Consider the following 144179-nt stretch of genomic DNA (forward strand, 5'->3'; position numbering starts at 1 on the left):
TGCTGAGACAGCAGTGGGGGAAGCAGCAAATGACCCTGCCAGAGAACATCTCCAGAGCTGGAGCATTAGATTGACTAAGACCGAACAAGAAAGTACTATTTTCCTGGCACTGACACCAGCTATTCTGCAAGTTAAAAGCTCGGACTGTTCCTGGAAATAAACACATATGGAGCATGGATGCACATAGTCCATGGAGTTGTTCTTCCCCAGGCAAATATATAGCCACAGACAAAGCATTTGTTGTATGATCTGTACTCTTTTACAACATGCAATAAAATATTAATTTGGTCTGTTTTTCAAGATTCAGGCACAAAACTTGTCTTTAAAAAGGAAGTGTTTCTGTCCTCTTTCCCTTGACAGCCCCTGTCACAACCTGGCTCTGCCCCTCTGCCCATAACGTGACACAGTGGTTATCCATTTCCTAATCTCTCCTCAAATCCTTGCTTGGTCTTGTATCTTAAACCCCAGGAACCTTACCTGGGACAAGTTACTCTAAGTCATATAACACACATGCTGAAATTGACACTTTTTTGAGGGATGAGGTTCCTGGGGACTTTTGGATATGTCACTGCTATTGCTGGTATCTAAAACTGGGCTTGGAAATTTCAGGAAATTAGTTGAATGCAAAACTGATCAGGGCTATTTCTGTTTTATTTATTTACTTTTGGCAGGGAAGAAAAAGCTGAGGAGTTTTCCGTCTTGAGGCAGGCAGAGAGCAGTAAGACTTCTGGGGCTGGGGGGGGCTTGCTGAATGCCTCCCTTCACCCCATGCTCCCAAAGGGACATTTCCAATTCATTTCATGTTGCCTATCCAGAATGAAAATCTTTTTAAAAGAGGATTTTTAGAAGACACATGTTATTCTAATCAGATGCCTCTGTGATCTTTGCAGCAGAGAGGCCAGAGACTGTTGGCAAGCTTTATTGAGTATGACTTAAATGCATTAGATTAGAAAGCACTCAATTTAGCTGGTTGTTTTTCCTGATTTGCTTGGCTACTCCAACCATCTCCCCCTCCTGCTCCTTTATTGTGATGGAGATGCCATGAGGCTGGCATGCAGAAAAGATTTCATGTCAGCATATTCAGGGTCCTAGAGGCAAGATGCATCTATGATTGCATAGCATAATGATGAACAGAATTCCAGGGCTTCCTAATTAACCTATCTAATTTGTCTTCCCTCTCTATGGTAAATCACAAGTTAAATACAAGAGAGGGGTATTTCAAGGCCTCATTTTCAGGTCAGCCTTGCAATTTGCATGGACTCTTTCCACCTGCGATTGAAAAGCAAGCTGAAATAAAACTGTTGCTACCTTCAGCTATTTGCTGGAATAAATGGGAAGAGATGCAAGTATGCAGTGAAGGGTTTTGCAAGTGCAAACACTTGAGATGCAAATTTTACAGGCAAAAAAATTTCATCAGGTAGAAGGGAGGGCCAAGCTTGAAATGTTTCCTCTTAATAATCTAGCTTTGAGATTTCTACCATTGCAACTTGTGGCACATGTGTAGGGTGAGTGCAGCCACAGGGTTGTCACTCCTACTCAATGGGACTTGACGCAGATGTAGTTCAGAAGTGCATACTTGTAAGGGCTGTGCTGTGGTAATAAGACCTGCTACCTTCTTTTAAACCTCCACAGTTCCCAGCAGGACATACTTGCTCAGACATGAAGCTGTACTAATTTTTCTGAATAGATGTTTAAGAGAGCCAGGTATGATGGAAGTCCCTTGCATTTGTCTGCACGCAGCTAAGCTCTCCATGAAAAAGGAAGTGTCATAATAGAAAAAATGGTATCTTCTGATCCAGCATGGGATCTTTTCCCCTGAAGCCAAAAGATATGTTAGTCCTGGCCCTGTTGAGTAGCATTTTGCAGGATGTGTGAGGGAGGGCCCTTTTCCAGGATGTGCACCCTGCTGCATGTCAACCCTCAGATTCAAAACATTTACCTCATCCAATCCCTCCTTTTCAACCCTGAGCATCCAACCATACAAGCACCCAGTAACAGCTCTGTGCTGCTCCACTACTTTGCTGAAGGAGAACACACAGTTTTCGACAGAGAAAGAAGGTAAAGAAAGGGAGAGGGACAGTGACAGAACTGTGGGCCATCCCCAGGGCTTGCTTCCAGCCCAGTGGCTATGACAGAGGGTCAGGCAGCCCCCCTTTTCTCTGGGAGAGATGAGGTAAAGGCTGAGAACAAAAGGCAGCTGTGTGGTGTATATATATATATCTATATATCTATATATGTTTTAACAGTGGTTTAATAAAAGATATTCCCAGTAACAGTCTCCAGGAACAGGGTTTAAACATATGCAAAACAGTCAAACAGTCTGAGGAGCTATTCGTTTTACCTTAGGGCTTGACATGCCCTGGAAGAGAGCCAGGCTCCTTGACAACTTGCTGATCTGCAGAAAGGGTCTTAGCTGCCTGCTGCACCCAGCCTTGGGGGAAATGAGTCTTGGGGCTTGGAGCCTCGCCCAGAGCTTGACCTTGTTTACTGGTGGATTGTTCATCTACAGCCATGGCTTTCCTTTCTGCCTGGCCTCAGAGACTCCTGCTATTAAGTATGTGTGTCTGGTAAATACCCCAGGAAACACTATGGTTGGAGATTTCCCAGTCATTCAGGAAGACAGGAACCCTCTTGCTTCCTCAGTGCCATAACTTAACCATCCCAAATCTGTTTTAACAGCCTGAGTTGTCACTAACACAGGCTGCAACAATGGAAAAAGGCACGCGTTCAAATACACATATAATGAAGGTGAAGAGGCACAGTTCATGCCTGATTAAATCTTTTTCTGTATCATCTGTTTCCAACATAATTCCAAGTTATTACATATAAATACATAAAACATATATAAGCCATATATACATATGTATATGCAAACACATGCACATACACACACACGCACAAATATGTACACGAAATTCATTATAATTCATTTCCAGATCCTTTAAAGGTGCCCAGGAATATAGAAATAAATAAATAATAGCCCTGCAAGCTGGGTTTTGTGGATGTTTACAAAGGACAGAAGTATGCTCAAGTATGCAGCAATAAGACTGGTAACAGACAGTCTTGAAAACACAGTCCCAATAATATTTACACGGCACTTTGAAGCCTCACAGTGGGCTGAAAACACAAATAAATCACATGAGCTGAACAGCTTGGTAGCGCTACCTGCCTCTTTCAAATGGATTACGAAGCAAAAAATGCCACCATTAGCTGCAACTGGCTTCATTTTTTTTCACTGAAGAAAAAAGTTCATTGCCTTGAGCACAAAGCTGAAAATACGTGGTTTTCAAGTTTCAAGGAAAAAGTAGGCTTACCCTTGAGGAAGGTTTCAGGGTTCCATCACAGGGCTACTGTGAAGGTCCCCAGCATGGATGCAGGGGGTCTCCTGTCACCGCTACCTGCACAGGGGACCTGTGGCAGAACCCCACAAGTGCTAATTTCCTTAGATGTAAAGGAAGCAATGGTCTTAGACGCAAACATCTACATTTGAAACTATAAGGTTGAGTGAGAGATCTCTGATTCCTTGTGCTTCAAGATTTGCTGCTGCGAAGTCCAGCCTTCTGCATTAAAAAAACCTAACAACACAAAAAACTGAAGAGGTTCCACACTACTGTTAGTTTCCCTGCACTATAGGAAGAGACAGCTTTAGCCTAGATACAGTTTTCTATCCTGAAAGTGTTTTCAAGCCATTCTACTAATAACCCATTGAATAGTAAATGCATGTTTACATACACTGCTGAAACAATACCTGAAGCAAACAAGTTTGGTCCACAGAAAATTCAACTGGTGAAATGAAAGTGAAAAAGAAAAATGACTAATCTATTTTATGTGTTGTCTGTGACAATGACTAAAATGAAAGTCCATGGGATGGCATTCCACTAATATAAAACTTGCAGGAGACGTAGCAAGAAAACGGTCTTGAGTCAGTGTCACACACTGCTTGATCCCTTTTGGCTCCATATGCATTGACAGGCAAGAGCTCTGCACAACCCTACAGTTTCCCTGTGCTTCTGGGACTGGTGCTATTGCTGATGCTTAAAAGTGTTTCTGCATGATCTGTGTTTGCAGTGTTATTTCCTAATATACAATTTGCTTTTAGGTAGAAACTGTTGGAGAAATTAAGTTGCAAGCAGCCAAGCTTGAAGCAATACTGCAAATGGCTCTAAAGGTTTCTTGCAGTACTGTACACATTTCAGAGCAATATACTCTAGTTTAAAGGACAGGTGACAAAAAATATCTTTACTGAGTTTTTCCCTTCTTTTTTAACACATTTAGATAAATTATAACATCTCTTGCACTCCCTTCTCCTCACAGTAGAGCTTTAATTTTAAATTTCATGGTACGCTGGAAAGAAAAAAAAACAAACATAAACAACTGACAGAATAAATCTACTGAGGAAAATGAAATGATGGAGAGTCCCTCCAGTGACTTCTGAATGTTAGAGGTGTCCACTTGTTTTCATGGGTAATAGAGTTTTTAAGTGGTTAGGGCTACCTTGCTGTATTACAGTCACTGCAATTCAGGCATGAAGGTTTGGCTTCCAATTTTCACTTTAAGCTTTTTAAATCCAGAATGAAATAAAAAGAGAAACTATTTAAAAAGAAGGAAGAAAAGCTCAGGTAATAACATATTTCAGGACTTACAGCCTGCCAAAACACAAAGCCCACATTGGAGGCTCATACACTCTCTGAGTGAGCAGCAACAGTGGGGACAGAGCACTGAGCATAAAATTAGCAAGTCATTTCAGTCTGACAGAGCCAAAGTTAGATTTTATGCAAAGCGTGACCAGTACTAAGAAAGTGGGCACTACAAGTAACAATCCTTGTGGATACTTTCAGTCTTGTTTTCTCACTGGTGACTTTGGAAAGTAATTGAATTTTCTCCTAAAGTGCATGCCGTAGCTCAGCAAGAATTTTTGAGGTCAGTCTCAGACTACTGAGTGAAATCAGTGGCTATTAATTCTGTCAAGGAGCTCAGACTAGGCAATTAGTTCCCTCCTTGCCCAAAAATTTCTGAATTTTGGACCAGCAAGTATCTTGCTCTGGGAGTTTTAAGTTTCTGTCACAGTAGATTTCTTCTCTGGCTAACTATCAAGATCCAGCTCTTTATGAGGGACCAGAGACAATTTCCAATATAAAAGAAGTTATCGCTCTATAATAACAGCAGAAGTGTGAAAGGGTGAGAGGATATTCTAGATGTCAGACTCCAGGAACAGCAAGAAATGCCTCTTTGAGACTATGTCCTTTAAGAAGCATACAGATTTAACCATACCACTCAGACAGAGTTTCTCAAACGTGCACCAAAGACAAAGCTATTCAGGCTAGTCAAATCAAAGAAATAATCATTACTTGTAAAATTACTGGAAGCTGATTTTCTCATTAAAATTTCATTAATGTCTTTTTTTTTTCCTTTACTGTGCTACATCCCATACTTTTAAAAGCACCTTATTCTATTATATTTCCATTAACACTAGCCACCATATTAATAGCCTGAAAATACAGGTTGGCGCATTTGCGCTGCTAATGAGCGTTGCCCTCCCCTTCTCAAAGCATAGTTATGCCATGAAAAATAAATATTACAGCTAATGCTTTGTATTCCTCCCATGGATATGGTTTAAAGACATCAGCAGGGTTTCCAGTTGATTGCAAAGGTCTCATCTGTGTTTGGTTTGGAAACCAAACCACATGGAGTTATTATTGTCTCCATTTGAGCACAGTCACAGCCTGGCTAACGAAAAGAAAGTGTCACATTAATGCAGACTGCTACTTTGTCATCTTTTCTAGGCTTTGTGAAGGGTCATTTCCCAGGCAGAGACTCATCCTGGTGCCCCTCAGCAGGGCTTGCTGACCCCTCCAGTGGCATGGTTTTCTACAGCGAGTCCCCTGACCTGTGGTGACTGTGCTTCTCCAGGAGGGTTTATCTGCTCCACCTGGTACTACAAAACTGGCCTTTTCCTGCTGAAAGCTAGCAGCCCCATAAGGAGGCACTGGGGTGAGCACAGTGGCTTGAAAAATTGAGTGAAGTCATCAAGGACACGTACACTCTGAAAAGGAAGTGTTGACACCAGTGGGAGTTGGAAAAAGCCTCTTTGCTCTGTACAGTCCTTCCTGTTGGTTGCCTTGCATGCCTGGCTCTTCTCTTTCTAGGGTGTCAGCCAGGAGAAAATGCATGGAGGTCTTGCTGGAACGAAGGATGACGGAGGATGCCAGAGAGGAGAGTGTTTCACCATGCACCATCATCGAGTATCTTTCAAACGCTTAACCCCACTGGCTGCTGGCTGTGTTGCAGGGCTGCCTCAGTCCCCATCCCCACAGGACATCAGCCACCTCGGGCTCTGGCTGTGGGTTGTAAGCTCCTTATTACAAAACACATAATCACATCCCTCCAGTGTGCTGCTGAGAAAGCATCCTTCATGGTCTGTCCTGCTGACATTAAAGGCAGCTTTTAGGGACACGAAGATTTGGCTGGATCAAGAGTCTCAGAGACTGGTGTATGCAGACCATGTAGAGCATAATCCCAGTAAAAAAGTTGCTCCTAATGACCAGAGAACCAAGGGGGCAGAGCGGCTGAGATGCCCTGGCATGCTGGTGTTCTCCCTGACAGCACACCTGCTTGCTGCTGATTCCCACCAGTGCATGTGGGAGCAAAAGCTCATGGATTGATTCAGCATCTTGCGAAACACCATATAACCCCCAAGAGCTGGAAAAGGTCCCTCTGGTCAGCCTTCCCTGGCTGTGTGGGTAGCCTTAGCGTGCTAATGAGAGCACAGAGGCAGCCTGCTCTGCTCTGCCTGTCACTGTGCAAGCAGCGCTGTTTACTTTCCTATGGTTTTCTAATTAGGAGGAGAGAAAAAGCAATACCCATGCCCACTGTCCCCCGGGAAGATATTGAATTTTAACACGTTAACTTAAGGAAAAGATAGAGTTATCTTTTTCAGGACCCAGGCTAATCTCCCATTTCCACAGGGGGGATTAGGGTTAGGATGGTAGGATTTGCAGTTTTAATCAGGGGAGACTTGACAACTTTCATTGTCTGCTCCAGATTACTCTGGTATCTCCATATCCTCCCATCCCTCTGAATAATGAGGAGCTGTGGACTGAATCCTATCTTACTGATACTGCTGGACTTCAATGGCTTTATGAAAATTGGCAGTAACTTAGACTGTTGCCTTTCTTTTCAGTGAAAAATCAAGGTTTTGCTGGCATTAAGCTCTTACCCTGCTCCCTTTGGAGGGGAAGAGAAGGAAGAGGAGGGAAGGGGAGAGGAGGGGAGGAGTGTTCTCAGCAGTGAAGTTTATCTCTCTGACCTCACTAAAGGTTTAAGACCACAACCTCAGGAACCCCAAAGGTTTATGGGGGAAAAAAATTAATTCTTCAGGATTGGATGATTCAACAAAATTGTTTTGGTTTATGTACAGTAGTAATGTTGTTAGTAAAGGCTAGTGTATTTTGGCAAAACACTATTTATCCCCTTCCCCTTATTGAAGTAGAAACAAAGTATTTTTCTGGATTAGAAATCACATTCTGTTGAGTTCTGGACCAAACTCACTCTCATGTCTGTCTTTGTGTGGCCGAACTGCCACTGTTCCACTGACTTCATTGTTGCCAGTGCCCTCACAGGGCAACTCTAAGGGATCAGCTCTTGCTTGTGCAATCAGAAAACCCAAGCCCTGCATTAACCAGCAATAACCAGACCTTGAGATGCAGATAATTATCTTGGTTGAGGAGCTAACACAGCACCCTACTCAAAAACAGAAAGAAGCTTAATTTTTCTTTCAGCTAGGATGTCTGGGAAGAAAATACTTTTAGGCTAGTGGTAGAGATTTTTTTCTTTTTAATCAAAAAATGTATTTTTTATGAGCTTTTTTTTTTTTTCTGAAGAAGTTATTTTGTGATCATGTATTGATTTTGAATGTGTTTTCCCATTCTGCATTAGTGAAGTTTAAGATGGACTGTCTGGTTATAACCAAGGTTATAACCAGAGGGGGAGAAATATGGAAAGATCTGAAAGCCCTTACGTTTTCAAGGGACCTTTTCAATCTGCTTTGACATAATCTTCCTCTGTGAAAACCATCAGAAGCTATGGGATTTTTTCTGTATGGGAAAATTAAAGCAGATTTCAGAACTTCAAAAGATTTCATGACACCAGAGTGAATTTCCACCCTCCTGCTGCCCCTTGTGCCTTGCACAGCCAGGTGCTTCAACCTGGCCTTGAGTCTTAACTCACCTGCTGGCCACCACTTAGCCCCTTCGTGAGTTCTTCAGCTTATGTGTGGCAGTTCTGTCCCAAAGATGCCAATAAGCATCCCCAGAAGAGGGTTGAAGAGTTGAGGTAGGGGATGCCTCTGTGTGAGAAGTAGTGTTGTGTGGGAAAGAGCTCTGCTTTAGGCTCTTGGATGCAGGACATAAACAGATGTGCAACAGGATCCAGCAGCTGAGAAAACTCACGGATCCAGTTATCTAGATGTAGGCATGGTAAATAAATGACCCTTTTACCATGTGTGAGGGCACCTGGTGTACCTTATGAAGACCTCCTGCTTGCTAGGGAAAATAGCCCCGAATGCCTGAATGATTTCTCAGGAGCAGCAGTAATCCAGAAAGGGAGAAAGCACATGCATAGGAGGTTTTCTTAGGGGAAAAAGAAAAAAAAAATTACTCCCTCAGAACTGGTGTATTTATATTGATTGCACGCAGATGTGCTTATGTTTGAAGTTGGATACTCTTAGCTTTGGGATACAAAAATCTCCATCGACTGGTGCATGGAGCCTGCTCTGTATTTCCTGAAGTGTCTTGATATGGCCAAAAAGGACCCTAGGGAGCTGATATTGTACATCCTCTGAGCAAACACCAAAATTTACACAAGAGACTCTTGTAACTGTTTTGAATTAATCTTAGTCATGTCAGTGATTCTGTCAGCGTGATAACTGACCTTTTTCCAATTTCACCTGTACTGCTTGATGTAGGATTGATCAGCTTTAAGTCAAAGCTGATATTTTTATAAACAAATCTGGAAGCAAATTGAGTTTGCATTCAGTCTCTTTGTCTACAATGTAGTTTTCATTGATGCAATAAATTTGCAGAATTAATTTCTTCTGAGAGGCTTTATTATGTTTGTTAACAAGAGTAAGGCTATTACAAGAGGAGCATTTCTACCATAGTATTTTAAATACAAAGATGTTTTAATCTCTCAGATGCTCTCATTAAACTTAGTGGCTTAAAATATGTCTGGACATGACAGGCATGAAGAATTTATCATTTGTTCAAAACCGCTCATATCTTTCCTGAATCCACCCTTGGTTTGTCTGCAGCTCTGGGAAAACCAATTTTTTTTTTTTTTTTTTTTTTACAGATATCTGCAGCCTCCTGCATTACCCTGTCACTTCCAGAAAATAGGATTTCTCACCTACAGATGGTGAGGAGAGAGGAGGATAGCCGTGAACATTAGGTTGAAATTACTTGTCAAGTTTGATCAATCCACAGAAAGACAAAAATCCCTTTTGAAAAGGCAGAGTTGATTTTTGAAGATTAGTAGCGATGTCCTCACAGCTCCTTTGTTTGGGTAAATTATACAAGAGTGCAGTTTATTACCTAAATGAAGGATACATTTGCATGTAGATGGTACATAAATGATTTAATTCTGTGCTGGACTGTGCAACAAACAACCCCTCTCCTACAGACATGCGCACACAAATACACACATTCATTCACCTACTCAGGACTTATGAGAGAGAGGTTGGTCCTTTACTTTGTGTTTTCTTTTTCCTTTTGCTGGCTTGTAAGTATTATTATTTTACAAAGCACTAGGGAAGGAGTACATGAATCTATTAAAGATAACAAAGCTCAGTTGTGACCCCAAACTCATGAAAGCAGACAAATAAATCTTTCATAATGTGGAATAGTTGGTCCCTAGCTCTTCAAGGAAAGAAGGAGGAGTTGCTCTTGAACACTAATCTGAATCCTGCTGTTCTTGGGTTGACTTCTTGTTGCAGCAATTTCATCTTACAATTTAGTCATGCCATGATGCATTAATTATCATCTGTGTTCTCTCTTTTATGGGAGCATTAACAGACAATACCTGTTTTGTTCTGTCCCAGAGTAGTAATTATTCCTAAAAATAAGGAAGATGAGTGAGTGTGTGAGATGAGTGTGCATGCCAGCAAAAAAATTCCCGATCTGCTGCTTGCTTTATGGTGCATCAACATAGACTAACTGGCAGGCAGTCATCTTTCTCTGACAGGAAAAAAGATATGTTTCATAAGCACGTAGCTTCCTACTCTGATTTTCAGCCTGGTTTCCTTTGGAGATGTAGTTTACACAGGCCTGCATCATTCAATGTCCCATCATGCCCAAACCATTTGGCAATTTTACCTGGGTGCACCAGAGCTGGGGGTGGCTCAGCCTCACCACCAGCAGTTTACATCTAAGCCTGGATTTGGTTTCTGCTGTGCCCATGCTCCCCGCATATGTGAGCAAGCCCTCCCCTCTGCCCCGTCTCTCTCCCAGCGTGATGGGATGTCTCATCCTCAGGGGAAGTTCATGTGTGAGGTATATGGGCAGCTAGGGAATCAGGTGTCCCACAAAAGCAACTTTTCCAGGCTAACCTGGAGCTTCCAGATGGGTTTCGGGAGTATAGGTGACCAAGCTGAAAACAGGGAGCTCCCAGTGGTGCCAGCAACAGGCTGCATCCTGTGTGCACTCCCGGGAGACAGGGTAGAGCCTGGGAAAGGGACATGAGAATGCAGAAACATCCTAGGCTCGTAGAAAAGTCCAGCTGCAGCTCACAGTTTATCTCTTGCATAAGCCACATGTCTAAGCTTTGGACTGCAATAAAAAAATGTGTGGACGCTTCAGCCCCCTGCTCTTACAAATTGGGGAAAAATCAAAGTTCTTCTGCATAAGAAATATCCTGATCCCCCAGCTAGTGCTATGTGGAAATCCACCTGAAATATTATCAAAGCCTTCTCTGACCCACTTTGTTTGCTGATCACGTGTGAGCAGCCTCAGGAAAAATAAAGCAACTCTTGCTTCTAGTTGTTTTCTCCTTCGTCCGTTACCATTTCATTTTCCTAAGATTAAGGAGAAAAAATTGAAGACCCAAACAACCTCATGTTTCTGAACACTTTGCAGCAGCAGAAAGAAACAAAATGAAACAACCCCTTAAATTATTACATTTTCAAAAAGAATCATCATCTCATTGTACAGATGGTGTGCGCCAGGCTCTCATTAGCATCCTGCTCTATTTTTAGTCCCTCTTCTTGCTGCACATGAAATCTGGCTGCATTAAAAGAGGTACCATGCTGCCTTCCCCAAACATCATTTTGGTGCACAAAAAGCTCCCTTCCCCTCTCTGCTTTAGGTTTTAAGGCACAACTGCCTTCTCTGCAAACTAGTGACTGCTCTGCAACCACCAGTGTATTTGTTCATGGGGAAGTGGAGGAAAATCACCTGTCAGATCTCCCTCCTCGATCATCAGCAATTTTTTGTGTGTGAAGAAAGTTGTTAATCCTGAAAGAGGTAGAGTTCTCCACTTTAGATCTTCTTGAAACAAAGGCTAAGATTGTGCTGGTAGGCCAGGGAAAACTAGGACAAGGGAAATTAAATTCTCTGTTTGCTGCTGAACTGGAGACCTATGCTAACCCTCAGCCTAGGATTCCCCTTTGGTAGCCTTGTGTTATTGCCAGCTGGTAAATGAAAGCTCTTCCTGAGCAATTTTAACGTGTTGGACCAGTGTAGGCACAAGGCAACCTTGCTCCTACCCTGCAGTGTTTGGGATAGGTTTTTTTCCTGGAGATTTGAGCCCCTGGAAGAGTGAAGGTTGATGTGAGCAGTGTAAGGGCTTTATTCCTTGCCTCACAAATAAATAGCTGAAGTGGATCACATCCTCAAAGTGCCCTACCTTCACCCCCCACCCCCAAAAAACAAGGGAAACTATTGCTGACTTGTGCAGGTGCAGGCACTTATCTTCCAGGTATTTAAAATCAGAGGGGATAACATCCATTCTTCATGTCCAAGGGGAGAAGATGGTTCTTGTAGGTTTTTGTCCCTTCAAGTCCACTTCCCTTTGCAGATACATCAGGGAATTTCAGGTGTCTCCACTTCGGATCAGATACCATTCTCTTTCACTCTTTTGCTGAATTATTTAACATGAGCTTGATGTCCCTTGCAGCTAGGTTCCAGAGAAACGAATGGTAATGAGGCAGTAATTTGTATGAGAGACAACAGGTCAGTCGAAGGTACCCTGCTCTGAGAAGAGGGTGGAGATTGCTTCAATAAACCATGAATATTCATCTTGCACGTCTGGTCAGTTTTGATCACTTAGCTCTTTTCAAGGCAATTTCTAGCAAGCTCCATGAGTGCCTGAAACAGGTTTTGGCAATAAGAAAAAAAAATGATTGATGTTAAAAGGAATTGACAGGCAATAAGGTTAGAGATTCTCCCCCAAATCTGATCTTGTGAATAACCAACCTGAAATTAAATAGTTAATCTGTGAAGGTCCTTGACAACTTGTGTAGTAATGCTAAAAGACATTCTCTGTTAAATATCCAAAAGAAAAAAACAAGCAGACAAAAATCAATGCCCAAAACCTGCTAGAAATGAGGAGCAGATTTCTGTTATTTCCATTTAGTGAAATCCCAGAAAGATTGGAAATTCCCAAGAATACCTTTCTTTGTTTTCCCACATGACCAGCTTTGGGCTAGACAGAGGACCAAAGCTCTGATTCCTACGTGGATTTTTAAGTTCCTGTCTGAAAATGCAGCCGTGCTGAATCCAGCTTATGAGGGCAACTGGGGACAATCCAACCCAGGAGTACTGGGACCTGTGTTTTGCCTCTGGTGAGGGTGATGCTTTTCAAACTGATCGTGACTGTAGGAGATTAAAGGTAGGCAATAACAAATTGTAAGGCAAGCTTTAGCAGGCTTAGGCAATTGTTTTTTTCTAATATTTAATTTCTGCTCTCTTGTGATGCACTACCCTCTTCATTAAAGTAGCACTCTAATGCAAGTAGGTGATACAAGCTGAGAATGCCAAATACAATTTTCATGGCAGACATTGTGAAATGTTTTACAGATTCCAATAGAAAGGTTTATTGCTGCTCTTGCATGTAATACATCATCATAAAAATTTCTAGAAAATTATATACATTGGTCCAGATTAAGAAATTCTCTCTGAGGTACCACTGCATGTTAAATTAGAGCACGTCATACAATGTAACATATTAAGCTGATGTCAAATATTTGGGGGGACAGTGGAATATGAACAATAGTAAGCACAAATATATGACAAAATATGTGTGGAAAAAACCCACTGCTTAGGTACTATGCCACTTTCTTTACTTAAATTTCAATCTGGCATACCTCACCTGAAATCAGGCAGGTTATCTGCGCCTGTCTTCGAGTCTGTGCTAGGCCAGTGGCATCCTGCCCTGTATCAGAAATAGTGTGGCAGCAGGACTAGGGCTCCCCTGTACTGGGCACTGGTGAGGTTGCAGCTCTAGTCCTGTGTTCAGTTCTGGGCCTCTCACAAGAAGAAAGACAGGGAGGTGCTCAAGTAAGTCCAGAGAAGGGCAACAGAGCTGGTGAAGGGTCTGGAGCACAAGTCTTAGGAGCAGTGGCTGAGGGAGCTGGGGTTGTTTAGGCTAGTGAAAAGAAGGCTTGGGGGGGGAAACCTTATTGCTCTCTGCAACATTCTGAGAGGAGGGTGTAGCAAGATGGGAGGCAGCCTCTTCTCCCAGGCAGCTAGTCACAGGATAAGATGACAAAGCCTCAGGTTGCACCAGAGGAGGTTTAGTTTAGACATCAGGAAGAATTTCTTCATGGAAAGGGTGATTCTAGAAAGATCTCAAGTGTCACAGCCTTGCACTGCTCATCCAAAAAAAGAGAACAATTTCTGTTTCTCGAAGGATTACTTTTCTGGAGGTGTTAGCACAGTGATACTGCTTGAATTTTAAAAGAGGAAATGTGTTTTTGACAATTCTGTCATCGATGATCACAGATGGACACACCACAGCACCTCAGAGGTTAATCTAAGCATTTGCATTAAGTGACCTGAACTGTAATTAATCATGGAGTAGTCTTGTTCCAGAAACCCCTCTTCTCCATAGTCCTCTGCTGAGCTTCAGGGGTGCCCATCTTGCCAGCCCAGCTCCAAGCACTCATTGCACTCCTTGATGCTTCTTTCTAACTAACTGAAACTGGAGGGATGTCTAACAATCTCTTGCTGGTTTTCTGCCTGCTGAGTGCTTTGCAATGCCTTGCACTCGTTTGCCTTATGGTTAAATGTGTCTATCCTGGGAAATGACACTGTGTTATGACATGTGACATCTAACACAAGGCTGAAATGAGAGCCAGGATACTCTAACCCTTTGGGAATATGAATACTTGTGCAATTATGTTGACATAAGACAGAAGCAGTTTGGGTTCACTTTTTCAACTGGAAAATTGTAAAGAAATTAAAGTGAGGGCCTTTAAGCATTACAAGGGTATTCCTGTGGAGGAATAAGGATAGTTTTGTGGTGTTTGGGGTGGGGGCAAAGCTGCTTGCCTGTGAAGGAGACTGCTCTGGCGTGGAGTGATGAGGGGGCAGCCAGCTCTTCTGCCTTGGGGGTGGTGACCCCATACCCCATGATGGTGTTTGAGCTAGAGCTGCAGCCTGAAGGCTGTGGTCTGAGGGACTGAGGACACTCAGGATCATGCATCACCATGACCACAATCAAAATCTCCCTCAGATGAAGTGATCTGAATGCAGTTATCACCACTGGATAAGAAGAGAGCAGAAAGCCATAGGTATTTTAGTGATAATAAAAATGCTTCCCAGCATCACCACTGTTATTTCTACCTTTCCCTAGAGGGCCTCAAGCCAAAAATTTTTGAAGGTCTCCTCATCACAGCCTCACATGGGAGCTAGCCAAAGTAAATCTGTAACTATACATCCTTTTTCCAACACACTCCCACTTGAGAACAAATAGGCCCCCAATCCAGTTTGGTTAGTACTTTTCTGGTGAGAGAAAACTGCCATCAAGTCTTTCAACATACAGTTATACTTTGAAAGGTCACTCTGTGAAAATGGTACTGGGAGGCTCGACATTATTATTATAGACTCCCTTCCCTGGGCAATTTGCTCAGCTTACACGTAATGAATAAACGCTGTTCTTGGCTGCTGCTCAATCCAGCTGGTCTAAAAGCCAAGCTGTGTTAGCCTTCCGCCAGGGCATTATCACCAAAACTAAATACTGTTCCAGAAAAACCTCTTGACCTGTAGCCTAACAGTGTCTTCTTCCGGTCATATTTGCATTTGGGCACTTTATGATAATCCCCATTTACCATAATTAATATCAGCATTTCCCATTTTTCTTGTTTTCAGCTGCTGCTGAACTCCACTACTCCTGTACCTGAGTTAAATCTTGGTGTCATTTGTCCCACTGTCAATCTTCATCTGTGCAGTAGCTCTTAACTTAGCTGTGATCGTTCAGACCTCTCTCTAGAACTCTAGAACTACTCAAGGCAAACAGGAGAGGAAAATGGGGTTTACTGCGTATATCGGTATATCAGCCTTGTAGGTGGGTGCAGTCTGTAGGGTTAATTTAGCTCCAGGATAGGCAGCTGACCCACCACGTCTGAGGAAGTATCTTAACCTGGTAAAGTAGTGGGACTGTTATGGCAGGATGGCTTCTGATGCTTGTGCTGGCTCACCTGTAGTTAGACCATAGACCTCACAGTAATGCACTGTGAATGTAATTGCTTTGCAGATCTGGGGCTGGAAAGGGTCATTCTGATCCCATGGCCAAATGGTGCAGATGGGATTTTTCCAGCAAGTCTGCATCTAGGGGAGAATCATCAAATCTGGAAAAGAGCTACACTATGCCCACACAGAAAAACACTCATGTGAGTCACTGAGGAACTGAGAGCCCAAAGTGTGGCCTATTTGACCTGATAGCCTTCAAGGTTCAATAAGAAGTGCAACCATCGCTGCATATGGAAACTTTGTAAGTCATGGTAGGGCTTTCACTTAGCTTACAACTTCAGTGAAGATTAGTATGGTTCGCATAAATAAATCCTCTGTTTCACTCTGGACAGGAGAGTATATGAAGTTAAGGTTCATATTCAAAGATTTCTCTGTATTTGAGTGCTCTTTTGTGTTTCTCTCTCTGCCCAGCAATGGGACCTCCAGGATGAAAACTCCTGTGGTGCTTCACTGCAGGCCTCAGTGGCCTGGAGACCTTCATGGATGGTTCAGCTCTGGTTCATCCAGTTTTGCAGCGGAGAGAAGAGCAATCAGGAGGCGTGGGGAGGTGCAATCCAGCACAGACAGTATGATTAAGTGCTCGCTCTCAGTACACTAAGGATATATCTCATGCAGAAATATTTTTTCAACATGACTTTTCAGTGTCACAGCCGCCAGTCAACATATGTCAGTACTGGAAAACAGGCTATAAGGCCAGTGAGTTTGCCATAACCCACAGCCTGGCTGTCAGCATCAGCCAGTACAGACATACACTGCTGGAAGGCCCAGGTTTAATCTTCACTGGTTTTCATCGTGGGAGTTATCACACATAATCACTGTACAATAGCAACAACAATTTACAGGCTGCTAGGAATGCAGCCAGTCCTCCTCAGACCTGGGGCCGTCCCCATTTTCTGCCAATCCAACAGAGGAGCCGTGTGGAGGCTTACTAGAGGAGACTGGATAAATCACCTTGGCAGCTCTCACACTAGTCAGGTCACACCATTCAGTGGATATTTATACTCTTTTTTTTTTTTTTTTTTTGCAGCCCTGATTAAGTATTTCTTTGTGAAAGCTCTGGAAGTGACAGAGCAGTGGCAGTGACATGCTGAAGTTTGACCCTCTCTGCCTACTGGAATTCCTTTTCCAAGGACACATGCCACAAGAAACAGCTGCCCAGAGGCAAGAGTAATATATTTCTATTTCATTCAGGACTCTTATAGCTGATTTTTATTTAGTTCAGCATTTCTTTGAGTAATCAGGGTAACTCTGAGACTGTCACTCTTCTGGATGTCTTCTTCCACATCTCAATAAGGCAAAAACACAGGCCTCCCTGAAGCTCATTTTGAGTAATGATCTCTATCAGTATAATCTGCTACTTATAAAGACGTCATCAGCCCTCACTGTGCTATTATTTTATGTTAATATATTATACAATTATTCATTTATATTACTGTAGTTCCAAGAGACCTCTCTCTGGATCAGGACCTTACTGTGGAAGTTGCAGTAGCACCTGGCTGTGTTTCGTAGTCTACTGTCATTGTCAGAAGCCAGAGAGGAACCTCTATTCTGAAACAGGAATCATCTGATGGAGATATGAATGGGCCTAATGTTTCTGTGCAAGACACTGTTTTAATTCTCAAAGCTAAGGGAGGAACTCACATTGATTTTGGCTGCTGTTGGACTGAACATCTCTAGAAGTGGTAGCATCCAGTTCTGTGGTCCAGCCATTTGCACAGTTTGTTAGGAAAGACCCAAACTGATCCTTGTGGATGTATCTAGTGGTCCTGCTGTGAAAGGCAGAGGCAAAGATGTAAGGCTTGCCTGCATCCCTTCCATGGACTCACATCAGTGAATCTTGTAGAGCTGCAGTGGAGCCTTGTTGTCTCATGCCCTTAAACCGTCTCAGCCTGAAAGTGGATATTAGTAAATAGTCTCAAAGCCATCAAAGGCTTCAAGCCAGCTGCCTGACAGCTGTTATCATCAATGGTTGAAACAGGGATTGCGACATGAAGAAAGTGTCTGTCTTTGCAAATCTGGCTTCACTCTGACCAGGTAGGAGATGCAGTGCTCTCGACACGCTCTGATGGTCAGGCAGTCTGGTCTGAAAAGAAAGATCCTTTACAGACTTGTTTCATACATTACACTGTTTGCTTTACTTTTTAAAGTGGTCTCCCTCAGTAGAGAAACAAAGATTATCTGAGTTTTTTTGAACTCAAGCCAATAGGACCTGTCTGGCAGGGACACATCACTTGCTATGCAGACATCCAGTCTCAGCAGCAAGAAAAGTGCTTTAAAGATCACCTGAAAACTCTGTCCTAGATCTCACATTTGCATTTGAATAAGTTTGTTTCTTTGTCTAAAAGCTCTGATTTTTCAGTCTGCACTATGAGGATGTTGAAGCAGTTCATCACTGTTGCTATGAAAGTTCAAAGCCATTTATCTTCAATAAGGTTACTTGATGCAATTTCTAACAGCAAGAACCTCTATGTCCTGGAGCTTTCTACAAGATTAAGTGGTGTATTCAGATAGGCAATGTCTCAGGAGGATTTCCAGTACCTGGAAGACATAAAGCTCGTTCTGGTTAAAGGATGGCAGGTTTTGCAATTGGTGTTTCCCATTTTCCTACCAATAAGCTTTGTTAGTGTCTTTCTCAGAGCCTGGCATCCTTTTGTGAAAGTACTGCAAGAAGAGCTATCTTTGCAATGAAAGTTAGCTCTCATCCTTCTCTTGAAGATGATCACTCCCTACTGATCCTTCACATGCGTGTTCTGGAGCGGCACAGCCCAAAGGGAGATAAAAAAGCTCTTTGTTAGTCTTTTGCATTTGTGGAGAGAGAAAGAATGAGTGCTTGCAGCCCTAACCAAGGGTATGAGATATAGGTTTAATGTGATGTTCTGTCAAAGATTTTTTGCACTGTTTTCAACAAACTCTTTCCTGTCTTGGTGGGAGCTATGCACATGAAAGACAGCAAAACTGTCCTATGTCAGGACTTGGGGGAATCACTAGCAGCTGGGCACCCACCAAAACCAAAGGAACTCTTGGGCAGGATGGGGCTGGGTGTTTGCACTCACTGTGCAGCACCATTTTGCAGGACCATTCACACGCAGACCCGGCTGATCTGCTCATCTGCACTGCTCCAAAAGACAGGGCTCCCAGCAGATGAGAGGCCCTTTTGATGGGAGGAAGGTGCTGGTGTGAAGAGGCACAGAGCTTAACTCAGGAGATCTGATTATTTCCCTGACAGCCCCTGCTGTGACCTCACTCCAAGTGGTTTCTGTTGGGCAACATTTCCGTGCAGGAATTGAGCTCTGCCCTCAGCTCTATGTGAACACCTCTGGAGCCCGCAGGTGCTGCCGTGTCCTAACCTGCTGTTAAATCCCCTTGTTTTCCTCAGGGTCATCTCTGCAGAAGAGGAATCATCTTTCTGTGTGAACAGTTCTTGTGATGACACATGGCAATCTTTGTTTTCTGCCCCTCACTCTGATGGCGTGAGTGTGCAGAGTTAATTGCATTAAGAAAAAAAAAAAAGATTAAAAAGCTATGCTTGCACCTGAACAGTTCAGAATCTGCAGCTCTTCCATGTGAGGAGGTGTTTCTGATCCAATTGGAGAAGTACATCTGAGTCTATTCTGACAGACTCTTCTCCGATCAGTGTTTTTCAGGTCTGTGTTGGGTTAGAAAAACAGATAAATCACCTACACTACAGTACTGTCAATTGAATTTAGTTTCTCTGATGCACAAAAAAGAGAGCTATGCAGCAGTATCCAGCAAGTTATTGTAAATGGCTCATTTTGTTATAGTCCCTTTATTGTCGATGAATTTACTATCTCTCCTTTCTTTAGTAGTTTACTGGCTTGTATTAATAAAGGATGGTATGAAGGAGAGAATGTGATATCAAGTCCAGTGAGGACTACTGCCCTACTTCTGAACAAGCCCTAGAGCTACCACTGGCACCACAAGATCCTTTGTCATCTTCAAGATGATGAGACTGAGGATGCTTCAGCTGATTTATAAGGAGTCATGGATATATCATGTGAGCTTAATTCATAATAGAAGTGAGCTGAAAGCACTAATGCTGTTTTACTGCAGATCTGACATTAACATTCACACGGTGCCTGATGGATAGTGCAGAAGAACCAAAGCAGGTTTTGTAGTGGATCTGGTAGCAATCCATCTTGCTCAGCCTGATGAAATTATTGTTGCAATTTACTATACTAAGTAAAAGAAAATCCACCCTTGAACAGAGATATGGAAAAAGGCTAAAAAAACCCAACCAACAAAATCAAACCCAAACCCAATATCTTGTCTGTGTGAAAAAAAAAAGAAAAAGGAACTCTCAGGTCAGGTGGGTAGGAAAATAGAATTTTGCGACAGCTGCATAGCAATTTTTCAAGACCTCATTTTCTCCTGCACCAAATGAAAGGTACTTCCTTACTTCAAAGACATGTAAGGTTGTGTTCTTCACAGGAAGGAAGAAATTAAGAGTGATTTGGTTTAATACATTACAAAGATGTAAAAACTAGAGTACAAGGTGAATTCTAGAAGCCCTGATTACAGCCAAATTTAGGAAACCAAGCTACCTTTCAACCATAAGCAGAGAGCTGTAAAAAGCGCTATCTTATGGGCACTTAAAGAGTGTGTGCAAATTGAACTTCACTGCTGATCCTATTTCCAGCGTTTTGGATTTATGTCCTATTATGCAAAATATTTGCTTCACCTTTGCTTTATGACAGTATAAGGTTACTCATAGGCTTTGAATTACGACAGAATTAGAATGCCTTCTTTAGTAGAAAGTCCTTAAATACATCCTTAAACATTTGAGCTTCATGTTGAGATGCTTACAAAGGCTGGTTTTAGGCACCCATCTCTCATTTCTGCCTGAAATGTGTCCTCCTTTTGTTTACTGGGAATCTCACTGGACAGAGTTTTGTCAGTATTCCAATGTTGTGCAGTACTCTAGTGCAGTACTCCAACCTAGATTTCTGAAATCCCTGCCAGAGCTGGGTCTTTGCAGATGTGGAGAAAGCCAAGACAAGCAAGGAGGTTACTTGGTTGGGTTCAAAAAGTAGGTATTTCAAAAACAAAAGGTGCCAACTAACAAGAAATAAATAGTCTGGAAAAAGTAAATAACCAAGAAATATACCTCCCTCTAGAACTTCTTGTGATCAGACAACAAAAGCATTATTACACTTGGTCTTGACCCCAGTGTACAAAGATCTTAGAAAGCTTAAGCTAGAGGAACTGTTCTTCTTGGGGTCTTATTGCTTTTGTTTTGTTTTATTTTAGCAGCGGAATATTTGCTGAAGGAGCCGGAGAAGCCAGTTTCAGTCCACAAAAGCACCAATGATTTATTTATTGCTATCAGTTAAGGAAAGGGCAGCATTTGCTGGTTCTGAATATTTAACATCGCGGGGGAAAAGCAAGCTGCTCTGAAACCTGCATGTTCCAGTGTAGCACTGCAAATCAGCATGTCCCTCCCTGGCCATCTGAATTCAGAGGTGGGATAAATGTGTAGCTGTACTCCAGCGTATTCTTACAGGGACCGTGAGACTTCTTTGGACCTCAGCTTGTGTGGTCACGAGCAGGCTGTTGAAGAGACCCTAGCTCCTCTCTGACCTGCTATGAAAGTCCAGGTAAGGGGGTTGATGTGCATCTATGTCTCAGAAGATATTGCCTGCATGGCATTCATCTCAGGAAAACTTCAATTCATTTCACTGCATGCATAATTCATAATAATTCTCAGGAGAGCAACAGGTGGGAGAGATCAGCATCAGTATTCTTGCCTACCCAAAGTTAGCTACAGTGAGATGCATTTTGAAGCACTGAAGGGCTATTTTTAGCTTGCTTTCCCCCCTTCCTTGGCTTTCCAAGGAAGTCAAGCTATGACCCTCAGTGTCTCTAGCTACTAACTGACCCAACCGACCAGATGTTTCTTGACAAAGCATTCAGGAGCAGCCAGACCACAGCCACACACAGGCAGAAGGGAAAACAGGAAAAGACAGTTTCCCATGCTTCTCATGTGTCACAATTCCTGTAGAGGTCCCTCCTTCAACATGTCACCTTCTGCAGTGGGATTTCTCTGTTGTTGTTAGCTATGGAGGAAACAGGCCTTACTGCAGATGGAACTGAGTGGCCAGTTCCTGCCTCCAGCTCTCCCCAAGGAGCCATCCAAGGAAGATGTTCTTAGAGAAGCCCATGTCTATGATCATCACTGTTTGTAAAACACCCTCAGCAGAAGAAGGGGACCATCACTCTTCCCTTGCCCCCAAAATGTATGGAAGGAAAAAAATAGGTGGTGTTTTTTTTTTTAAGGAGTGTGTTTTGAATCTCATGTCTATAATGTTTTAAATCAATATTTAGCAGCACAACCTGTGGGTTTAAGGGGCACAGAATTCCACAGCAAGATCGGTGCTGAGCTTAGGACTGTTCTTATACTTTATTTTCTGAAAATTGCTTTTTGGATGCCTAAAGAAATAGCAGCTAAGAAGATGAATGCCCAAATGACTGGTTATGGTTATTTCACTACTGTAGCCAGACCACCTAGCAACCTCTCGCTACCCTGTATGATACAAGAGTGATATTTAACCGTGCTCACTGTGACCACCCACTAGCTGTCCTAAATTTAATGCAGGATGAGGCTTCCCAGGCCCTTGCTTAGTAGAGGTGGTGACTTCTTTTTCTGAAGCTTTCAGTGTTCGAGTGGGGAAGTTGTTCCCTCAGAAGCTGAAGGGAGCTGTGAAACTGCGGGCTCCTACAGGGCTTGGTTGTGACCAGAGTACAAGAGTTAAATCACTATTGCTGATATGGAAACCTGGGTGCTCTTGTCCCTTAGTGGAATACTTGACCTTTCATCAGGCACAGGGGCCTCCAGTCAATTAGGCAGGTGATGGAGGAAACATATTTTGCATAGCATTCTCAGAGCAAAGGTTTCTGTGAGCCACCCTGGGTGTACTTCTCATTAACATGTGTCGTTGTCAGTGCTGCTGGAGGGCTACAAGAAATTGATTAGCCTCTTTAAAATTTATAATAAAATTGTATTAACAAAATGGTAAATACATTACACAGAGACCGTAACCACGGGATGTTTACATAATGCCCACTGTGGACGAGTACTAAATACCATAAAAGACCTGAGACCCCCCCGAAAAGTCTGCAAGTTCTGGCTCTCACAAGGCAGCTAGAGCACCACTGTTGTTGCTGTTGTTTCTCCTCCTGCTCCTCTTCCCCCTCACATTTCAGCTTCGGAGTTGTGAACTTTGCTGGTCGTTATTGCAATTCCTATCGCTAGGCTTCCGTTGTCGGAAAAGAGTTGAGCCAGGGAAGTGTTCAGCACAAGGCAATCCCCATCCGAAATGACAGAGTCCACACACTCCAGTACCGACCTGGGGGTCGCCTCCCACTTAAGGCGCCTCTGGTTCCTGTTGAGCTCCAGCCGGTAGGTGAAGTTGTCGGCTTGGGTCGGTGTGCCGATCAGCATCATCGTGGCGAAGAACTGCGGGTGGCCTTCATACTTCTCCTGCTTCCTGAGGACCAGCAAAAACTGGTGGCCAAGGCAAGAGTGCATGATGATCCAGTCTGTGGGTGCGGGCAGGTGCATGTCCGTGGCCAGGAAGACAATCTCTGCACCCTGAAGGATGTTGATGTGATGGGTCTGCCTCAGGTGGGACACCACCACCTCCAGGTGCCCTTCCCATGGGCAGGAAAAGAGCGGGCACATGCAGGGAACCAGCTGGGGGTCGTGCACTGCTTCATGATGATGGCAGGGAGGAAGGATGCCTTGCTCCGTGGATGTCTGCGCAGTTGCACAGAGGGTCGGTGCATACTACGAGAAGAGAGAAATTACATGTGATAGCAGGTGGACCGAGAATCAGTGCAGATATGCAAGGTGCAGACCCTGCAGACATCAGTCACCTAATACTCCACCTAAAACAGCACTGGTGGGACTGCAGGGAACTCAGCACTCCGGAGATCAGAGGCAATTCTGACCTGGATCTGCACAACAAAAGGTGCCTTTTTCTCCAGGAGAAGAGAGAAACCATTTGAGTCATGGTAAGTCACTTCAAATGAAAATGATGTATGTGTTTAAAGAGCAATTTCATTAGTTCAGGGGGAAAAATCTGATTAAAAGAAAAAAAAACCCAACAAAGCAAAGACAGCATGGGGCATTTTATATTGTTAAGGCTTTTGCTGCTCAGAACAAGGAAATGAAATATGTATGGCATTATTATTCTTTAATGAAACATATGGGCAAATACAGGCACTATTCCTGAAACAATAAGCTTTATAACATCCATAATTTGTGAAATAAAAGTCAGGTTTTTATTGTATATGATACTCTTTTTTTTTTTTTTTTTTTTTTGCCAATATATTTGTGCCTAATTGATGCACTTACCTCCATAAATCTTAAATTGCTCTCAAAGGTGAATAGATGTCAAATTTAGGGCATTTTTGCAATAAAGTAAATTTGGATTAAGGTAGGGCAGCTCACTAAGAAGGCAGTAGCTCTTGCAGAAGGTTTCCACATGAGGACTAGAAAGCAAATTGCTCTGCCTCTGTCAAGTGCGTGTTGTTGAAGAGAAATAAGTCTTATTCAACCAAAAGTGTATTCACAAGTAATGCTATTCAGGAAGAGTAATGGCTCTCCACAATAACTCTGTGCATAGACAAACCCTAAGGCACAAACATGCTGGCCATGATTCATCCTACCCAATTTTAAGCATTTACTTCAGCATTTTCTTCAGCCAACCAAGCGATCTTGGACTTCCTCCACAGTCTGCAGGGTGCAGCAGCCCTTACAGTGGAGGATTCAGACCTCAGTTGGAGTAATTCACATTCTAAAGGTGACACCAGCTGATGCCAGAGAAACTGAAATCCAGTCTGTCTAGTTGTACCTAATTTTTAGCTGTACCTAATTTTAATAAGTTTTTGTCTTTGAACCCCTCTTGTAAGAGCGTGTCTCATAGATATCCGTTAATGTCTCCTATAAGAGTACATACATATATATGTACATTTCGCTTTAACATGTGTTTTAGGAAGATTCATGAAATCCCCAAATACTGCCCCACACCCACTCATTTTAATATATGTACCCAAAATTTCAGGAACTACATTGTAGTTCTAACATCTAACAGTTGTTCTCCTCCATACCACATCCAAGCCATAGCAGATTTGGGTATCATTCAGTTATTTTTTAAACAGAGATTTCTTTTAATCAGGGGCAAGCATAATCCCATAAAATGGGTGCTAAATTTGTTGCAAATGGTGTATTTCTCATCTCTTTATGGATATCATGATGTCTTTCATTACAGCCTTGCTGCAAGCAGTTATTCCCACCAGAATATGCACATTTGCTTTCCAGGATGTTTTGGAAGGCAATTACTTGGGTGAATTGTCCTAACTCTCAGATGACCAAGGCTTCCTTGCCAACCAGGATGACAAGTCTTGGATCTCCATTCTCATTTTGTCAGTAGCTGTCCAGGAATGTGATGGGCAGAGAAAGGTTGTGATTGCTGCTGCTGTGAAATTCATTTTTCCTCCCAAGGCACTGGATATCAAAGGGAGCTGTTTCTTCTTCCTCTGGCATTTGATATTACGAATAATGGACTAGTTAAGCTTTATTATTGAAACGTCCTTTTTCTTTGGAAAATTATTACTTCAATAGTATAGTTCTACTTTTCCCTTCCTTATTTTTTATTTGTTTTGCTGTGTAAAATTCAAGAACATAAACTTTCCAGGAACACAATGAATTGAGGACAGATAAATGACTACCACTGTCTGGGAAATAAAACAGGTCATTATAAACTCATCAAGGTTTGTGGCATTAGCTGCCTGCTTATCACAGTGGGATTGCTGGTTCACACTTAATTCTGCATTAATTTTTGCACCCCATTAGCATGAAAGTTATGGTTAATTTAAACTCTTTTTTGGTGAAGGAGGCTACTGCAATGGCAGATCATAAAAGCCTTTAAAAAAAAAAAATCCCTGAAATGCTAATTGCCTCATAAAATGAATTCTAATCTCCCAATCTAATACAGTGGGTGTGAGCAATTACTTTCTCTCACCAAACTGTTAATGCAACATTAGTGATTATACTAATTAAAACTAATGAACTCATACTCACATGCTGATAAACCTCTCAACCACTCCATGAGTTCCAGCCTTCTATCAGTTTTATTTAACTCCCCTTTTGGAAGATGAATCTTAAATTAACCTCTTGAATAACATTCAAAATTAGGTTTTGAAATGTGAAGCTTTATAGACTGTGTATAATTCTTCTCCAAAGATTACCAGAGTCAGAGAAACCATTTCCACTGAGGATGTAATTGAATTTAGAAATGCATTCTCCTAATTTGATAAGCATGGAGAGCAATGGTAGCTCATCCATCTAAACTAAATCCAAGGTAAGAAAATAAAAATATCTTCAAAAACCTCTTTATGACAAACACTTTTCTATGGCTTAGGAACTAGGAATATAAATTACAATGAGCAATTTATTCAATGTATCTTTTTTCTTTCCTTAATTTGTGATTTTGTGTGTATGTGCACAAATAATTGTGAATTCTCTTTCACATCTCATGTTTCTGAAACATTTCTATGAACCACTTCGGCAAAGAATTTCTGGTCTGACTTTGTTCATTTCGGGTTTATTGAAAATTCTGAAATCCAGCACAAACCATACGACGTATCTTTATTCTCTGACTAGGTGAGAATTATCTTCAAAATGTGGTTTCTGAATTATTCAACATTCCTGATTCTAAACTCTAAATTTGTAGTATTTTTAAATAAACGTTTAATAATTCTCTGTCACTGTAAAAAAAAAAGTCTCAGAGGAAACTATTATTTCATTCTTACTTTTAAGGTATGAATGTAACTAATGGGGTGTCTATGCCCTTGTTGGTGATTCATATGACTGTGAATTGAAACACTAAAATTGACATGCAAAATGAGCATAAAATGGTCACCTTGAGTGTATTTAAATGCTTGAATAAATATTTATGAACATTTTTTCCCATGTTTAATCTGCTCCACTATTTACTTTCCATCATTTATTGCCCGATTACCTAATAAAATTAGGTTTATTATATTGTTATGCCAGTCCAGTATTATTCTCAATTATCTTTTAGCCTGTTGGCCAATTTCAGTCCACCTGAACTGTGGGATAGAAATCTCAAATGCTTTAATTTTCAATCATTTTTATGAGAAGAGGCATTAGGGTAGAGAAGTGTGACCCTTGCACGTCTCCAGGGAGGAACAGGTTGCCACGTGGGCAGTATTACATTGGCAGACAAGAGAGAACCTAAACAATGGCAGTTTGATCCCAAATGTATTATAGACACCAGCGAACCCACATGAGACAGTGTCTTTATGAACAGGAGAAAAGGCTTCAGCCAGAGTGCTCCTCATTAGACGCAACATAATCCCACCATGAGGCACCAAACCGCAGGAAACCAGACTCTGCTGCTCACAGAAAAATTTCTTTTTAATGATGCAGCTTATTATGGTGTAATTCTTTTTAAGAACAAGTAATTTGGCAAAGAGCAATTTATAAACATGTGGTGATTTTCTCATGGAAAAAAACCCAAAACAAACCATGATTATACTTGGACCTGGGACACAGGTTTTCTGCTTAAAATGCAACAAATCACACTATGTGTGATTCACTTGTTTTACCTTTGATGTCTGAAAAGTGGGTGCCTAACTCTGAAGAATATCAGTTCCTTTTACAGCCCATGCAGAGCCCATGGAGAATGCAATTCACTTGAGCCCAAGAGGTGCCAAAGGGTCCCCCTGGGCATCGCTCTCTACGTGCACCCAGGACCAAGCACATCCTCAGTGCAGTTTTACCAGTTTCTAGGCAAAGAGCAGAAGGTCAACCCTATTTTAGTCAGGGAAGAGCTGCACCACTATGGGCCTCTCCTACTGCACTGGAGATAATACAGCCTGTGGAGAGAGAAGGAGATGCCTATTCACATGAGGGTGTAAATCCTTGGCTCCCTACCACTGCTACACTACTCAAGTCACCTCCTGTGACTTGATAGAAAATTCAGGGGAAGTATGAAGGGTAGATCCAAGAGTTAGAAATCTCCAAGATCTGCAAAGGGTAAAAATGCCACAAGCACATTTCTGAGTCTGCAGCTGCAAAGGTGAGGCACCCTGCTGGAAGAAAGGTCTTTGGTATTGCTCCTCATGCCCTGAGGGACCTTTTGTATTTGAACTAGCAAAGTTTTTAGGTCAGCTGTCATAAAAATAGTGGAAACAGAGGCAGCAACCCACACTGCATGTCTGCTAGCTGAGCTCATGGCCCTGTGGGATGCAGACACTGGCTACACCACCATCCCTCTAGTCCTGCTTCCCTGTTCCAAATTGGCACAGTTTCGATAGGGACAGCAAGTGTGGCTGCTTCCCTGAGCAGTCAAATGCCTTGCCATTAAAGTTCTGACTTGAAAATGGTGAATTTATTCAAGATAAACCTCGCAGGATGAGGAAGGGTTGAAACCAGTCCTCCCATCCCACAGGAGGGGACCCAGACGCTGATGACCTGCAGTATAAGGAGGGTGAGTAGCACCACCACATTCTAAAAGAATAAACATGCTCAGGTCTTCAGAGAGAAGGTTAAGTGTCACCTTTCCACACTTTCCAGTGTTCTCCAGTGTTATATTGGGAGTCTGGATGCCTCATTCGTACTTTTACTTACTGTAATGCACATAATGTGCAAAAATCATCCTGTGAACAGTACCAGTGTGTGCTGAGAATATCCCAAGGAGGGAGGACAAGGACTAGTTCATTGCCCAGTGAATAAGGGTTTCTGACAGCAGAACAGGTGCTGCAAGTAATCATCCTTTTCCAGACACTTCACACCCATGCAACTGTATTTTCTCCAGTAATCCCACACACTTTGCAAACACTCATTAATTCACCCATGTGGTGGGCTATTTGCTTGGGGAAGTCAGTGGTATAGCCTGAAGGCCATCACTGTGGGGCTACTGAGGAGGGTCACATAGAAAACAGCAGAGATGAAAATAAAGCCACTGGACACGCCAGCCAGCCCAAGCCACAAGACAGTGCTCCCACTCTACCCCAGTCCTGCTGCAACCTAATCCTCCTCCCAGGAAGGAACTGCTCCTTCCATGCATCCAAACTCTTTCCTCTTCATCCTCAGCTTTCTTGGCTGGATTACAGGAGAGTTGGTAGGAGCTGTATATGCTCATGGCAGCTGTCACCCTTGGTAGGAGCCAGGGGTTGAGAGAGGCTGCACTAACATCCCTCTTTACAAACCCACCAACTATGCTGAGGCTGCCTCTTCCTGTGGTCAACTCCACTAGGAGATATAGTTTCTTACTGTGTATAACTTCATAAAACTTACCTTGTTTGGGAAAATACCTGATTCGGGCTGACTTTAAAATACATATTAAATCACATATACACTTGTGTAAACACACATACACATATTTATATATAGACTCATAACACACATCCATTTCAAATGTTTCTGAGAATGATGCAGAGGGAGAAAACACGCTTTTGTCCAGGTCAGACTATTCCGATACCTTTTTTGTTTAAAAAATAGTGGGACCTGGACGGATGGAAGCCTATGCATCTTGATGATGAGCTTTCCCTGTAAATTTTATTTTAGTATTTGTCCTTGTGAAAATAGTCCCAAATTTTAGAATGCATATTTTTTATTAAACCTTCTTCTAAGAGGGGTGCATTTTGCCATGTAATTTTTTCTTTTATGAGGCTCATTGCTGTCTGTCTCTGTGCATAACAGGCACCTGTCAGATGATACCCTTGATATTGAATTGAAGCATAACAGCAGTATTTTTTCTCACTGTTGGGTTAAGGAATTTAGGCAGGGAGAGATTAAAGATCCAAGTGTCGTGACCATAGTTTTTTGTCCAGCTTATATCAGCCAGCCCGTGATTTTTCATAGTAGAATTGCCTCCTAGAGCATTTGATATTTTCTAAATCCAGCTTCCATTAACCTCAGAGGCAGCTGCAAGTGATTAAACTATCTGCAGATCAGGTCTAAGACTTTGGCAATGTGGGTTTCCTCATAGCTACAGGAACTCCTTAATAACATGTCTTTATTTACCTCATCTCCTCCACCTCCCTGTGTGTGACAAGAAACAACAAGACGTGCAGTCACTCTATGGGTAGGTAAGCAGCCTAGAAATGAGCAATGAGAGCTCACTGGATGTTTGACTGTGACCTGAAGATTTCCATCAACAAGGAGGGACCCAGGCCTGCAGCTGTGAGGTGCTCTGAGCGAGCAGCTTTCAGGGTTTTCAGCAGCTTTAAGCAACCGTGGCTACTTACAGGGTTTCTGTTGAAATAAACTAGCAATTTCTTTGTCAGAGAAATGTACCATTTATTCAGTTTTCTTGCTGTCTTCCTCCTCTTTCTGGGCTTCTCAGGGTCTGATTGCTTCTTCTCATCTGTATGGAAACTGCCTCTAATAATTTCCTAAGTCCCAGCTTCTTTCTGCCTCACAAAAGCATTGCCACCCACTAACATCCACCTCCACATTACTTACACCCACCATTCAGGGACAGATGCTCAAAAGAACTATAAAGGTGACATGAATAAAGTAGTGAGTCTTTTAATCCTGGTCTCCATTTAATTTATCTTCTGCTCTTTTTTAATATGCTAATAAGATTTTTTAAATCTCTTAGATGAAAGAAAAAGGAAGAAAAAAACCCCCAACCCCCTCAACCTATTTTGTCAAAAGCTATACTTTCATATCTGAAATTAAGAAATCCAAGCCAGGGCTCATGTTGGGGATTTATTTAAAATTTTAATTACACAAAATCTTGTTCATTATGAATGCATCAGTTGAATTTCTTAAGTACCGAATGTTAGTTGCAGCTTTGGCAGTGGAAGGATTTGTTTTTCCTACTATCAAATGGCAGTGAGGGGACAACTTCAAGCTCATTTTGCTAATCTCACTTTGCAACATAATCAGGTGTGACTTGGTGACACAGCATAGGGGATGTGTTAATGGCTGTCTTCATGCTAATTACACACCTCTGAGTATGCAGAAATAACTACAATTTTAGTACACATCCACACTGTAGCACACACGTCTCTCTATCAGACAACCCCGAATTTTAGATGAAGCCACATATATTTAGAGGTATTTGGGGGAAAAAAGTGTTTTTGTAGTAGATATAGCAAGACTATGATACAACATTTTAAATGTATCCCAGGTAGAAAGACATTATTCCCAAATTAAATCCCCTTTGTTTTCTTTTCAAAAATAAGTTTTTTCAGCATAAACTGCCATGCAGTCTTAAAGTACAAGCAAAAGCATTCAAGAAACTTGGCGTTCTGCAATATACTGAAAACAATGTAATGATAATGAAATATAAACAGGATTCATACTAAAGCATTTTGGTTCCATAGATGCTTTCTGAGAGAGACCTGTATAGACATGGACAGGGTGGAGCAAGGTCATGCTCTTCTGCTTTGAAACATGATGAACCCTCCCCAGCCCAGATGGGAGGACACTGAAACTTCTTATGTTTCAATCTGAATGGAGACACACCACCTTGCTGTCTCAGCTAAAGCTGCAGCTGGCTCAGGGACACCCAGGCAAATGATCCTGGTTTAGCTGCTGCATTTGATAGATCTCACCTGACATCACTTTCTGTACTCTCTTTGAGGAATAAAATACCCTGAGTAGATATAAGCAAATCCTGTGAATGGGCAATTTCTATGGAGCATCTGGCAGTTATTTGCTAGACAAAATAAATGAAAAGCACAGAGATGAAATGGGTGAAATGGAAACACCTGCACCTGTGGAGATCTGGCAGGTTGGGAAGTTGATATACACCACCTGCTCTGGGATGATTGCCCTATGCCTGCTCCAAGGATGGAGCTGTAACAACAGAAAAAAAAGGCATCCTGGCTTTGGGTAAAGACAGTATGAGACCATGACTGTGGGAACAAATAGGACCAGATGTGTTCATAGTGCCCAGAGAACATCCTTGCTCTGTGCAAGTTGCTGCACCCATGCTCACTACCCTCACCTGCATTTCCTTTCTGTTACTTGAAATCCCCTGACAGAAAGAGTGGCTTTCTAGGCATTTTGAAGAGCTTTTCATTGGAAGTGGAATAATAGAAGACAATAAATTGCTCCTGTTCCTCAAGAAGAAGCCCACTCCTGTGCTCTTGCCAGTATAATTTAAGCCCTTTGCAGCGTCACCCAAAAGAGGAGCTGAACTGAAGCTGTTGTGGTGGAGCAGGAGCTGATGTCTCTGATGCATACCATGGAGGGAGCAGAGACAGACTCTGCCTCTGTGATGAGGAGATTCCCTGAAGGGTAAATGGTTATTGGGGATTAATCTAGATCCTGGATCCTGAGCTACAGCTACTGTCAGCAATAGAGGTGGAAAGCGTGGACAACTACAGGTAAGAAACAGTTTTTCTTCTTTGTTGGAAGTTTGGAGATAATCTGATCATTTCCATATCTGGTTCATTTCTGGGAGTACCTGAGCACCCTCCTGGCAGATTTCCCAGGCTCACTGAAAGGCTGAAACCATTACACATTTGCAAAAAGCTGGGCTAGAGGGTGAGACATGCCCTTGGGGCCTCCTTTGCAACTTGTATTCTCTCTGCTGCATTTTAGGGTTGGATACAATGCAGTGATAATAAGCCATAGTGCAGTATATTTGACGCTGCATTGCAACTGCTGATGCACTGGGGCATGGAAATGTTTACCCTCTTCTCTTTGGACTAGAAGACGATTTTATACCTGTTTTTAAGAAAGGGTGATGCCTCTAAATGCCATCCCCTTTGGCCACACAAGGCAAGTATCGAAGCCAAGGCACATGCTATCAGCTCGTTCTCCAGAAGGGCAGGGTGCAACCACTGTTTATCACCAGACCGCTCATGAGGCAATGCTGACTGTGGCTCTGGGTGATGTAGTGAACAGCCTGCATATGTAAAGAGAGATAATAAAAAATGTAGAATTATCTGAAGATTCACTTCATCCTTTATCCACTTTGTATTTTGGATAAAGCCTGTTAACAAAGTGCAAAACCATTATAGGCTTTAATTAAAAGCAAAACGATAAAGTAGTTCCAAGCTGCATCTGTTCTGTCTGATAGGGAAGGCAGAGTTCACAAGAGCCCTATATCTGACCTGTTGATTTTTTGGTTTACATTCACACTGTGAAAGAAATTAATATGAAAAAGAATTTAAAAAAAAAAAAAAAGGAAGAAGAAATGATTGCCCACTGTGCTCATAAACTTACCAGTTCAGACAGCCTCTAAATAACTCATCATCTGATATTCATTTACAAGTCACTACAGTAACAGCGTGTCTCCAAGAGAAGCAGATTTGCTTGTGTCATCTGAGATAATTAGACCAAATCCACCCTGAAACAATCGAAATTCTCCCCTTCCACCAGACAACCTCCAGCTATCACAATTATATGACACATAAATCCATTAACTGCTCTTTCAGAAACGCACCCCGGGGGTGCCAAAGGATGGCACAAAGGAAGGAGGTAAGGGATGAGGTAGTGGTTGTTGAGCAAGCCCACAGACTCTGTTGGTGGGACCAATGCCTCCAATCCCATGAACACACTTCTTTTGGCCAAGGATCTGCTCTGTGGTCTATGTCACACTGGTCTTGCAGCTGTCACAAGGTAATGTGCCACCAAACCTGCACCAGGCAGGTCACAGCTGAGTGCAGATGCTGCGCTGGGGCCATGCAAATGGAGTGACGAGGGAGCACAGGGCTCACAATGGTGCCAACCCTGTCTCCCTGTCCTGTCTCATAACTTGTGCCTGTGCCTACACCTCTATAGCAGTCACTGAGCAATGTATGAGCCATAAGAGACCCCCCATTTTCGGTTAAGATCTTCTCCTAAGAGCTGTGTCTCAGGAAATACAAGAGTGGCCTTAAATCCTGCCTGTCTCCCTCCTGCTGCGGCATTGCTAGTACCAGCAAGTGATGAGCTTCTCAAACCCATCCACAATGGCCTGATGTGGTGGTGTCACGCTCAGGCTTCAGGAACACTAGGTAAAGAAAAAAGGAAAACAGATTGTTCTGGGCTCAGGGTTAACTCTCCATTCCCCTACACATTTCTGCCCCTTCTCTACTAGTGACATTCAGCTTGCCCTTGCTCTGGGTACCTGCAACGTGAGTGTGGCATTGAATGAAGAAGTCTCCCTGTTACAAGACAACCTAAAATTCATCATTATTCTACTGTCAGCTGAAAGTGTGTCTTGAGTTTGTGCAGTCAAGCTTAAGAAAGGGGAAAAAAAATCACAAACCACAAAACAATCCAGAAAACCTGTGTGAGCCATTAGCTTTGGACATGAAAAAAAACCTTCAAGTTTGGGTAAATTAATTTAGTTTATGTAATGTATGCAGATGTTTCATTGATATATTCTTTGCAGTAAGGAAAGGGAAATTTCTCTGGGAACATTTGGCTTGTGTCACAAATATTTCTTTTAATTTGCTGCAAAGCATAGGCTGTTCCTTCTTTTTCCTCCCCCTCAAATTTACAAAGATAGTTCTTCTAGAAGTTTTATTCACATGGGGAGGATGCAGGTGGAAAGAAAGAACAGAAAAGGAGGCTCAGCTTAGCTAGAGAAGACAATGTTCCATCCCTATTAATAGAATGAAAGTTTAAAGGATTTTGTTGAAGAAAAAAAAGCCCGCAAAAATCCACAACAATGTTCTAGGTTAAAATCCCTGCTTACAGAAAGCTACTGTCTATCCTATCCAGGAGGGGTTGAGTCAATCTCCCTGCTGTGCCTCCTGCAGCACTGCCCTTTTGGAGAGGGAATCCCCTGGAATCCTCTAGCCTGCTGGCACCTCCCCTCTGACCCTCAAGAGAATCGCAGAAGGTTTGGGGTTAGAAGGGACCTTTGAAGATCATCTAGTCCAACTGCCCTGTCATGGGCAGGGACATTTATCACAAGACCAGGTTGCTCAAAGCCCCATCTAAACTAGCCTTGAACACTTCCAGGGATGGAGCATCCACAGCTTCTCGGAGCAAACTGTTCTCCTGTCTCACTCTCCTCATAGTAAAGAATTTCTTTATTATGTGTAGTCTAAACCTTCCCTCTCTCAGTTTAAAACTGTTATTCCTTGTCCTGTTACTACAGGCCCCAGTGAAAAGTGTCTCTGTCTTTTTTATCAGCCCCCTTTATGAATTGAAAAGCTGCAATGAGATCTTCCTGGAATCTTCTCTTCTTCAATCCTAACTGTCTCAGCCTGTTTTCATTGGAGAAATGTTCCAGCCCTCTGACCACCTTCATCACCCTCCTTTGGACCTGCTCTAAGAGGTTCACATCATTCTTATATTGGGGACTCCCAGAGCTGGATGCAGTATTCCAGATGGGATCTCACAAGAGGCAAATAGGCAGAATCATCTCTTCTGATCTGCTGGTCACATTTCTTCTTATACAGGTCAGGATATGGTTGTCTTTCTGGGCTGCAAGCACATATTGCCAAGTCACATCTGATTTTATATGGACACGTACCCCCAAGTACAAGTCTCCACAGGACTGTTCTGGATCCATTCAGCACTCAGCCTGTATTGATACCAGGGATTGACCCAGGTGAGGGCCTTGTACTTGGCCTTGTTGAACTTCACGAGATTCATGAGGCCCTACTCCTCAAGTCTGCCAAGGTCCCTTTGGATGGCATCCCTTCCCTCGAGTGAATCAACTGCACCCTCAGCTTGATGTCATCTGCAAACTTCCTGAGGGTGCACTCAATCCCACCGTCTATGTCTTTCATGAAGATTTTAAGTAGTATTGGTCCCAGTATGGACCCTTGTGGGACACACCCCTCATTACTGGTTTCTACTTGGATCCTGAGCCATTGACTGTAATTCTTCGGATGCTACCATCCAGTCAATTCCTTATCCATCTAACAGTCCATCCATCAAACCCATGCCTCTCCAGTTCAGAGGTAAGAATATTGTGGGGGATTGTATCAAAGGCCTTACAGAAGTTGATGACATCTGTAGCTCTTCCCTTGCCCACGAGTGCAGTCATTACATTGGAGAAGGCTACTAAAATAGTCAGGCACGATTGTCCTTCGTGAAACCATGTAGGCTGTCTCTAATCACATCTCTGTCTTCCTTATGTTTTGACATCTTCCAGGAGGATCTGCTCCATGATATTACCAGACACTGAGGTGAGGCTGACTGATTGTGAGAGACCCATCACCCAGCAGAGCTGCTGCCCCTGGAGTCTAGTTGTTTTTATTGGCATAGACTGTGCAGCTCTGGCTGCAGCACCACCTGCTCTTTCTATCAGCTCTGATCTCCCTGGTTCTCCGTTTTAAAATTTCCTTTTTCAGTGCCAGTGTAGCACTGGGGAAAGGGGGAAGAGGGACGACATATCTTATTCAAAGCCATTCTCATACTTTAATGTCCCTCCTCACACCCTCACTCGTCTTGTGGGAAGGTTTTATGTTTTAACTTCAGTCAGGTCCTCCCCATGCAGGCAACTTAACACGTGTTCCTATAAACTTGTCTGGCTGTACAATACTCCATAACTTGCACATCATAAAAGTGAATAATTTTACAACTATTCTGATATACTCATAGGTTTTGAGGATTTGAGCGTGGGGTAGATTTTTAAATTTATTTTCAGCTTTCTACAGAGTGTTTTTATAGATCTTTCTGTGTGACATGTTATTGAATAAGACGACAGACCACTCATTTCATCACATCAAAGGCATTCCAGCCTTTTTTTCCCAGGACAAACTATTTTCCTTCTTCTCAAAGGGCTGCAAGGAGGAAGTATGGTGTCTAAGGGATAGGAGACTGAGGGAAGATCTGCTTCCCGTCTCTCACACTACAGTGCTGCCTACCTGCCTTCTGGGCCAGACTGCACCATGTTAGAGAGGGAAACAGCCTCACTGCCCTCTGAGGGTGCCCTCAGTCTGCAGACATTCCTGCTGCAGTACCTGCTCAGTGTTGGGCTATGATTCTGGGGTGAACAGCATGGCTTTGCTACAAGGAACTGCCTACTCCTGTGACAAACTGAGTCAGTCAGGATGGGCATTACACCAACTTCTGGTTTCATTAAAGGGTAGGAGAGCTCAGAGAAGCCCTCTGGGATCAGGCTTAACAAGCAGGAACATCTGTGTAGTGTTTTATGCAGCCTGCCATGCCAAAGGTATGAATGATGTGTGAAGTTACTGCAGGAGAGACACACACACTCACAAGGGTTACCACTCAAGTGTTTCTTTGACTTCACCAGCAGCTACTTGCTCAATGAAGGCTGTTAGGCACCTTCGTGCCCCTGTCAACATAGCTTCCATCTGTCTTTAAAAGCCTTCATTTTCCTCTTTTCCACCCTATAAGCATGCAGTGATGGCTTACTCCATAATTTCCAAATCCACAGCGAGTCTGCGGTAATTCAGGATAACATCTTTTAGATCGTGGGGCTTGCAAAGACTCTGAAGATAAAGATAACAGTACTCATCAGAAGAAACACCTGTGACAAACAACTGGATAAATTTTGGGTGGGATTTGTCTTGTCTAAATGTATTTGTCTAAAAGATAGACACGTTCAAATCTGACCTACTCATCTGAAGCTCCCTTAATAATGGAGATAAGATGTACCTACACAAAGCAATTCATCATCCTTGTCTTGAACGTGTCCATCTTCAGGGAGAGATGAAATTACTGTGAGCAACTGCAGGAGATATTCACTTCTCTTCCTTGTCTAGAAGTGGAGTTGAGATCACTGGCACAACACTGGACATCAGACTTGAGAAGTTTCCCCATGTTCAGTGTATCAGGAGAATCACAGCTCTGAGTAGCAAGGGCGTCGGGACACAACCACTGTGACTGTTTAATGGGTGATTATGAGCTGCCTATTTGCCTAATGCAGAAAATCCCTGGAGCTGTCACATTTTCTTCTCAGCTAAGGGCTGGTCATCCTAATTTTCAGTCCTCTAGATTTAACAATGAAATAAAACTAATTTACAGCTCTTGCCATTAGGAGGACAAATTTTCATCTCTGTCCTTTGGGTGAGAGGCACTATAACAAATGAATGATTATTTACCCACGATACCTATTAGAGATTGCAGTTGGGTCATCTCATTTGTTGTTTTAACACAAGGAATTAAGAGCCCTAGCCGGGCTGTCACAAAAATTGAATTGATAATGAGATGAACACTGCTTTTACCAGAGGCTCTTTCTAGAATTAAATGTGGGTAAAGCTCAGTGATGACAGGACCTTAAGCTGTGGACCCAAATCACAGAGCCTAGTAGGACTTTCCACTTGCACAGGCTTCCTCCCATTGCTAGCTGGAAGTGCAATCTAGCTGCCACATGGTGGAATTCACAGAGACAAAGGAGCAGTTGGCCATGTACTTGCTTGGCCCTTTTCCCTCTCATTGCCTGCAGCTAAATTGCCCACCAAAGTGATAATTTACTCCCAACAGCAGCCACCCTGACAGATTCCTGTGTACTTAGTCTGATGCTGATTGAAGATCAGTCCCTGCTGCCAGGTAACAAAGCTGGTCTCCTTCAAAAGCATCCTCAGTGCAGGGAAACAAATAGCTTTCAAGTTTTAGAAGAAATGTTGAAGAATGGCATGGATAACCTGACTTTGAGCTGTGTGAAGACAAAATTATAGCCAAGTAGTTCCACAGAGTCTCAAGCTCAAGACACACATATTTGGCTTCTGCTCAGATCCTGCTGCCCATAGACTGTGGAGCCATCACACCCGTGGACCTCAGCACCACAGTGCCTGTCCTGGTCTGAGCCTCTGCTGCAGCTGCACTCTGGATCAACCTTCCCTGACCCAGCAACGTTGCTCTCCTCCCTGCAACCTGCCCTGACTCACCAGGCTTTCCCCACTGTGCAACACAGTGCCCTGGCATTGTCTCATATATTGAATTGTAGTAATTGACTGCCATTTATTAAACTAATAGCTAGCCATTGGTTAACTCATTATTATTTTTTGTCCCAGACATAAGATGGAAAACTGTGCTGTTTTCTTTCACTCATAGAGGTTTGTCCACACTCTGTCACAGAGTGTATCCACAGAGAAAGTACCCAGAGCAGTATTCTGCTCTAACCATGTTCATCCTTTCTAAACTGAGGTTGCAGCTTGGCACTGAATGGAAGGAAATCTGAACTATAACTCTTTCTTTTTTACAGCAGAGCAGGAGAGCTGACTGCCCTGTTTTCATGGGCTCAAGGAAGCACAAACGGGAGACTCTGTAAGATTATGGTGGGAAGCTATATGGCAAGACCCACTTCAGATTTAGACCATAGCCCAGAAGATAAATGATAATGAAAGACTTCACTGTTTTCCTCCTTCCACAGCCACTTAGGTCAGTCCACTCCAGCACAGAACAGGGGTGTATGAACATAGATCCTCCACCACTACAAACCAGGGAAACCCAGTACTCAGCAGCTTGGGATGAAGATCATTAACTTCATCCTTGCTTAGCCTCATCCCTGCTTGGGATCTTGTCACATGGGTGAGACCAGCTGACTTTAAGACAGGCAGCGGAGAACCTTTTTCCACACAAAGTGCTGATGCAGTTATAAGGGGAAACCTCCCACCCCCTCTCTGTTGCTGCAGTCCCAACTTAAGCATCACGAATGCTCTTTCCCTAGAGATGCTTTGTGTCTCTAGTGGACCTGATGTAGTGACATCAGCACTGCAAAGGCAGACCTGCAAATTGCATCTCTACTTTGTTTTCCACATGAGCTTTCTCCCCATTTATTTCTGCTGCCTGTTTTACACGAAGATCTGCTTTAGCTTTGGGGCTTGATCCAGCACAATTTGCTAAAATTATATCAAGTATTGATTGGTCACAGATATATTACAGGGCAATGCTACTGAGGATACATTAAGTAAATGGAGGAATAGGCTCATGCTGCTTTTTTTCTTTTATCAGAATGGTAGTCAGCAGCAGCAGAGTTGTACAGGATCTGAAATTGACCAGAGATTGTCCAGATTATTAGACTATGGAGAAGACTTGGTGTTGTTTTAAATGCCATGGGCCTGGTACTACCCTTGGGTACAGAGTAGTTACATAGAAGGTCTTGTGAAATGAGAATGGTTTGAGGAAAAGAAACCTTGCAATTCAAGACCCTCAGCATTGTGGTGATATGCCATACTGACCTGTGCTTCATTTGCACTTGTTATTGCTCAATATTTAATTTCATTTGTACTTAGGTGTCCTGGTGACAGTGATGTCTAGCTACTATATTTCAAGTCATGCAATTTGGGCAATGAAGTAGAAAGGACAGTAAGAGATCAGCAAAGAGGAGACACAGTCACAACTCCAGGTGGTGGACATTAAGGTGACACTGGTAGAAGATGAGAGGAAAGTGGAAGTTTCAGGATGAGAAACTGAGGTCAAAAAGAGTTTTAAGAAGAAATTTTTAATTAAAATATGGAACAAGGTAAACTACAAATCTTTCTTAACAGTCAGATGTGAAAATGAGTATCAGTGACAGCAGTATCAACCTAAAGTGACTTGCAAAGGTCCTTTTGCTGAAGTTTCTTGCTGTTGACCTTACACAGGTGACTGCGGTCTAAGAAACGCAGGCTGGAAATTTAGAAAAGACTGTATTAAATAACATCAGGATTGAGTTAAACCATCTGCAGCTGTAGAGTGGCAGAGTTACAGATAAACTTACTTCCCAGTTTGGTGTGACATTGTTCTGATTCTGGTATTGCTTGGCTATTTTTCTCCACTGCCTGTAAGGGGAGTTGAGAGTGACTAAGCTGAGCTCAGATGCAGATATCTGGTTTTTGGAGATGAATCCGACCTTGCTCTTGCCTCTGAGCTTCCTGGTCACCTTCAAGTCCTTTGAGTCTGCCTCTATACAGGTGAACAAAACAGGTCAGGAGTCATTCCTTGGCCCTGAGGACAAGTGGCACATCTTCTGTCCACATGGTTTAACTCACCTCTCACACAGAGTGGCTTCTGCATTGTGCTTGGTGGAAACAGGCCCTGATCTCTCCAAGGCAATTAAGGAGAATGTTTGCTGGTATGAGGCAAATCCAGGGAGAATGCTGCCCATCACACTGCTGTGACCTTGGCCTGCTGTTGCTTGGTGGTTACAGCCATATCCAAATTTCCCACACCCAGAGGTGGCTCAGCATGTGCAGGCAAGAGGTAGAAATTCACATCAGGAGAGTTCATATGCTGCTTCCCAAGCCCTTGAAGGTTAATGGTTGCACAGAGACTGTCAGCTTTCAGGGACATCTTCTGGCACCCTTCCTAAGCACTCGGTCATTTGGAAGTGAAAATAATAAGCACTTTCCTGTGGAAGGCTTTTTCTTTTGGCATCTTATGTCAAGATGCAGTTACATGTCAGGTACGTGTTTGTTTTCACAAGGCACAATGTAAAAAACATCTCTTCCTTCAAGTGCACATTGTGCTAGCAGCTCTTTTGGACTGATTTCAACTCCTCAGATGCACTGCAGCTCTTCTATGTCTAGAAGAGGGCTTTCAGGTTTTACCTTCCCTGTCAGCTGAAGAGTCACACCACTTTGCAAACTGCCCTTGAAATCAATGTGGTTGCTATATTAGAACTACTTAGCACATAAATTGTAGGACATGAGGCAGTGTGTGTAACAAGGCATGATAACCATGCAGCGAACCTGCTGTACAAGCTCATTTCAAAATCTAGCACAGACTCCTCACTCTTCCACTTGCTTGGTTCAGAGCTTTAAGGGAGAGTGTGCTTATGAGAGTACATGGTTAACCCCATCCAAGCTCCAGTAAGTCAGAAATGGGGCTGAGCTTTCTCACACATCATATTTTTTTTACTGCTGATATGCCCATACTGCAGGCTTGATGTTAAAATGAGCTTTCCCACCTAATTTGTGCCCCTTTGCCTGAATCTGAGGATTTTACTGGGTGGACAGTGATGAAAGTACAGTAAAACAGGAATGGTAGCATCATACCCACGTTTCAGTAGGTGCCTCAACAGGGCTTGATTGTGTACACAGTAATAAAAAATATTATAAATGGGCACCTTACCCTGGAATATTGAGACAGCAAGGGAAAGAATGGGAACTATCTGTGCAGGTTAACATATTCCTGGGCATTTGATCATAAAAAGGATGCATTCAGAAGGTGGTTTTGTTTCCAAGCCTACCAAGGGGAGATAAACCTATGCATGTAACTAGTAAAGTGTATCTTCAGTTTCACAAACCTGAGCCTATAAAAAGATAAGCTCATTTGCCAGGGAAAGACTTTCTATGGGAAAAACTTAAAGGCTCCTTAGACGTGCCAAATTGATTTCTTCGTCTTCAAGTATGAATATCAATTAAGCAGAGGTTATGTCCTAGCTTAAAAGCAGAGTGAGATTTATGTGAACAATCAGTTTCAGTTAGAAGGGAATTAATTTTATGTATATACTATGATCACATGAGTGCATTATTTGCTTTCATGTAATTTGTTTCCTGATACTGGTACTCTGGAGCAAGGGTATCTCAAGTAAATTTGGCTTCTCATTATACATCCAAATCCCAATCACACAACTACAGACATGTGTTGAAGGGTCACACTCGGTTGAACATGGTTAGCTGTGTGCAGGTAACATCCTGATTCAGTGGAGGCACCTCAAAGTTTTGTATACTTCGCTGATAGAGAAACCATGGCTCCAGGGAGAAGAGCAGATACTAGGTGGTCAGAACGAGTCTCATTTGCACTGGAATGGTGCATTTCTCACTTTGCTGCTTTACCATTGTGCAACCCTCATTATTTCTGCTATTTCTTTTTCTGCAGCACTGAGCATTAACAGGTACCTTGAAAAAGCACCATACAGAAAGGGTGAACCATTGCAAAACCAGATTCTTAGCTGAACAAAGCCAGGACAAGTCCAGTGCAGCCATTTCACTGCCACTACAGCTAGAAGTGGAGAGACACGGGGACAGTAGAGGCATTCACAGTTTGCGTGCCAATGTGAAGGAAGATAAATTTAGATCCAGTCCTAGTTTCTGTGGATTGTGTTTTACAGGAGACAGTATCTAAAAGAAACCAGTCTGTGGTTTACTCTTTGCATAAGAGACATAGATATAGAATCATACTTCTTCTATGCAAAGATGCTTGTGTTTTTGCCCACATGATGGCCTTGCTTCAACAGAAAGAGTGGAGAGTGATCCCTACTCCAATCTGTTCCACCATTAGGGCACTCGTGTGGGAAGTAGTAGCTATGGCTCCCTCCTTTTTGGGAGACACTTCTTGTTTGCTAGGTTGCTCTGTAAGCAGTAGATGAAACGTAGACTGAAAGTTGATGCTAGGGATCTGTGTCTTCTCCTGCCCTGTGTACTGTCAGCCTGTGCTGGGTACACTCACAAGATAAATACAGAATCTAATCCATTGGGCAGCATAGGGCTATCTGATTTTCCACCCAGAGTGGTACAAGTGGAAGACACAGAGCTGAACAAGATGATCCAAAGACACCAGCCCTTTTGAGGGAGAGGAGGCACACGAGGTACATTAGCACATTTTCAGTGGCAGCTTTGGTGTACAGAGAATCTTACTGTGTCTAAGTGATCAGGTGAGTCTTTTGGAACTAGAGAACAAATAGTACCTAACTATATTTTAGGACCTGGATCTTGCCCTGAGTCCTCAGCAGGTCATGTTCATGAACAGGTAAAGGAAATGGCACAATTTTCTCCTACACTGGCTCAGCCACCACCCATCATGAGAATTTGTCCATCCCCTACTTACTGGGGGATCGTTGAAAACCTGGGGTATCTCAGTCCATTGACTACAGAGAGTTTACTCTGATCTGTAGGGGCAGGTAGATAGGTAGCAACTCCAGGGTTCAGGAAGAAAAATACAAGCATGGGAAGATATAAAATCCTAGATGACATAGAGTTGGAAACTGGAAACTCAGCAGCACTGAGCACCTGTTACAAGTGCAATAGAAAGCAAACCTTCCCCATCCAATGGCTGACTGCTTGCCCAGCACGGACTCTTCAGGTGTCTTATGGGAGACACCGAGCATTCTGATGCTTAGCCTGGCAACACATTAAATCCCAGCTCTTTCTTGCCTGTGTCAACGAATAAACAACTGTGTTATACTTCAAAGTTGTGTATATCCTGCTTACAGAATCTCTTTGTGCATAGCAAAAAGTGCCTGAACAAAGCGACCTAGAAAACGAGGGTTACCATTTCCTCTCTCCAATATATAAAACCAGCATGACCAATAGAATAAAATCCAGTTTCTTTGTTCTTGTTCTCCCTTTTAATCTTTGTTATCCCTGCAGGAAATGAGAATGAAACACTTTCATCATTATTTGTTGGTGTTGGGGGTTACCACAGAGGCATAGGGGTAAAATATGCAGCTGAAGTTGTATTTCCACAAGTGGAAAGTGATGTGTGTAATATATCTTGTAGTCGACTCTTTTTAAAGACAAAAATTCAGATCTTAGAAAGAGCCACAGAACAAAATACTTTTGAAGATGTAAACCATTTAGGTAGTGGAAGGTGACAGTCTGCTGGGCTAGAGTGTCTACGATCCCAAAAAGAGAAATTTGGTTAAAGTTTTGTGCTTGATCTCAAAGTTTCGAGATCACTGAAAGGTTTCAAAATCAAAAAGTTTTATTTACTTTACCTAACATCTGAGGTTCACAGACATCTGCATATGATCTAGTCAATATAGGATCTCACAACAATCAATGAAAATAGCATGGACTCACCTCATGATCTGCTTTTGTATCTACCCTAGCTATGCCTATTTCTCTCCACTTGGTAAAATGGGGCTCTTCATTTAGTCAGGTCTCTTTTATATTTGGCACCAGAAAAGAACAGTGTGAAAGAAGACAGGATTCACAGAGGGCGTGGAGTGAAATAAAATAAGGAGCACTGGGGCTGGCTTGGATGGAACTAACTTTTTAACAGAAGCCCATATGGTGCTGGACTTTGGATTTGTGACCAGAATGGTGTTGATAAAACATGAATGTTTCAGTTATTGTTGAGAAGAGCTTGCACAACATCAAGTGTTTCTCACTCTGCCCCCCCAGCAGTTTATTGGAGAATGGCCAAGAACTTTGGAAGGGACACAGCTGGGACAGATGACCTCAACTGATCAAATGTATATTTTGAAATGTCATGTTCATCAATAAATTGGGGGGATGGTATTCTTTCCAAAGTAATCTTTGCTTGGAGATCAGCTGACAGTGGTCTATGACTGCATTTATATGAACTGTTCTTTGTTTTGTCTCTTTTCTTCACCTACCTGTATCTTAAGATCTGACTTTTTCTCACTATTGCTTCTCTGATTCTTTCCCCATCCTGCTTGTGGGGAGTGAGAAAGGTGGACAGGATTAACCAACCACAAAGAGCAGAAGGGGTAAGAAATTTTAGTGAAGCCTGAAAGGAAACTAGAAAATGGATGTTTGCATAAAATAAACCAAACTCTGTAGTCCCCTGACAGCATTACTAAAACACGAAGGAAATGGGAACAGCACTTGCAGGTTTTGCTGTCACAGAACAGGCAAGGAGCCACAGCCTGAAATGTAGTAATTTTTCTGTAAGTTTATAACATCTGTCTGAATCAGATATGAAAAAAACCCATCCCACTTTGTATAAAGTCTCAGCAATGTTACTGTTGTAGTACTGAAGATTCTCTTTGAACAATGCCTGTTGTGGGGGTACTCCCACTTAATGAAAGAGCAGCTTGGCAAACAAAGCTGAAACATGACCCAAATCTCAGATCAAAAAAGTAAAGTGAAAAATTCTGAAATATAGAGAATGGCACATTTGAAAATGAACTTGTGTTTGTGCCTTTTATGGAAAAGATAGGCCACAATGCTGAGCTATCTCTGCACTTAACCTAGTAGCAGGGAAAGACCTTGCAATGCCATATTGAGATAAGGTGCAAGGGACAAACAACAAAAGAGCTGGTCCGTGACATCCACCACAACAATGCAGAGAAAATGCAGGGTGTGAAATGAGCCCAAATGACAGCCCCCAGACCTACACTAGAAACAGCAATAGGGAAAAAACAGTAGGAAACATTCACCCACACAGTTTGAAGAGTTGATGCATCTCATACTCCAGTTGTCTGCATTGGAGGAACCACATGAAGAGCAAGCAATGTAGAGTGCCAGCAGCTGGAATTGCCAGACCGATTTTGTGATTTGCATCACAAATGACCAGAAAAGAAGTAAAAAGAAATGAGAGGTCAGGGCAGCCAAGACTGGCATGCTAGTTTTGTCCAAGGAGGCCTGCCAGAAAATGGACTGAGCTGGTAGTGAAGTCTTCAGCCCCTGCAGATGAAGGTTAACCTGCACTGTGATAGCATGCTCATTTCAGGTGTGATGGCAAAGACAGCAGCTGAGCAGCTGCTGTAGGAATATGGTAATACCATCTTTTGAAAATTTGTTTGTCTGTGATGCCTGGTGGGGAACTACAGAGGAGGGAAGTGGTAATTTACATCCCAGGGCCAGATGAGAGCACCCACTTGAAATGTTAGCGGTGTTTCCACCCAGGCCTCACGTAGGTGAATGCAGAAGGGGAGAAGTGATCTTCTCTTTAATCTTTCCATACACCTTCTTGGCGTGAGGCTGTCCCAAAACACAGTGCAGGTGTGGTCTGACCACAGGGACATTCAGCATCACTTGTATTACATGCCTCTCCTCCAATGGCCTTCATCATACAGCTCTGCCCTTCCTTCCCTGCTGCCCCCTCCCCCATTTGTGGCACATAGCTCTGAAATTAGCATGACCCCCACAGCCCATCCTGACCCTCCAATCTGTGACTTGCTGCCCATGGTGCTCCCTATGCTTGTAGCCAAATCTTGGCCCACTGGCCAACATTGCAGCAACATGTCCTTAGGGCTTTCTCCCCTGTTTCAGTTATTTATTATTTCACACAGGCTCCTCATGTTTTGGGAGCATGCTGGTATTTTCTGATCTTAAGCTAAACTCCCTTATTACTGCTTTAATTTCTGGTCTGGCTGTGTATGATATGAAATGCTTAGGAGCTCCAAACATGTTGCTCCAAACACTTTGGCAGCTTGCTTCCAATGCACTGGGTTTCTAGTGGTCCTCACAGCGCTGAGGTGAAGCTGTGAGAAGTCAGACATTACGGGTGCAACCACAATGACCAGGTCTGAGAGCCTCTTTTTGTATGAAGTGCACTTGTGGAAACGTGGCAATCCGTTGCTTCCAGATAAATAACAAATGACTGAAGTGGGTTGCTCTCCCCTGCCTTTGGATGTGATGAAGGACACTGCATTAACAAGTCTCCTAGCTGCCACGATAACATTTCTGAGCACGGAGCCAGCACTGGCACCCTCAATGTCTCCTTTCCCTACCTCCTCTGAGACAAATTGACCCTGGCTAAGTAAGAAAGGACTTTCCTAATCACATTAGGATCAGTTTAGATGGCAGAGAGGGTAACAAAATTAGAGCTTTTAAACCATTATCTCTTCTTAATGAACATCTGCGTTGATACAAGCCCACGGAGAGTTAAGGAAAGCTGAGCTATGTCTGATCTCATTACAGCTTTAAAAAAACAAGTATGTGATTGAAAGCTGGTCCATGGCTGTAAGAAAACCATCAGTCTTTTTGTAAGAGGCAAGAAAGGGCTCTGCTCAAGCCCAGAGTGGCTATATTCTGATTCTTAATTTAAAAAATAAAATTATCTTCAATTCTTCAAATATTTTCCTAGGCTCCATATGCCAACTAATATATAGATATGTACCTAGTCATGTAATGTGTCTATAATTTCATATTATATGTGTTACACCATAGTGTTTTAATTGTGTTGTCTGCATCTTGTTTGATGCAATAAATTATTGTAATATTTTACATAACCAGAATTAATACCTAGTATGAAGATGCCACGGAGCGTGTCTGATCTGCTTGCTATGACAGCAATAACTGAAGTGATATTGTTATTGTACTAGAGAGAAACAGGAACTCTGCAGAAAAACTGGACTGGATGAAACAGGGAATAGGACTGGATTTTGGCTAATGCAGGGTAGACACTATATAGCAGATGATACAGTGGTTAGTTTTACTGTGCAACATGTTTTTCTTAAAAGCAATAAATGGGAATTGTTCACATATTTCTTAGAATCACAGAATCTTTTAGATTGGAAAAGATCTCTAAGATCATTGAGTCCAACCATTAACCCAGCATTGCTAAAGCTACCACTAAACCATGTCCCTGAATACCACATCTCCACATCTTTTAAATACCTCCAGAGATTGTGACTCAACCACTTCCCTGGGCAACCTGTTCCAATGCTTGACAACCCTTTCAGGGAAAAAATTTTTCCTGTTGTGCAATCTAAATATTCCCTGGCACAACTTGAGGCCCTTTCCTCTCAGACTGTCACTTGTTGCCTGGTAGAAGAGATCAATCACCACCTTGCTAGAACCCCCTTTTAGGTTTTTGTGGGGAGCGATAAGGCCCCCTGAGCCTCCTCTTCTCCAGAAGACCTCCAGCTCTGTCAGCTTCCCCTCATAAGACTTGTGCTCCACATCCTTTCCCAAGTTTACTGCCATTCTCTGGACTTGCTCCAGCACCGTCATGTTTTTTGTGTAGTGAGCGGCCCAAAACTGAACACGGGATGTGAGGTGCTGTTTCAACAGTGCCAAGTATGGGGGATGATCACATCTTAACATAAATTAGGAAAAAAACAGGACTTCCTGTTGACTTATCAAAGTATAATTTACTGTTACAAAAATCCCCTCCTTTTATTCATATATTTACATATAAAAATAAAACTAAAATGGGAAAAAAATCAAATAATACTATCTTGAATTTGATTACATGAGACAGATGGGCCCAAAACACAAAGCTGGTATCTGGAGCTGCCTATATCCAGAAAAAGAAGATCAAGTAGTGAACCTGAGTACTGGAATTCTGGTCATCCACATACCTGAACAATCATGTCAGTCACTGGCTCTCTTCACACCACCCTCACTACATCTCTCCAAAGTGAAATTGTTGTAGCGAAAGCTAACCCTAACCTGAAGCTGAAGAAGTCATTTGCATTTAGCTTCAGGAAAGAGATTACTTCCCATCCCTCTTTTATTTAGCAGTATAGACATAACCCACCAGTCTTAGATGTTCATACTGGATTTCCTCTGTGCTAACATCACTTCTGCAATGTGTTTATGTTGATATGTGTAAGTGTGCATGTGCTGCACACACACACATACACACACACATCTCCTTTGCTCCAATTTGGCAGAAACATGAGCCTAATTTTGAAATGTCACATCTAAAACGTAATCTCCCAAAAGAGTTTGCAATGCAAATCACTTCAGCAGTCTGGTTCACGGCACCGCTCTAAAACCAGTAATAAAGGTAACAGACTGAGCTGAGAGAGAAAAAACTTTTTCAGCCAGCCTCACCACCAAAGTCTATTATGAAATTATTCTCTCCATCTACAGACATTTAATTGCTACCTGGCTTTTGAACTCATTAAATTCCAGATAATTAATCCCCAAGTACTAGATTTTCACTGCCCCAAGACACTTTGACAGGTTTTCTTAGCAGTGGCCCTGAAATGATCGTTTCCTGCTCTCAGTGCTGAACATGCTGTGTCTAGCAGTTAAATCCATGTCCATTAATAGCAGACCACTTGGTTATACCAACAGGAAGAAAAAGACAGGAGAAAAGTACAAGCCTTGCATTATCATCAGTTTTGGTGTGAATTTGAGTGATGAGAAAAATGCAGATTTGTCCACCTGAAGGACAATTACCCTGTGCTCTCCAGGGAGCTTGGTTGGCAGAATGGCCAAAGAGCCAGGCTGAGCTTCAGAGCTGCTGCCAGCAGTGTGCTGCCATGCACCTCTCCTGCCTTGGGATTGTCACCTGCCCATCCATAGTGCAGAGACCAAAACCCAGTCCCTGTGTTTTGGCATTGAAACCATCTCCCACTTTGACTCTCCATTCTCCAGTTCTGGTTCGAAGGTGGATAAAACTTCAAGGAAATGAGCCCAATATGCTCTCAGATGTAGATTACGGTCATAAAAACATCGCTGCAATTTATTGCTAAGTAAATTCTGCCACAGATTCAATTTAGTTAAAACTTCCCTCTTCCTCTTAAATAATCACCAGAAGGCATTTGCTGCAGGTCTCCCCACCACTGACCAGCACCAGCAGAGGCATAGCTGAAAGGCAGCATCCCACAGGCACTGCCCAAGCAATACCCTCAGGGGCAAACAGAAGGCATCTTGCATGAAATTTGCACTTTTACCCCTGAGAACTCCACAGCATCCTATTTTTTTTTCTATGATTTGTATAACAATTTTGGTATAATCTTGAGACAATGCAGCACAGACTTGAAAGTAACTTTCTCAATTAATTTTCTAGACTGTTGAAGGTAGCACAACAGCCCTGCCAGGAGCTGAGATGTTCTCACAAAACTCATGTACTTTAGGGTGAGATAAGGAACAGCGTCTGTCCTTCAGCGGGCACCTTTTCTCAACTATAAATGCTATCAGCTTACATTTACTTTTAGTTGTTGGTTTTTTTTTTTTTTAGTACTGCATTTCTGTTGTTGTATGTGACAGGTGCCTGGACTGATTATCTCCAAAACCAGCATAATTAATGGCTTTCTGTAACTTCAAAATCAAATGTATTTTGATCAGCTTCAAAAAGAGGCCTTTCTTTCTGCTGATGGGAGGTGTGAACCTGTAAGTTCTGAGCCCGTGAGACTTTCCCTGACTTCAGAAGAAGTTTCATCTCTCATTCAGCAAAATTACTGAGAATGGCATTTAATGAAAAGAGAATAGACTGAAACTTTCTCCTTTCTGTGTCACAGACCTTGCTTTAACCTCAAAAAGGCCTTGGTTTTTTCAGCTCTAAAACACAGGTGACAGTATTTATAAGCAGACTGGGAGTTTCTACTTGAGGAACATTTTATGAAAGCCTGGCTATTTTCCAAAGACAAGCATGATATTTTCCAGACCAATGAGCCATGGACTCTCTACTGTAGGTATAAAAAAAAGGTACAAGAATATCTAATCCCCTGAAATGGGAGTTTCAATACTTAATTAGAACAGAAGTGACATTAAGGCATTTTAACAATGCCAGGCTGGTAATATCAAGGCTAAGGGAGCAGAAAGCTCATGGCTGTTCCCCCTGATATGGGATGACCAGGGAGGTTTCAGGAGCCTGCAGAAGCAGATGGTCTGTTGGGAGAGTGCTCTCTGCCTGCTCCTGGATGATGAAACTAGCTGGATTGATCAGGATGTGACTGGAGGAAAAGTAAAGGAGCAATCTGGCAAAATGGGGCAGGATGAGGATGCTGCAGCTACTGTGGGAAAGCAGTGGAGAGAGCTGGGACTCTGCTGTTGGGGGGTAAGTGGTGTGTGCAGATATTGCTGGCTTTTACAGAATGCTGAAGCACCAGTCAGTGGTTTTGCAAGCTGGGGTGACTTTCACAAAACCTCAGAGGGCAGAAAGTGCTGATCCAGCTTGATCCAAGAAGAGCTGTAACTGCACCTGCAAAAGCTGGTAGAGAGAGGAGCAGAGGGAAAAGGTGTTGCTGGAGGGAGCAGGCTGATGTGGTAAACACTGAGCCTATTGCAAAACTATCCCGGGGAAGGGGAATCCCACTGAATCTATATAACTTCTATTTTCAATCAGCTGTAATCTATTTTTCTGGGGTTATTTCATTGTCTCCCTTCCAACCTCTAGCAAAGTTACTCTATTTTTACAACAGATGCAGTGTTTCAGTGGGGATATCAAAGTTCTCCCACGCAGGAGGGAGGGATTATTCCTGGTTTTTTTGTGGGATCTCAAGTTGCTGCTATTTTGTTAACATTCATGAAAAAGAAAACACTGAACAACATCTTCCCAGCTTCTCCAAAGCCTTCCAAGGTAATGAAATGTAGCCTTCTTTTTTTTTCTGCTGATAATACCATTTCTAAAAATATCATATTTTGTCCATAGACATGTGATCTTTATTGATGAAAGTCATTGTGTCCAAACTAGAGGTCTTTCTGAAGGACATCTAGCAGCTGAAGTTATTGTCTTAAGCTTCTGAGAAAGGACCTTGGGTTTGGATTTATGCAGCTGGTCTGGTTAGGTTGCCATTAGAGCCTTTTCTAGCTTTAAAGGGTGTGAATTAATGTTTGCAAGGCAAGAAAATTTCACTGTACCTTCACCAAAGCTTCACCCTTTATTATGTCAGTGAAGTTTCAAATGGGATCCCTCCTTTTGCCTGTTCCTGATGCAAGCTTCACAGGGTCCCTCCAGCTGTTTGTTATCAGAGATGGATGAACATGCTGTGAGTAGACAAAGTCTGACAAGCAGGGGAAAATCCTCAGCCTTGTTCCCACTCTTCATTTAGGCCAAGGAAGACAGGAGCGTAATGCCCTGTGATTCCTGGGGTTGGTGGCTGAGAGACAGGTCAGTGATCCTAGGAGACAGTGGTATAACCCTCATTTAAGGGACCAGTTCTGCACTTCCCAGAACTATATCCCTAAGCACAAGGCAGAAGTGGAAGAGCCATTTAGCTTGGCAATTTCCATGTTATCGAGGGAGTTAGAGCAGATGGAACCCTTGAAGGACCACACTGTTGCTAGGTCCTGACAGGTACAAATTCCCTTCCTAATTAATATTTGTTAGCATGTATGTATCACTTAACCCAGATCTGATATACAGAAATGTGTTGTTCATGGTAAGCACCTCATCTCCTTTGATCATGACAGGCCAGCAGCTTTATGAAAGCTTTTGGTACCTGCTGTGTCTACAGAAGAGTTGATTTACGGTTCGCTTAATGAACGTTTTTCTATTACATATTGATTTTCTGTGTGGCTAATAGCTTAACTTTAAAATGATGTGAAGGCCATAACTATGGTAAGTCCATATGAGCAGCAAAACACCTCAACATAATAAAGCAAAAATCACTGCTGACCTGCGGCTGGTGCATCCTCTCTCTGAGAACCTGCTTGAGCATTGTAGCTAACACGTTCTCTGAAATAGTATTTCTCAGAGGTGAGCTCATAAGCAAGTTAATTAAATACCAAATTGGTTATTGAGAGTGCATTTGCTGGGCATGAAAATGTGATGCATCTCTGACATTTCCATCTGTAAATATGTTTTAAATAAGTCGTTGGTAGTTAATTACCATACTGTAAAATTAAGGCAAATAGATGTATTTTGGATGCAATAAGGCATCTGCTGTATGGTAATTAAATAACATCAATGGGTTATTCTTAGATTAAAAATTTTGGAAAAGCAGGAGCATCACATAAAGATAGGGCATTTATTGCTTCCCTGGGCATAGCTTCTGGATTACATGAGGTGCAGAAGATATATTCACATTAGCAACGAGGGCAGCAGAGAGCAGGAAGGAGGGGGCTGATTTGCAGCAAGCTGCTGTATTTTGAAGATGACCTGTCCACACCCCCTGTTTCCTGGCATGAAGTTTGGAGTGGTTGCCAATACTGCAGTACACCAGAAGCCGCTTTGCACTAGGAGACCATCCATGTGTGAGCCACATCGCACAGATGCAGGCTTGAGACCTCAGGGGGCCCTGCACCCCTGCTGTTCTTCTCCAGGGAAGGATTTACCCCCTTGAGCTCATGTATTTATTTCCTTCTTCAGCTTTGGGACTGGGTTTGAGAGGCAAGCCCACCAAAACAGGCGGCTTGCTGCTCTTGCTCCTTTCTTTGCTTTCCAACTAGGGCAGCCGCCTCCAGCTGATGAGATTTGGCCATGGCACCATATTGCATCCCATATGCAGCTCAGCTGATCACATAGCCTTAGCCTTATCTCTCACACTGGAAGATAATATGTGGGGAAAAAAAATAATTTGGAACTGTGACAGCCTCAGTGCTCATTTCCTATGGTGACAGATATCTGGAAAATGAAGTTCCCTGCTAGGACAAAGGAAGACCTTGCCTTTGACGACATAGTACATAATCATCTACTAATGCCTGACGTGCCCCTCCATTCTCATTCTGCCCTGTCCTGAGGCAGTGCACAGTACACCCTTGAATTTTATGCTAGTTAAGAACCTCCTGAATATCACTGAGCTGACAAGTTTTTTTATTTTCCACTTGACATTTGGACATTTTGTATGAGAATTAACTCCCCCTCTCAGAATTAAGGCCCAGAAACTTTATGGTGGCTGTACCGCAGACACTGAGGTTTCTGCCTCTGCTGGAAACTCATCATGCTTGGAACTGGACGAGGCACAGTCTTATCTCTGTTTTTAATGGGGAACCACCAAGAAAACTCAAAGTGATGAAGAGCATTTTTATTTATCAGTGAAGATGAGGCTGGTGGATACTACCACACATTTTTTTTTTTATCAGGCCATTGGTGTGGTGAAGCCTAGATGATTTATGATTGCCCTCCCAAGGCTTTTGCATTTGCCAGGGAGAAGCACAGAGGTTGCTGCACTGACACACACTTTTCCAAAACACTACCTTCAACCTTGACCAAGGTGTCTGAATTTTACTCTGGTTGGAAGCTGAAAGAAAAATGTGCCAACTTTGCTGTCTTTGTTAGGGAAAAGGTCAGGACGTTGGCACAGACCTACCCCCAAACCTCAATGCACGATGACAAGGGAAGTTAGGGGGCTGTTCATGCCTTGTACTGTCTATCTCAGACCATCAGTTTCTGTCCACCTCTGCCTCCTCCCACAGTCCAGCCTAAGCAGACATCCTCCCTTTCCCCCCTGAAGCCAGGGGGAGATAGCATACTCTGTAATTCCGAGGTGGCATGATTGCTTCATTCCCTCTCAGTGGTGGCTGCATATTAACTGTGGATTAATGAGCCCTCTAAGTATTACTTAGTGCTCCTAAAATGCTTTATATTTTCTACTTACAATATAATCATCATTAAGGGATTAAGATTTTAAAAAAAAATTAAACTTAGGTAGCTACAGTTAAGCTTCAGCATCCTCATTTTATTTCTTACCTATTTACAGTGGCATATCCTTCCAGCCTTACTGACACCAAAAAGATTGGCAGCTTTACACTGTTTATGGCAATGCACCAGTTTTGCTGATGGGTCCTTCACACACATACAGAAGATTAACCTACACTAAGAGATTTAAGTAATTTGGCCTCCACCCCAAAACGCTTAACTGATGTCAGAGAACACTGTCCCCCACCTCATTTAAAGAGAGATAAACTAAAGGCATAGTTGCCTGCAGAACATCCCAGCTAGATAATGCCCCTTGCAGCTCTGGCAGCACAGTGGATTGCTGCAGCATGTGGATATGCCCATCAGGCTTGGAGGCAGATAGGCCACAAGGCCTTGGCAGGATGCTGTATTGAACAGATCCTGCCTCCTGCAGGGCTTATTAGTTCAGGCACAGCAGCTGCCTAATGCAGCTATTTGTCCCCTGGGTTCAGCCTGGCTCTTATCCAGCCTCGGCTGCATCTCTGTTCGTCCATTCTTGCACCCCAGATCCAGGGTCAAGCGGGGCAGGAGATGGACAGCGCTGCTGGGGCTGTTGGTGTGCTCAAAGGGTCTGTTTGTACATGGAGGGGAAAGGGAGTTTGGGCACAGAGGTAAGCACAGCAAACTCTCTGTCATCATTAGCTGTAGCCTGGGCTCAGAGCATTGGGTCAGTCACCACAGAGTGCTTTCCAGGGAGGTCAGTCTGATTTTACCCATGAACTCAGGACCAGATGGATGAGTCTTGGGAAAATCTGGTGATACCCACCAAGATGTAGGGTTGTTCCCTACGAGGGAAAAAAAATTATCCACAAAACCAGACTTAGGCTGTAGAACTTGGCTGCAGAGGGCTGGACTAGATTCTTGCTCAACTTTCAACACTCAGCTATTTGCAAGCACCAGGTGGCACAGATCTTACTGGAGCACTGGAGCTGTAATTTGGGGTCATCCAGAACTGGAGGTAGCTGCAACCCACTGCATGACTGCATGACTTGACATCTATTTGATGTAGAGAGCATCAAGGTCCTTTTCCATGAAAAACAGTTCAGAAGCTACTTGATCTGCAAGTTTCTGCTACGTTGTAAAAGTCAAGAAGCAAGAGTTACTATTACAGAAAATGCTGAAAGGCTGCTTTTGGCACAATTTCCCTGTGAGTGAGGAATGAAAAGGTTTTCCCTTCCACAACATCTGCTTCATCAGATTGAGTTCTCTTGCTACCGGCTGTTGATTGGCCTCTGGCAAATTAAAGTTGCTTTAGTTAAAGCAGCAAGTAAGCAGAATACCCAGACACAGCCTGGATTTATCTGTGAACTGGGATGTTCTTTCCTAATCACTAGCTTATTATTGAAAAATCACTAGAAGCTTAAAAATTGTTATGAGATACCTCACCAGTATGCTCATGTTTAGCTGCAAGTCTAAATTATCTCCAGTTGCCTTGTGAAGCTTCTGGAGATTAAGCTGGTTTCAGATCTGTTTTCTGATAGTGCCTTCATCTTTTACCAACAGCCTGAAAGAAAATTCAGTTTTATAATCGGTAATTTACAAACCAGTGGTTATGTGTGTGCAACCATTCATGACCCTAACATTTTTGAATCTCTTTTTTGAAATATTTTCTATGGCAGAAGAAACCAAATAAAAGTTTCTTTTTCTTCTTAAGTTGTATCATTTCCTGTACGATTTAGGCCTTTGAGATTCCAGGCAGACATTGTAATTGAACAAAGGGCTCCAGTTTAGCTGTATAGGGGGAACCAGAAGAAGCGGTGGTGAATTAGTGCAAACATTTGAGTCTGTTTTCCTGCTGCAGTTTAAATCTTGACCTGGGCAAGTAGACACATGCCTGTTTGCAGTGAATGTGCTCCTGCTGCATTGCTGCCTTCTTTGAGTTTACACTCTGCCGAGGTCAGCATGTGCCTGTGGAAAACCACTCCCTGAAGTGCAAATATTAAGTTTAAACCTGGGCTCATGTCTTGAGGCAAATATTTGTATGGGGTACTGCTTGATCCGACAGGGATAAAGACATCCCAGAAAAACATTTTCCAGAATGATGGCAGAGAGGAAACTGAATGAGTCAGACAAGCCCCTGACCACATCACAACTATTCTGTAGGGATGTGCGGAGAGAAAATAAAATGTGAGCATATTCCCAAAGCCAACAAACCTTAAACAAAACGCTTTTCAAGGACCTGTGTCTTGGGCTCCTATCAGATATCCTATGGTGAAGCCTAAGCCATTCCTGATTCCAGGGCCTGCACAGCTACTGCCAAGGCAGCAAAGGAGAACATGTGCCTGCATTTCAGCTGCCTCTTTAGTCTGACATATTAATGCTAACCAATATTTTAATAAACCCACAAAGGCCTGTGAAATGAGTTGAGGCTGTCATAAAGACCAAGCTTTGTCTCCCCCTCTGCTGCTGCTGCACCAGGACTATGACACCTTTTAAGAGATGAACAAATTCATGGGGGATGGCAATATTTTAAGCTCTCCCCCAAAAAATACAAGTCATGCACAGACTTCCATACTGCAAACCATAAGCTGGCCTAAAAAGGCGTTTCCTCACCTCTAGTGATGCTATCTCATCCTAAGTTACCAAAATCTGTGTAATGCCTCTGGCTTTCAGTGATCAAAGAAACAGAAAGAGACTCCACTAAGCCTATGAGCAGACACAGAATCCAGGCACGGAACAAAACCAGCACTACCTAACTAACCTCTCTGCTTTGTGCCTCTTTGCACAGCTAATTAACACAGCCTGCACGTCCAAAAGTGGGTCTGAAGCATTAGGGATCCTGCCATAGGGAGGAAGTAATCATGAAGCAGTTAATTGAATAAGCCCAGGAAAAGTTGTTCTGCCGGCAGCCATCCCATAAGGAGAATGAAAGGCAGATTTGCCCAAGTGGATTATTTTCTCCTTGTGACTTGTTCCACTCAGCACTCTTTAGGAACACGTTTACACTTGTGCCACAGTGCAGTCTTTTCTGATAGATGTTAAACATCTGTCCTCTACCCGTCAGAGTTTACTTAGTATTGCTTGTAATTACCAATAAGGGTGCTTATCCCAAAGCATATTTTGGAGTTTGTCTTGCTCTCTTTTGCCAGCCCTCATCTGCCACAGTGACCTCCTTTCCAAACCGGACTGATTTAATTAGCTGGTGATATCCCTGGGCTTTGGACCACTCATGAGGATTTGCATTTCTGATGAGTTTAAGTTACCAGGTACTTGTATAACTGGTATAGCTCCATACTTTTTCACTGGTGTCAGTCCCCTGTGCTGATCCTTGGATTCTCAAGTGTGTCCCACATGACTTTCTGTCTGCCTTCTTCGTTCCCTTGATTGTTGGTGGCAAGAAAAACAGTCTGTCTTTTGAGAACAATGCATCTCACTAGTCGTAGACTCCAAAGGATGTTGCACCACAGAGGGATCCTCAGATCTCAGGTAGGACAAGGAGGGAACTCGTAATATTGCTCAAGCAAACAAAACCTGGCTCCACTGATCTGTGATGTGCCTTTTCATACCATGGGGGTCCATCCAGCATAGATAGCACATCCCTGCTTGCAACCAAGTATCCTCAGGTGACACTGCTGTCCTTGCAATGCAGCAGTCAGACATCCCTATTGAAGAGGAGGATGTCTTCAGGCTGCCCTCTTCTAAAGAAATGGGTAAGTTTGCCGAACTCCCTCAGGTTTTCCATGTGGTCTTTTACTGGATCGCGTTTGATAATTTCCAGAATAAGTATGTCTGAATAAAGGTCTGCTTCTGCAAAACATCCATTTTTTTTCTGTCTGTGCACGTGCTTGACACTGAAGCCCTGAATGTTCTTGCTGAGGTCAAGGTACTGCCATGATCACCCCACTTGCCACCATCCTGCTGTTTCCATTTCAGCCTCTCATTTTTGCAAAGCCTGAAGATGACCGTAACTCTCCCCTTACCCCAGCTGCCCTATGTAATCCCTGTGTGGTGGTCATTTACTCCATTTTTATGCTTATTACTTTGCTTATTTTCCACATGGCAGTCCCTAAGAGTGGAAGAACATTTTCATCCCCTTTGATGTGGTTTTCTGCTCTGTAGCATCCGCCTCCTTGCTCACCTATAGCATTTGTTTTCTGCACAAGGAGATGTTACCAATTTAATCTTTTTCTGTTTTATTTATGCTCCATTTCTCTGTTTCTTTTTACATTTCAGCTGGCATTTGATGTGAAAGAGTGTGTGATCTTGTGTTTAAGATATTCACAAGGACACGTGTCTCTTCTCCACTATGCATTTACTGGGTGTTGATGGGCAATTCACCAGCCACTCTGGAGCTTAATATTTCCATGTATAAAATACCAGTGCCTAAGGCATCAATACCAATAACATCACTAAAGCTCTTCAAATGATTTTTTTTTTTTTAATTTTTTTTACTGGGGAGGCCAATCTGGAAGTGAAAAAGAGTTTCAGTTTGAATCAGTTCAGAATGATATTGCTATGGAAGAAAAGGCTAGAACTGAAAGCATTTCATCTGGTATGGAAATAGCTGGTTAATATCTTCCCAAAGTTGTTTCAAACATTTCTGCCTTTTAAAAAAAGAACACCAAAATAAACACACAAAGTACTCGGAGGTCTCTGCTGTTCTCCTGCAGGAATGCTTTCATGGTGTTGGTGAGACTAAAGGGAGAGCTAAAGATAAATCCATTAATGTTACATAAGATGCTCAGAAATGGCTCTAAATAAATAAAAGTGCTTCTAATTGTACACTGTGTATGTGTACGATTTATTGGCACTGCCAGGATGCTCTTCCCTCTTTGGAGAATGCTGTGGGAGAGCTGAGCAGGAGTGTTGCAGGTGGTTATTAGCAGCGGGTCACCCAGAGCAATTTTCAGAACTCCAGATGCAACTGAAATTTTTCCATTCAGCACAGCCCTCAATAATCCCTATGGGTAAGAGCCTTGTGGGAGGTTCTGAAAAACAACTGAGACCACTCCCCTGCCCAGCTGCATTGAAGAAGAAGGGATGCGTGCCTGCTTCGGCAGCGCGCACAACAGACCACCAGCTGAAATGCCCACTGCAAGTGGATTTGCTTTGCCACAACAAAGCAGAGGGAAGATATTCTCTTTTGCCATCTGGTGGGATCATTATCATGGCTCACTATACTGGGTGGACAGCAAGTGCTATGGCTCCTTCAGTTGGACCTCCTTGCTCGAGCCCCAATCCAGGGCATGATGGCAATTGGGTTTTGCAGGCATGCAAAGCACTTGACTTCCTTGCTTGAGCTACATCCGCAAGTGGTGACAGCAATGGTTTACTGCCTTTTGCAGCTTTCCTCATCTTGCCAACTGTTGTTTTAAAGTGAGACTTTGTCTATCAATGGGGAAATTCGTGGCACCAAACAAGCTTAATTTTGAATGATTGTGATTTCTTCTGAAAGAGCTTACAGGAAAATAAGAGATCCAAAGTTGCAGTGAAGTTAGTGATGCTTTCTTTTCGGCAGGAGCAGGAAAGCCCCAGATTATGGTATTGAACAACAGATGAGGAGAATCTTTTGGTTTGAGGCTTTGGTACAGCAGGGAATGGGAAGCATGAGAAGGAACAATAACACAGAACGAAAGGTACTTAACAAAAAGAGGAAAGCCATGGAAAGAAAGAAAAATAATGCAATCTGATAAGGTAGTTGACTGAACATCCATGCTTTCCACTTCCAAATATACCACATGCATAGGTAGGTGGGCTGGGAAGTTGCTGTCATATTCAGCCATACCCAAGTGGAGACTTCAGGCTCTACCCAGCTCCCTCAGAAGCTGAACATGGTGGCTCGGCTCTGACCACTTCTACTGCAAAAATCACAACAGAGGCAGGTCGAGCATATTGCCTCCAAAGGACAAGTATTATGGCTTTTAAACAGCATAGGAAAGCCAAAACCCTGCAAGGGTGGGGCACAGACACGGTAGCTCCTTTCCCTCATTTTACCAGAGCTCTTGGGATCTGATGTGCTTCCTTTAAACACAGTTGCTTGGATTACTTAAGAACTTCAGATTGTTTCTGAGAAAAAAATGAAGTTTCTGTGTCCCCCAACTAAGTGTGCTGTGAGTTCTTTGGTACCAGGAAAGAACTGTAGTGGTTAAACAAAAAATTATAACCTCTGTAAATTCCAACTTTTAGGCAAAATTCATTGTAGCTGGGAACCTGGACTCAGACTTTTTAGCACTTGAGGCTTTCAGGACCATGTTCAGTGTTTGGTTTCTCTGTTGAGGCAACCAGCAATGTGTGCTAGTTAATGACAGTAGTGGGAATGTCCAGGAGTGACTTCCATCAGCAGTGAGGCAGACTGAGACCTTGCCACTGATTTCATGTAATCAAGGCTTTACTCTGCACCCTCTGTGTTAGCCACAGCAATTCATTAGGGGCAGTATTTCTCCTGAGGGAGTTATTTGGGCCATTATGTCTAACCCAGAGGGCTGCACTGAGAAATTCCTGATATACTGAGCCATATCAGAGTGGGTGGATTACAAAGTGTTATGTGGCAGTGTCTGATGGCTACTCCTCTCCCTGCTGTCAAACATCCTGTCAAGGGGAGAGAGATTTCTCTAATATTAAAATAACAGCACTGTCTTCCATTGATAACATCTGACTTCAAAAGTCCTGCAACCAGGTGGGATTTATTATAGAGTCATAGAGTCCTAGAATAGTTGAGTTGGAAGGCACCTTTTAAAGGTCATCTAGTTCAACCCCACTGCAATAAGCAGGGATGTCTTCGACTAGATCAGGCTGCTCAGAACCTTGTCCAAACTGACCTTGAATGTTTCCAGGGGTGGGGTATCCACTACCTCTCTGGGAAAACTGTCAGTGTTTCACCACCCTTATCATAAAAAACCTTCTTTCTTATATCTAATCTAAATCGACCCTCCTTCGGTTTAGATTAACCTTTAGATTAACCCTTGTGTTATTGCCTCAAATTCACCCTCAAAATAAAATGTGGGTAGGAATGGACTCAATGCCTACTCACTGTATCCCATCTCTGGAGCTGCAGCATAATAGACAGGACCAGTTAATAGTGGTAATTAATTTCCACAGGGGGGTTGGGGTGGGAGATGAGAGAAGGAAGCCAGAGACCATCAATGCAGAAACTTCTGAGGTGGGAGCTCTTTCCCTCCCTCTCCCAAGGAGACATGGTAGCTGAAGCTCAGAGCTGTCCTGCTTTGCGGCATGCTTGGAGTAAGGTCCATGCTGCCCTGTGTTGTAGTCCCACAGCTCGTGCAGGTGCATGGATCTGCGGGCTTCAGGTTAATGCTTTACTGGAGAGAGGAGTTCCTGGGACCAGGTAGCAGCAGCGGATGGAGAGCCCCTGAGGAGAGCTGCCAGAGCATGCTAGGCCTCCCCTCTGCAGAGGACCATTATGCTCACATCTGCGGGACAGACTGAGGCTTCTGGAGTGCTCATGGCCAACTTGGATTCCAGTTTTGCCTGCTGACATACCTTCAAACAGGGGCAGGGCTGAAGGAGGGCTGTCAAAGCACTGCCTGCTGCTATTCACATCCCTAAAAAAGGATTTAAAAGTCTGAGGTGCCCAGTGCTTACACAGCCCTGTCCTACAGCTGAGAAGGGACATAGGCGCCTTGCCAGGAGCCCAGGTTTGCAAGCAGCAGTGGGTATTGCACATCCTCTTGACACAGCTGTCACAACCCTGTTGGACACTGGGGCCAAATGCCACTTAGTCCCCAAATCATAGCCCTGCAGGGGAGATTTGAGGGTGTCTGGGCTGAGATGGTGGCAGAGGACATCTGGGGGTTGTTAGCAGCAGGTTTCAAAGTCACCCTCCTCCCTTGCACCAATCAAATAAATCTCATGGGGGTGTAATGCATCATAGCACTTTAATCCTGCTGGGGATAAAGTGGATTACAATGCTATTTAGCTGGCCACTGTGAGCAGAGCCAAACTGTTGTAACAGGATTCAAATGCCTTCCCTAAGTCAGAGCAGATTTGCTTTTTGATTTAAAAAAATCACGAAATTACATCTTGGCCCCATAAACCATGTTACAACCCTTTTCAAACATAAGATTAAACTATTTATGCCCTCATTTGAATATGCTTCTTTTTGTAATTCAGCAAGTTCCTTGAAGTTCTGCAGAGGTGGAGATCAGTGTTTTTTACAGAGACTTTGTAAACACACATTTTTACTCTTTATAAGAACATTTTTCACACTCCCCAAAGAGTTAAAGTTGTGTGTAAAAAGCCAGTAACTCCTTGAATGAAGATCTGTTTTACCCAGGCGTATGCAGCATCTTGCCAAGCATCGGCACCTGGCAGGGCTGTGATTGCACTGCAGTCACCTGCCGTGTGTGGCTGGTTTTTGGGACAGGGATTGTTGCCAGCTAAGGCATGAGGATAACCCCCTGCACCTTCACCCTCTTCCCAGGGCGTAATTAGCAGTGCTGTGGATAATTGCTATTAACAAGGGGGGAAGTGTGAAGGAATTCATTGAGCCTCATCTCTGCAGGATCAGCAAACCCTAATCATTTTTTCCATGCACATGGAGCACCTGAAAACTTTCCCTGCACACTGGGACCTGCAGCCAGTGGCATAAATGGTGCTCCTTCAATTAATATGGTCTTGGAGGGAGCAGCCGCTTGGCTGAGGAGCTCTGTTGCTTGACTGTGTCTCCAAGGGGAGATGTCAGGTTGACCACACACTTGAATGAAGACAGGTTACAAGGTAATGTGTATAATATGACCGAAGATGAAGGTGACCTATGGAAGTGCGGTAAATAAGTGGTTTTCTCTGCTTGGCAAGTGAATTTTGATCCCCATGTAGCACTGTGCTGTAAGATGCTGCTGCTATGTCTGGGAAAGCTCATGGGAGGACAAAGAGCAGAAAGCAGCAAGAAGGACAAAGAGGCTCTGCAACAACACCCCCGTCTCCCCCCTCATTTGTACTCCTGACAAACCATCGAAACAGTGGGGGACATTTGCAAAATTGTCTTTCCTGTTTCAGGAATTGTCTTAGCCTATGTCAGGCTGTCGTGCACAGGGAAAACAGCAGCAGATCAATAGAGGTGTCTATGCTGACACTTCTACCGTCTTGCCCTTTAAGAAACACTGAAATGCTCATCAGCCTTCCTGATTAATGAGCCTTTCAGTGGGAAGAAATACATGGATTTCTTTCCAAGTGTGTGCTTCTCTACCAGCCTCTGGACCTCTCCTAAAGGAAGAAGTAAGTGATAGGCTCTGGTCAGGGTCAAAGGTCCAGGCTGTGATTATGATGACAACTTGCTGGCATAACTTTACAAGAGAGCCCCCTTGGTCCAGCTGTGGGTCTGTGACAGCAGAAGCTAGTACAACCTTTCGCTGCAGGGTACCCTGCTCTCTGCTGCTCACTGAGTGCTTTATGTGATGCCAAGTCTAACACACGTTGTGACCACCAACCATGGATCCTCCAGAGTGGGCTGGATCCCACTATCATCCCTGAACACTCCCTTGAAAGTGGAAGGAGCAAGAATGGAGGTCCTGCTGCAATTTGACTTTAATAGAGTTATGTGCGTTGGCACTGATTGAAGACCTGACCTGTATGAAGAATGTCAACCTGCATAATCACAGCAGAGTATGATGCCTGTCATTTATCATTTGCACCAATCAACCAGGAGACCCCGTGCACCAGTGTTGTGGAGATAGATACAGAATAAAATAATCCCTTTGCAAAGAGCTTACAGTTTTGGAGTTAGCACAAACATTTAAGCCTTGAGGAGAAGGGAGAGAAATGACATTGCTCCTAGCCCTTGTTTCCTAGCAGGCTTATATTCATCGACCGCAAACCTTAATACAGTTTTCACTCCACTTGTCAATTGTTAAGATAGATTTGGGGGCTGTCAACAAAATGTTACAGTCGAAATGACCCAGCTAGAAATAATAGACTATGAAACATATAGCCATAATACTGTAAACCAGCAGAGAGGAGTACATTTGGCCCTTTCATGTTTAATGGTCCCTCAGGTGTCATTTGAGAGCAAACACAGCCTTCTTGTGTATCCCTGGGGGAGAAGTGGGCACCCTGAGAAGCAGGTTCATCTGCCTTGTGTCTCACACCAGTTTTTGGACAAGGTGCCTTGCTTACTCGGAGCCAGCTGGTGTTGGCCCACAAGCTGCTACGGGTGGGAACTGATACTGTCATGCTGGGCACAGAGGGGTCCAATCCACCCATGTCCTCTGGATGCTGCCACGACGTGGTGATTCATTCCATACAGAGCTGATGGGAAACCAAACTGAACACCTGAGGAGTAGATCAGAGCTAAAGCCCACTCTATTTATGTGGCTTGATGTGAGCTGGGTAACTTGGGAGTACTTTCAAAGCATGTTTCGCTTTACAGACAGACAGGTTTTTCAGAGCAGAGAGGTTTCTTCTCAGCTTGTCTATCTGAATGATGTCTCAACAGGCTTCTGTGGAGAAACATTTGTTGTAGGGTTCCTAACATAACTTTATCAGAGGAGCAATTCCCATCCAGGTCAAGATGATTCTTACTGGGGCTTCGCTAACACATCAGACCTTTTCCTAGAGGGTCCTGTTTGTTCACAGGAGAGTTTTGCATCCAATGCCCACATTCAAATTATTCAAATCCAAGGCAGTATCAGGATTATTCATCTCTCTACTGGGTTCCAGGTCTGAGCAGTGAAGAGCTTGGCCATGGGGGATTTTATTAAACAGAAACGCCCTATGAGTTTAACACAGAGGAACAATCACCAACTACTTTTGATATGCTCAAAGGTAAAATGCTACAGCTCCTACAATATGAAATCTGCAACTCAGGAAGACCTATAAACTCAGGTCTAGTCTTAGATACCAGTGGAGCAGTAGTCACCTCTCAGTGTGTTTGTGGGATCTCATCAGACAGTTCTACTGGCACTAAAATTGTGTTGTGAACTTTGATAACCTTTTTTTTTCTGCTCAATTTTTTTCTTCTTCAATAATTAAAATTATAGATGAAAGTAGCAGGAGACAGTCAGGGTTGAGCACAGAAGCATTCACTTACAAAATCCCCCCATGCACTTAGGAATGCAGTTATTTCTTTTATCTATTCAGATAATCAGATCCTTTCAGATAATGAGAGGGCTGTGCAGTTTTAACTTAGCTTGTGTTGGTGGAGGAGCGCGATGCTGCGAGAGGAGCGCCTGCACCCAAGCAGTTCATCCCCTGTGAGTGCCTGCCCCAGCCGGCAGTGCTTAGAGCACAGCCTCGCGGGGAAATCCTCCTGGAGTTGGTACCCTGCTAGAAATGACCTCTTCCTGCCTGAGCACAGCCTGAAACTGGGAATATAACTGTGGGAAACATGCCTTTTTCAGGGGAGTGATGCTACTCTGAAAAGGGATTTACCCCATCAATAGACCTCCCCAGGGATCCGTAGCTCAAGAAAGATGCTCCCTGCAGCCCCTCCAAGTACCTCACGGGGACCGTAGCAGAGACAAAAATAAGTTGTCCTGAATTAAATTAATTTCTGAGCTTGTGTCAGGATAGCAGAGCTACCTCACAGGTCAGGTCTGCAAGGACTTCCCACAAAACAGAAGCCACTTCATTAAAGTTGGTCATTCACTACTGTGATAAAGTAATTAAAGCCTCCTGATTGCTTTTTCCCCCTGCTGCTCCTTCTCTACTACAAACATGAAGGCTCTGGTATAGATGGAGCTGTTGACACTTTGTCAGTGAAAATCCAGAGCTGTGCGACTAAGAGAAGTGTTTTATGGGGACTATAAATAGTTTTGCATTAAAGCAAATGTATTCTCCCACCTAAAATAGATTCACCTTGCAAACAGCTAAAGGACAGTTTCAGCGCCAGAGGAACACCTTCAGTCTCCCCTCAGGAGACAGAAACAGCCTTTTTCCCCTGAAAGAGCAAACAACAGCAGTGGAAATGCCTCTGCGGCCACCCCCCCACCCTCCCTTCCTTCCTGTTCCCCACTGCCTGCTAGCATCCCTCTGTACTTAGGTGCCATCCTGGGAGACCACCCAGCATCCTTACACCAAAAAGGGATGTTAATTAATCCAAGTAACTTTTCCAATCATTTTTTACTAGATGCTTGCAACATGCATGCTCATTATATGGGTGAAAGGGATGAGAAAACTTTGGGGAGAGGGAGCAACGACTTCCCACGATCACTCAGAGCAGTGGGTTGCTTCTCCTTTGCTCCAAAGGGAATCATGCATTCAGACAATGCAAACATCCTCTCTGCCAGGGCTGCAATGTGTTAACAACACTCTCCTCTTGCTGCCAGAGCATAATTTCATTCCCTGTGGAGAAACGCGGGTGCTGGTGATGGGGAAGACAAGGAGATGTTAGAAGAGAAATTATATTTTTAACTCACCTTGAGGCTGTGTGTTGGGTTGACGACGCAGACAAGTTGCCCGGCAGCTGAGAAAACCCTCTTTGCCTTGTAGTGCTGAAACCGCAGGTGAATAAGATCTAACACAGCCCCAAAGCACTGGGTGAAGAAAAGCATCACAACTTTTGGCGTTGCTGCTGCTGCTGCTGCTGCTGCTGCTGCTGCTGCTGCTGCTGTTGCTGCTGCTGCTGCTGGCAGTGGGCAGGGGAAACAGCCAGGGAGCCCCTGAGTCCTTGAGCCCGGGGAGGGAGTGCAGTTGGCGAGAGCTACTCTCCGGCACAGCTTAGCATGCCTTCATATTCATCATCAAAATAAGACGGGAAGAGGCTTGCAGCAGCGGGGCGGCCAATGGAAAGGACAGAAATGTTATCCTTGAGGTCCGGAGACAGCCAATAACAAATGCCTCCCCTCCAGAAACTCCCTGATGAATTGAGCCTGGTGGAGAATGTATTATTGAACATTACCATACATCAGCACATTGCATTTATCTTGTGATTACAGCCAGTCATACGTAAGGCTGTGGAGATATGCAGGCAAAATTGATTGCTTAACATCTCCATTTATTAATTGCCTTAATTTAACAAAGGAGCACTCGGATACCAAAGCTACATGTAAGGCATAAGGAAGAAGCCCAACAGTGAAACTGTTAGAAAGTAGCAAAAATAGGTTAAGCAGACTGTGTTTTTACTGAGGGAGAAAAATCAAATATGCAAAGAGAGTCACAGTTCCTTGCAGCGGTTAAGCAGAAGTAGAGCTTGCTACATAAATAGATTTGCGTCTGTGCATTCACAGGCTTCAATTTGGATTTTCACCACTCTGAAGTTTTCTAAATTTTATATTCTGCTACTTCACAGGGGTGTCAGCACACAAATAACATTTCCCCCATCACTAAAAATAGGAGAGATCAGGTCTCCGGTCTGGTGTAACTTGGAATAACTCCATTTAGAGTCAGTCATGTTTTCCTGATTTACACTTGCCGGTGTAAATCAGGTCTGATCAGGTCTGTTGGACACAAAGCATGGTAATTACTGCATGCTAGAGCTATGAGAGCATAAAAAGGCACAGAGCATACTTCTAAAAATAATGAAATATGTGATGCATGAGAGCACACACAGAGAGAAACTTGCACTGAGGGAAAAGTGACTTCTAAACCAACAGAATAATTAAACATGCAGAAGGCTTTTGCTTGTCATTCATCTGTATATCGGTGAGCAGGAAATTACAAATTAGCCATTAGATAGTCCTAGACATTAAAAAGGAATTAGGGAAGTGCAACGAAAATAAACACGCTTTTACGTATTATTACCAGTGCGTATCTCTGTTGGTGGGCAGGGATCCCTCTCGAGCCATTGAGTCTCATTAAACTTGAGTCTCTGTAACTGGGTTTTCCAGGAGGTGACTGCAGCTGAGGGACTCAGAAAGCACATTCATTTCGTGGGACAATCCTGTGTGATATGTTGCTGTGCTTGTTAATAAATCAAAGAGAGTTAATTTAATTAGCTCTCTGCCAGAACTTCCTATCAGGGTGCTATTTAGGCTTGCTAGCTAAGTACTCAGATGGCTTATTTAGCCTTGGTAATCCTTTTTCCCTTCAAAGCAGAACAGAGAAAAGTAGCTTTTCTTTCATTTTTTTTTCTTCCTTTTAAATGTGAGCCCCATGCTGGGGGTGACACTGCTGCTGCTGTGGACAGAGCAGCCCCTGTACAGCGCAGGAATTAGCCAGGGACTGTATTGTCACAACTGCCTCTTCCTAAATCAATACTGCAATCCTGGTTCTGCCAGACTGCAGAGAGCTTGTGTATAAAAAAAAAAAAAAAAAAAAAAGGCCTGAGTAGATAAATAAGTGAAAATTGTGAATGCTGGAACAGCTGATTACACAAGCCCCCAAAAAACATTAAGGATGGAAGGAATATGTATCTCTTAGTTCTTAACATTTGGTTGTAAATGAAAACCAGAGATAATTATTGCAGTGCTGTGTGACACTTTGAGAATATTTTCAGACAGACTTGAGGACAAGTGAATGAATTTATTTGCTTAAATGTATTTTTTTTCCATTCCCAAAGTAACTGTGAGCATCCATCTATTTATTATTTGTTTCTTCGTGATTTGTAGTTGGTAGATGCACAAACACTTTATACTAGGAAATTTCAGTCTGCAAGTTACCAGTGCAAGTATTCTGCCTTAAATGAGCAAAAGGTCCTTGCTATTTACTCTGGTTATTGCCACCTGAATCCCTGGAGATTAATTCTGTTAGACTGATTGACTCAACTGAATGCCTAGACTTGGGGGCACCACCATATCCTTGGGCAGCAGAGGTGGAACCTCTCATCCCTGCTGTCCAGCTAGTCTCAGGACTTTGGTAATTCCACCACCCAGTCCTCTTGGGACCCAGCTGCCTTCTGGGGATTGGCAGGAGAGGTGTCCCTGATCCCACAGGTGCACAGGAGCATCTTCAACCTAAATATATATCCATGCCTCTGGGCTAGTATACAAAAAGGGTTATTGTTCTCCAAAGCAAAGACTACCTTCAGGGATGGTGAGGGACCTTTGCAATGCCCAAATCCCTGTATACATCTGTGCCCATCTTGCTTGCTATATGTGACCTTCCAAGGAGCAACTCTCTGACACCAATATTTGTGAAAAAGGATGAAAATGAGCATTCAGTGCATCGAAGGTGACTCCTGCTCAGTGCATGAGTTCATGTTCATCGTGGCACTCTTTGAAATTGTTTTACTGCCCATATTTTGTCCAGAGATCTACACACAAGGAAATGCTTATGGCATTTCAACACAGAACTTAGCACCTGCTTCACAACGGACCCAACACCCACTGAGCCAAAGCAACTGGCTGTGCACACAGCTTCACTTGCAAACAAAAGCTCAGCAGTGTGGTGTCACATGCGTGTGTAGCTCCAATTCTTTCTTCTACTTCCGTACACAGAGGCTCTTGGCCAGCATAACTCTGTTAATTGGACTTCGTGGTGGTCTCATCCAGGTTTGGGGATGCAAGGTCTGCTAACCCTACCTGGCCTCAAACCTTGGAGCACGTCCTTGATGGCATTATTGAGCTGTATGGGGGCAGCCAGAGAGAGGAGGAACAAGTTCATGTGCAAAGGGCACTTGGTGAATCCCATTAAACTGCTGGTTGCAAATTTCCTGTGACTGCAGCCATTATTTCCAAGATGGTTTATTCTGTAACAGGCAAGTGTGAAGTGGCAGAAGTCCACACGCTAAATCTCCATTAGAATCCAGATTTTGCCAAATTAGCAGCTCAAGTGGCATCACTGTAATACGTATGGGATTACAATGCTCTAACAGCTCAGCTGCTGCTGCGACTGCATCAAGTTTACAAGGTAATAGGATCAGCTAGACATAAAAACTGACTGCAGCGGCAATAGCTTTCCAGTTTTTCAGTTTAACAGTTTTTCAGGTGAAGGGAAAACGCTCGTGGAAAACCTCAGGTGTCTAGGCACTGTGTGACTTGGCAGGAAGATAGCCTGAAAGATGCATTGCTCAGTCCAAGCCCAGCACGAAATTTTGGGTTTTAGTCAGTTTTTTTAATCTTTCTGGCTGGGCACTTGTGGGGGTGACCTTCCTACATGATGCCCTCTCTCACTTCCTGCTCTGCCAGACACCACAGATGTAGCAAACCCAAGCTCCTTCTCTTCCTATCTGTATATTTTGCTGACACCCATCGGATGATTTCCATGCAGCTGGTACTAGACTGCTCACCAATACTAACAGCCATAGGAGAAACGTAACCTGCCTTGGACAACATCGGCAGTAGTCATTATCCCAAGAACAGGAGAGGCAGATGCTGCTCAGGGTATCACAATTGTCCATTCAGGCAGCTAACCAGCCTGCTTGTGTGTCCATGTTTCTGACTGTTGGTAGGATTTCTGGCAAGGCTGGCTGGTGTGGGAGGTACTCTGGCTCCACTATTTATATTTCCTTGGGAAAGGAGCCAGACCAATCTAACCAGCCCTGCCCTCTAGCAGGGGCAGCCCGCATGGGCACCTTGGCACAGGGAAGGACCCCTCTTACATTTTCATCCTCACCTTCTAGGGATGCTAACTGGCTGTTTAAACGTGTCACTGCCTCCATCTAGCTAAGGTTCATTTTCTGTCTGGCCAGGGGCTGGAGGAGCAGGATCCATGCCAGTTAGGCACTGCTCCCTTGACTGTCTACATCTGAGAGCATCAGCCCAGCTCCTTTTATAGTCCTTTATACTGGGGGGAATAGGGCACACTGAGGATGCATTTCCTTTGACCTGATTGGGGCATCAGGCAGTTTTCTGCATCCTTTGAATGTACAAAGCTTCGTGTGCTCTCCGAGGTCTCACAGCAGGTTTTGAAGAGAGATGTTTGCACTGTTAGTTATCATTTTCCTCTGTTGTCTTTTAAGCAAGAACATAAGAAAAGTCTCACTAGTTCAGCGCAATGATCCCTCCAGCTCAGCATCCTGTCCACAACAGTGATTACAGGAGAGGCCATTTTGAGTTGGCTCATGGGCAGGGACCACCACCTGCTGTCCATTCTCCTGGTATTCCCTAAGCACTTACAAGTGTCATCTTGTGGCATTAGAGAGCACAGCTCTAGGGAAGCAGAACCTTTTGGAAGAAGAAGCAACTTTTAAAACTGGCAGAAGAGTTGTAGCCCTCCTGGCTGCCCCCTGTAAAGCACATGTCACTTCATACTGACTGCTTTGTGCTTTGATTGGAGCCCATCCTTTCCAAAAAGCCTGGCTTTGAAGATTCCTTTGAAGGAGACCGGTGGTACCTCCTGCTAAGTTCTAAGTTCTTCCAAAGATTATTTATCTTCACCACTAGCATTTTTTTAATCTTCTTTCCAGCCTGAATTATTTTCCTGCATGAGCATCTGCCTTCATAAAGTCATTGTGCTTTCCCTCACTGAGCTGGGGCAGCCTTTCTCATCACAGACTTTCTTCATGTGAAGACATAGTTTTGCCTAAAACCTCCATCAGCAAACCCAATAGACAGATAGGGTTTCCTTTGCAAAGCATCTTTCTTGCCCAAGACCAGGTTACTCTTGCAGTTTCTCTATGCATGTTTCTCTATCTCCTCCTCCCCTCTTGTTGAGCCTTACCTGCTTCTCACCTCCAATGAGTACAGAAGCAAAAAGACCCATTTGGCTCACAGCGTCATGATGCTCTGGTTATAGGCATGACGTCTTCTCCTTTGGATCTCCATTCCCACACTTCCACTTCACTTGCAAGACAGATTTGACACCACTCAGTGCAGCCACAAGGGAGCTGGAGCTGCCTGTGGACAGAGAGGACAACTGCGGACCTCCCTGGAAAATGCATGGAGGTGCTCCTTTTTGAACATCAGCAGATTTTTTTTCCTGTTTTTAAAAAATCATCTGTTTTTTCAAAAGCAAAGTGCTGCCAAAAATTGTTTGCTTTACCAAAGTACTTTATCTGTGGTGAATCATTTTGCCACATAAGTTTTCAGCAATCTATTTTGACTTCATGCAGCAATATAAGCCATAGCTACACTGGAATTGTACACGTACACTGGAATTATACATGTCAGCAGAAAGTGATCTTAAATGTCTCAACAGTTTTGTTTTTTTTTTTCCAAAGGACAGCTTTCATTGGAAAGAACTATCAAAAGCAGTCTATGAAGCAGTTAAATAACATGCCAATTAAGATATCAGCGACAAATGCCATAGACAATCTTATGAAACTATGGAGAAAACAGAATTTGCTGAACTCGAACCAATTTTGCAATTCAGAGGTTCTTCCCAGCGTTTCCTGAGTGCTGCCTTCCTCCTCCCTCTAGACAGCTCACTTGCAACCGTGTGTGGTCATTGCCCCCAGAGCTACTTTGGAACACTGCACATCCAACACCATCACTGGTATGACTGGGGATGCATGATGCTGCTGTTTGCACACTTGGGCCATGTCTCCCCCATCTGTCACAGAGCAAAAGTCATTTCTACACCCTCTAGCCACCTGCAGAGCATCATCACTGCACAGCTGCTGAGCTGGGCTTTCCTGTTAATCTCCCTTTGGCAGAAACTTGCATTTCCCTCTGGTATTGAAGGACACAAATGTGGCAAGAAGTGTTTTTCTTTTATTCCTTTCAAAGCCATCCTTCCTACATTAATAATAGCAGTACATGAGTTTTCTAGTTGCTGGGTCAGGAGGGGAATTCTTCATTTCTCCTTGGGGTACATCTTCTGCCAAGGGAAAAAGGTTTCTGCTTCCACCTTCTTAATTTTGTCCCTTCACACGGCTGCATTAGGTATGTGCTGCCTTCCTCTGCTCGCTTATTAACAGGAGAGTTTATGGCAATATCTCATGCCACTTCTCTGCAAATGTTATACCCGAGAGAGCATCTCCTTTAGCTCTCACTAGCAAGCCAGCAGCTCAATAAAGACACTTTACATTTTCATGCTGTTACTAGATAAAATAACTGCCATCATTTCCTATTCATAGTGGCTGCCTGGTGCCCAAATTACCATAAGGACCTCTTGCTTACAATTGCCAGCCTAACAGCATCCACCAGAGATTCCTGATTCCCCAGGCCATATCGCCTGGGTGGATGGACTGTAGCTGCCTCAGTTGCCTTGTGTTGGAGAGAAAGAACACCAGCAACCAGAAGAAACGGATGGAGGAGGCTCCTTTTCCTGCTGAAAGCACGGGCAGTGGCTTGTTTAGAGGAAGCCTCTAATTCTGAGTAGGTTTTAAGGGATGGGGAGCTTTTCATTTGCTGGGAAACCTGCCTGAGAGGCTGTCTCTGGCCACTCTTTTCACTCCCAGAGAGAACGCTCAGCTGAGGGAAGTGGCAGTCAGCAACGCAGGCTGGTGGCAGTGCAGTGGATGCCCTTTTATCTCCTTAGTGTGCTCTCAGTTACACACACTGGTTTATAATCAGGATACTGGGGGCCTCCCTAGGAGCTGCCACAGTCCCAATGGGCTGTTTTTTCAATCCAACTGCTTTAAAACAGACACAGAGACACATGCACAGGGACATGCGAAGGACAGACAGGTAGCAAGAATGAGACAGACTTGCTGTGCTGACGTCAAAGGGTGAGAAGCTTTTGGGGGTGCAAAGGAGCCCTGATGAACCAGGTACTGCTGTTCCTGACTTCCCCACCAAGGAGGAGGGTCTGGACCAGGGAGAGGTGGAGGGGTGTATCCAAATGACCCAGAAAGACAGAATGAAGTCTCTCCTCTGTCACAAGAATGATAAATTATTCAGGCTGGGAATGGTTGAACAAATGATTAAATTTCAGAGCCCTTTTCTAAATTTCAAACACCTTTTCATGAGAGTCCCTGGGACAGATTACAGCAATATTTTTCTGTGTGGTTCCTGGTCCCTGGTGAGATCGGGGTCCACCATCACTGTCTGAAGGTCTCACGAGCTCCTGCCATCTAAAGGCTTGCAGATCCCACTGATGATCACAGGCCAAGTGGGACACGTAGCCTTTCCAAATCTGTATTTAATAATTTGAAAAATGTGCCTGCCAATGGCAGTGTTTCTGAGGCATTTCTGCAAAGTTCAATTAGCTAATGGCACAGAGATTCAGACTGATGTGGAATGAGAGGCAGTGTTCAGTGCCAAGTGCTGTTAAGAAGATTACCATGTCCCAGTGTATCACCAGAGTCACCCATCCCACATGAGCTGCACCCGGTAACAGCTTGGAATGTGTCCTTTCCCATCTGCAGATGTACTAAAGGCATCCTGGCAGCCGGTGGCATTTTTTCAGCCCACAGATAACTAAGGTTGAGCCCACATTGGTCAGCAATGGCACAGGGGCCCATCTGCCCAGAAAATGCACACAAAAAAGGTTGCTCGGCAAGAAGGGCCTCACCTGGAGGACCAGATCCTCTTCCCATGTTCTCATATGGTGCTCCCAAGACATCAGTGGCATTTATAGACAGGTATCTGATGGCAGAATTTTACTTAGACTATTTATTTTACCCTGAGGATAATCTCAGGAGGAGAAAAACAAAGGTGGCTCTCCTCTGTTTCAGTCCTCCCTGAAATGAATTTTTGGGCTGTCCTTCAGCTCAATATACTCTTGTAATTATGCTGATGTCAGCAGAGATGAAGCAGACCAGTGCCTGCCATTGCCATCTGTCCAGTGTGGTGAAAGCCATCCAGCTCCTTCTGGGCTACATTCTCCAGTGACTGTTTCTTTGCATCTGTAGTAGTATCTTGCAAGACAGAGAGATGGGCTGTGGTGTCCAGAATCCACATTACAGCCCATCTTGCCTTGGCTACCATAGCAAACACTAAAGCAAGAAATGCTGTTGAGTGTTTTCCAAGTATGACCTCATCTTACCTTCTCTCTGCATCACAGGTGGAAGAGTGATGCTGTGCAGTGCTTCAGCTGGAGGCACGGACAGGGTGGAGGATGTTGGTAGACCAGTGGAGGGGGACAGAAGGTGAGACTCAGGGGGCAGAAGATAATCTGCCAGAAATAATCCACCTGCCTTGTGTGGTAGAAGGAGGTATATCTAGAGTTATTAACCTTGGTTATAAACCCTTAATTCACTCTTTTCTTGGGGCAAGACAGCAAAACTTCCCTTCATGCTGGTGGGCATGTCACCCCACCAAGTCCCTCTGGGCAGGGGGTTTCTCACCAGTATAGGTTTTCTACAGTGCTTGAAGTAAATTTAAAATATGTAGCACTGGAAATGAAAACAACCAAATGAATATTTGCAGCCACATCACATTTTTGGTTCCCCTGAGGAGAGCAGTTTCAATACTGAGTGCTGCCTGTTTTGGGGCACAGCCACAGGACAGACCTTATTGCTTTTCTTCCTGTGTTTGTAAATTTAACTAAATTAATTTGATTTATATAGCAAATAAACAGGTGATTCTATCCCCTGCTCTCACACACAATTGTCAGATGGACTGCTCCTGCAGCCACCTCTCCACCAATAATAACAACATCTTTTAGTGGAAAATAATCATTTGAAGGGGCAACACTCCTAATTGCATAATGTCTTAATTCCAGCTCTGTTTTCCAGAGAATAACTAATGTTTTTCAAATGAGATCACTTATCATCTCTGGGGATACAGCCACCTCCTTCCTGGAATGCTTTTCATGCCGGAGGATGCACATTGAAACCGAGAGCAATATTGTCAGTGCAAATCCCAGCTGACACTATGTGTTTCTGGCTGTGATACAGCCAGATCCCAAGAGGCGAGCAGAGCCTGACCTTGGCGCATCCAGCAAAGACCAAAGCTGAAAGCTTCCAGCCTGGGATACAGCTCTGCTGCTTTACGCTGAAGGGAAAACTCCCAGAGCCTGCTCTCCAAGATTTTTCCAGCAAAGCGAATGCTTTGAGTTAAACGTCTTGATGTGAAAACATCCCTCTACTGGCAATAATAGCTGAGGGAGCATTCCCAGTGTGATCTGTGTGTAACAGCACTGGGGTTAAAACTGCATGCGTTGCTCATCATGGCACATCAGAGTCAGGCAGTAATTCAAAGCCTGACTTCCTTCCTTGGGGGGCTCAGTGTTTCAATTGTTTTTCGACATTTTTTACCAAATATTTGAGCCTTCAGTAAAACTGAGCACCCAGATAGCTCATCATGAAACCCAAAAGCAAGCTATCAAGACCATTCTGACTATGCCTTGACCTATTACCAGAAAACAAACAACTCCTGCATATCTCTTGCCAGCAATTAGCTAGTGGATAGCTACCCACTCCTCCCCAAGCCCTTCCACCACTGCCACCTACCCACCGAGCTGTCACCCTCAATCAAGGAAAGCCACACTGAGCAGATGAGCCCTGACCTGCGACCCTGAGGCCACCGCACTCCGGCTCAGGGGATCTCAGGAGGCTTCCTTCCCGAATGCACACTGGTTTACATTTTAAATGGCAATTTATAAAGCCATAATGCAGTTAATGTTGAAAACACGACTTGTTTGAAAGCAATCCCTGTCACACAGCATAGCAATGGCATGCCTCAGGGTTTGCCTTGTATTTTTCTAATGTAAAGATATCAAATGATCAGCTGACTCTCCTGGTGTTATTTCACCTCTCTGTACGAAGCAAGCCCATCAGACACACTTTTCTTAATTACTCAGCAATCCCACTGAGATTCATTTTTCTCCAGGGTTAAAATATTCCAGGCATTTAAAGTACAAACCAAATGACTGTATTAAAAGTTTGCCAGAAGGACTATCAACCTTTTATGGATGTAAACATCCCTGTTTGAATGATTTGGAAAGGTGGTTGTGATATATTCATTTTTGTTATTTCTTTCGAGGGCTTTATAAATGTGCTGTCTACTATCTACAAGCAGTGTACATTTCGATTATATATGACATGTTTGTTTTTAACTAAAAGCAAATCAATAAAGAGACTCCACTTTTTACTTAATGTTACTATTGGATGTTTGTGCACAATGAAAAACCCCCACAAATACCAGTTGAATCATGAAAAATCCAAACAGTTGCTTAACAGAGCATAAAAAATAGATGCCAAGCTTTTGGGGTTTTTTTGGAATTGGATTATAAACCCTGCCCCTGCATCTGAAATGCAAAGTAGCAGAGCTGGAGGATAAGGCATGAAGCAGCACCTTCACCCCTCTGCCTGCTGGCATGGTGGCTTTGATTTAAAGTTCAAGAGAAGTCATCCTGCCTCGGAGAACACCTACCACCCACCCTGGCCCATGGCGCATCAAAAGAAAGGAGGAGCCATGACAGATTGCAGTCACAAAGTTCAGACTAGGATTTTTTTCTTTTTTTCTCTCTTTTTTTTTTTCCCCTCTTTTTTTTTTATTCCCAGTTTCACTCAGCCCCTGATCCAGTGTGCTGCCTGGGCATCACCACCTCATCTGCATTTCTGCTGTGCCTGATGAGGGTGAGATGCTCAAGTGCACAAGTACAAATGGGACAAAGTCATACAGGAGGACCCAACATCTTGGGTGCTATATCCATTTCCCTCTAGCAAAGAAAATTAGCACATTTTGGTTCCTCCAAAACATCACTGGAGGGGGCTTGGCCACTCTGTGTGTCTCTTGGCCCTTTGGTCCCTGGCTGAGCCTGTATGGGGCTGGAACCATTTGGCAGGGGAGCAGAGGTGTTAGTTTGGGGACAGCATGAGCATGTCCCTACAGCAAGATTGGGCACAGAGGGTGTCTGGGTGCTCTAGGGTGAGGCAGGTGTGAGAAGCACTCATGGCACCCTAGTCTCGCCTGTAAGAGTGCTCATGCCACACGTGGGTGTCCTCAAGCCCCCTGGGAAGCCCAGCCTTTCCCAGTCCTTGCACTTTTCATTCTCACAGCCCCATTTATCTCCCACTGCCAGTCTTGGAGTGGTGATTCCTTGCTGTCTGTGACTTGTCTAGAAGTGGACACATCCACGGATGAGATGGATTTCTCCACCTCAAAGGCCAGGGCAAGGAGAGTGGTGGAGGAAGAACACAGAACCCAGATTAATTCACACTTAGCAGCTATTGCTAATATTACTGGTTTCCATCATGAGAAAGGTGAGCAAATAAAAGAATTTAAATGGCTTTTGCTTCTTGTACATCTGATTTTTCCACTGTTGGCAGATCCTTTCAATTAATTTCTCCTGGAGAAGAAGAAGCCCTCCTTGATCGTTTTCCAAAGCTTTGTAATTAATGTGATCGTAGTCCTGATGGGCGTCGATTTGTGTTAAGAGTGTCAGTCTCATTCACAGTTAATCTGGGACAGATCCACTCCACTTCGCTTTGCTGGGCTGTAGCACAGAGTCAGATCTATTCATGAGATGCACTTTATAACCAGCAGAGGTACCCTCAGGGCACTACATCAATTTACAAGTACTTAGTCGATGCTTCCTCTTAACCCTCTGACCACCAGGATATTTGCATTTTGTAAGTTAAATAAACTGCATTCAGTGGCTGACAGGGGCAAATAGCAATTTCTTTAGCTAGTGGCTCCTAACTAACAAGATTTGAGTAAAGCAGACACACGTATCCTAGGAATACTGCCATTGAACTATGATATTTCAGCTGAGAGTCCCTGGGATCTTTATGTGACAGTGCAGGGGACAGGGCAGGGGAGGGATCAGCAGTGAGTATGAGAATGACCCTCTGCAGATGGACACAGGAGCAGAGCGACCCATCACTGCCTGCTCAAGGAGTCTGGACTGTGTCTGGAAGCTTCCCAGACTTCAGTGCATTACTCCCCTCTCCAGCTCCAGCCTTCTGCTTCCTAGATTCAGAAGTAAATGGGAAATCCATTAGTTGGTTTCCTCCTGACACCAGAGCACCATAAAATCCCACAGGTTACCAGGATATTTAAACGATGCTGTGAGCATCTGCAGGGGCCGAGCCAGGTAGCGCTCACCCTTTGACCATGTGCTGACCCTGCAGCCACAGCACCATCCCTGTCAATGGAAGAGGGAGAGGCACAGTTGGGGAAAAGGAGGCAAAATAAATAGAAATGAAACAGTGCAAGAAAGGAGCTAAGGCTCAGGTGTGACTAGATCCGCTAGACTGAGAAGAAAACTGTCTCTGATGTTTTCCAGAGACAAACAGCTTTTCCACTCAATAAACATTCTCAAGAACATGATTGTTTCAATGATTTTCCATGATCTGAAAAGTTGTCATTGCTCAAATGTTTCCATTTTGTAAACTATGGGTCTCTCATGGAGAAACTTGAAAAAACATAAGCACAGACAACAGAATTCCTTGGGGAAAAAAGACCTCCATCAGCTCTGGCTACAGCCTACAATCAACCCTGCAGATAGGACCCAGGAGCAATTTCCCATCCTATTTGCTCAATTCATTGTCAAGGAAAACTTCTCCCTTGATTAGGGCTGCAGAGCAGGCTTCTTCCTGCACCCTCACCAGAGGGAGTAGAGGTTACACCCTGTAGCCCAAGGAAGGTGTCCTATGTCAAGGTCAGCCTTCTTCTAGGCTCTTTACAGAAAATATTGTGAGAGAAGAGAAATGGACCCCCATTGTAGCAGCCTGTGAGCCAGTCTTCTACTTGAGTCATATTTTCATTGGAAGTTGGGGCGGTAAAACTGGGATCTGTAGTAATTGCTAACACGTTAAGAGGGTTTAATTGGACAGCTGACATGCAATGGAGGAGTAAACGTGGTTAACACAACGTATTTTAAAGCCGATGGTAAATGACAACTGTGTTCCTTTGTACCTTATTATTAAATTGTGTTGGATTAATCCAGCATTAAGTGGTATTTCTGTCTCTCCTCTGCCAAGCAGATGGATCATTCCTGTGAAACACTGTTTCACGTCTGCCTCAACCAGCAGTGTGGTATCAGCTTCTGTTTGCAGAGGTAAGAAATGGATTCCTCTTCCCTACTGCTCTCGTATTTTTCTAGATATTACAGGGGGAAAAAGAAGGCTGTATAACTGGGACATTGACTGTTCAGATTCAGCTTGGCTGGGTTTGTTCTTCCTAATCAAAATCTGACTATCTCAGAGAAATTTTCTTCTTGTGAAAATTGCAGTCTGCTATCACCAGACAAAATTCTGATATTCCATCTTGGAGAAGAAAGTAATTAAGAGATGACTGTTCAGGACACATTTTCCTCAGGTGCTCTGGCTTGTCTTGGAGTGGTGGGCCTCAGCTGCACACAGAAACAAACAGATACTTTAAGAAAGTTCACTTTTATTACAATCATAGTGAGGAGTAAAAGGAACAGCCCTGAGAGGTGTGTTTCTCCTGTGGAAGTGGCCCTAGGACTGTAAACAAAAAGTCATGGGTTCTCTGCAAGATTTTCGACTGATCTCTCAGTCACTTGGACAATTTTCAATTACTCCCTCCTGGACCTCAAAGCTGAACTAAAAATAATAATAATAATAATACAGAAAGAAACCTAAAATAGCACCAATTCCTGGAAATTCTCCTGAGCTTTCTGGTACAGTCCTGGTAACAGGTAACAGGAAGCAGAGTATGACTGCATAAAGCATTTGGCATTGATTGAATATATAGATTGGTGGTGTCTCAACCCCTGTTTTAATCTTTCCATTACCTATGGTATTTTTTACAAAGAAAGTCTTATTATTTAGAAAACAATTTCTAGCAGCCTTCAAATAGACCAGAAGCTGCAGCATCTTAATGGAAGGTAAATTACTGGTGCTTTCACAGCCAGAGCCTCTCCCTGGTCTGATGGAAAAGTTAACCATTTAGCACCTTCTCTGTCTGAACACCACTTTCCATGAATGAGAATTCGGCAGAGTTTGTCACAGTGTTAGTCGATAGTGGGAAAAGCTTCTCCACCTTTGCTGCGAGGGATAGTTACTCCATGCCGAGGGGGGCTAAATTTTTAGCAGTGGGGAAATCCCATATGGGGAGAGAATGTGGCAGGGGAACAACTTGCAGGGAGCCAATGGCCCTGGTCCCAGTGACAGCCACCCCTAGGCTGCCAGAGCTTTTCAACACGAGGGCGATTCAGGCGATTTGTCCCCACCTTCCTCCCCCAAAGCAAATGAGCAATCACACTGGAGCACCAAAATCGGATTCCAGCCGAGGTGTCTAGGTGGGGAAGGCAATTCCTTTAATCCACTAAGCTACTTTAGTTCCCAGTCTTTATCTGAAACTCACAGACAGAAAATGTCACTGGGAACTTGATGGACTTAACTACTTAATGCAATCAGAATTCCCGGGTGCAAATTGGTGTTTCTTGGATACCTTGCTTAAAAGGGAAACAGCCAAAAAAACCCCGAAAAACCTCTATTACAACCTTGGATGAACCATTTTGGAACCAAATTGTCATCAGACAACCTGTGCCAGTCAAAAAGAATCTCAGAAGATTATGGGTGCAGGATTGGTGTGGGATGTTTGGTCTGAAAATGGCTGCAAGCCTGAAAGTCTGTTCTTTAAAAGCCAAACAAATTCAACGCAAACACTAAAAAGCGTGGAGCCGGTTAAATCTGTCAGACTGCCAGCAGACACTGTGTGACATGTTGATTTTCCTGTCTCTCCCTGTTATTTTGTAAACCACAGAAGCTTCCCACACCTCCACACTGAATCCAGCTGTCAGAGATCCATAATTTAGGGTGGGCACCAGCATTGCAGCGTTTCGATGACTGCAAGCAGCATGATGCGTAATGAAAGTCGCTCTTGGCATCAGACTCTTAAAGCCCCCCCATCTATTTTTGTGCCTAGATTTTGACAAGAGGGAACTCTTTTGACAAGAGGGAATGCTAAAACCCACCTCTAGCTCTGCCTGTGAGTGGGCAGCAGGTGTGAGGCTCAGACAATCCCTCCCTCCATCCTGAACCCTTGTGCTGTCTCAGCTCCAAATTTGCACACAAAAGTCACAGAGGGACTAGGGAGGATTTGAAAAAGGATGAGGAGCTGCCACTGATCATGGGAGGCAGCTCTCAGGTGAAATTGTTGTAGAAGCAGGACCACCACCCCAGGGCTGAGCCTTGGGATGCCTCATTCCCACCCCAGGTCCCTTCTCCAAGGCTTCTCAAAACCTTGACCAAATCCCTAAAGCCCCCCTTTCCCACCCCCAGCACACCAGTTAGCTTGACACAAAACTTAAAATGCTTCATTACCCTTCACAAGGTTATTGAAGGCAATGAAGGGGGGGACTCTGGGAGGGGAAGGCTACTTCCAGTGCCTCTAAAACAGCTGAACAACATGCCCTCTTACAGGCCTCTGAAAATCAAAGGCAGAGGCACCAGGAAGATTTGTTGTTATATTTGCCTTTATAATCCACTCAGGTATTTTCTTCCATAAAGGGTCCATTCTGTGTTTTGCTCTGACAACCTGACACATGCCAGGGCCCCCCCTTTGCCTGCTTCACTCCCTGGATCAGGAGATGACAGCTCTTTGGTAGCTTCATCCTTGCGTGTGTTTTACTGGGGAATAGCATTCTGCCTCTATGTCCATCAAGTTCATCTCCAAACAGTGATTTTTACCCAGTGTTTCCCTTCATCCATCCCTCCTTACTTCTTTTGCCAGACACATTAAATCCTGGGTGTTTTCTCTTACTATATTTTCCCCTGCAAATTGAAAATTTCTGGAATTTCTGGCCCTTCTCTCACCTTTGGTTCAGGTCTTTGTTCTTCCCTGGGAGACAGTTGCCAGCCTGGAACTTAGCAGGCTGGCAGAGGAGATGTGGTAATGTGGGGACAGCACAGCTCTCCCTGTGTTTCTCTCATCACTCTCAAAGGTGGCCTCCAACTGTTTTGTAACCTCATGGCTGTTACAATCGACCCCCCAAAACTGAGATGTACCATGATTTAGAGGAACTTTATTCCACAACTCATCCCTGAGGACGCAGGGCACTGCTGACTTATGGTTAATGACAACAGCCACGTGGATGAGAACCAGGAATAAATTGAAGGCCGCCTTGAAAACCAAGGAAACAGATGTTCGGAAAGCTCACACTCCTCATCGTTAACTTCAGAATGTAAATGCCTGATAATTCCTCATTTTATTGCCCAGCATCGTGCTCAGTGTCAGAGAGAACAATCCTGCAGGGATAATCCATATCTCAGCTCTGAAGGTCACAGCAGTGGTGTGAACATACCTAAACAGGAGAGGGGAAAGGGGGTGGGGCCAGTGAATGGGCTGTGGTTGGGAACAAAAGGGTCTCCTGAGCAACTGGGATAAAATGAAATAGCAGGGTCTGACAGCAGAAAGTGGAAGGGGGAGGCCTGTCCTGGACAAACAGGAGTTGAATCTAACTGGAGTTGAAGATTATCCACCACTTTTGGTGTTCAGATTTTTATCAGTAAAAAGCCACAACGTTTTCTTGCTTGGAAAGAATATTGTGAAAGAAATCCCTGAATTCAACATGATTTTTCTGGGAGCTGAGTCTGTCCTGGAAAGCAAATGATTTTTCTCTATGTAGTGGGTAGATAGAATCACAGAATCATAGAATCAACCAGGTTGGAAAAAAACCTGTGAGGTCATCAAGTCCCACCCTTGATCCAACACTGCCATGGTTACTACACTATGTGCCCCCTCCAGTCTCATCTTAAAAACCTCCAGGGATGGTGAATCCACCACTGCCCTGGGCAGCCCATTCCAATGTCTGATTACTCTCTCCACAAAAAATTTCTTCCTAATATCCAACCTAAACCTCCTTTGGCAGAGTTTAAGATCATACCCTCTTGTCCTACTGCTGGTTGCCTGGGAGAAGAGACCGATGCCCACCTGGCTACAACCTCCTTTCAGGTAGTTGTAGAGAGTGATGAGATTTTTAACTACCTGATAAACAGAGATTTAACATGTCTGTTCTGTCCTTTTCTTGCTCTTGTGCTTCTTTTTTTTAGTCATTTATTCGTACTCTTTCCCCCTGCTTGTCCTTCTCAGCTTTCCTTCACACTCTTCCCAAGCACAGTCACCGTTCAGACCCAGCTGGTAGTGATCAGGACCACAGATATGGTGGTGAGGTGGGAGGGGATGAGGTTTTGCACTCTGACATTGTCACTTAGACCTCCACACTGAAGCTCACACTCCCTTGGGATCTAACTCTTTCTGTACAGAGAGGATCCTGCAAGAATAGCATTCATAAAGCGATTTTACTGAGGACAATACATGGACAAGCATGTGGTGGTGTGTCTGAGAGGTTCCTGCACTTACTGCAGCAGCTCAACTGGCCTCCGCTGCAGCAGGAGGGCCCTGGCATTGCTCATGGAAGAAGGTACAATGGAAAGCAAGAGCCTAGAAAACACAAGACATGGAATAAGTCGCACAACACCGAGGAGTGGCTTACTGGACCTTGATGCACAGCAGGGAGCACTGCTGATAATATTGAAGCTGGATTTACAATGCAAAGGCTTAACTAGTGAGCTGTATTTCCATGTAAATGGGTTTCTATGAATGCATGTATGGAAAAACAGCAGCATGGATGAGTGGAGCGGAGCTGAGGCAGGCAGGCGCATCCAGCATGAGCAATTTACTGTGTTGGTTGGGAGACCAGTGGAACCTCATCTGATGTTCTCTTAACATCTAGAGTTTTGCTTAATAAGCAGCGAAAACATGCATACTTATTCTAACCTTTAAAAGTGCATACCAAGTATAGGTCAAATATATATTTGAAGACAGCATGACCACGGCAGTGTTCCTTGGGGATCTGAGTAATAGAAAGGCACCTCTAAGTTTTCCACTTAACAGACCCCTGTATATCATCATGGACACTTGTCCACACTCGAAATGTGGCAGTTTAATAACCATGAAGCAACTGGAAATAATAAATGAGTAAGTGTCTGCTGAGAGCGATATTAATTATTTGTAACAAAACCATCTAGCCAATATGCTGTTGTACACGTAAGATTAGCTTCGGTTACTACATTAAAAGGTCAGCATGAAATGAGGGGTAGAAAAACAACATCTCTGGTTTGTGGACAGTCAGGAGTGAAATGTTCCAGCCCTCATCCCAATGTTTAAAAAAGCACAGGGGTATGTTATTCTAATCACTCGCATCCCATTTATGAATTTCAGGTCATACTCATTGAACAGAAATCACGAGCACATGTACAGACTATTTTTGATTAGCAGCTAAAGCCCATTCCTGAAAAGACCACAGGGACAGAGAGACTCTACAGCTGTGCATACAACAGGATAACATCTTGGCCAGGAACAAACCTCCATTATCCTTGAGAAATAAAATATGCACAGTAATCAGGCAAGGGAGATGTCCAATGTACAGTTAATTTTGGTGAGGCGTATTGATCATTTTGCAGTATTAATGAAGTGAGGCAATATTTAGAGGTCTCCAAGGGTATGTTAATCATGAAGGTTTTGCTGTGGTGCTTCAGTGTGATGCATTAGAGACAACATGGACACCATAGAGAAACCAGTCAACAGACCACTAAGCGATGATCTGTGCTGTGACCACATTCCCTAAGTGCAAGACTCTTATCAATATTCAAGTGTGCCTAGCAAAAGACCATGAAAGAAACCTGTGAGATGTCAAAGGCTAGTCACAGAGGAGTCAGGCAAAGGAGGATTTTACCTCGTCTAGACACACCCAGGTTTTGGTAGGGGGGTTGTGTGCAGTATATTAAAAGAGAAAGCAGGGAGAATTCAGACAAGATAAAACCCAAATCAAAACCACATAGGTATGCATGAATGCATTTTTGTCATATTGCTACTTTCATTATAATTTTTTTGCCTAGCCTTTTTTCATAATAAATTTTTTGCCTAGTCTTTTCTGAGATTGTCTCATACAAAATAAATGTAATTTGCACATTGAGTATAATGTTCAGATCATGGGATGTAAGCATACACAGAGTCAACAACTTCAAGTTTGGTGTAAGGATGGAATTTGGTCTCATGAGGGACAGGGACTGGTGTGGAAGTGACTGTAGTGATAGACCAATATTCCTTTTGAATTACTAGCACCAGACATTGAAGGGCAAATTATTCCTTTCCAACCTTTCTTTTTATGGCATCTTTCTCTTCTGCCAAAAGATGTAACGTGTGTGTTAAAAGGGAGTTGAAGGCAGTAGGTAGCTTCTCGTGCAGGGAATTACAACACCTTCCAAAACAAGTGTTTTATATAAAGTATCTACACCTTGCTTCATGGTTAATACCTGAATGCTCACTGTTAAAAATGCCATGAAGCACAAGGGCAACGTGGTCACACTGCCTTTTACCGGGGCACCAAATTTTATCAAGCAGAAGGTTTTATCCAGTTCATTAATACGAAGAGATTTTTGATCTTGTTTGTCTTTTTAGGATAAGCAGACGACATTAGAGTTTGCATCAGATTCTGCCTTCCTGATCAGTGGAACCTGCTTACTACAGATAAGTGTGACAAGTTTAATTTATGCTGCAACAGAACAGTGATGAAAAACACTGAATCTAAATAAGATTTTTGATAAAGCTTTCTTACCAGGAGAGGAAAAAGCACAGTAATTCATACCCCCATGTACACTCAGTCATATATACACAGCCAGTGAATCTTATGACATTATTAATGGATTTGTTGGGCTTTGTTATTTTTAATGCCTAAAATATCTTCTTTGTTGGATGGCTAACTTTAATGTCATATTGGCCTCAGATTTCCCCCTGAGGGAACTTGCAATCTGTATTAACAATCCAATTCAACACAGAGGCCCATTTAACACTCTTATTAGCTCAGTACAAAGATTAATTAAGCAATGATCTCTTCCAAACAGCTCCTCATCAGTGGTTAATAACATGTTTGTTAGTTAACTTCCTAAGGCTAGATCTGTGATGGAAAATGTTCTGGTGAGCTGGTTAACTGTTTTAGCAATTGTTAAAGGTTTTATTGTCAATGTCAGTTGTATTTCAGGATTTCTAATGGGACCAGTGTTCATAAATTGTTATCTGCCAAGAAAAAAAAAAAAGTAAATTTATTCATGTAGACAGAAAATCAGTCATTTAAACAGCAGGGGTTTAAAACTCAATTAGAAACTAGGCCATGTTGAAGATAACTATATCTCTACAATGGTCTTTGCAATATTCTTTACAATGTATTTTTAAACATGCCTAACACTTCTGTTGGCTTTTTGAATGTTTTTCTTTACAACAGCTTTCTATTGCCATCTAATAACCCTTCCGTGACTCCTTTTCCAGCAAGCCTTCTTGCAGCTGCCCACCCACAAACAGCAGCATGTGCCAGCAGCAGAGGGATGGTGTGGGTCAGGGGTGACAGCTAAGAAATAATTGGGATCAGGCTATATATTTCTCTGTCCACCACTAATGCAGGTCAAAAGCTGCATAAAATTTAAATTTTTAACCATGAAAAGAAACTTTTGCAACTCTTGATCAGTGAATCACAAAGCTACCCTAGTCTTGAAGAAGGAAGAGGAGAAAAAAACAACAATTCAAATTAATTTAGGGTTACCTTGATTTCTCCTCCATTCCTTTATGGGACTGTGTCAGCATTTATCAGATTAAAGTCAGTTTTTTTGGAGCTGCAAACCTGGTAGTTTTATGACCTGCTTAGAAACCATGACATTATGGAAATACTCCTAAAGATGCTGATTGCAAACATTTAGGACACCTCTGCCCATGGGCACCCTGAGGTGTGACCAGCCCCATGTGGCCATGGCCAACACGTTGATGCTTCTTATCTAAGCTGCCCCTCCCTAGCTCATGGCCAGGAGCAACACGAGGGACCACAGTGGAGGCACCTGACAGGCTTTTGCATGATGGCAGAAACTCTGCTGCCTATATCCCATGGCCAGACCAGACCAATTACCCTCTGGAAACTCTAGCAAAAACATATATATATATGTATTTCAGTAACAAACGGGGACAAAAGCCAAGAAAACTCCTGAGTTTTAACTAACATTCCTTTTTTTTTTTTTATACAAAAATCAATACAACAATGATTAGGTGCTTTCAGAGCTGCACAAAATATTTCTAAAGGAAAAAACAACCTTACCTGATAAATCCTCATCTGTTCTCAGGTGAAGAGCTGAAAACCAATTTCTACGGTTCAGAAGCAAGCAGGGAAGGAAAACATCTTTTCAGACGTTGGATTTATCACTTTGGTAGTACATCAATTTTATCATGTCATTCTCTTCACACTTCACATTGGTTTATACAGGTGAAAATTAGAGTTGAATCTCCCATACATAAATGTGATCTTTCCTTTCTGTCCAGATATGCATGGCTGAGCCGAGCCTGGAACTGATATATGCCTGTTGCCGGAAGAAAAAAGTCTGACTCTCAAATTCTCTATCCAGTTGCCTTATTTATTAACTACCCAATGCATTTTGCTATATGCTCCAGCAATTTAAGCAAAATCAGGATGTTTTATGCTCTTATGATATTTGAGCAGTATTAAATTGCTTTTCCTAAAACACTGCTGAAGTGGGACTCTATTTGGAGCAATTCCTTGTGAGCAAGTCTTGTGGTTATGCAGCACTCCCATGATGACATTTCAATGTAGATGGTGACGCCATTGGTCCTGCATTTCAGAAAAAGGCTCCCGTGCCCATACAAACATGTACAATGAACAGAACAGCTCTGTTTTTTACAGATTTAAAAATGTTTTTAAAGCAATGTTTATCACTCTTTTTTTTTTTTTTTTTAAGCTTCAGATCTGCTAAGATTCCATGCTTCCACTTGGGCCAGAGGATGCCATGATTTATGCTAAGCTGTCATTAGACAGCACTCCCATTTTTTATGCGTAGTTATGAATGCAGCATTAACTAGACCAAACAACAACAAGACAGAACTGTGCATCACACCCTGCATGCACTTCATATTCTACTGACAAATAGGCAAGACCATCTTCGTAATTTGTGCACCAAGAAAGAAAAAAAGAGTGGGTTACATTATAGCAATAAAAATGGAAGTTAAAGGCATGAATACAGCATATAGATTATACTATCATCCCAGAGCAGACAGCAGAGAAGTCTCAGTTGCCCGTTTATGTTTTGACAGTTCATGCATCAGATGAGATCTGCAAAGAGGGGTACCACTGTTGGGGGAAAGTGAAGAACAGAATAGTTGCTGCTAGGTGTGAATTTAACAGTGCATTTATTATTTAGGCAACTTGCTTTTGGATAAGCTGGCAAAAAGACTTTTCCATAAAGAAAAAAGAGTAGAAATTCAGATCATGCTGGAAAAATGTCACAGTCAGGCATGTTATCTGTCAGTTTATCTCTCTCTTACAGTGGTCCTAACCAGACACCTCAAAGGGAAATTCAAAAGCCATCAGAGACTTCTACTGTCTACCAGAATTAGACACAGGCTGACATAGCCTGCTCAGCAGCTCTTACAGTCTCCAAGAGATGAGCAGTTTAGGCCAACACATATGACACCCTGAAAGATTTAAACATGCCCAGGACGGTTCCCAAACACAGGAATGGGATTGTCTGAGTCTGAATGACTGTGTGATGGAACCTGGCCCATTGCAACCTGAATTCTCCACAAGCAAATGCCCCACGTGATTTGGCAGCTGGGTCAGAGGCTTTTCCCAACCTGCAGCTATCTTATTTCAGGAGCTAGGGCAGGTTGCTTGCACAGAAACAAACTACTGGGTACCTGGAGCTCACAATGCCTGACAGCCTTCCCCATTGTGTAAAAATTCATATAATATAAGCTGTCTTAGATGCAGACTTAGTCTACCTAGCAGGAACTGCTATATATGCTCACAGCATGCTCAGTCCTTTTGAAAAGTTGGCAAGTTTTAACTTCTGCAATGTCCTATAACTTGAACTCTAAGCCTAATTAGGCACTGTGAAGGAAACAGGCATTTCCATGTTATTATTTACTTCTTCCACTTTTAATTTTACTGAATTAAAACTGAGCTCTATAATAAGGAGCAGGAAGAGGTTATCTCCTGTGCTCCTTTTTCTGGACCATTATTTCACAAAATTCAATATGTACTATTACGCCTTTCCATTCTAAGGACACAGTCCCAAGAATTTTAATTTCTTTGATATAAGATCTTCCATGCCTTTCCCAAGGTCTCACCTGCTTTTTGATAACCTTTCCTGCATTAGGAACCTATTCACAGTGCAGTTTCTACCTTTGTGTACATCATCTTTTCTGTGTATTCTTCTGTTTTTGGCATCTCTCTACATCAGGTTGAATTTTTCCACGAACTATAGGGCTCTTTCTGGCACCAATATTGCAAACTTATGGCAGGCACTAGAAGGTATAGATATTGATTAAATTTTCTGCTTCAATGATATGCTGATGTGATGGATTGCCCGTGGCTCGACATCAGGTGCCCACTGAAGCCACTCCATTCACTTCCCTCATTCTAGATAGGAGAGAGAAAACATAATGAAAAGCTTATGGGTCAAGATAAGGACAGGGAAAGATCGCTCACCAATATAACCATTAGCAAAACAGACTCAATTTGGGGAAAATTAAGTTAACTTACTATCAATCAAGTCAGAGTAGAGTAACAAGAAATAAACCCCAAATCTTAGAACACCTTACCCCTACCCCTCCTTTCTTCCTGGGCTTAACTTTACTCTCAAATTCTCTACCTCCTCCAACTCAGTGGCGCCAGGGTTGAGGGATGGGGGCTGCAGTCAGTTCATCAACATTGTCTCTGCTGCTCCTTTCTCCTCTGGGGAAGGACTCACACTCTTCCCCTGCTCCAGTGTGGGGTACTCCCATGGAAGACAGTCCTCTATGAACTTCTCCAACGTGTGTCATTCCCATGGGCTGCAGTTCTTCATGAATTACTCCACTGTGGGTCCCTTCCATTCCCCTGTTCCAGTGTGGGCTCTTCCATGGGCTGCTTCCCCATGCAGCTCCACAGGCAGCCAAGGCATAGCTGCCTCACTAAGGTCTGCACCATGGGCTGCAGGGCAATCTCTGCTCTGGTGCCTGGAGCACCTCCTGCCCCTTCTTCTTCACTGGCCTTGGTGTCTGCAGAGCTGTTTCTCTTACGTATTCTCACTACTCTCTCCACCTGCACGGGTGACACACGTGGCACAGGTGTTTTCCTCCCCCTTCTTAACTCTGTTATCCCAGAGGTGCTCCACCATTGCTGCTGGGCTCGGCCTTGGCCAGTGGTGAGTCCATCTTGAGCCAGCTGGCACTGGGTTTATTGGACATGGGGGAAGCTTCTGCTGGCTTCTCATGGAAGCCATCCCTGTAGCCCTCCCTGCTACCAAATCCTTGCCATGTAACTCAAATAGATTCAGTTTGGACATCTTGATGCTGACAGGCAGAAGGACTTGAAATGAGCTAAATGAATGGGTCACAAGGCAGCAAACGCATCTCCTTGGGTTTTACTCCAGTTGTAACTCTGATTTGCAAATTTTTCTACCTTGCTTTTCAGTCAACTCCTTCCTACATCACAAATGTACAGGGAGGTCACCCACTGTGAGCTGTTTGTGATGAGATGTGATCACTTAATCCTCTGGTTTACCTTCTGTTTCCCAGTTATTTTTAAATTCATGTCATTTCTTCATTCTTCACTTGCTACAGCTTAATTTTTTTCTAGTAACCTTGTGTGAGACGTTTCAAGAGTCCCCTGAAACCTCTCGATAACACATTTCCTGTGAGCATGGAAGACACAGACAAAGGAATGTTGTCTAAGATAAAGCCAGCTGCAGGTTTCATGCTGGCACAAGGCACCTTTGCAACTCAGAGAGAAGGTAAATCTTGTGTGCATGTATTCAGGTCCTTAGGGGGCTCCCAGTAGCTGTCTTAAAAGTACATATGAGCAGCTTAGGCCCACCTGTTCTTTTGCTGACCTTGAGTTTTTTCTCCCCATTTCTCACTTTCTCAGTTTTGCAGAAGACAGAATTCATATTCCATGCTTCTTGTTTTCAGGGCTCCTTGTGTCTGTAGGTTGAATCCAGCTTCGGTAAGCAGAGGGAAGCAGACCAGGGCAGACCAAGTGAGAATTTGCAGGTACTACAGAGAGTAGTAAAACTACTCCTCTCCCTGCTGAAAACACCCATTCTGGACCATGTTACACAGCCTGTTTCCAGAGTATTTCATCAGGGCGCTATGTGCTCAGTTAGCACACCGTGTGCTCAGTTAGCACACCTACATCCTTCTGTCTTCATCATTCTGATGAGCGGGCTCCTGGCTTCTAGGAGTGTGTAGCCACTCCCTGGCTGACAACTACAACCTGTGCCACTCAGTTGTGCCCCATTTCTGTTATTCCCTTCCTCACATACTTTCCATGCAGCGCCTCAAGGACTCCTCACATACCCTTAATATGTTCAAACAACTAATTTAATCATGAAGTTAATGAGAAAGAGCATTTTCCACTCCCCCCCGAAGCTGCAAGCTTTCTTGAAATCCTCATCCAAAAACCCATTGCTTCAGTCATCCCTTGTTTAGGAACTGCAAGCTTGCAACCATCACAATCCTTTCACACGTGAACATACACTTAAAATCTGGCAGCACATTGCTCTGTGCCACAGCAGTTTGTACTAGCATGTCTTCTGACACTTCAGTCTTTATAGATAATACCTCGACTTCATCACTAAGGAGAACAAGTAAGCCTGTGGCAGGTGCATCCCCATCAGTGAAAGCTGCTATCAAGAAATTAAGCTTTCCCAGAATACATTTATCTTCCCTCTTTCATCGATTGATCCCTACTGATAGGGCAGAGGCAATAACACTGACTGTTGAGTATAAAAACACTCTTTTTCCATAAAAATTCAGGCACTTGGCCATTGAATGCTATTTTAGCACTTGTCTCTCCTGCACATTTGGTCTCCTTTATTGATTTTGATAGGACAAATTTCCAAATTCTCTGGAGGCTAGTTGTTTAAGAAACCCCTTGCATCTTGGTGTTTGGTCACATTGCTTTGAGTTTAGGGCTCTCTTTAGAACTTTTTATTAATATTTTAACATTTCATTTGCCATTCTCCATGCATTACCTGAAAGTGTGTCCAAAAAACCTTGGATGCCCACACTGCCCGCAATACCTCGCCTCCTGTACAACATGTGTACCAAACCCAAGCATTTGGTACCATCTCCTTGGGCTTTCCCTTTGCATTAAAGCAAAGGCCTCTACAGTAAAAATAACTGTTTTGAACAAAGACCCTTTGAAAAGCAAACTTTGACTACTACTGCAAAACAGGTTTCATTAACTCTTCTAGCTGGTAGCAACTGTTGGAATTGAACACACATGCTGTGTCCTGCCTCATACAGGCAGAAAAGCTCCAGCCAGCCTGCTCTCTGCCGAAGGGCATCCCTTCAGAAAAGGGAGAGCACAACTGCACTGAGGCAATTGAAATAAAAGCCTTAATTTAGTAAAATTGTTTAAACTCGGTCTTTTGAGTACGCTGTGCAGATGGCCCACTGTCAAAATCTGTGTCTCCCTCCACTAGCTGAAGCGGTAATAGCCCTAAAGTACTATTTGAGATAATGAACATGACAATATCCCAGGATACAGGTCATAGTCCCATTCGTGTCTTGAGGCTCTAAAAATCTGCTCCATCTGTGTATCCCTTGTGGCTGCAAGAGCTGGGCATAGCGTTTCACCTGGGTGAAAGCCTGCTTCATCTTACCAGCACACACACCATGTTCCATACCGCACCTCAGGGATGCTTAAAACTAATTTATCATCCAGCTAGGCACAGCATGGGCTGAGCAGCAGAAAGGACTGACATCTCTAATTTGGTACAGGGCCTGTTTTAAAGTTGCTGCCACAGTTTAAAAGGAGAAACTGAGTGGGAAAGATGCTTCTTCACGTTTTCAGACTTTGAGCTGGGGCACACAGGGGCACTGAAGGCGCACGTTTGGCCCTTTCCATGGCCTACTGCCTGAAACATTACAGGCTCCTGTACACCTTCCTGAAGCCTTGCAAAACGTGAAACAGAATAAAACTCTTCCGTGTACTCTTTTCCACACAAAATCAGTATCTAGGAGAGAAATGGGGAGAAAGAAAGATATGCAAGAGGCTAAAAGGGTGGGCACACCCCAAAAGAGAAATGATGAACAACACAGGGAAGGGGATGAGAGGCTCTAAAGCAAGGTATGCAACTCAGACAAGTTTCATGGCTTTTTCTTAAACTGGGATGTGGGCAAGTCTACTTTTCAAAAGTTATTGTAAAGAATTGTCCTTTTCCTAAGACTATTGTAAAATTACCTAATGACAGTTTTTAACTTATATTCCCTGCAAACTAAATATTATTTTTAGCTAAAATGACAGAGACCAAAATACTCATATACAGGAACTTCACACTTACTGGGATCTACCTGTATAGTAATTCCTGACAGGTAATGGAAAATGGCCTGAAAAAAGGCAAAAATCTTAGTGCTTCCCACAGGAACAGCCATGTTTTCTGCCAGTACTGTAACATACTTCTGCACTCATTAGGAGCTGCAAATTGAATCAAAACAAAGGTGTGTAAGAGGCAATTTCAGCACTGTTCTTTGTATAATCCCAACAAATGACAGTACATATCAGCACTGGCTTTGACAGGACACTAGCACTTCAGGAGATACTCAAAGTAGCCCATCAAACCTACTTTATTCTCCATTTTCTAGGGCAATGTGAAATATTTTTCTGCAATCTAAGTGCATATATACACCTTGACTGTTTTACAGGAAGAGTGTTTAAAGTAAGCACAGTGTAATTAAATGCCACACCATGAATCTATTTTGTGTACTGCGGTCTTAGATAAGGCTGTTTCTAGCTATCAAACATTTTTATGTCTTCTAGAGACAGAGATTAAAATAGGCCTTAACATAATTGGTAGCAATGATCTAATACTTTCAGCTTAAAGTTTGCATTATTGTAGCTATAAAACAGGTGAGAATGAATTTAAATGCTGAATAGAATTGGTTTGTTAACTCTTGCTCAGGTACTAGTGTTTTAAGACATGTTATTTTTTAATAAGCATATATGAAACTACCAATGACATTAAAAATAATCGTTAGCAGGTTAAAAATGTCCAGCAAGCGAAAAACAGAAGATGAAGTTTTGCCCAAATTGTATAGTTTAATAAGAATCAAACAAATGGTAGAGATTTTTCATGTAATTTATATTTGACACAAGTACTATACACTGGTGTGTGGGCACTTACAAAAATAGAAAAAAAACCCCTCTCAGATCTTCTTTAACAATTCTTTAACCATTTTACTGAACACTTATGTACTAGGTGTTACAGAAAGCATTATAATAAGAAATCTTTGTATTTGAAGTGAATTGCTATTCATAGTTAGGCCTTTGCTTGAAGCCGATACAACTGTCAGTAATCACAAGAGATGTGAGACAGACCTGCTGTTCAACAGCACACTCAGCATCCCACCTCAACGTGCTGGTTCCAAGTGAACAAAAAGGTTAAAAAAACTAATATAAACCAACTGCCAAAAAATTTAGTGGTTCGTAACTCATTTTCAACCTGAATGAGAACAACAAAAGCAAGTTGCTTTGTAGCAAGCCAGTATCAGGGCATAATAATGGATTTTTTTCTCACCCTCTATGAGCAGAATTTGAAGCAACAGTTCAGATTTAAATGCAGGAAAAGTATAGAGGTGCATACAGAGACGTAGTCTGAAGCTTTAGAAGTCTCACTTTCACATGGAGAACTCCACAGACTACCTAAACACACTCTAGTGGTATAATCTGAAGATCCCACACAAGACATTAACTTCTCAAACTGAAAACAATTCTTACAAAATTGAGCCAAGGCTTGATGAGTCTCTAATCAGACCCATGAAATGGGCAAAAACATCATTGGTCACTGCCTTTATATCCAAAACCTCCTGAAACTCATCAACTGTAAAACACCCCCAGGTTGCTGTACGGGATTGATCTGCCCTGAAAATTAACATAATGTAAAATATATGACAGAATCACAGAATATCCCGAGTTGGAAGGGACCCACAGCAGTCATCGAAGTCCAACTCCTAACCCTGCACAGGACCCCCAAGAATCACACCATGTGCCTCAGAATGTTGTCCAAATGCTTCTTGAATTCAGACACGCTTGGTGCTGTGACCACTTCCCTGGGGAGGCTGTTCCAGTGCCTGACAACTCTCTGGGTAAAGAACTTCTTCCTAATATCCAAGCTAAACCTTCCCTGACTAAGCTTCATGCTGTTCCATCGTTCCTGTCACTAGTCACCAGAGAGATCAGTGCCTTCCCTGTGCTTCCCCTCATGAGGAAGTTGTAGACTGCAATGAGGTCTCCTCTGTCTCCTCCAGGCTGAACAGACCCAGTGCCCTCAGCGACTCCTCCTACAGTTTCCTCTCAAGGTCCTTCACCATCTTTGTTGCCCTCCTTTGGACACTAAGAGCTTAGTATCATTCTTATATTGCATTGCCCAAAACTGCACGCCTATTCCAGGTGAGGCCGCACCAGTGCAAAGCAGAGCAGGACAGTCCCCTCCCTTGACTGGTTGGCGATGCTTTGCCTGATGCCCCTCAGGACATGGCTGGCCCTCCTAGCTGCCAGGGCACTGCTCAGATTCAACCTGCCATCAACCAGGACCCCCAAGTCCCTTTCCACAGCACTGCTCTCCACCCTCTTGTTCCCCAGCCTGTACATACATGGGTATGTACCCCTGCCCCATCTCAGGTGCAGAAACCAGAACTTCGTCTTTGTTAAAACTTCATATGGTTTTTAATGGTTGATTGTCCAGCCCTCTTATTTGTCAGAGTCTCTCTGCAGAGTCTCTATGCCCTCCAGACACTCAACAGCTTCTCCCAATTTAGTAGCATCATCAAACTTGCTTAGTATTCCTTCCAGTCCTGCATCCAAGTAATTTATGAAGATGTTGAAGAGCATGGGGGCTAAGATGGAGCCCTGTGGAACCCCACTAGTGACAGGTCACCAGTCTGATGTTACCCCATTCACTGTTACCTTCTGTGCTCCACCCGTGAGCCAACTGCTCACCCACCACATGGTGTGTTTATCCAGCTGTGTGCTGGACATTTTGTCCAGAACAATCTTGTGAGAGAGAGTATCAACAGCTTTGCTGAAATCCAAAAAGATTACATGCCCTGGCTTTCCTTGATCAACTTGGTGGGTTACCTTGTCATAGAAAGAAATCAGGTTTGATAAGCAGGACTTTTCCCTCAGAGCCGTGCTGGCTGTGACCAATGACTGCATTGTCCTTCAGCTGTTTTTCAATATGCCCATGCTAGTCCTTTTTGTAAGCTGCCAGCGTTTCCAAAATGCAGTTAGTCTGCTAAATATAGGCACCTAAAACTGGTCCTGAATCACTTCCTAAAGTTTTTTGGGTTTTATATTTTCTTTTTTCATCAATAAGAAGGGGAGCCTTAACTGACTAGACTACATTTTTGTGTCTGGAAATTACAGTAAAAAACCTATGTTAAAGATGGAAAAGAGCCAGAGTTTGGCCCAAATCCATACCAGAGGCTACTATGACAAGAAAGGGATTTGGAAAGTGGAGGCAGACAGATTCCTAGGAAAGAAGTTATTTAAGAAATTCCAGACATGTATTGAGGGACCAAGGTGGTAGTGGGAAAACCCATTCATAATAAGGAAAAAGATACCCAGACAGTTTTCTTCAGTTTAATATCAGGTGGTGTTATAAACTGCTAAACCCAGACATCTTCACATTATTACACTTGATGCACCATAAAACAGGTTTATGTTACAGTGTAAGATTCACTATTATAAAAGTTGCAGAGACCTTCACACACAAGTCTTTATTTTTAACTCCTCTTATTCACATCCAAAGCCAGTAATTCTTATCTGTGTACAAATGGAGTATTTTCTTCTATCTTCTACAGTCACTTTCCAACCAACCAGTTCTAAACAGCAACACCAACACTGGTAGTGAGAAATCAACTAGTAAGTGCCATTGCAGTCATTTGCTCAAGTCACACACACTTCTTGCTGGATAGCTGGCTGTGGAATTTTACTGTCCTCTGTCTTTTCCTGCCCAGGAACCTGGCACACAGTCTTTCGTTTGAATAACCGTAGACTTAACCGTAACAAGTCACTGTCCATTGCTGCGGAATTTGTGTAAGTTTGTTTTGTTGCACCCTGTTGAAATGAAAAATGAAAAATTAAAAAACAAAGAACTGAAAAAAATGGCTTTTAACATGCAAACTGAGAAATTACCCTCAAGTACTCTCAATAATTAGAGGTTTAATCATACATATGCACTAGAAAAGGCTTTGAGAATTAATGATTTTTCTATTAGCATGCACGATCATAAATTTACTGCAGTAGCAAAAATGGCTAAAGTAATTTTTCTTTCAATTTTAACTTGAATTCTTACAATTCTTATAAAAGTATATGGAATCTTAAGTAGGAGACTTATTTAACAACTGCCTTTGAAATTGTATGTTACCCAATTACTTTTATTATGTATTCTCTAGATATAGAAAATGTATCTCCAGAATTTAAATGCCCAAATGAGAAGAAACAGTGCTTACCTCTATCTAGTCTTAATCTCTCATTTAAAGTGAAAAATAAACACCCTACAATTTCTCTAAATAAAAGTCTCTTTATTATTTATAGGACTAGGTATACTTCAGGACAACAAACACAAGTTATCTCCCAAGAGAAATGCTTTGCTTAGTGGAATCCACATTTTGACCAAGCACTGTAAGCAAACTACTTGCCTTTTCATTCTTCATTAGCTGCTTACGAATTGCCGAATCCCTCCGAAAGCACAGCGCTTTGCAGCAGGGACCCAGATTACTGAGAAGACCTGCTCTCTCTTCTTTTCGTCGAAGTGCAGCCATGTTCAATGCCCCCAGTTCATGTTCAAAAAGGTTTTCTGCATCTAGAAAGAATTCATGGTTGCAGAGATTAATATTTATGTGGTATTTTTGAACAGCAATATACAGTTATATGAAATTTCTTAAAATTTTACTATTTGTATTTCTGCCTTCTAAAAAATATTGAGGTTTGGAAAGAAAGGATATTAGTGTATAAAATAACATTAACAAATCCTTTGCCATTCAAAGAGAAGGATGGGTATCCTTCTATTTAGCTTCAGCACTGGAAAGCAATATTGAGACAGCAATCACTGAGAAGCCTAAAAATCAAGTGACAGGTCTGGACAGAAGACAGGGTATGATTTATGGTCAGACCTGTGTGATGGAAGAAAGGTGTTTACCACTTGCATTAATCATAAAATAGTCTAATTTTCACTTCTCTGCAAGACATTAGATAACTGTACCAGTATCAACACAGGGTCTGTATGACTTAACAGAAGAGAAATAGAACTATCTAGAATAATTCTTTCATATGTGGTGGATGAAACTGGAGAACAAGTCAACAGATGCTAATGAACTACTCCTTCCTACCAGCTCACCTAATGCATTTGTTGACAATACTCAAAGTGACAGCTCCATAGCACATTTACCAGGAGAAACAGTGTGCAGATAGAACAGTTCTACAAGAGATGGATCCTGAGGAGAATCTTGTTCTGCAACAAGTCTGTTTCTACGAAATGCAGACAAAACTAAAAAGAGTGGCTGGACCACAGTTCATTGACTTATAACCCTTTTACAATAAACAGGAAGATTATGATACAATAGAAAGGAAAAAAAAAAAAAAGGTATGTGGCTAAGTCCAATCCAGCTGTCTCTATATAGTAAAGCTGGGAGTTCAGCAGGGAATTTAACACCTCACCAGACATGCCAAGAAATCTGGGGAAAATATAGCATCTAAAAACACAGACTGCTGCAGCAGTTCAGCAGTATACATACAGAAGAGGACAAAGATGCATTTTTAAACCACTCAGAATTAGGACGAAGCTCAGTAAGACTAGATTTTAAACAAGGTGAAAAGAAACAAAAAAGTTACATGCAATGAAGGGCAGGTTAAAGAGAATTGCACTGAAGTCATCAAGACAACCTCAATGGTCCATCAAAAAATGGAAATAAGTGACAAGACACAAAAAGGTCACTTCAAAGGTAACACAGACAGCTTGCAGAGTCTTCCTGGGTGCCAGATGCTTGCTGAGCATATCTGGCAAGTAAGCCTGTCCATATCCTTAGAGAAAACAATTGCATATAATAGGGAGAGGGCAAGTCAGCTACAAATCTCAGTTCCATCGCATACTACAGATTTTTGTTTCCAAACAAAAAAAAAACCAATCAAAAAACCGCACCCCCAAAAAACTTATCACGTCCTTTCTTTCTGTATTTCAGAGTATTACCAGAAACTTTTCATCCTCAACAAGAACAAAGATGGGAACAGCAAACTCAGGAATAAGACAGGGAAACAAATTACATTACCATGAAGAAGTCCAAAGTGAAAATGCTACATTTTCACTGCAACACACACTGAAAATATCTAGCTTGAATTAATTCACTTTTTAGGGCACCATATTTGTGCCTTTCTTTAGAATACATGTGCTATGGCTGTGTAATCACTACACAAAGAATATTCACCTGGCAGATTACAGAAGAAGTGCATACACTTGAAAGCCTGCTGGCAGTTCCATGTGTAGCAACTTCGATGCACAAGACACTGCACATACCAAAGGGACATCAACAGAGGCACTTTAAGTCCCCCTTCCTCTCCTGAACAAAGTTCTGCTGAATCCGAGTACACTTAAGACAGTCCAGCAGCAGTGCTGGAGAGCCTCCTATTACCATAAGGACTTTGTTTATTTCTAGGGAAGCATGCAAGGACTGCAGAGATTATTTTGGGTATCATTTTAAACAGCCAGGTACAGTGATTCTGCAGTGCAGTTGCTGTTGCAAGGAAACCCTGGTAAGAAGTGCTCAATTATAAAGCAAAATTAGAGCTTACAGGGAGAGAGACATAGTTCACACCTTTACTATATCAGTTTGTATACTCAGGAAGACTCAATACTTATTGACTTGAGAAAAAAAAAAGGAGAAGCAGTAGCAACAGCCCAGGATTAAGAGTTATACAATTTAAATGGCTCAAACAAGCAGTGGCATTGATGGAGATTAGCAGGGTTAGGAGAAGTTTTGGGTTAGTTGGTTTTTTTTTGCCCACATATCTGAGACTGTGAGGTTAACAAGACAACTGCATGAAGAATAATGTAAAGAATTGAAAAGTATTGTTTCAAATTAAGAACTAGAATTTACAGCATAAAAAAAAATCAAAACAATATGAGCTCCACAGATACTATTATTTATAAACTATAATTTTCTAACATTTAAATAATGCAATAATTTGCACAGAGATCTTAGAGAAAGCAAATATTTCATACCTCTAAAAGAACTATTCTACCATGCAAGTTGTTGCAAGCAGCTCAACTGTTTCCAGCAATGCAAAGAGAAAAATCAATATTCTTTCTCATGCAAAAGTCCTGCTTACACTAGAGAACTGTAGTAAATGGCACTGGTACAATTCATGTCCATCCCATTTCTTATGCATGTCTTAATGACACACACTTTGTCCAAATTCTAAACCTGTGTATTTAATTTCCCACTTCTAGTAGAGGTATAATATACAAATTTCACTTAGTGCCTTCATTCTGACCCCCAAACCCCTATGTATGAATTCTAGAGAGATCCTCAGAATAAAAATAAGATGACGGGCAGTAGACCTTCAGAGAAAATAAGAAATCTTATTTCTTTTTTGAGACATTACTATTAGTTCATTGAAAAGGATTTTTAGCTCTGTAAAACAGTACTGACACACTTTGGGCTAGGGAAGCATGAATGGTCTCACAAAAAGAATATTCCACTAAGATAAAAGTTTTTTGTTTTGGTTATTAGTCTAGACCTCCTCACCACTGCTGGAATGCAAACACCAATTTGACTGACACGCTGCTGTATTACATCCTGTAATTTTCACACAATACTCATTACACACTTTCTATAGTCTTTGAAACCTAAAATAATGAACTAATGCACATTTCATTAGGACTTTTTCACTAAGCAAAAAAGACAGTTTAATGCTTGCAGAAATTACCTTTAGGTTTTTCTAGCACTCTCTGGCAAGTCTCTTTTATTTTGCTGAAGAGTTCTGGTCCTGCCAACCGCTTGGAAATGCCAACTCTCAACATAACAGCACCTGGTGTGAATTTTAAAAGAGCAGCCCCAGGCTCACGTGGTTCTTTTGGTTGCTTTGGCATAAGACTGGACCAATCTACATCTATAACATCCACTGGATCTGCAAAGATATCGACAGAGAATAAGTTACCACATCATCACTCCTTTACCACAGTTGATTAATTTCACATGCTGTGTGTGTGTCCATCATTGCCTCCTAAAAGAAATATATACTAGATGAACATTGTTTTAGTTCTCTTGGACTCTGAAGGTAAAAATATCAAAACTCACTTAGACAGGTGGAAAAAAGGTGCATAAAAAAATAAACCTTCATGGATTAAAAAAACCAAACCAAACAAACCAGCCCTAACATCTGCTTAATTTTTATTGTAATCCCTTTGTGAAAGCCTGCTCAGGCCCTGCTTAGACTGCAGATTTGGACATAGCATTGACACGTTCAAAGAAGTTACAGTACAACTAAACATGCTAAGACAAATTCAAATTAAATGCTTAAAAAGCTAGTTAGTATTTCAACTCCCGATGCAGGATTTTTTTTTTTTTTTCCAAAAGAAAGATACGCTACTTATTGAATAACCACACAATTGTGCTTCTTTAGTACATTTATCACAGAAAATACAAACACCGATCATACAGCCCAGATTACCCAACTGAACTTAGGACAGTTAGAAGATTCCGTGCTTCCCAATGCATTTGGAAAACATTCAAGCACAGACAGAATCTGATCATAAATTGCACTCCTAATTCAGAAATACTGTCAACATCACAAGAGCATTATATGCCAACTGATCTATTCTTTCTATTCAAGTAATTATAAAGGGGGGTTGATATACTTTTACCAGGCATCTTCTCATCCTCCTGTTGATCCTCACGCTTTTCAGCATCACCTGCCAGAATTTCATCCAGTTCATCATCACTGATTGGCTCGTATTCTCCAGCACCAGAACCCAGAGACTGTACATCATTAGTCTTTGTTTCATCCTCTCCTCCTATAGAGATACATACTGTCACTTTAGAGCAATCATATTTGTTTTCTAAACACACTTTAAGCTGCCTGAAGAAAAAAAGGTTTAGCAAACTAAACTGTTAGCTTTTAGGGACAAATATATTCAACATAAAAACAGGTATTAACTCAGAAGTTATTTCTCCCATACACAACATGGTAGTTTGAATTTTATGTACATCAGTAATTTTTTTTTGGTGCAGTACTAGTCAAATTGCACACAGATGGCCATATTCACAAGAAACATGTTGATTATCTGGTATCTGACAAGTAATTTATAACACAATTCTAAGTTAGTGCCACAAAGTCTTTCAGATTAATCTGAATTCAGGATTCAGTCCCACGACACTAGAACTAACAAAACTCCAAACTACAGAAAGGTAAGAGATATCCTGAATCATGCACAGAGTTTTTAGACTCTTTGTGGCAGTCACAAAAAGAGCTTTTAAGCCATGACAAACTTCCTCTAGTTGTTATCCTCCCATCCATCCACACACTATATCTGTACACAGATACCAGTGCTGTGTGTGGAAATGTTCCTTAAGACTTGTGAATACAAGATACTCAAACATTGTATTTTACAGTTCACAAAAGGAACACCTGAAGGCATTCTGTCACCTCTAAGACTGAAAGATCTCACTCAAGCATTCAAAAATCCTATTGTTCTAAACTCAGGCTTTCCTATGCTTCTGCATCATAGTACTGGCAAAGAGCTGTGCCACACAAACTGGACAGAAATCCTCCCCTGTGGATGACTGTTCTAATATCTTCCATCTCCCTTAGCCAGAAGGGAACCTGCTTCCATTTTAAGTTCCTCCCCCTGCTTTTTTTTTTTGGCTTGCCTTCATAAAAGCTACAGAGGGAGAAGAAAAATATCACCTCAACTAACCTAAAAATCAGCACAGAGAAAGCAAATAAAAGACATGCTAGCAGAGCATAAATTAACTACTCAGACCACCTGGCAATGATTTGGAGGAAGCATATAGTGTCTTACTCATTATTTAAGCCCCTTCCCAGAGCAAACACATTAAGGTTCGAAACATTACAATAATTTTATTATATCCTGACACATTTTGTTAGAATATATACTACAGTAATTCATCCAAGTAAATACCAGATACCTCTTTAACATCATCAGATTTGGAAATTGTATGTAGTTTTCTAACAAGTTTTTCCTTTTTACAAAGGAAAATAAGGTGATCTGTACCAGATTTCACTTTGTGTCTTACAACTTGAAATATTCACTGCCTGTATGATCCATCTTCTGCATCTACACTGATCTACCAGATACACTAGCTCACCAGTACTACCTGTTTGGACCCATTAAAAAATTTAGTGTACTAAGCAATTAAAAATAATAACTCATAATTGTCAAGTAAATAAAAACTTTGCTTTTTGAGTCAAAGTTTGATAATTTCTGGATTATAATCCTATCATTACCTTTACCCCTCTTTAGTGGAGATATACTTTCATATTAATTCTTCATTAAAAACTCAGCACACTACTCAGATAAAAGAAGCAATGTAAACAGGAGTTACAAACTAATGAAAGACAATGAAGTACACTAAACTTTAGAAAATCGTAAACATGCTATATATAGCATGCTTTAATAAAACAGAATGCCATCTCATATTTTACAAGCGATATTTTTCTAAAAAAACTCCCAAACATCCTAAATATACCATAACTTCTTGCAGATCAATTTTCAGAGAATTTAGAACACAATTTTTGAAAAACAGACAAAAGAATACACACTAAAACACTCAAAAGTCTGTTGAAAGGCTAGACCTAAGAACACATTGAACATCCACAGCCTGTTTAGTTACAGGTGCCCTTTTGGAAACAGGGTGATGTATCTAAGAACAGCCTTTCATTATCTCTTTTCTGAAGCTATCACATTGTACTCTCAGATTTACTCATATACCACTCCTTTCCTCTACCTTAAAAACAGTTGATCTGTCTGTTATGGCAAGACAGAGCAGACTTTTCCAGGTTCACTCCAAATACTATCTTTGTCAAGTGCTTCCACTCCATAGATAATCTCCATAAATGCAATCTTCTCAATGGTATTGGTCAACCCTAATGACCACTTCGTGAGTACTCATGAAGGAGACACAAGTAACAAATATTCCTCATCATCCTCTTGAGATAGCATTTAACTGCCCAAATTAACAATTAACACTACAGATGATTCTTATTAAGAATGCAAACACAATGAGCATAACCATACCATACACCAGTTACTCTGGGTTTAGACTCGTTTCTTTTTTGTTGTTGATATGTGTTAGAAGTACTTCCCAACTCCCTATCCATGCAGAGCTCAAGCTTCTAATCCATGTGACAAACTCTTAGAATCTGTCACTTGTTTGCCCCTTATGTACTTTATTTGTCAATCCTAAGCACATCTTCCACAGGATCACTAGGGCCAGCAAACTGAAGCCACATTTACCTCAGGAAAGCTATTTTTGTACTGTTGTGCCACGCCATACATATGTTTCACCTACTAATCAGACAACAATTTCTATGATAATAGAGTTCTGTACAAAAAAGCCCCAAAGAACAGTTTCAAGTCAACACTTTTTTTCTTCACTCATTACCTATCCCTTCCAAAATAAGAAATAGATTGTACAATGACATAACAAGGCAATCAAATGTTCATGGCATCCTTTAGCAAACTGCCTAATCAGAAACATTACACCTTGGTGAAATTACATCTTAGATAACTTATGCTTCTTTTCCCCAAGACTTCTTTAGAAATTAAGACAACACTAACAACAATTAACACTATGGAAGACGCTCATCACATTTCTCTCTTATTGTGTCTGCTTCCACAGCAGAGAAGCTGGAGCCAACAAACCTTTGAGTAGAAAATTATTCTAATACAGCTCAATTCCACACAATGCTAACAGAGAAAGAATAAAACATTTGTCAGCCCGGTTTCTTTCCCAGAATATCTCACCTTCTAAACTCTCTACCTTTTCGGCCTCATTTCCATCTTCAAAACCTTGTAAAGGTCCTAAATCCTTGTCTGTTTTTTCCTTCTCTGAAGCTGCTGAATCTCGACAAACTCCATCAAACTCCTTTTCATGATCTCTGTCCATTTTTGTTTCACTATGCTTTGTCGACTCCTTTTGAGAGGAGATGTCAAGAGTTCTCTCTCTCTCTCTTTCAGCAGTATCAGGTAGTTGTCTGTCTCTCTCTCTCTCCAGCTCCCGTCTTTTCTCCCTCTCTCTCTCTCGCTCTCTGAGTCTCTCTCGTTCCCGGCTCCTTGGCCAGTCTTTGTCAATATCTCGGTCCCAGTCTCTCTGTCTTCCCTCTCTCCTGTCTCTCTCTCGTTCTCGATCATGGTCATGTCGATCTCGGTCCTGAAGCCTTTCCCTGCTATCAAAGGACCCCGATCTGGAATGGACCTGACGATCTGATTCAGGAGAACTTCTTCTTGAACTGTGGCTCCTTGAATCTTGACGATCTGGATAAAATATTTTGAATATAAGCATGACTGTGACAAATAAATGTAATATCATTTTACTAGACCAAAGCATTTTAAATATTCAACTATGAAAGTATATTTCTCAAAAGTATCATCTTCAAATTAATAATGCTTTCAGACTGCCTATAGATTCAGCATCACTTAAACATAAGGTAGCTTCTCCCAGTTCCAAAAAAAGAACTGCAGTGGCTACTTTCTACTATGACAGAAGCCAAATTGAAGGTACACAATCTTAACTCAGAAATTTAGGCCAGGAAAAAAAAATCACCTCAAAATTCATATTTTTTCGAAACATGTCTTCTAAAAGCTAGGAATGCCTTAGTTAGCAAATTACAAATTCAGAAAAACAATTTTAGGCATGTAACCATGAGGAGAACAGAGACTAGAAATGCTTTAGGAGAAAGATATTTCCCTAGTGATGCTCTTTAAATTTTAAAATATTTTACCTATTTTTTTATACATGAAGTGCACAAATAAAACAAGTCAACTGTCATTATTTTGGTTTGCAACAAAGATGATTTCCATGTGCACTGAAAGTATGCCTAACAAGAACCATGACAGATTTACCTAATTTTGCATAATTCAGGAAATTCCATATAAAAATTAATGCTAATAATGAATTTAAGCCCATAATTTAGATGATAAAACTACCTCAGTGTTCTGTTAGCACAAGCATTTTCTCTTTCCGTGAGGTTTTTTGTCCTACAAATTACTTTATTCCCCTGACAGAATGAACTGAATCTGAGTCAATGTTTTGGTATAAACAAAATGGTAATCCTGCCCGCTGAGGATCAGCTTTTCAAATGTGGTAACACTTGCAGGACTCTTAATTCATTCAATTTTACAGTGAATGGCACCTCCCTCTCTGTCACACTAATTAGAGCCAGGCAAGAATGACAGTCAGTCTCACTAAAATGTATCTTATTACCTGAAGATGTGCTGCGACTGGGTTCCCCTCGTTTCAACTGATCAATTCTAGACTTCCGTTCAGTGATTTCTATGCTTTTCTTTTCTCTGTCCCTGTCCCTATCTCTGTCTCTAGAGCTACTGTGCAGGATCCTCTTCCGTCCAGTCTGGTCATCACCACTGCGATGCGCTGACTCATTGGAAGGGGATCTAAGTCTGCTCGAGGCATGGCTCCGATTGCTACCAAGGCTGCTGCTGCGCTTCTGATCCACAGGTTTACGGTGTGGTCCATCCTCTATAGTAACATGAGGGGCTTCCACCTTTTCTACCCTCGTCCTGTGACTTTTTCTATGGGAATCATCAGTGCTTCTTTCTGGAACAACAATGTCCCCACGTTCAGGAACATCTTCATCTGACCAGTCACTAAATGTTGTATCTTCTCTTTTTGTGGGGACTTCTGCCACAGCTTTCTCAGGTGGTGCTTCAACCAATTCATCTTTAGTTACAGGAGGGGTTCTTGGACCTTTTTTCTTTTTATGGTGTGGAACAATTTCTTCATCAGAAACTTCTGAATCACCCTTGGATCTCTTCCGCTTTTTCTCTACATTTTTCCTTTTTTGACCTTTCTTGGGTGAAAAGACCTGGCTTTCCTCAGTTGTTGATTCATTAGCGTACCTTTCCACCCCACTGTCATCATCTTTCTTCTTCTTTGTGGCCTTTTTCTGTACCTTAGACTTCTTCTTGCTGTCATCATGCATTCTATCAGAAGCATCTCTTTCTTCAGAGGGACGGTGTCCAAGATTTTCCTGAACCCTGGACCGGGAGCCTTCTGAAGCATCTGGTTGTTCTCTTTGCTTATCTGTTGAAGAAACCCTCTCTTTAAACTCTGGTTCTTCATAACGCCGGGAACTTTCCTTTCTGTCCGATTTTCGCTCTTCTTCTTTCCAGCGACTCTGCCGCTCTTCTGTAACATGAGAGGGGCTCAGTGACCGGGATTCCTGTGGCCGCACAACCTGGCTCAGAAGTCTGTGCTTTTCATCTACAAAATGTGAAAAAGAATGTACTTCTATTGTTTAGGAAGGAGAACGTGTGAGCATTTGGTGTCAATTAAAACATATAATCCATTACTTCAGTGAGATTTTTAAAATTTTTCTACTGCTGCAGTAACAGACTATTTCCATTTTGGTAAACATGCATGCATCTAAACAGCGGATGTGGAAGTCACCATCACTTGACAGACACAACACATAACGGTAAAATAAAAGACAAACAAAGATTCAGACAAATGGCAGTTCTCATAAAAATACGGGGAGGACACTTACAAAAACTTTGCCCATGTTTTTCTATTTCAGATTGCAAGCTATTTTCCACAGACACAGAGTAAGCTGGATCCAGCTGCAGAGACAGCCCACTCCCACTTACTTTTATCATCTCCACTGTTGTAAGCATCACTATCAGGAGAGTGATCACGGCGACGTTTGGGTGACTGACGAGGACTTGGACTGCTTTCGTTTCTGTGACGCTTCCTGCAGAATAAATATGTACCATCGAAGTTCTTCAGGAATCTATGAATTTATCATCAGTACAACCCCTGAAGTCTAAGCACCTCATACAGAAGACAACACATTTAAAGATGCCAGGAAATTTTGTAATTTTTTAAGCTGTTGTTCCAAAACTGAAAGTGTGATCAGTTTTTTGAGCATAGTGTAAGACACCTTTAAACTAAAATTCAAAGATTTAAGGCAACTACCTTTTCGTCAAAAAGTTACAAAAGACTATAAAGGTCAATTTTTCCTGTGGCAATGATCCTTGCAGCAAGCTGATCCCAGCTGAAACTAAGTTCCCACCCAGGTGCCTGCTTACTTCATCCCCCTGCGGAATGAGGGAGAACCCATATTAGATTACTTTTAGGAATCCACCATTCCCTCATACAAAAGCTACTACTTATTTCCAAGCAAAGTAATCAGAAGGGCAACACTGTTTTGCTCATTACTGATGGAACAATGAGAATTTTATTGTACTAAATGAAAAAAAAATAAAAAAGCAAATCAGTGCTACACACTTAAAGTAAGCACCACCCATGAACCTGGGATATTTTTCAGGCCTTCAGTGGTAGCCTTCTGGTATTGAAAATATAGTAGTGCAAAGGGTAACGCATGTTCCATAGAAATTTGATGAATAAAGTCACAAACCCTGACCTAGTTAGCTGCTATTTGACTTTCAGGTTCAAAAGGTACCACAGTCCTCTATTATGTTTCCAAGAATGCAAGCATTATTAAAGGCAAGACCATGCAGGCAGACTTAGAAGGGAAAATTACACTGTCTGACACCACTGTTAGCTCCTGAGTAGCTCCATGATTCAGAACTAACAAAACACCAGATTAACTTCACCAGCATAGTACTGATTTGGGGGCCACCAGTATGTGCCACGCAGATGCAGGGGAGACACAGCGCCAGACCAGGCCTCTGCATAAACAGGATGTCTTCTTCCTTATGATACTCCCCTGTTTACTAACTTAAAGAATTCAACAGTAAAAGATTGTCCTTTTTTTTTTTTTCCTTTGACTAAAGTAACACTTGGATCCACTCACTTGGATTTTCTTTCCTCATGGACATCTCTTGAGCTTCTTTCTTCTCGGATATCTTCTCTCTTATCCCTACGGTCTTCCCTTCCTTTTTCCTTGTCATCCCAGTCTCTCTGGCGGTCTCTTTCTTTATCTCTGTCTCGTCCTCTCTCCCTTTCACGTTCCCGCTCCCGATCTCTTTCTCGTTCTCGCTCCCTTTCGCGTTCCTCACGCTCCCGTTCCCGCTCCTTCTCCCTCTCCCTCTCCCTCTCTCGTTCCCTTTCCCTGTCATGGTCCCTGTCTCGGTCCCGCTCGCGATCCCTGTCTTTGTCCCGCTCTCTCTCCCTCTCCCGTTCCCGAGCACGATCTCGTTCCAACTCTCTTTCTTTCTCCCTTTCTCTCTCCCGGTCTCTTTCTCTTTCCCTTTCTCGATCCCTCTCCCTTTCTCGCTCTCTCTCCCGGGCCCTTTCATCTCTCCTATCATCAGACCGATCCACCCTTCGCTCTTCTCTTCTTTCATCCCGCTCGAGATCATCACTTCGTCCTTGATGTCGTACTGGCGAGCTTGCCCTCTGGTCTGCCAAGAGAAGCAGGTTGGATTACCAAGTGTTAATGGAATACACACTGCTTCCACCACACTAATAAAATCACAAGACCCTTTGTTTTGGCAATCTAGATATTGGTTTGCATAAACTGAAAAGCAACTCCCTGCAGAAACTTGAAAATTCCCTTTGGGAAGGAAAAAAGACAAAAAGCAGAACTAATTTTGAAAGATTTTTCAATATTTAGGGAGTGAGCTTTCCTCTGATAGTTAAACAAAAAAAAAAAAAGAATTTATTTTCTAGCAGATTTTTCTGGATGACTTCAAAAGATAAATATATGTTTAAGAGCCTAGCTATTACTATTGCATTACTCAGTGATTTCAAATCTAAGACCACAAAAAGCTGTGAATTGTCATATACGAAATGTTAAGACTTCTGCACAAAAATCTGACTTCCTAAACCTATCAGGAGTCATGTGCTTTACAAGTACTCAGACTATTTATAATACATAGTAAAAGCTTCTGCAAAGTAAGAAATAATCTCATTGCTGAAGGAGATCCAGCACAGAAATACACAACCAAACCCACAAAAAAGAGAGAAGCAAGGATAAGATATGGGTAACAGAACTGCTAAATGTTTTCATATGTATTCATTGCAGAGTCTTAACAGTTTTAGAATCTGAGTTTTTCATTGTTCAAACAGTAGATTAGAGTCAGAGGGAAAACTAAACATATGTAGAAAATTACTGATCCAGAAGGACAGTGCAATCTGATTTAATTGTACTTACTCTACGCAGACTTACCTACATATTATTAATTACATTTCGTATATTTTTGAGTTTTTCTCTAAGTTTTGACCACTTCATAGTAATTTCTATGCTTATGTTAGTAGTATTTGAGCCACAGTAAATCAATAAAACTATTTTCCTACAATATATATTAAAAGCACTTTAAAAAAGAGGAAAAAATGGCATGAACAGAGGTTGGTATTTTTCAGTCCATTACTCTGAGGCTGAAAGTGCACTTTGCAGTAAATTGAGACAATGTCCACTGGGCAGGAGTAGGAGGAGTTTGGACAGGACTAAATCAATAAAATGTGCATTTCCATCAGTGTAATCAATTTTCATCTCTGAGTGAATTAACAATGATTTAGTGCTCCCCTGTTACCAGGTAAAATTAAAAGCCAACTTGAGTGACATTTCTGCCATGGATATAACACTTCTTTTTTAAAAAGGAAAATCATCAATCCATGCAATCGGTTCACTGAACTGGTTTCACATTCTTTTAATGGTGCCTATAACACTGTAATATGATTTACTGTGCATACTAAGTATTAGATTTTATAAAAAAGTCCTGTAACTCCTATTTGTTATGTCAGTTTTGTTGACAAAACATCTATATGAAAGTCTTCTATGAATCAAATACTGCAAGTGTATTAGACAACTAGATGTGCATAGTCAGCACTTCTTATACGACTTCACTTTTTGAAGTGCTGTTTCAGTGGTTGTTTGGAATACTTACATATTTGCCCTAGTTGAAGAAAGACAGCTCAACTTCGCAAGCTTGCATTTCAAAATCACACTAAAAAGATTTCTTACATATCAGAGAACTAAGTACCAACCAAAATCTATCTCAATTTTTCTCAGAATGACAAATGTTACAATTGTGCTCTAATTATGGAAACTGTGTCTTAAATTGCAACTCTGTGGAGGATTTACTATTACAGAAGTGGTCTAAATTTTTAAGGAAGACAATAAATTTTCAATTCAAGCTCTCTATATTCCCTCCCCCAGAGGGAAACAAAACCCATTCAAAGCAATGAAATCCCTTGAAGAAGTACAGTTTAAAGACTACTTGGATGAATAAACACAGAAGTTTCCAAAATCTAGCCACAGGGAGAAAGAACACAGTATTCATGCATACATCGCCAATGGAAGATTTTACTGCAGAAGTTAACTTATACCAAAGGATAGGACTAGTGTCAGTGTGTGGTGTCAAATGAGTTATTTATGAATCAGTGACATGGAGAAAGAACAAGAAAGGAAAAAGGAGGGAGAGAGAAACATACACATTTATACGAATACATTTGACTACACATGTACGTGTAAAAATGTACATTAGCATACCTCTTTCTCTGTTGTCACGTCTATCCCTTTCACCATGTCTTCTTTCAAAAGAGGAATCCCTTGCTTGATCTCGGCTGTCGTAACGATCCCGATCAGCATAGCTACTCCTTGATTCCCAGCTGTCATGGTAGTTTCCACTACTGCTGTGACCATCAACCTGGGATCCTCTAGTCCCTCGACTTCCTAATAGAAATGCAGCAACATAAAACATGAGCTTCCACATGTAAGGAAATCCACTGATACTTATACCAACTAAAGCAGTAATATCTAATAAACTTGAATTAGCAGTTCACAGACAGGGTTTGTAGCATCAAACTCTACTTAACCAACAACTCAAATATCATGTTTTAAAGTTCTTATTTTCAAACTGCAAAATCAAGACTTTCTAAATCACCAGCCCCTGGTCACAGCACAAGGTCTCCTGACTAGAAATATACAAGTCCAAAAGCCAGTTCACATTTATTCTGAGTAGGATGTAAGCTTGCAGACAGCACAGCAAGAATAATCAGAGACAGTAGAGATCCCTTTTCCTGTAAAAATTGCATGTCATCTCCCTAATGAAAATGTCACAATAAGCCTGAAGAAGCAAAATGTATTACAGAATGATTAAAAGGTGGTAAGTGAAACTATTTTTTAAAGTGCATTAGACTTCCAAAAATATTGCCAAAGATTAAAATCCCATTTTTCGGGGGATCAAGCAGGAAGGGGCGGAGGGGTGTGGCGGAGAGAGGTGGGCGTGTGTGAAAGATAGTTTTTCAGGTACTAAGACATGTGGTTGCTTTTGAAAAAAGACAAAAAACCCACTGCCCAGGGGAAAACCCAAGGCTGCAGAAACATTAGAGTGGTGTAAGGGTTAGGGTTTGTTTTAAAATGGCATGGCAGAAAATCCATGTTATGACACTTTAATGAATGGAGAACACAGAAGTGATATAAATTTCAACAGTAGTTTAAACAGCAATAGAATTGAACATAATTTTAAAAGCTTGAACTATCTGGCTTCCATATCAAATATTAAACAAGGCAGTATGAATGCAAATATTTAATCTTCAATGATAGGGACACATGAATTTTTTAAATTATACAATACCTTTGTCAGATAATTCTGGCCCTCTGCCTCGACTTCTGCCGGTTCTATCACTTCTGCTCTCATTTCTGGAGTCACTTCTGGAATCATTCCTTGTTTCAGCACGAGAGCTCTCCTCTCTGCCATGGGATCTTCCATAGCTGCGCAAGTCCTCTTGATACTGGTCATCCTTTTTATGGGCATCACGACTCTCTCTGTCTCTGTAGTCATGGGAATCCCGTGTGGAGCGTGAGTCTCTCTGATCACGACTGTCTTTGGTATCTCTGCTATAATCCCTCGTATCTCTAGAGTCTCGAGTATCTCTGGATTCCCTTGTGTCCCTCCGATCTCTGTTGTCTCTTGTGTCCCTCCGATCTCTTCCATCACGAGACTCTCTGTCATCTCTATGATCCCTGGAGCTACTCTGCTCTTGGTCATAATCACGATCATCTCTTGTTTCTCTTTCTTTTTCTCTTTTCCCTCTAGTTTCTGTAAAATGTTTAAGAGAACGTTATACACCTAGTCTGATGAGAGCAAGGAAAAATTTAGCACACAACACTAAAATAATATAGTGAAAAATACTTATCACATACAGTATATCAAAATTAATATGTAAATTGGAGAAGATTGTGTTGGATATCTTTCTACACATTCAGTAGGCATTAAAGATCTTACTGTGAATACAAATCTCTACAGATATCTGACTGTTCAAAAGACAGTAACTATAATTACAAAAAATTCAAAGATACTAAAGAGTAAGCATCCTTCAACAACTTTAAGGTAGGATCATTACTTTTCCAATCACAGGTTCCTCTTGTTTTCTACACACACACACATTCAGAAAATTTGTGCTATATTTAGACAACTTGAAAGGTCTCAGTGCCCTGCTAAAGTTTGGGGTTTTTAAATACATATTTATAATATTGCTACTACAGCAAGGTAAGTTTAGAACCAGTCTAAAATAAAGCTGACATATGTACTCTTTGTAATCTGTCTCTTGACAGAAACAACATGTTTGCTCATCACATATTGCGCCACTAGCTCTACAGATTTCCTGAGGGAATAACTGTTTCTTTGCACACACTTCATTTAATGTCAATCAAAAAGACAACAGACAGCAATCACTGAGGACTGGATCTGGCCACCTCACAGAAAAGAGTAATAGTTACTTATGAGTATCCTGCTGAGAGAACTATTTACCTACTGACACCACCACTGCATTACATAAGAACAACCTAGATAGATACCTACAGTATCTTTACAATCAGTCGAGCCTACATAAGCAGTCCTATCAGGAATACTCCTATGCACTGTTCCTGAAAACTGCACCATCAGCACAGGAAGAGTAAGTACATCTACTATTTTCTTCACCCCGAGCCATTGGGATGGGTGCAGGCAATGCTGCAACTTGAAAATCAAATTTCAAAATGCAATTTGCCAAAAAATAGAAATTATTCTGAAGTGCCATTTTTTATTCATACCATCCCGCCTTTCATGGCGCCTATCGTGAGACTGTGAAGTCCGATCGCGATCATGTCTTCCCTTTTCTCTTCCAGGAGATCGGTGTCTTGAAGGACTTCGCTTCCTCTGAGGTGGGGAGGAAGAGTGTGGGGGATAGGGAGAAGATGATCGCCTTGCAGGTGGAGAAGCTGTCCTCTGATAGGACGGAGAAGGAGTTCTTTTGCGGTGTGGGGAAGGAGAATGTCTTTGTACAGAGGAACCTGACTGTGATGAAGAGGAATGATGTCTGGAGGATAAAGGAGAATGATGCTGACCTGATGGGGAAGCAGATCTGCAAGGAAGAGTTAGAACAGGCATGCGTGTAATAATTTGACTTGAAAGGTTCTTAACATACCATACAGAAAAGCAATTAAAATGATTTGCCTATTCTCTACCCTCTGATGTTTCTACAAAACTTCAAACCAGTTTTCCCTCTAGGTTGCCATGGATACACCTCCAAAATATGCTTATCTTTAAATGATTATTATTTAATATTCAAGAACAATTTGTCCAATCAAAATTATATAACATACCTACCAGAATGCTTTCCTGGGGAGGAGAGGAAGAAGTCAGGAAAAAACCCATTATTTTTGTTTACAACAGCATTGAATTTTTTTCAAAAGCAAAAGTAGTCTCCTTCTTACAATTTATAAAAAGAAAAAAAATCTTACAAAAATCTTTAACCAATTCAGACTTGGATCCAGAAAACCCATACAGAGAGCTACTTAAAATTTTAGCAAACGTGAATTTTTTCTCTAACAGGGAAAACTTGTATCTGATAGAATAAAATGTACATGGAATGTCTCTGATCTTCAAAATCCCATCACTTAATTAAATATCATTTACACAACAGCAAACAAATTTCCTCATAATATCTTATTCTATGCACAGTCTAACGTGGACAAACACGTATTTCTAGTTTTTGGGCTCAGTAGAGTTTTTTTTTTCTCCCTTATCAGCATCAAAATAACTTGCAAGTATCTTTTTCTCATGAAATATGCATTGTCTTTAACTCCCAACTCCCTTTCACTTCACCACACTTCAGAGACTAAACAGAGAAGAGGAGTTAGGAAAGCCACACACGGACAACACATCTCCAAAAATTCCACTTAATTTTAAGTCCCTGCTTCTGAATGTCCTGTACAGTTTGGTGATTTCAAATAAACATCCAGATCCAAGGAGCAAAGCTTTGGGAAAAGAATATCAAGTGAAATCAGTGGCAACCTGAGGTAGGAACCCAAATCTGTAAGGATGTCTCTTTTGTGTAAAAGACAACACAGATTCCATTACAAAACCAGATATATTCACCAAAAAAAGCACCTTGACTCGATTGTTGGAGCATTTCAGACTTGTCAGTTTATAGAAGTCAAACGAAATTTTCCAGAGCACTCGAAGTAAAACTTTGTCAGGATCAGGCATGACTGACAGAATCCAGGAGACTTTCATGACTTACTGTCTTTAAACTAAGACTACACTTATTTTTCCCCATTAAACCATTATTTTGAAACAGGGAGTTACCAAAATTGGCTTGCATGGAAGGCTTTCAATGGTAAAAAGACAAAACATTTAAAATATCCTTTCCTGCTTCTAGTGGAAGGCCCATTTATCTTCTCTGCTTAACATTCCCTTGCACAACACTTGACAGAAGCAGGCAATGACAAGCAAAATACTGCATTTTGTGCACTGGTAGGGCATGGGGAACTGAAGAGTCAGCACTACTTAGCAACAAATAAAACATTGGTGTGTTATCAACATTATTCTCATGCTAAATTCAAAACACAGAACTGTAAGCAGCTACCAGGATAAAAACAAACTCTATCCCAGATGAAAACAGAACAGTGGAATAAGTCAGTTAGACCCCGGAGTTAGCAAAAAACCAGAAAAAGAGAACTGAAGAGGTATTTTTCAGACTCTGTACTACTGCCAGCTGCAGGGGGAATGGGCTGCTTACTGTCTTCCCTATAAAGAATCCAATTATAGAAAATGTCCATCAGTGACATCTAGCTTAAAACAATTCAATGTTGTTCCAGCTGAATTGAGTCACCACAGCAGCAAAAGAGCTTGCTTACAACTCTTAGGATTGCTTAATGGATGGGTTTTATTTTGCTTGTTTTATCAGCATGCAGATATATAGGACATCTGGAGCTTCCCTCCCATCCTTCAACAGAAGTGCAGAAAGCAAGAATGGCTCCCTTTCTATTATTCAAACACAGGACTACACTAGTATTTAGCACTACCATTCTAAACCTAAGCTTGCACTCTTTCAGGCCAAAATAAGGAGCCTGCTCCATTCTTTTTATTGGGTGGCAAATAATTTTTTCTGAAGTCCCTAGAACTAGTAGCATGATATCTTCCCTAAAGCTTCCTGCAAGAAGCTTTGTATTATACTGCTTAGCCAATTGTGCCTGCTTCTCAAGAAAGATGTGAAGAGCTGGGAGAAGGTGTGGGGAACAAAAAGTTCCCAGAGAATCACAGGCAGACTCTGCCTCATATCAGACTTCTGAAATTTTACCTGAAGACAAAACATTGGAGAGGAACTGATAAATAGAAGCCTGCACCATGACTTGTGTTCTTGGCATGACAGGTACCCTCAGGGTAGTAACTTGGCAAAAAAACCCTAGTCTCAGAGTTCAAGTGTTTGAGGCACAAACATATTCACAACAGACACATATAAACAAGCAGTCAAACCACCAGAGGAAGTCTCCAAACTAGTACTAAGGGAAATAAAATCCATGCAATTGACCTCCCACCTGCGAGAGGGTGAGAAGTTATGTTTGTGAGTGGTTGACTTGGCTGGTGCTCGGGAGGTTTGTCTTCTCCTTGCAGCAGGTGGTGAATACTCCCTGGAAGGGGAAGAATTACTGCCAGAATGATCTGCAGGACTAGGAGAACGCTTCTGTCTACGGGAGCTTTCCGAGGGATCCCTGGGAAACATAAACAGCCAGCAGCTTGTTTAACAGGTGTAATATAGCATTAGTATATTTTTGAGAAACTACAAACATCTCCAAGACAGAATCTGTGATTACAATATCAAGAACTATTTTATAGAATCATTTGTTCCACCTATAATTTCACATATGATATTAACTTAACCTAGCAAAACTAAAGAAAGCAAAATAGGCACTAAATTTCTTGCTATGCTGGACTGTGAAATACAAAACCAGAATATGGTAAAACCAAAAATATCTTATTGCAATTTTACCTAATATTTCACATGACATTGAAACAGAACTCCTATCAATGGAGAAATATATTGCTACCTTATTTAAAAATTTCTGTAACATCGGAACTTTGAGAAGCCTCAAGCTCACTCACATTTTTAAAGGCTAATCCAAGCTGCAAATGAATGAAAGCAATCTGTTCGAACCTTCAAATATTTCATTTACTGTACCTCAGGTAGATTTGACATTACTACTTCATTTTTATTATGTAGGAAAAAAAAGACAAAAATCCAACACTGAAATAAAAGGCTGTAGTCTCCACAACAATACCTGATTATAGTACAGGGACAAGCACTGTCCCAATCCCAGAATGTTCTTTTCTACTGCTTGCGACTTAGTTCCAGTAACAGAGTGTGCAAGCACGAGGGAAATAATATACTTTATAGGAAGTATTGTATAATTTATTTAATCAATTAAAAATACACCATTCACTGTTCTTCCACTCAGCCTTTGCTATGTCATTTACAAAGTAAGGCTTACAAATATGTACCCTATTTTCATCAAGAAAACACAAGACTTAAAAATGTAGATTATCTTTCAACTTAAATTGATGTTTATGCTTCAGAAAATTATATCAATAGTCCTAGTAGTCCACTGTTTTTCTTAATACATAAATATGTATATATGCAAAAGGGAAGCAATTCTAAAATCACAGTAGTCTTTGACTACTTCGGGAATACTTTAACCTACTGAAGATTAGAGAGAGTTTAAACATATCACCGCCAATTTATAAAAATAATAGTCCTCCAAGATTTCAGAAAAGCAGGCAATCAGACAAGTGGATGACTTTGACAAAGATTTTGGCAAATGACCTGTTCCACTGGTGAAGGTCCAACTTCCTGAGAAGTAATGAATCTTTCAAAAGGGTATTTTACAAACTTACTATGTTACGTAATTAAAATCTACCCATCTGTTAGTTACACTCTATCAATTCATCTACATAATGCACTTAAAACACTTAAGAGTACTAAAATGTTGTTGGCAAAGCAGGTATAACTCCCCTACTATTCAGTGTTCTGTAAAAGATAGCTTTAAAAGCAAGGTCTATGTTACAATTAAAAGCTAATAATGCAACACAACTTACCTCTGCTTCTCCTTTTTCTCCTTGTGCCTTTCGAAGTCACGCCCTCTCTCTTTCACCTCCCTTGCCTTTTCTTCTGAACGTTCTTTTGCTTTATGTTTTTCTTTGTGTTTTTTCCCAAGGGGAGTTTCCTCTTGTACTGGAGGAGGAGGACTAGGGGTACGAGGACCTTTCTTTTTACTCTGGTTACTTTTAGAACTCCTAGAGATAAATTAACAGGGTGCAGAGGTGTTAAAAAATAAAGAACTGACAACTATTCCAAACAATGATTTCTCAGATGTTGGCAGAAAAGTTATAGCATAAAAGGCCTTGCAGCTTTTGGATAGGATTCACCAACTCCATTAGCAAGCAGTGTTCAATAGCTGTGCTTGACTGAAGAGTGAATAGCGATGGTAAAAATTTATGTTGACCTCTTCCATTTATAATCTTTATTTCTGAAGCAAGTGAACAAAAATAGGAATTGCTGAATTGCTTCCATTCAGACAGAACCAGTTTTCAAAGACAAAATACCCTTATGTGGACTGTACACATTAGAGAACAAAAGCTCTATAGAATACCTTGTCTGTTTAATCTCCCATTTCTGCAATGCAATACCCCAATCATTTAATATGTGTTTGTGTTCTTCAAGTAATTCTGTATTCAATTTAATGTCAACATAGGCTAAAGCATCCAAATATTTTTGAATATGCATCTCACAATACGAAATAGCGTATATTTTTCATATAACCTACCCCTAAGATAAACCCTATCAACTAGGTTTCATTGCATACTGAATGTCAGTACCATACCACCACATGCTGTTACATTCCTGTGGCAGAAATAAAATTGTTTTGTTCCTATTTGAAAGGGAATTTTTGCTTAGCAAATGCAGACATGTCTGGTAATTCCTTTCCTATCTAAAAGCTGCAAACAGTGATTCAAAACGTACTGTGGCCTTCCTAAGTAAGAACTTAAAAACAAGTTTTGGAAACTGATTTTGGCAGCACGGCACCTAGATAAAATCCTGTGATTTTTACATATCTTATCCTTAATTTTTCCCTCCCACACACACCCATCACTTCTTATCCCCTTCTGAATTGTGGGAAATTCCCTGCCTTGAAAGTAAAACATTATTCAAACATTATATATGCAATGGAGCCCCTGGTGGTCCAGTGGTAAAGGCGCTGCGCTATCACCGCAGAGACCCGGGTTCGATTCCCGGTCAGGGCCACTCCCGGGCAGGTGGGGCTCGTTAGCCCTTAAAGGCAACCCACCTACGTCCTAAGGACCTCGCTGCCACCGTCCAAGCTCGCTTGGCCCCGGCAGATGAACCTTAGGATTAAAGGGTGGGCTCAGTTCCGCGCACACTGTGTCTCTCCTAAAAAATCCAATGCGCAGGCTGGAAGGTGGAAAGACCTTCCCTGGATCTTCGCTCGCGAAGACTGGCCATTATTATATATGCAATACCCACAAAATGTGCAGTTGCTTAGATTTTAAACATTTCACTTCAGTCTAAAGAGGCTGCAGCATTTCATATGAAAGTGTTTCCCACTTTTTAATGGTTTATATTCATCACCTCCCTCACCTCCCAGAGATGTTAGACATCAAAAAGAAAAAATTTGCTTGTAAACCAGGAAATTAATCAACTGACAACAACATCTATGTAACAATTTTCTGCATAGGATGATTCACAACACAAAATTTAGAGACCTTCCCCTAAAGTTATGTAATCAAGGGCACTGAAAGCAAGGAAAATGGAAAACATACTAATTATGGAAATCCTGGTAATAATTATCAGTGTGGTTCTCTGTTCTCAATCTCTTGCAAGATGTATCTACATACTGACCTCTGCTGATCCAAAAGTGGAGAAGATACAGTAGATGCTTTCTTCTCTTTCTTACTAGTTGAAGAGGATGATTTGGGACTGGATCTTCGTTTTGGAGATTTGCTAGACTTTCGTGGTGATGGTGATAATTTAGATCTAACCACCTCTGGAGAAATCTTGAGGAAAAGAATATAATTAACCAGTAAGATATCGATGCTCCAAGTGTAACTGTATGCTGATAAATGTGCCAAATATATAAATACAGTAACAGTCTGTATCTAAGATCTTAACCATGCACACCTCTACCTCAAATAAACTAACCACATTTTTTGCAAAAAATCTTGTAAAAGAAAGACAACAGATAAAGTGTGGAGAAAGAGGTGATGCACTCTGCAATACATTGAAAAACTATAACTAAAAGTTTAAAATCAGTACTCTTACAAGAAACACTCAGATTTGCCTGAAAAAGAAAAGACACCCTTGAAGGTTTTTTTAAATCTTTCCCAAAATTTTACAGTTTCTAACACTTGCAGTTTTGTCTCTGTCACTCTCCTTTACCCTGTTACTACAAGGCATGCTGGAAAAGGAGACTGCCAAATGTCTTGTGTTTTCTTTTGCATGTCTTCTCTGTTTAAAGTCTTACTAGTTTTGTATCATTAACATGTATTAAATCCTATGTATTTTTTAACAGCTGACTTCACAAAGGAGAGGACATGGTTATTGTGCTGGATGATTGACTGGATACTCACTACTAATACCTAAATCACATACTAATTACATAGATGCCAGTTATTTACTATCATGTAACACAACAGTGCATTTGTAGCCTGGGAAGCTTAAGTCTTCCAGGAAACAGTTAGAAGCCTATGAAGTGGCTGATGACTTGACCTTTTTATTTCACATTAACGTAATACAAACCTCTTTTTTAATTACTATTTCCTCTCGTTTCTCCATGTTTTCTTGTTCCAATTTCATGAGTTCTCTCTGAATCTTTTGGCGCTTCATTTCCAAAGACAGCTCATGATCATAATCATAATTAACATCTCCATTATCAGAGTCTTTGTTAAAAAAAAAAAGTGAACAGATTATCAAACAATTTAATTTGAAATATTTAAAAATAATATTTAGCATACTGGAGGTCAAGTATAAATATTTCCATGACTTTTAAGCACCGCACAAATGGATCAATGGAGTAAAGTCAAATCTCTTCTCCAATTATGTGTGCAAACCTGAAATAACTTGAGTTAATAAAACCTGCAGTTGAACTCTTAAACTTCATTAAAAAAAGCACTCCAACTTCCTTCATAAATGTTCATCCATTTTGAGGCTGGTAGCAAGGGAAACATAGCATATTTAAATCACAAAAAACCTAAAATGGTGTGTCTTCACAAAGAAAAAAAATATGTAGCACACTACTTAACTGGGAAATCTTATATGAAAGAGATATAAATATCGATGCATGATACTAGAGGGTTTTATTTAATACAGTATCCTCAACTGATACACTTATTTAATTACATCACACACTGATTTTAAAATAAGATTTGTATGAACTCTCTCATCAGATAAACATACACTTAAGAAGTTTGTATCTGGTTTTAAAACATTATCACTGTTTGGTTTTCACATCCAAAAAAATCAAAAAAATCCCATTTCTTCATTAACTCATGGTCGGTTAATACCATGTGCTTGCAACCTTGCAACCGAAATATTACTGAAGATTGAGTTTACTCACTCTGTTGACATTTCTAGTTTTAGTTATGGCTGTTTAAGTCTAATGCTCAAAAAGCACTTAGGGAAAATGTGTCCAAAAAATGACTTCATTAAAAAGTTATTAGCTTTCACTCCTTTCCTACACACAGGAACTATACAAAATGTTTTGCAGTAACTAAACTCAGTCTACAAATTCCCTCCATGTGTCATGAATTAATGGGAACAGTTTAGAGAAAGGTGCAGTTCCTAATAGCATCTTCTTCTATAGCACTTATTAGAACTTAAGAGACAGAAATTCCACTTCATCCATATACCAGTGACCGATCACTACTCTGAAAAAAAAGCTTAATTCTCAAGCTGAAAGTCTCAGTGCATAAAACGTAAGACATTCATACTATATGTTTATACATATAGAACTTGTTTTTATGTTCTAAACTTTTTTGACTTAAATTTTATTTCCATGGAAACATGTCCTAAATCAATTTTTATTAAATCACATAAAAAAAAAATTACAAAGGAGTGAAAATTTATTATGGTTACTCTTCCATTCAAGTATTGTGCTCAAGACACAGCAAACAGTATTTGCAACACTTACAGCAAAGAGGATTGAAAAGCTACCTAGTTAATGAAATTTACAGGGAGCTCCATTCTACAACTTGCAGTATACTTTATTGCAAATACATTCATTATACCTGAATTACCTCAGAAGGGAGCAGAACTGCCATCTTTTCTTGCAATATTGTAACTACTTCTGAAACACTGACACAACAGCAACACCACAAGTTATTAAAGCTGCTGTAACTTCACTTTGAGGTGAACTTGGACTCAAGTGAAACTTAGGAAAGAGGAAAACTGCTGACACAGTAAAAGGAGGAGTATTATCAACAAGGACCATGAAATCACCTTGTAAGTATTAAAATAAAAGTAAAACTCCACCAACCCATACAAAGGTGACCACAAAAAGTAATGCAAGACCCTTAGCATTTTCCAAGTGTTTTCAGAATATAAATAGTTCAATAGCTACCTTCAGCTGTTGTTATTCTAATGGAGCCCTTGTTAATGAGATAATTCACACCATTACAAGTTATGCAAAAAACCTGCTAACTTCTGAATTCAAAAGAGTTACATTCTCCCATCAGACTGACCAGTTCCAAAATTACTTCCAATGCAACCTGGATTCAACTAGTGATATAAAAGTGAAAGATTCAACCATGGAGAACCCTTTTTTTTTTTTTTTTTGGTCTGAGGAGTCAAAATAGCAAAATAAAAAAAAAACAAACGTGTTTTTTAAGTAAGGTGGTTTAACTACTGTAGCAGTCCAACTCAGATAACTTCTTTGCTCTTCTCCAAAAACAATTAAATTAATAATTAATGGCTGCTGCATGAAAGTATTCTGCTTAGAAACCAAATTTTTAAGCACTTTACATACACCACAGTAATCTCACAATTCTTTGAAGTGTTGGCAGTTATTTTCATTATACTTACCTTCTCTATTTGTTTCCCAATCCCCATTTTCCTCTTCACTTTCTGGTGTTCGTTCCTTTGTAATTTTGATATCCTCCTTTTCTCTATGTCTTCCTCGTGAAGACTCTTTCTATAAAGGGAAAAATGCTGCATTAGAGTAAACAACTTTACTCTAAACGAAGCCTGAAGAAGCAGGTGTATTTTACATCGCATTTTGGTTGTTTCTTTTTCATAGTACAAAAGGCATTTTCCCCTTTTGCCTGTTGAACAAATACCTTCTTAAACAAGCAAAGACTCCACAGGCAACACTTCTAATGTGATTTCATATAATCAGTATGCAAACAGCAGATGGGAAGAAGAGAAGAAAGTATTCATAAAATAAGAAGGTTTAAGGGCAGGGCAAGAGTCGAGCACGCATCAGAGAATAAGGTTTAAAATAGGCACCAAAAGAACAGATTAAGTTCTTACAACCAGAAGTTTAACAAACATTTAAAGGGTATAATTTTAACAGCTTGAGAAAGAGTTCTCAGCTGTAAATAAGAATATTTATATGCAAGGCAGATGAGCCTCAGAAGTGGAACCATTTAACTCTCCAAAGGATAAAGAAGGTGGGGGGGAGGAGACAATAAAATAAGAAAATAAAGTAAGAAAGCTTTGGCGGGCAGAAGGGGAAAAAATGTCTAAAGCAACACATTAGAATCAAGTTTTGTTGAGAGTTTTGTGTTTGACTTTCACTATCCCTGAGACAAGTCTAACTACTGCAGTAGCACCCATTTTCTATGTGGCAGATGGTCCAGTGGACATCCAAGAAAGCCACAGACTTTCCTTATAATAAAAAAGAATTTAAAAAGTCAACTGATGCTGTGCTGCTCTTGTCCCTCTGCTAAATTCCAGTAATAAAGCTGCAGTGTTGCATCACTGCATCTGCTGAAGTGACATTCTCTAAATAGTCTACCTGGGCTCAACCAGAACAGAGGAAAAAGTTTCTTTGTTACTAGCAAGAAAAGAGAACATTCAAACTTAGAAGGATCTCAGGTTAATTTATTAAGTAGGAAACTAGAAGGAGCAAATAATGAAAGTCTGTTCTATATCCCTTTTGTTCTCACCTTCTATAGTGCCTTCTCTGTTTTGGGGGGATTCTTCCATGCTGATATGTGGGAACCTTTGGTTTTATGCCAAGAAAATGAGATGCCTAAGAATTTCACTAGCTATTCCTTATTGGGACTTAGATCTTAATTTAAAATCTTAACATCACCTTAGAAACAAAGGAAGGAAATAACATAACATTGTGGGTAGTCACTCTAAAATGAGTAAAATTCAACTATTCCTTTTTATTCACTAACTGTTAAAATCTTATCTCTAGTTTAATGACGTAAATGATCACAGAAAAAATACTGCATTTATTTTACCTACAGAACTAAACCAGATGCTTCAACGCAGTTATCCTTGAGCCTCTCGACGCATTCAGTACATCACATTCAAAGCCTTAGGAAGGTTGGAAAAAACTGAACATTCGCTACATAACACAATGGAAGATCACATTGAAGAACTAATTTGTGCCACATTTAATTTCAAGCAGCTTGCAGAATAAGAAAAAAAATATTTTTCTCCATTTCATGACAGGATCTCTAAAATGGTGCAGAAGATCATAACCTATCAAGTAAAGTTGGTTGCTGATATCAACTGCAGACAAGTCTACATCCACTAAGCCATCATCACAACACATACTAAAGGTATTTCAGTGTAAGAGCAAGTACTGTATTATGCTCCAAAGCAAATTACTTCAAAGGAAAATGACTCTGATGACACCTGAAATGGCCTCCACTGCAGCCATTCTTTTTTTCCTTAAGACTATTCTTTTTTTTTCCTAGCCCACCCTCCATGAAGGCTGCATCTGTTCTACTAAACTGTGTACTTCTTCTATACATTTCAACAATTTCTACAACATTAACTAACAAAACCATAATTTCCTACATACAAATACTAGTTTCTATTAATTCAACACTACTTGCTACTAGCAAACTGAAATATGAATGTTAGGACAAACTCTCCACACTGATTTAAAAAAACTTCTCAAAGCCAACTCATCCAATAACTTGGCAGTAAGTCAGAATGCTTCAAGATCGATTTAATAACCCATGTTAAAAATACTACACAACCTGCATGTATCATGCCTATCTCTTCAAACTTACAACCCAATATAAGCATCTTGAAACAGCCTGTATTTTCTTGTTTCAGTGGAAAGATTCAATAGTGGCACAATCATATTTCTACAGAAGAACTGAGAACAAAAACACCTGAATTATGGAATATAGGGGAAAGGAATAAGTAATTTTTATGCAAGCATGGTATTTTACACTAAATGCTATTTAGTTGTCAGGAAAAAAGATTCTGGCAACATTGCATCTTGAAAAACAAACTTCAGTTCTGAAATCGAGTATATTTTTCCTGGGGCATGCAAACCAAGCATTTAAGTTATGATGGTTTAGAACATACTCTTAAAATTTTCTCACTGAGAAGCCTTCAACATATTCCTTTTATTTTACTTATTACACCTATAACACATCAATTCCCTCATAATATGGGGATTAAAAATTTCCTTCATATCCCTGTAGACCTTCTTGTATTTTACATGTTTTTTCTCTCCCTTAACAAGCCAACTTTAGCTCCTGAAAGCCAACAGCATGTCTTTCACTGTATTTGAAGATGTTGCACCCACTTTAGCCACACTTGTAAACTATTTCTCTGCAGACTCTGAAAAAATGCCACTTACTAGTGAAGAAACATTAAACTTTCATAAAATGTAATTATTTACTAAAACAATACATTGTAGATTGGTCTAAGAGTAAACAACTTGGAAGACTTTGTCTATGCTGTTTTCAGTATGTGCCCCAGCTAAACTATTTACATGTGTTAGACAGATGATTGCAATTTAATGTTGTTCAGGAGATGTTCAGGAGAAATGCCACATAAGAAAGGGAAAAAAAATTATGACATTATGGCTGACTTCTGTGAGATTTTATTTTAATTTAATGCCTACTTAACTTGAAGTTCCATACCCCATCATGGATCAGCACTCTACAGCAAAGACTTGATGTCTACTTAAATAAATGTTCTCACTGCTGCCAGAAAAGCCTGGCAAAGCACACGAGGACTTATCCAGTCTGTAAAACGTTTTCTAGCCAAGAATTGTTACTTGGTCAACACCAACGGAGAGAATATAAGAGTCTTACAACTGACAACTTTTACATGGCAGAAACTTCGGTTTCAGCCATATCAGCACATGTACATGCAGCAGCAAAATAATTCAAAAGCACAGATTCCTCCAAATCTAGAGTAAGCTACACGTATTATAGCTAGAATGTTTTGGGCAAACACAGTACTATTTTGCTCTAGGTATAATACCTTTATAGTGTTAACTACTACCATGCTACGGAAGCACATAAGAAAGTGAATCAGAAGTTCCCTTGACAGAAACAGGTACTGTTTCCATTTCAGAGACGGAAGACAAAGGTGACTTCCATTTCCAGTGGAAACAGTCAAAAGCCACAGCGACAAAAAGCACAGATATGAAACAAGTGATACGCAATCCTTATAAAAACCTTTCCTAAACATACATTAAGGTCCTCCCACTGTTTCTCCCAAATCACACATACATTCCAGGTTAAAAGTTTAAGCAATACTTCATACACACCAATGTAACTGACTTCTCACAATATGGAGAAAAATTCAATATAAAAATTTCCACCTAAATACATTAATAGCAGGAACCTCATCTAATTATTTGTATAATAGTTGATACACTAACATACAGTGCTGAAATAATTCTGAACGCAAATCAGAGAAACACAGACACAACTGAGTTCAGTGTAAGTATCCACATAACACAGAGTATTTTCTCTGAAAATAATAGTACAAAGCATGACGAAATAATAAGGGGTGTAGTCTGTAAGCTGTCCATATAGGAAGTTTCTTCCTAAATACATACAGATTGTACTAGTTATGCCTCCAAAGAATGAGAAATCTCTTCTAAAAAGGTTTTATACTAGTTATAATGTCTTAACTTTTTGTGGAACCTATCCAGGTTTTTGACTGTATCTTCTGGCAAATTGTCATGTATAATGTGAATAGCATTTCCCCTTTCCACTTTCAAATTTGCCATCCTCTTCTACTTGGATAAAGTATGAATATGACGCATCTAACTTACAATCTCCCAAACATACATTATATGCATTCACCCCATGTTCTTTCTTCTCTTCAGTTTATTTCTCACCTCCTTGCCCACTTCAAAAAGACCTTTGACTGTAAGTATTTTCTTGCATACAAATGATGACAACCAAACAGCATTTCAAATAAAACTGGACCACGAATTTCTACAGAGCAATATTAATCAATTTCTACTCCATTTTTATATACCTGAGTGTTTGCTTCTGCAACTGTGACTTCACTTTAAACAGATGGTTTCATTGAGCTGTCCACAATAACTTAGTTTTGTACTGCATGGTTTCAGTTACTTAAAAAAAATTAATTCATTATTTTTTAAATACTTTCTTCATTGTGCATTACTTTGCACTTGAAAACATCAAGTTTCATCTGCCATCGTACTGCAAAAAACTGTCTTCCCAAACCCATGTAGCATTCCTCAGACTTCAGTAATCTCAGCTACTGTTTTCACATCTTATACAAAGTTCAACATTTGAGATGTCCAACATTTTTTCTACATTCTTTAAAGTTATAGCTCTTTAGATGAAGTACCATAGCACAATTGTAACTGAATTTCAAATTAATCTAAAATTTTCCCCTTAGCTAGCTTTTAAACTTGACAATACTATGCTTGGTATTCTTTGACTACCTATACATATGACCATGCCTCAAAAGCCTTGTTTGAAAAGAAGCTATTTAAGGTTTCACCTGTGTCAGACAGTTCTCTCTTAACTACTAATCTTATAAGTTTCAGGGTAGTAGTCTGGTGAAGCACAAATTTTGTCTGCAGGAACAGTGCTGCTCTTTATTTTCCTCTCTCCTTTTTAATCCACAATTATGAAAATACTAAAAATGAAACAAGCTACCTTTCATTATTTCCAAGTTTTCTTATCCAGCTCCTCTGTTATCCCAAAAGCTTTAATAAGAAGTGAAAACATCACATATTACATCTCCACCATAACAGTAGCTCTAACGATGGAGCAAGATTTTTGTTAGCAGTTCAGTCACTTGAGTCTTCTGTTCTTTTAGATCTCTTGGTTCTTTGCAAAGGAACTCTTGATGATTGTCCCTTTTTATCTATTTGTTCCAGAATATTTTCTTTCGATATCCTGTATTTTGAGAGTTGCCTCCATCTAACAATACAAAATCTCAGTGTTTTCGTCAGCCTTCTGTTTTATGAGATTGAAACAGAGTACTTCTCACTCTGCAGTGTGCTTAAACTGTAAATAATTCTTTGGTGCTTTAACAGACCCACTAATTCTCCAGTTCCTTTAGATGCTCGCTTCCAGTTCACTTTTACTTGGGGTTTAGTTGTTTAGAAGTATTTTATTATTACATTAATAGAACACTATAAAAAGCAAGGTTAACTAACCAAAAGTAAGAATTACATCAAAATTAGAGTTGCACCAGGACAGAAGTTACAGCAAATTTTTAATAACGGTTGGAAAAAAACAATTTTCCCACTAACCATGTACTCAGTAACTGAACAGTTTATTCAAACTATTAGAAAATAAAAGAAACACACTTGGGAAAAAAGATTGAAAGCTTACACAAATTAACAGCAACTGAAAACATGATTGGAAGGTAAGCCATTCTGTTAATTTAATGATAGCAGCTGCTGTTGATTTATTTACAGCTGACATAAAAAATTCATTTTACACAGCAAGTAGGAACAGACCAAGAGGAAACGATAGAATACTGTTAATACCTGCAGAAGCAAAACTGAGTTTTCACAAATAAAACTTTTTAATACTTATTCATCTGAAGATGGCCTTAAACATGATGCAGGAATACAGTGGTGCTACTGCTACACAGATACAGTGTCACACTACCAACTCTACCCCTATTTGTTTGTAACATCAGAAACAGACAACACAACTTAAAAATAATGAGGTTCTGATATTTGAGGGGCATATGGTTGCACAAAGATGATTACAAAATGGGAATAATAATGAACGAATTTTTTGCAAATCCAAAGGTGAGCAGTTGGGAAGCCTGATGAGTATATGAGGAGGAAGGCAAAATGAACCAGCACCACAGCAACCACATGGTCTCATCAAAAGCAAATTTGAGATGAATAACTTAAGTCAGGATGCATGTAAACATTGGATATGAATAGGTGTTGGGGACAAAAACAGTAGACCCCTGGAACAATGGTTAATACACCTTCTTGGTAATAATCAGTGTTATTAAATATTTGGTTTTTATAACATATTTTAATCTGTGGGATTTATAAAATCTTTGGGAACCAGAAGATCAGAAATCGCTATAGAATTGCAAAATAATACAATGGTTAAGACATTTCATAACAAAGTATGCGATACGCTATGTACAAAATGAGCAGTTCATTAAAACATTTTAAATATTACAAGCCACCATGATAATGTTTCTGGGACACACTGCCTGACTGCTACTGAGGGATTCTGGAGTTCTGCAACCTCCACTCTTACCCTAACAGGAGAGGATGATTCCTCTGTACTTCGTTTCTGTGGTTCTGCTTCAACATCTTGACGTTTGTTCTTCATTCTTTCCCGAAGATCTCCAGTGGGTCTTTCTGGTGACCTGTATAATACAGAAACACAATATAACCAGTTCTACGGGACTATGTTTAAAGGAATATGATTTGTCTTATAATTATTATTTTTATTAGTATACACAGAACGATCTAAACCTCCCACACTGACGTAAAGTGGATGTGTACGAAAATACTCTGTTCTAATGGGATTAAACACTCTAAAAAAAAAAACCACCTCAGAACCTCAAGGAAGACTTGACTATAAGAAGAAAAATGACTTGTATATATGGTATGACTCAATTACTACTCTAGATCAGTTCAGGTGATCCTATCCAGAACAAGTAATCTTTTTATGGACGTCATGCAAATGTGTTTCACAATCACTCCTAGCAAATACTTCAGGATTTCTCTTCTCCATATCTTGCACCAATTTTGATAAGTATTATACATTATGTATGTTTTACATATATATATTTTTTAAACCACAATTAATGAAGAGTCAAACTACTGTAGACTAGCAATGACAGTCACAGAGAAGCACAACTCTGAATGCAAATGAAGTCTTAAAGTGGAGATAACACGACCCAGTCATCATCCTCCCATGGCCTCAGTGAGGCTGCCACACAGAAAAACATGGCTGCAAGACCATAAACCAGAAATTCACTCTTGGAGGCCTCCTCCATTATCTTTCAGTAATATAATTATTTCATTATTTAATTACAAAATAGTGGATGAACTCTACTAGTCATGCAACTTAAGGATATATTTTCTGTAAAAGATATTACCATGACATGGGATGGGAGAAGGAACATTCTACATTACTTTAATTTTGCCACCTCTTAGTATGGATTCGTGAGTTCATATATTCCTTATGGATTAAAAGAGAGCAACCCTTGCATTGGTGAGGCACTGTCACGGGTTGCCCAGAGAAGGTGTGGATGTCCCATCCCTGGAAGGGTTCAAGGCCAGGTTTGGTGGGGCTTTGAGCAACCTGGTCTATTGGAAGGTGTCCCTGCCCATTGCAGGGGGGTTGGAACTAGATGATCTTTAAGGTCCCTTCCAACCCAAATCATTCGATGACTCTATGATTCAAACAAGTTCCTAAGCTAATGGGATGAAGGAACTGTTGCAGATGACCTTTCAGTTCAAGAAAACAAATTTTCTCTTCATATACTTCTGGCTTGATACTGAGTTTACTACTTCTGTGATAGCTGTTAGCTGTAATTACAAATTCTTCCATGAAATGGTTGCGTGAAAGTACTAGATCTGTGCCCATCAGTTTACACTAAAAGATACTGACGCTGTCTTATTTGATTAGAAGAGTTTTATGTAATACATGAATAACAGAATTTGCATTTCTTTAGTTTTTCAGACTGAATCAGAGTTTCCACTTAGAGAGCTGTTTCTCCCACTCTTCCTCTGTCACATAATATGTGAAGGGTAAACTTACTTTCATAGTATGCATACAAAAATCTAAATTAATATAATTCCATTTTAAGCCTGCACATATTTGAAAAACAGTATTTTTTTTTCATTTCTTCCTCAGCACTGTTATCTGTATTTAATTATTTAAACTGCATCATAAGTTTAAGTGCATGAAGACCTACAAAAAAAAAAAAAGACCAGTGACTGCTCTGTTTTAAATGCATTTAATTCTCCATGAAGTTGTAAATACAGGTCAACCTAGATCAGAGGTAATGTACAAAACAGTAGAACCCTGCTTCTTTCATCACTAAGGATCAAATAATATCCAGTATACAAATATAAACAAGTTATCTTCTTTGCATGCATGACTAAATAATCATTAAAGTGTCTCACTTTAGTAAAGTTTATGGTTCAAGTTATTTTTGGCCTTCCCCCCATATATTAAAGATAATTCCTTTCCATTACCAAAACCCTCTGAAGCATTCCAACCATCAGCTACCTCAACAAATAAACTGTCTTTCAATATTAAAGGGCAATTCAATGCCTTAATTTTTAATATTTAAGCTATGGTACAAAGGATTTGCATTAGTGAAACTAAAAATTAAGTTCAAAGGCAGAAGGATTATCAATAATGTACTAGTAATATTGTTCCTCAAGAGCAACACTTTCAGGAAAAATCCCAGTTGCTGAAGTAGAAAGTAGAGTGACATATGATATTTTAATGCCTTTTTTTTTTTTTTAAGTTATAGGCTGGAGCAAAAAATCCAAACCAAACCACTTCACCCTGAATTAATAATTTTTTTCTTCCCTCCCATACTGAAAAAAGGTGTTTTGCTAAAACATCATTGCATTATATTTCAATATTATAGAAGTTATCTAAAAACCCACAGAAATCTAAAAAGGTAGATTCTGTGTTCAGGGCTGGGGTTTGTTGGTCTTCTTTTTGTTTGGTTTTTCTGTTACTGGGTCAGCTTTAGGAGAATACCAACACAAAGTTATTGCAACAATCTTCTCTCTCCTTCCTCCAAAACGTCATAACCCTCCAAATCTTTTAATAAAATAAGACAAAGTTTGCCAAATTTTAAGAAATAATTACTCAGGAAGCCATGACTGTTTTCAGATGCCTTGGCTTAATGCACAGAAAAACAAGCTGGTCTACTAGCTGATTTTTCTTTTATGCGTACCACAGTTTTGATTTTTTACAAAACGGTTTCTTTTCTACATAACTTTCTGCCAGCCCCCTTCAGAATGGATCTTTGGTTATTCCAGGTTATGTTCACTGCTGAGTTTAAACAGATCATGATAATTTACTTCTGCAGTTTAAGATGATGTGGCTAGACTGCAACTGGCAGAACCTTTCACAAACCTTTCACACAAGACATTATACAATTTCTCTTTAATGGCTTAGTATTTCATGCTGGGTCCATCTTTTAAATAAGGCCTAAAATGAAGAATTTCCTCATTTCAAATTTTAAGCAGTGCAATCAAATGACTTTAAACAACATTACTTCCTGCAACAGTTCAGTTCTCCATGTTCAACAGCATTTAGGAAATGCACATTCATAACTGATGCCTCCATTTGCTTCTGTACCTCTTACACTGTCAGAAACAATTACCCAGCAATAGGCACCCTTTGCAACACACCCACCTGTGAGCATCCATGTGTATGCATGTGACAGCACACATGTGTGTACAGGCAGATGACAATTACTGGTGTACCATGTACATATTATAAATGTTCATGAAACATTGTCCCATTTTCCAGTTTCCCATACTACAATATTTGAACCTCGCAAAATCGATAAATTCTTTCCTAATATTACTGCTGGCTTGGTGTGGTTTTTAAACACAGCATAATGATCCTGAATAAAGATGATCAGACTAAGAAAGGGACCCTGTGCTGGCACAGATCCTGACAATAGCATAAAGCAACCAGCAAGTAAGCTGGCAAGCAACTAACAATCTACCAGTGCAGCAAGAGAGCAAAATTCCTTGTGGAACAGCATGTTTACGCACAGTTCTTTCCCTGTTAACTTCTCCTTACTTCAGGTGCCTAGACTGGCAGGTCTATTACTGAATTCTTAATATTATCATCAGCTAAGTTTTATATATAAACATGCTAGGTTTTATTTTTATAGCAAAATTAAAATTCATGCTGCAAGAATTCAGCAGCAATAATGCTGAAAGAATCTTTTCCACACTGTAGAGTCAAGTTTTCCTACTGCCCAGTGATGTTCTGAACTATGGGATGCATTATGGTCAGATAAAACCATTAACAATGAGATTTATTGCAGACAGGTATGAAACAGAAGGAATGATAGAGAAAGGCAGCAAGACATGCTTTGTCCTACCAAACTGCAGACAAGAGACTTCCCCAGCAGGCCTGGCTAAACACATGTAGACATGCTGCCACTACATTATCCCAGATACTTGAACAAGAGTATTGCTTTAACTGAACTGATGTGGAAGCAGCATTAGCTTGGCTTGCGTAAAGCCAGTAAATTGCATTCGAAATGCCTGGATAACATTTGTGAAAAATCATCTCTAATGTTAAATGGCATGAAAATGCCAACATTTTTTATGTACATAAACCAGCTTTTTCTATGCCTGGCCAAGAGCTATCAGTAGAAAATTCTGAAGACAAGTAGGCTTCTTTCATTTGTCTGGTTTGGGGGGTGTGTAGGGGTGGTGGGTTTCCTTCCCCTTTACTTTTAAGAACACCTTTATTAAATGTTGAATGTGTCAGGCAAATAAGCAGGAGGATTTGTCCTTTGACTTTTTCATACAGTCCTAGTAAAAAAAGTCAGCAATAAAAAGAAGCAAATCAACATTATCCTTAAATGTCAGTAGTGAGAGCGAAGCAGAAACACAGTTTTAATCATTAAAAGAAATGTCACCTTTCTTCAAATGACCAAGCAGAACAATGCACTGGGTGTTCCAAATGCTGAAAGCAAGGAGAAAGTGACATTCTATCAGTTTTAAAATTTAATCTCTACCAGCAAATCACTTACTTCATCCATTTGGAACATTCAGTACAGAAGAGTAAAATCGTTTACACACCAAAAGAAATATTAAACTCAGCGATGTATTTTGTATCCCAGCATTACCACCTCAGAAGCAATGAAAGATCAAACAAGCAAAGTCAAGATCATTCTGAGATTATGCCACAGGAATAGGAGAAAGAACCAGAAACAGAATCCTAAACTCATGCCAACCTTCCTGTTGTTCCATTATGCTTTGATGCTTCAGTGTGCCCATCCATAATCTAGAGGTATCATTAACACTGGCATTATGAAGGACAGTTCTTTGTAAAATATGAAGCTTTCAAGTAAAGAGGTGCTATGCTAAAACCATAATAATTTTTGTCCTTTAGAGCAAGAATATTACAAACTTACTGCCACATTCAGTTTCAGTTAAACAAGTGGGTATTACGCCACATAAAGGACAGTTGGAAAAAAAATTTAAACTGTAGTAACATATGAAGAGCAGATAATAAAAAAAATACTCTTTTGAAAAGTCAAGTAACTTTTTTGATCTCCTCCTATGACACAGGATATTTTTTCTACATCTGACAGATAAAGTCACAAAACTATGTTTGAAGAGAAGTGTCTTCTCACAACAGGAGAGAAAGGATAGACACCTTATTCATCAAACAACATAGCAAAGGCAGAAGGCAGTAAGCATGAGTACTGCTTTAAGTAATTGCAAACCAGCATTTTAGAAAAGGACAGACAAGTATACCAGAAAGCTGCAGTGACACTATGCCAAAACAAAAAGTATTAAGGTACTTGAACTTCCCATTTCAAGTAATATAAGTAGTTAATCTGCATTCAGAGTCTACTTTTTTAAAGCTATATACACACAAAAATCCTGCACGCTGCCAAATTAATTGTTTTGAGCAGTTTCACAAGGCAATTGGTTATTGATAAAACATATGATTAGGCACACCACAGCATTTCACTTAAAAAAAAAAAAAAAAGAAACAAAAGACATAGTTGCAAAAGCTATTTTCCTACAGCATGTGAAGAATTCAAAGTGAGTTCTTGATTTACCTTCTATAACTGCTGCTATAGCCTTTACCTCGTGGTGAAGGGCCATGTACGAATCTACATGTGTTCCCATAGAGGCAGTTGCCAGTCTTCAGCCAGTTACGGCACTGTGTCTAAGAGACAGACATTACTGGGTGAATTTCACACTCGTTTCTGGAAATACCATTGGTGTGAGTGTGGCAGAACAAACAAATGACTCCACATTAACTCCCATTTATCTGTAATTTCTGTCCACCAGTAATATAACTCATTAAAAAAAAAAAAAACCAACAATGAGCATCAGATCTGGTAAAGAAAAATTTAGGTTGGTGGAAATACTACTACTATGTACAATGCTACTGCTCCTCTCCAGAAGGTGGGACAACACATGTTATTTGAAAATTCTAGTATTAGTATGTTGAACATCCGTGCTTTAAGGAGTTCTTTTCACCTTTACTTTACATCAGTGACATCTGAGCATTTGGTACTTGTGAGCTACTCTTTCCCACCACACAAATCCTGGAAAAGAAGATGCTGGGGTGGGGAGGAAAAGAAGAACACTTTTACAACTCACCTCTGCAGTACTTCCAGTGCTGGGTCCAAGCCTTTCAAACACACTGGGTCTTCGGGATGTACTATCGGATATGGTCTTGGTATTTTCCACTGTGACCTTCCTTCTAATTTTTGACATTTTGTACTACTTCAACCAAAAAAAAAAGCAAAACTGTAAAATCCTTCAGTTTGGGGCTATTGACACTGAACTCACATGAATAAAATAGTATGGATATACATTGTAAGAGTTGCTGCAGAGGTGATGAAGAAAGAAAAAGAAGTCATAAATGAGTGAAATGTATCTAATAACAAGGAATGCCTCTGATTTGAACTAGTCAGCTGAACACCAATAACGATAATTTTTCATTTTATTTTATGATCTGATATGTATTCTTCAGCTTTCCCTTGGGAAAGATCACAAGATACATTATGCATTTAGGCAGCAAACACCACACAGGACAGATGCTTTCTTTCATCATGTATTTTTGGGGCATGAACTGAAGTGACTTAAAGTGAACAGAACCTTTAATGTTATTTCACCAACCTCTCAGAAACCAGTTCCAACCACTAAAAATGCCTCCCATTTTTGAAACAAATTTCCAAAAATTAGAGCTCCATTTTCCCTCCTTTGTTGTGTATGACAACCTACTGAAAATCACCTTGATATCAAACACAGTCTGTGTTTGTTACTGGTTTGATTCCTACAACTATTTGGAACCACATGAGTTTAGGAAAAAAAATAAAAAACTCCACAACAGTAATACACATCTTAAGCTTTTCCAGAACTAGCTCCTTTTCATTAAGGGAAACAGATTTTAAAGGAAATGTAGCATAACTTTGATAAACAAGAAGTCACAATTTATCTTACCTGAGAAAAGAAGTTATTTATAGAAAGGAAAATATATTTAAAAAAAAAAAAGGAAGATACACATTTAGCACTAGAAACAGGTTGTATATAAAGGGCAGAATGGGCCCCAACATCTATTGTTCATTCTTTACATGCTACTTGATCTAAACAGAAATAAAATCAATTTGGGAACATCTGTCAGGTGCTGGACAATTTATATACAGCTCAGAAAACCACCTCTTTGTTGAACTGCAAAGTGCCATCACTCTCATTAGTCAGCAGAGCATGATTAGCCAAACACTAATCTTCCTACCCTTCTGCTCCTATCCATGCGTCACTGCATTTAGAACACACGCACACTCTTAAGCTAATTTCTCACACACTAATAGATTACAAATGTCAAAAAGTTCATCCACAGAGCCAGAATAATATAAATTTAAACTAACATCCACCAGAGTTGACTAATACACATTTTTACCATCTGATCAGCAATATGTCCCCACAGTATTCAGATTGTAAGGTTACATTTCACAGGAAAAAAATATTACAATGCATAAACATGGACACTTCATTATCTGAACCCTACAGTTCCTTCCATGACAATATTTCCTTAGGATTCTGACACCTGTGCACTTTCTACAAACAGAATGCTGTGCTGAAGCTCTTGCTAAGCACTTTAGTTCCTTTATAAACAATAAAAGAAAGCAAGCTTACACCGTGAACTTGGTATTTCTCAGTAGAGCTCCACTCTATTGACTACTTCTCCAAGCCTCTTGATTATCTGAAGAATTTTATCTCATAAGTAAGGTTCAGATAATCAAGACATTAACCAAGATGCTTAGGGAGAGTGAAAGTTAACCATATGGTGTATACCAAACATTAAAAACAATGGTTAACATCAATTAGTGGAAGCAGACAGTCAAACAGCAGAATTTGCCAGTAGTATGAAATTATTTGGGTTAGTAAAAACTGTGGAGAACAGAGATTTCCAGGAAGATCTAACTGAGTTAGAGAATTGAGTAATACAACAGCAGATGAAATGCAAATAAATATAATGCAATGCACACAAGGAGAAATGATTTTATCTAAATATTTGATGAGATCAAATTAGTCCAGTCTTCTGAGAAAAATAATTAGGAGTCATTGTGGACAGCTCAATGTGCAGCAGTAGTTTTAAAGTCTGACAGGATAAACCATTAAAGTTAGAAAGCAAAACAACACCATGTCTCACCTAGCTAAGCACCTTTCCATTTCAGGATTCTCACTGAATTTCAGGAAAAAACCTACTAAATTTCTACAGTTTCACCCAGCCACACCCTTTAGTAGAGGATATAAAAATCAACTGACACATGCAAAACCATTTTTAATAAGACAATCATATAACAACTACTGAATTTGGTTTAAATATTTACAGTTAAAAGAGCCATATCTGAAATAAAAAGGGTTAGAAGAATGACACTGGCAATGGCATAAGGAGAGCATTCAACACAAGAAGGACAGATGAGTGCATCTAATACATAAGTATAGTTCACACTGACATGGTAGTAGTATACAGAAAAATTACACTCATTTTGCCTCTCCATTTGAATGTACTTTGATTTTCAAAGAAACAGAGGCAAACCTTTTGTTTGGAATGTTACTTTTTACTCAGCGTATAGTTCCTTTTTGGAATTAACTTCCTATAGGAAGTTATGATGATGACTACGCTTAAAAGGATTGTTATAAGCATGAAGAGGATGAAGGCGGCAACATCATCATAACTGAACACATAATTTAATTCCAACTGCATTCTTCCCCATATTTGGACAATAATTTCCCATAAGGAAATTAAGAAGAATACCATCCAACCCTCAATCTTCGAAGGTTTGTAAAATCCCCTATTTAAAACAAACAAACAAACAAAACAAGACTTGAATGAGAAATGAAAAAACATACTATTTCTGGTAGCATTGTGTCAATTCTATTCTTCTATTCTGGCCCATATCCACCAGTTTGTAATTAACAACATATTTTATTAACAGAAGGGATGTTTTATGATAGATTACTCTAAGCAAACAAAACCAGCATGCTGTGAGTGCACAGCATATTCCTTTCTGTATGCATATATCATATGAGAACCTCACTCATGCAACAAGAACTGCAAGACATTTCACCATTAAGTGAATATAACTGTTACCAAAGGCTGCAAGATTAGAGTCCAGACAGAGGCAAACTGAGGAATTTTCACTACGTCAAACATTGCATTTGAGAGACTGCATCTGAAAATGCAGATGCATTTTCATTCTTTGAAGACCAAGCAAGTTGGAAAAATAAATGGACTATTAAAACAATATTGAAAATTTCAGATGTATAATGACAGCTTTTGTGTTTCTGACAAGCTTCTTTGCTCACAAACAAGTACTGTGAGGGGAAAAAATTTCCAAATTGTCCAAATTTCCAAATTTCTCAGTCTGCACATTAATGGACAGTCAAGAACACTTTAAATGGAACATCCCATAAAGATTGCTGTAACTCGCTCAGTTCTCACACATTTTCACCTTACGTTGTTTTACCACTGATGATCACAGTCCTGCTATCAATCCCACACTGACAGCCAGTGCAATGACTTTCCATCAAATGTCTGCCTCTGGATTATCATCTCCTTATCAAACATTCACGTGGATTAGACAGCGCTGAGTATCAGTGTGGACTGAGTCCTGAGACTTCTCAACAGTTCAAATTATTACTATCATGATTTAAAAAAAAAAAAATTAAAAAAATGTCTAAGTCGAAAATTATGCACTTCAGGTACCTGACATTAATTGCCAAATCTACTTAGGGGCACTGAAGTATCTGCAACTTCTGAAACAGCTTACTACCACTAAGTGAGGTTAATTTCATCCTCCTAAAATAAATTCTATAGCTAAGATTTTAACTGTAAAGTATCACTTTTCCATACATAAACAAGATCCAGGACAACCTGCATCAATAAATTAGAAATATTTTAACACTATGAAAACTTACACACAGATGGTCTGTTACTCTTTAAAAAGTTACTCTTTAAAAAGAGTAACTGCCCCAGAGTGAGAGACAATCTGTTAATAACATTAATTATACTACCATTTGAAGGAAAATATATTTCAGAGTATTACTTACATGAATAAACCTAAAAAGTAGACAGACTTGAGAGAAGTGAGTGCACCTAGTGGGCTCTAACCAAGGAACTGAAATCAATGAAGCGTGATGTGATTGACACAGTATTCATTGAAATGTTATATTTTTATTATTAGTACTTCTACATTTTGGTATCAAGCATGCTTAAGATTTTTCTTCAATATTAGTGTGATATTACATAAGCCACAATCAAGAGACATCTGAAACACCTACTTTTCCATTAGAAAAACCTAATCTAGCTCCCTGCAAAAATGAATCCTGAAGGATTCTACAAGAAAACTAGAAACTGAGATGTAGCAGAACAAAAGTAAAATTTAAAAAAGAAAAAAAAGATAAAATCTCTTTAAGAAGTCCAAGACATCACTCATAAGCATGTCAATGTCTGTGCATGCACACACCACACACAAGCTAAACATTATGTCACTTCAGAAAATCCTACCTGTGAAGAGATAAATAATACACCTTTTAAAATAACAAGCAAAATTAAAGCCCTATAGAAGTTCAAATACAAGCTGATTATAACACTCTATAATAAACCAAATATGTGTTGAAAACTTAGTAACAGCTTTGAGAATGGTTCCCGGAACTTTTCGAAATGAAGAGCTTTTACCTGAAAAGGTTTTGGTTCCGATTACAATGTTAATGTTTCCATGTCACAATACTAATAAAATAGTGATATTTGAAGGAACTTCACAGGTTTACTGCCTAAAAGTAATACTAAAAATGATAAAATGTGTTCATATCAAACCTTCCAAAAAAACCATAAAGCCTGTTTGACAGAAAACTGGCATTCTAGACTTACTGTAACAACTCCTTGCTGATAACCCACCACCATATTAACTTGAACCTGTTCCCCTAATTTAACATATGATATTTCTCCATTAGTAGAGACAAGCAACTACTAACTACGTTTGCACAAGCGTAAAATCATGGTTGGCCTTCTACAAGTGAATAAATAAAAACATCAGGCCCTAGTATCACACTAGGAAGTATATAGTGCTCCGTGTCTAACAAAGTCCTCATATTCAAAGATGTTTCCCCAGACTAAGAGACAGTCTACGCAGACTGGTGCGGACAGGTCCAAGTTCACTCAGCTTTCACGTGAAGCTTGCTAGATATGTGTTACCTCCAGTCTGTGAGCTGGATCACCACATTAGCAAGTTGTCACTCTCAGCAAAGATGCTGAGAAGCAGTGTGTGTGATCTTGGGCACAACCACACAGAGCCACAGTTTTCAGAGAGCTTGTTCATGGGCCGAGTCTGTCCACTCCCGTCTGCACAGAAGCACCGTGAGTGTTTCACCACCGGCACAAGATCCCTCAAAGTCCTGGCTGCTAACCCACTACATGCCAAAAACCTGTTCCTCAAACATTCTTGCAGAAGGTTGACAAGAAATCAGCGGTGGAGTGAGAATCCATTGAGAAGTCAAAGGTGAGGACCTAAGCAGACCATCCGTAACACACTAACTCAAAACGCCCAGGCTACAGGTTCTGGAAGGGATGGGAATTAGCCGCAGCCGCTACCTGAAGGAATGGTGATGGGGAATTTATATGAGCGAAATTAGTAGTCCCTCTCGACCGTATAAAGCAGAAACTATTTTACTGCCAGAAAGTAGGAGAAGAGCCCTACTGAAGTGGGGGGGAAAAAAACAACCCCAAACAACGAACAGGGAAGATCCGAGTACGTAGAGAGGAGGCTGCAGCGCGGCCCCGGCCGGCGGGACGGCGCTCCAGGCACAGGGTGGGATGGCTCCGCCGGGCACCCACCGCCGCCGCTCCCGGGGAGCCCCCGGGCGGCCCGACCCGAGGCCGCGCTGGGCGGGAGCGCGGCCCTTCCCCGCCGCCGCGCTCCGCGGGCCTCACGCCGCCGAGGCCCGGCGGCCCCGCGCCAGGCCCGGCCGAGGGAGGGGGAAAGGTGCGCGGGGGCCCGTCCCGCCTCCCCGCCTTCCGCGCCCGCGGCCGCGCCGCCGCACTCACCTGCTCCTTGCGCTGCCGCGCCGCTCCCCGCCGCCTCCTCCGCCGCCGCCCGGGGCGGAGAGGGTGGGAGGGGGCGAGGGGGGGGTCCGTCCTCCCGGGCCTGGGCGCGGAGCGGCGCGGGCAGGAGGGGGAGGAGCGCGCGGAGCGGCGCGCGCCCCCGCGGACCCGCCGCTCCCGCCCCGCGCGCCGGGACAGCCGCCGAGGGAGCGCCGCCGCCGCCACCGCCCCCGCGCGCCCTGCCCCGCGGGCCCCGCGCCGCCCGCGCCGCCGCCGCCGCCGCCGGCGATGACGCTGTGATGACGATGGCGACGGCGGTGACGGTGACGCCGACGCCGATGACGATGGAGGCGGCGGGAAGGGCGGAAGCGGCGGTGCCGCCATCTTGGGGGAGGGAGGGGGAAGTGGCCGGCCCCGCCTCGGGGGAGGCGACGGAGGTGGTTATGGATCTGGAGCCCGAGTGCTGAGGGCTTTTGCTGTAGAGGTTGTGGTTGTTCAACCTGGAGAAAAGGAGGCTCAGAGGGACTTATCGCTCTCTACAGCTGCCTGAAAGGAGGCTGTAGCTAGGTGGGGGTCGGTCTCTTCTCCCAGGCGGCAGGACAAGAGTACATGGTTTTAAACTGCTTTTGGGAGGTTTAGGTTGGGCATTAGGAGGAATTTCTCCACAGAAAGGGCGATTAGACTTTGGAATGGACTGCTCAGGGAGGTGGTGGAGTCACCATCCCTGTAGGTGTTTAAGAACAGACTGGATGTGGCACTTAGTGCCATGGTCTAGTTGGCACGGTGGTGTTGT

General features: G+C 41.4%; 2 protein-coding genes across 4 annotated transcripts; both read right to left on the reverse strand.

Moving 5' to 3' along the window:
- Positions 1-21044: 21044 nt before the first annotated feature.
- Positions 21045-67282, reverse strand: SIAH3 (siah E3 ubiquitin protein ligase family member 3). The gene is made up of 2 exons (XM_050334081.1): positions 66891-67282; positions 21045-23544 (listed from the first exon to the last, which is right to left on the reverse strand). The coding sequence occupies exons 1-2, from the start codon at positions 67023-67025 to the stop codon at positions 22951-22953; spliced, it is 729 nt and encodes a 242-aa protein (XP_050190038.1). The 5' UTR covers positions 67026-67282; the 3' UTR covers positions 21045-22950.
- Positions 67283-97759: 30477 nt separating this feature from the next.
- On the reverse strand, positions 97760-143539 carry ZC3H13 (zinc finger CCCH-type containing 13). 3 transcript variants are annotated; one of them, XM_050334041.1, is made up of 20 exons: positions 143390-143539; positions 137437-137559; positions 136887-136996; positions 131345-131456; positions 124713-124821; positions 122433-122572; positions 121536-121690; positions 119714-119911; positions 118159-118332; positions 115390-115700; positions 113933-114397; positions 112846-113028; positions 110206-110755; positions 109037-109140; positions 107637-108653; positions 106178-106687; positions 103049-103204; positions 102118-102318; positions 98835-98998; positions 97760-98250 (listed from the first exon to the last, which is right to left on the reverse strand). In XM_050334041.1, the coding sequence occupies exons 2-20, from the start codon at positions 137551-137553 to the stop codon at positions 98080-98082; spliced, it is 4947 nt and encodes a 1648-aa protein (XP_050189998.1). In that variant the 5' UTR covers positions 137554-137559; positions 143390-143539; the 3' UTR covers positions 97760-98079. The 3 variants fall into 3 exon arrangements, with proteins under 3 accessions (XP_050189998.1, XP_050189997.1, XP_050189999.1); XM_050334040.1 differs by having other exon boundaries at positions 137437-137562; positions 143390-143534; XM_050334042.1 differs by lacking the exon at positions 143390-143539 and having other exon boundaries at positions 103055-103204; positions 137437-138305.
- Positions 143540-144179: the final 640 nt, after the last annotated feature.

This window comes from Myiozetetes cayanensis, unplaced genomic scaffold, assembly GCF_022539395.1.
Source record: "Myiozetetes cayanensis isolate MyiCay16 unplaced genomic scaffold, myiCay2020 scf5-8, whole genome shotgun sequence".
In the NCBI taxonomy this organism is placed as follows: Eukaryota; Metazoa; Chordata; class Aves; order Passeriformes; family Tyrannidae; genus Myiozetetes; species Myiozetetes cayanensis.

Bases quoted from the DNA above. Each gene is read 5' to 3' on its own strand.
- SIAH3 (XM_050334081.1), bottom strand. From the start codon at position 67,025: ATGCTTTTCTTCACCCAGTGCTTTGGGGCTGTGTTAGATCTTATTCAC. The intron at 23,545-66,890 runs GTGAGTTAAAAA...CTCTTCTCGTAG, and splicing joins ACCCAACACACAGCCTCAAG to TATGCACCGACCCTCTGTGC.
- ZC3H13 (XM_050334041.1), bottom strand. From the start codon at position 137,553: ATGTCAAAAATTAGAAGGAAGGTCACAGTGGAAAATACCAAGACCATA. The intron at 122,573-124,712 runs GTAAGTATAATG...TTTTTAACAAAG, and splicing joins TTGGGAAACAAATAGAGAAG to ACTCTGATAATGGAGATGTT. The intron at 106,688-107,636 runs GTAATAAGATAC...TATTTTATCCAG, and splicing joins CAGTCGCAGCACATCTTCAG to ATCGTCAAGATTCAAGGAGC.